Source organism: Sminthopsis crassicaudata, chromosome 4 (genome assembly GCF_048593235.1).
Source record: "Sminthopsis crassicaudata isolate SCR6 chromosome 4, ASM4859323v1, whole genome shotgun sequence".
NCBI classification, from domain to species: Eukaryota; Metazoa; Chordata; class Mammalia; order Dasyuromorphia; family Dasyuridae; genus Sminthopsis; species Sminthopsis crassicaudata.
The window spans coordinates 185,424,566-185,568,744 of NC_133620.1; the positions used below are offsets into that span (position 1 = coordinate 185,424,566).

General features: G+C 33.2%; 1 protein-coding gene across 1 annotated transcript; it reads right to left on the reverse strand.

Moving 5' to 3' along the window:
• Positions 1-48,076: 48,076 nt before the first annotated feature.
• Positions 48,077-115,061, reverse strand: RFX6 (regulatory factor X6). The gene is made up of 19 exons (XM_074264692.1): positions 114,848-115,061; positions 114,344-114,503; positions 108,945-109,068; positions 105,938-105,999; positions 91,295-91,372; positions 88,080-88,107; positions 80,493-80,600; positions 75,004-75,081; positions 74,796-74,909; positions 71,185-71,234; positions 68,088-68,247; positions 65,560-65,704; positions 62,464-62,573; positions 60,455-60,572; positions 58,277-58,399; positions 56,545-56,754; positions 53,595-54,107; positions 51,912-52,133; positions 48,077-49,021 (listed from the first exon to the last, which is right to left on the reverse strand). The coding sequence occupies exons 1-19, from the start codon at positions 115,059-115,061 to the stop codon at positions 48,846-48,848; spliced, it is 2,793 nt and encodes a 930-aa protein (XP_074120793.1). The 3' UTR covers positions 48,077-48,845.
• Positions 115,062-144,179: the final 29,118 nt, after the last annotated feature.

Below are 144,179 nucleotides of genomic sequence, written 5' to 3' on the forward strand. Positions count from 1 at the left end.
TATATATATTTATGTAGAACCATATAAGTGTAAGGTTTATAACATATGTACGGTCATATCTACATCTATAATCTATCTGTCTGTTACCTAATGTCTGCAGTGGTTTGCGTATTGTCTCCCCTATTAGAATATGAGTTCCTTGAGAACAGAGATTGGCCTCTTTTTTTCCTTTCTTTGTATTCTTGGGATTTAGCACAGTGCTTGGCACATAATAAGTGTCTAAAAAATACTTGTTGATGATTTAGAATGTCATGGACTTCATAATAGTAGGAAGACAGGCTTAAAGTATAGATGGGTCCCAAGTACCAAGAAAGCATCTAGAGAAGCTAGAGGACAAATTTTTTCTTCCTGAGTTTCCTGACTATATGTATCCCTCCTCCTTTCTCTCACAGTAGATAGAAAGTTTAACATGGTGTCAGAAAGACCTAAGTTCAAAATCCAGACTCAGATACTTACTAGCCATGTAATCCTAGCAAGTCATTTAGCTTCCTTCTGTCTCAGTTTCCACAATTGTGAAATGAGGATAACAAGAACATCTTTCTTCCAATGGGAGTGAAATAAGATCATATTTATAAAGTATTTTGAAACTTTAAAACATTAAACATTATTATAATTATCTCCTAATCTTGTCCTTCGCTCTTTTTTTACCATATTTTTATCTTTATAAAATAAAAAGGAAAATATGTCCACTAAAACAATTTATTTGGACAAAGACTCAAAATAAATAACCAGCATAAATGGAATGCAAAGGGTTGAAAAAATATGTTGAAAGATTGATGAGTACTTCTCAATAGCAGTAAGTCAATAAACACTTAAGTGCCTACTGTATGTCAGCACTATCAATGTTCAGATACCTATATTTCATCAACATGATTAAAATTATAATAAAAGCATTGTCACTTACATAGAAGAACTATAGCCTCTTCTGTAACATTATAATTTGAAGGTTTCTTAGCTTACAAAGTATGGAATTTCCTTTCACATGGCATTTATAGGGCATGTATATAATAAAGACCTCCTTTAACTAAATCTAGTTTAGATAACATTTCTAATAACCCAAGGCAAGATCCTGGACAATGAGATTGTCACTAAATGTCACCGGAATTAAAGGAAGAACTTCTAATACAAATATGTTAATATCAACCAAAATCTTCTCCCTTAATATCAACAAAATACAGGTAATGGGTTATCACAATATCTGCTGATTACTCCTGACATTGCAACCCCAACTCAAGACTCTAAAAGATTATAGCAATTCTGCTTATAGATATTCAAAGATATGCAAAGTATGGGTCTTTTTAAAAAAATTGTATAGTTTTTTATTTACAAAATATATGCATGGGTACTTTTTCATCACTGACCCTTGTGAAACCTTCTCTTCCAACTTTTCCTCTCCTTTCCCCCACCCTCTTCCCTAGATGGCAGGCAGTCCAATACATGTTAAATATGTTAAAGTATATATTAAATACAATATATATATACATATTTATACAGTTATCTTGCTGCACAGGAAAAAATCAGACTTAGAAAGAATGTAAAAATAACCTGAGAAGGAAAATAAAAATGCAAGCAGACAATAACAGATAGAGTAGAAATGCTATGTTGTGGTCCACACTCATTTCCCACAGTTCTTTTGCTGGGTATAGCTGGTTCTCTTCATTACTTAACAATTGGAAATGATTTGGATCATCTCATTGTTGAAGATAGCCACTTCCATCAGATTTGATCATCATATAGTATTCTTGTTGAAGTGGATAATGATCTCCTGGTTCTGCTCATTTCACTCATATATAGGTCTTTCCAGATCTTTCTGAAATCATCCTACTGGTCATTTCTTATACAACAATAATATTCCATAACATTCATATACCACAATTTATTCAGCTATGCTCCTATTGATGGACACCCACGTAGTTTCCAGTTTCTGGCCACCACAAAGAGGGTTGCCACAAACATTTTTGCACATATGGGTCCCTTTCCCTTTTTTGAGATCTTTTTGGGGTATAAGCCCAGTAGTAATACTGCTGGATCAAAGGGTATTCACAGTTTGATTACTTTTTGAGCATAGTTCCAAATTGCTTTCCAGAATGGTTGGATTGGTTCACAATTCCACCAATAATGTATTAGTGTCCCAGTTTTCCCACATGTCCTCCAACATTCGTCATTATCTTTTCCTGTCATCTTAGCCAATTTGAGAAGTGTGTAGTGGTGTCTTAGAATTGTCTTAATGTGCAATTCTATCATCAATAATGATTTGGAGCACCTTTTCATATGACTAGAATTAGTTTGAATTTCTTCATCTGAGAATTGTCTGTTCATATCCTTTGACTATTTATCAACTGGAGAATGGCTTGATTTCTTATATATTAGTGTCAGTCCTCTATATATTTTGGAAATGAGCTCTTTATCAGAACCTTTAACTATAAAACTGTTTTCCCAGTTTATTGCTTCCCTTCTAATCTTGTCTGCATTAGTTTTGTTTGTACAAAAACTTTTTAACTCGATATAATCAAAATTTTCTATTTTGTGATCAATAATGATCTCTAGTTCTTTGGTCACAAATTCCTTCCTCCTCCACAGGTCTGAAAGGTAAACTATCCTATGTTCTTCTAATTAATTTATAATATCATTCTTTATGCCTAGATCATGGACCCATTTTGACCTTATCTTGGTGTACAGTGTTGTGGGTCAATGTCTAGTTTGTGCCACAAAGTATGGGTCTTGAAAAGAAAAGGACCACCTCAAGAAAAGATGTCATTCAAAATCCATCTGAATGAAGCCTGAGAATTGCTTTTATAATTCACATCACCTGCCATCATACATTCTTAATTATGACATGATTATGCCCCCATAGTTGGGGCACAGATAATCAATGGTAACATGTCTCAGAAAAGAGCAGTTTTAAGAGCAGTATATAAATATGAGGATGTATCTTATGGATTTGGAAATTATTGTGGCCCAGGACTTTGAACAGTGCCTAGAATATAATAGGTGCTTTATAAATGATAGTGGTTCAGGAAAATTTCTCTTTATAATATTTTCTTACAAGACCTATTGCTCAAAATGTCTAGGTCACTAAGCAGACATTATGTTTTTAATTTTTTAGTGATTTATTATACAAACTATATCCAGCATCAATACCTGCTTAGTCATCTTTTGCATTTAAGTTTATTTCAGTGCTTATTATATAACCATTTTTATCATTCCTTTCTATTTTGTCTTTTCTTGTCCTTTACTTCTCATTCAGTTCTCTTAATATGTACTATAAATGCATGTACAACATTCTTTAAAGTTTAATGTAAATTGTTAATATTTTCTCCATCGATTTCTTAAATCTGGTAAATGAACAAAACAATAAATCAGGGTTTTTCTTTCATGTAGTGTTTGCCAATTTTTGCAATGTTAATGCTTATATTGAAAATTGAATAACTGGCTCTCTTGGGTCTGTATAAGCTAGTGTCAGCCTGTCCCTTGAACTCCTCTCTTTTATGATTTTTACAATTGAATAGAGCCAGCTATTGTTACCACAAGTCTTAGATTTAGAGCTAGAAAGAAATATAGAATACATCTCATCAAACTTTTCATTTAAAAAAATTAAGCATTGGGGTATACTGGGTTATTACCCAAAATTAAAGAGGTGGCAAGTGGTTAATCAGAATTTTAAATTAGAATTCCTGATTTCAAATTCAGGCTGCCATCAATTCATTGGATAAGAAGAAAGATTATCATTTTCCCCAAGGATAAAACAACACAGTTTTAAGATCTGATTAAATAGTTTCTGGATCATTCTAAATGGATCTCAGTTGTGATAATGTGTTAATGGCAAATTCAATAATCCAAGTCATATAATTCTTAAAGAAGAATACAAATACATTGTTAATACACTTAAGTAGCACCAATTTCCAGTGACTCCAATCAACCAACTCTGGTTATTTTTTCTTGTGGAGGACAAGGAATGTGGTAAAAAGTCATAACTTAACTTTCCCTGAATTCACTTAACAAGATCTACTTATTAATAGTACCATGTGCAATAATTATTCATTTAGGGACATTCTCTATTAAAATATTTTCAATGTGGAATTTCTATTACATCTCCAAAGCTTCATAAAGACTTTGTCTCGGAGCTCACATACGCTAACTTATTTAATGATGTCCTAATTGTAGGAATAAGAGGAAGACCTCAGTGAAATATTTCATGAAGTTGTATATCATTTCTCCATTTGTTTTCTGAGCAAAAAAAAAAAAAAGGAAAAGGGAAATCATAATTTCCCACATGCTGGGCATCCCTACAGAGTTCTCTCAGGTTATCCTGGTGACATTAACTAAGATCATAATGTTTAGAGATAAGACCTGTCAGAAATGTTTATTCTGTTTAACCATTCAGGCCCTCCTACACCTGCTCAATAGTGCTACCTCTTTTTTAATCACCAGATATGTTTAATGATTATGAAACAAAAATAAGGCTATTTGAAGGAAAATGTATATGGATTTCTCCCACCTTAATTTTCCTACATGATTTCTTTTTTTTTTCTTTTAAAAGCTGATATAAAAATAATCCCCCTAGAAGAATGTCACTGTTGTATCAGTGTAGCTAAAGATATGAAAAGAAATTTTACCATAGAATTCTACATCATTCTCTGTGTGTGTGTATATGTGTCCCTCTCTGTCTCTGTATCTCTTTGTCTCTCTGTTTCTCTTTCTGTGTCTGTCTCTATCTCTATCTCTGTATCTCTGTCTTTCTCCCTCCCTCCCATCTTTATTTCCTCTTCCTCTCTCCCTTCTTAGGTGTCTCCCTTTCTCATTCTCCCTCCCTTAGGTAATAAAAGCCAGCATTTCCATTGTGTCTTAAGGTTTGCAAAATTATTCACATATATTATCTCATTTGATTCACACATAACTTCACTGATATAAGGAACTCCCAGTGAGAAAACTCCCTCGACCAATAAGGAAATGCAACTATTCTGCAACCGTATGGTCTTTGAGAGTTGCCTGAGTACCATGAGCTTAAATAAGTGTCAGAGGCTACACTTGATTCCAGGACTTCCTGATTCTATCCATTAAGACCCACTTTCTCTTATGTAATAGTATAAATTTGGATCCATGTTTTAATCTGTGAATAATCTTCAACTGTCTCTGTTTCCCTGAGAAATGACTTTTTAAAAAATAATAGCACACTTTAACTAAGATAATCTAGATTCTATTTATATGCAACTTTGCAAAAAGTGAACATTATATTCATCTCTGCCACCATATTTTTCTGTCACTGATTTTTCTTTTTGCTTGAGCCAAAGCCCCTAGTTTTAACTTTAGTTGAATAAGCTTTATTTTTTCACAAATTCAAAATACTATGACATTATTCATGAATTTCACATGCACCCCTGCTTCAAAATTCTTCCTAGACCCTAAGACGGTAGGTGGAATAAAAATTCAATATGAGGAAGCATTGTGACATAGCCAAACAAAAACAAAAGTTAACATGATTTTAGGCTTCCCTGCCAGAATCATAGGGAAAGAAAGAAAAAGAAGGAAGGAAGGAAGGAAGGAAAGAAGGAAGGAAGGAAGGAAGGAAGGAAAGAAGGAAGGAAGGAAGGAAGAAAGGAAGGAAGGAAGGAAGGAAGGAAGGAAGGAAGGAAGGAAGGAAGGAAGGAAGGAAGGAAGGAAGGAAGGAAGGAAGGAAGGAAGGAAGGAAGGAAGGAAGGAAGGATAGTCTGGAACAACTCTGTTCTGATCAGACTATATTTGTAGCACTATCCTCAGTCATTGAAGTGACATGATAGAAGAAGCATTGAAGGGTTCCATGAAAATATATCCAAGATAGGGAACTTAGAATAAGTCTACAGAAGGGTAGAAACTTCAGAGAATCAAGTACTTACAGAATATAAGCCCAAACTTCCTAACAATGAATGTTTTCCATAAACTGAATAGAACTGGTGACTAAATAGACTGGTCACTAAAAAAAAAAAAGGGGGGGGGCTTGTCCTAATGAAGGTGAAATGTCAGAGAGAGGATTCCTGCTCAAGTGAGGGTCAGATAAGGCTGCTTCTGTGATGCCTTCAAATGTGAGATTCTGTGAAATGTTGCATTTTTGCCAGAGCTGCACTTTGCCCAAGAATATGGTGTTTTAATAAGCTTCCACCAACTTTGTGATACTCATCTTCTTCCTGTTGTTGTTTTTGTTTTGTTTTGTTTTGTTTTAATGTAAGTAATTTTTTCTCTACCATCTACCCATTCTAGAGGAGAGGTAGTCTGTAAATAAGGGCTGAGAATCAGTTGATCATTAGTTTGCTGAAGCCCTGATGGAGAGCTGTACTGCAGTAGCTAATGCAAAGTTCTAGTTAAACATTGGCCTAGCATTTGCCCTGCTCCGTCTGTTGTTTTTACACTAAAGACTCAGCCAGGCTTGGAGGCAGTATTGACTTTGTAATTAAACTATTTTACCTCCAGAATTTTGTAATCATCACATTTAAAACCATCTGTTGCAGTGCAAGAGTGAATTATTTTTTCCTCAAGGCATAGAAAAAAAAATCACCAGTGATTTTTAATGGTAGAGCCCCAGATTTCAGTGCTTCTATTGACTTGTATACATGTCAAAAGAAGAAAGGGTAGTGATTTTTCTCTCTGAGACAGAAAAACAAGCATGTTGGAGAACTCATAGTGACTAGGGATATGAATTACTTTTTGCTTTTTAAAAAGATGGTTTGTTTCTCTTTGTATCATGTAAAGTTTTTATTAACCAATTCAAGTGAGAATTTGACGGACTTAAAGACATATTAATTTTGTGTAATGTTGGAAATCATTCATTTCTGTCATTTTGCTAGTCCCATTATTCATTTAGAATTAGGGTTGAGAGTTACATTTTACATATTACAATATGTCTAATGTATTGCTCATTTCAATTAATAACAAATTGTTCATTGAAGATCAATGATATCAAGGATAGAAAAATATTAAAGTGGCAGTCCCATGATAGTGCCATGCAGATACTGAAAATTTAGGCATGGTCATTCTCAACCCAAGAAAGACAAGAAAGAAAAATTTCAATAAGAGAGCACTTTTTAATTTCTTTTAGCCCATGCCAAATGTGATGAACATATTAAAAAAAATCACCACTTCTTTTGGATGGTTCTAATATCAACCCATGGTGTTATATTTGTGATAGGATGAAAGCCAATTTTAGATATTCACTCATTAAATATTTCCATCAATTAAAGCACTGAACATAGATTTGTGGGGTTTTTTTCCTTGTTGGATTCAGAATTCTGATTAGTTGGTATGTATTATGTATTACTATTCAATTTAGGATGGGAGTCAGAACAAGTAAAAATCTCCTATAATCGAGATGTATGATTATCTTAGTTCTCCTATTCATGACTTTTGCCACTGGGGGATTCTCTTCCTTCCTCCGTACCTCAGTTTCTTTATCTGAGGGTGGCCTATATCTTGGAGTGATTGAACTGAACAATCTTTAAGGTTCCTCCCTATGTTTCACCCTGGAATTTCAATTCTTTAGTCTCTTTCTCTTACATGGACTTGGCCCCAGTTCAGTCAGTAACTGCATTAGTGTTTCAAAGAACCAGAAGTCCAAAATGGAAAGAAAGGGAAGAAAGCAATAGCAGCTCTAACCTTCCTTAGTTCCATTCATCCAAGTGACACATTTTGAGTAAGGAATGACCTAGGAGATTCCAGGGAAAACAAAAAACAAAAACAAAAAACAAAAAACAAAAAACAAAAACCCAACTAATTCTAAAATGGAGCATTTAAAATGTTTGGGGAAAAAAATCTAGAAAAGGAAGTAATGATTATAAAGAACCAGCATGGCTTAGTCAAAAATAGATCATGGCAGTTTAACTTCATTTCTTTATATTAACAGTTTTACTACACTCGTTCATTTCTTATGGTTGAAACCTTTCAATTGTGTTCAATTCTTCATGACTTTTTTGGGGGGTTTTCTTGGCAAAGATAGTGAAGTAGTTTGCCATTTTCTCCTCCAGTTCATCTTACAGATGAGGAACTAAGGCAGAGTTAAGTGACTTGTCCAGAGTCATGCAGCTAATAGGTGCAGGAGACCAAAGTTGAATTCAGGAAGACATCTTCCTGATTTCAAACCCAGTGCTCTACCCACTGTTGCAATTTTAGTTTACCTAAATTTTAACAGATCTTTTGATAAAAGTATTTAAAACTATTTTTGTGGACTGGTACAAAGATGACAGGTTAGAAAACAATAAACTTTGATGAATTAAATTGGTTGAATAACAAGGAATAAAAAAGGAGTGGTTAATGACAATATAACAGAAGGTAAGGGTGGAATGTCTCAGGGTTATGTGCCTCTCCCTGTGCTTACAAAAATAATTTAGAAAGCAAACAAAGAAGAATAAGGAGAATGAAAAACATATTCTTATAGTTCTGGCAAAACAGCATTTTAATCAATGATTTGGATAAAGGCTTAATTACTATGCTTGTCAGATTTGAGGATAAAACTAAGCTAGGAGGGAGAGCTCCCACATCTTATGACAGAGTTAGGATCCAAAAGAATCTTAAAGGTGAGAATATTAGGTTGATCTAATAAACTGAAACTCAGTAATAAGATATGTTAGATAACATTTAATATGTATTTAATATATATAAATTAATATATTTTAATATATATTTAGAGGAAGGGAGGGAATCATACTTATATGCCAAAAAAATACTTTTCCAAGTATAAAATGTTAAGAAACATGCTTTGGCAATAATTGTTCTGAAAAAGAGTTAGGGGTTTTAGTAATCTGCAAGTTCAATAAGAGTCAATAGTGTGATGTGGAAGCCCCCCCCCAAAAAAAATAATAATGTGACCTTGGTTTGGATTTAAGGATACAGAGCTTTCAGGATTAGGAAGATGATAAACTCTGCCCTCCCCTGGAGTGTTGTGTTCAGTTTGGGGAATCATAGCTTAAGGAAAGACACTCCTGAGTTGAACAGTGTTCAGAGGAAATTAATCAGAATGGTCAAGGCCTTCGATCCATATCATATAAGCATTAGATGAAGGAACTATGAATGTTTAGCTTGAAAAAGCCAAAACTTGGGGGAAGACATAATAGTTGACTTCTCCAGTATTTGAGGCTTTTATATGAATAAGGATTAGGTTTGTTCTGTTTGGTCTTATAGGGCAAAGTCAGATACAGTAGGTAGAAGATATAAGGAGATAATTTTAGGTTAGAAAAACTACATGTAAATTAGAATTATCCAGTGAAATGAGCTACCATAAGAGACTGTTGGTTACTCTTCCTTGAAGGTCTTCAAGCTGAAACTTGACAACTTGACATATATGTCATCAAAGGGATTTCTTTCACTTTTGTATTAGACTAGATGACCTTCTAACATACTCCTATGACATAACTGAGAGGTATACAGAGATTAACTTCTCATTTTCCTCTAATCTCCTATCCAAAGAAAATGGGTCCTTGTATCATAGCATTACTAGCAATTCCTATTCTATAGGAGACTAACTTTATCAGAACAATGTGAGGCTTACCTCATTTCACACTATCATCTTTTGGGTTTATTTTTATTAGGATTATTAAATAAGGTGAAATGAGTTCATTGATAAGAACTGGCACACCCTTAAGAATGAAGAGAATGATTTGTAAAGTTGGAATCCAAGCTCCAGATTTTTGTGGCTAAGTTAAGATAATAAGTCTGTGATTAAGACAATAATGAAACAGTGCCAAAAATTTGAGAATTTTTTTTTCTTTCTGGTAATTTAATAACTAATTAACTAATAGAAACATTGAGACTCTTGAGTAAAGCAGCTGAAACATTTCTGAGATAGAAATGTCCAAATATATGATGACACATTTCAACAACTCAATTCAATTCAACAGGCATTTATTAAATGCCTATTGTATGTCAGGCATTGTGCTAGGGCAAAACCTGGGGGTAAAAAGGCAGAATTCATATAGAATATTACATATGACATATTTTCCTCAGGAACTTAGATGCTAATAGTTGTAGGGAAGGAGGGACTAGAGGAAGGGAATAGTGACATGGATCATAATAAGGAAATATGCAGAGTATGTTTATACTTTATAAAATAAATATTATAAAAGACTTTGTATAATAAATGTATACAACAAATGAATAAAATAATATGGAAAGGAGAGTAAAATGAAGGGGATCAGGAAAGGCCATTTGGGGAATATAAGTGCAGTAGAGAGTTCTGGGCTGGAATCAGAATGATATGAATTCATATCTGGGTTGAAATCATAGTTATATGACCCTAGGTATATCTATTTGGCTTCAGTTTCCTGATATTAGCACCTACTATAATATTGTTATGAGAATCAAATGAGATCATATTTGTAAAGAGCTTTTCACAGTACAACTCAGGATAGGATTTCTATTAGTTGTCACAGGGGATCAAAGATAGATGATTATACCATAATGTCCCTTTTTCTTCTACAGAATCAAATGATGTGTTTTCTCATTTGTGGAATGACATAACTAATTAGTAATAGTATTTGTTTCCATTTTTATTATTCTTTATGTTAACTCAATAATACTAAAATATGAATTACCAAAGAGCTATAAAATGACAATATCACTTTACTCTGAATAGCATGAGGAGGAAGGGGAAGAATAAATATCAATAGCAAAATAAATGCTTACTCACTAGTTTTTTAATGGAATCAACCCCAAAACATACATTGTTCCTAGATTAACTAGGAGTGACTATTTCAATAGAATATGAAAAGTGGGAATTTACTCAATTAGCAGGTAAAAATAAAATACTATTTTGTATCTTTAAAAGTTAGAGGCATTACATGTTTGAATTATATATTATTTATTACAATAAATATTTAATGTTTCTACTAATATATAACCACTATCACCATTATCTTTTTGCACTAGATTTGTTAGGAATGAGAAAATAAAATTATATGCAAATCCAAGTCAGCATAACTAATATTTTGATATTTGAAAAAAAAAAACCACCAACTTATAATGATGATAAAGTTGCTCTACTTAGTTAAAAAAAATTACAAAAACCAAATGCAAAAAAAAAAAAGGATACACATAAAACCAATAGAGGAAACTAAAATAAATATAGAAGCTAAGAAACTTCAATGTCAAGCAAATTTTCTTAGCAAATGAGATAGTTTTATTTGCAATAGTTGAATATTTCATAGGGTGGATGATATAGTATTTGGTGACAATTCAGAAGTCAAGATTTGTAGACATCAATTATATAAAGAATAGATTTCTTTCCCCAGAGAAATAGGCATACTATACTCAAATAAGAGGCTGTTCTGACATGATGAAATTTTGTTGTTCAGTTTGTTGTTTCAGTTGTGTACAATTCTCCATGACTCCAATTTAGGATTTTCTTGGCAAAAATACTGGAGTGGTTTGCCATTCCCTTCTCGAGCTTATTTTACAGATGAGGAAACTGAGACAAACAAGGTTAAATGAGTTGCTTAGGTTTCAAAACCAATGTCTGAAGTCAGATTTTTAGAAAGATGAATCTTCTTGACACCAAAGCAGGTACTCTTTCCGCTCTACCACCTAGCTTCCCATAATAAAATTATGAAATTAACAATATAATCAATAATAGTATTTATAGAGTACTTAGTGCATGTCTGGAACCACACTCAGTATTTTAAAATTATTTTCTCTTTGAATCCCCACAACTATCCTGATAAGCTGGTGCTATTATTATTCCCATATTACAAATGAGGAAACTGAGGCAAAGGTTAAATTCCTTGCCCAATGTCACACAGCTAGTAAGTATCTAAAGCACTCTATGTACTGTGCTACCTAATTTATCTGAGCAAACAATGATGATCAATGATATTCAAATCTCTATGTCCAGAAAGCAGCGATCTTGAGCATGGTATTGAAAAATTAAGATATTGCATCATATTTCTGTTAATAAAATAAAATTTTCCATGAGAAGTCACATTCACATTTTCTTAATTCTCCTTATTGCTGACTGCCTAATAATAAATCAAATAGACAGATTCCTGGGCCTTTTTAAATTTCAAAGATCCACTTTGCTAATTACCTTGGGGTTGTGGCAAAGTCAATGATAGTCACTGCTTCTGGCTATTAAACAATTAAGACTACTGAAATTGGCTATCATGGAATATATTTAATAATACAGTTATGAGAAGGAAGGAAGAAAATAAGGGAGGGAGGAAAGAAGGGAAGGAAGGGAGGGAGAGAAGAAGGGAGGGAGGAAAGAAGGGAGGAAGGAAGGAAGGAAGGAAGGAAGGAAGGAAGGAAGGAAGGAAGGAAGGAAGGAAGGAAGGAAGGAAGGAAGGAAGGAAGGAAGGAAGGAAGGAAGGAAGGAAGGAAGGAAAGAAGGAAGGAAGGAAGGAAGGAAGGAAGGAAGGAAGGAAGGAAGGAAAAAAGGAAGGAAGGAAGGAAAAAAGGAAGGAAGGAAGGAAGGGTGGGAGGGTGGGAGGGAGGAAGAAGGGGAGGAAACATTTATTAAGCATCTGGACCAAGTTATATGCTAAATGCTTTACAAATAAAAGAAAACTAAACTCTGATAAAATACAATAATAAATCTTAGTTCAAGAGAAAAAATAAAAACCCTCCCTATGTTGTATACACAGTTAGATATAGTTAATATAGAGATCAATTGTTTTTGCTCAACTATTTTTTGTTACAAGGAAAGGTTCCATAATTCTTGCTAGAGTGGAGATAGGGTGGCTATGATGTCAAAACAAAAAAGCATCAATAATACTTGTTTCAGAAAAAAAAAAAAAGAGTGCATGGGTAGAGAAGGGATTAGATAAGGACAATGAGCTTCCCTTCAAACAGCCAAATTTCTATATTACAATTTATTACAAATGCTGTTTTTCATGTAAGGCAAAGGTTCTTGCCTGAACTAATATCTAACCTGTTGTGAGGGCTTTCAGATCCCAGTGCTTTCATTAATTACCATTCATTTTTTCCCAAATTACATATAATCAATGATTCTCTTGATACATTTAGAAGTATGATATCTCAGTTGGTGTATGAACTTGTTTCAAATACATTCATAGTGGATTATCATTTTGTATTATCCAGCTCAGAAGCTTTCCTTAGGTTTATCAGTATAGATAAAATGGGTGAAATCAGATGTTAAGAGAGGTACAGGTACCTGTTACGTCAGCTCTCCAATTGTTTATATCCCTTACTCTGCTCTTGTTAGTCACCCAGGACACGAAGGCCTCAGCTTTGATCTCAGTCTGACTCTGTTTGACAAATCTAGTCTTGAACAGTCTTTGGGGATGCAGCAGATTACAGATAATACCAACTCAAAGAAGTATATCTTCTATCTATTCATATGCTGCCGCCAGCTGGCTCCTCATTGTGAGATTTGCTTGTTTCATGGAATGGCAGAAGCAGAGTGACGATGGAATGAAGAGAATCTGTTCTGTTCATTTGTTGGGACACATCTTCCTCAGAGAATCAAACATACCCATCATAATGTCTGCAATCAAATGAAAAGTAGCTCCACAAACTTAGCTGTTGCAACAATATCAAGGTTTATTTATGAAGGTATAGTCCAAAAAAAAAAAAAATAATGATGTTCATTTCCTGCAAACTATTATAGAGAAGATTGCTGAAGGATCCTGGCAGATATCCATCTTTTCTTTCTCCTTTTCCCCTTCCCCTTCTGCCGTCCCCCAAAATCCTTTCCACTTTCATCCTGTTAATGAATACAGAAAATAGAATTTTATGGCTAAAATTCAAATTCCAGGGATGTGATGTGAATGCTGAACTCCCAGTCTGACATTTGGTATCCCTACGACTTACTTATAAGTTTCTGGTTTCACTAGCATAAATATTTTTATAAATATAATGGTTATTTTGCAAATTTTATATTATTATATTTGATAGTTATTCTTAAAGTATTAATAAACTTTAGAATCAGAAAGCCAGGGCAGCTAGGTGGCGCAGTGGATAGAGCATCAGCCCTGAATTCAGGAGATCCTGAGTTCAAATCTGGCCTCAGACACTTAATACTTCCTAGCTGTGTGACTCTGGGCAAGTCACTTAACCCCAGCCTCAGGAAAAAAAAAAAATCAGAAAGCCAATCAATATCTATTTACTTTTAAGTTTAGGATTTTGCTATCAAGATCTAGAAAATAATTCTGAGGAGGATATTGGATAAGTGAGACTACAATCTACTCTTTTTTATCAATTAACTATCATAATAGAGGATGTGCTAGATTTGGAGTTCCAGAAATTTATTATCTTGGTAAATTACAACCTCTTTTAGACTCAGTTTCCTCATCTGGGATAATAATAGTACTTATCTCACAAGGTTGTTGTAAAGATGAAATGAGATAATATTTGTAAAGTGCTTTGCAAATACAAAAATTCTACATAAATGTAAGTTGTTGTTTTAATTTTAGTGGGGAACAATAAAGATAATATTTAATATTTTATATTAAGCATATCATTTGGTCTTTGTGTTAGACTGAATTGGTAAAATGACATTTGCTTTGGCAAATTACTAGTCTATATCATTTGTATAGCTAGTTTCTCAGCCTTCTAATTAAAACATGTGAACTAGAGACATATAATTAAGAAAACATTAATTACCAGATTATATTTCTGTATAATATCAATAATGTTATTTAAACTACATTAATTACAATTAATTAATTTAAAGCTTAAATACGAAATATAAAAAGGAAAAATTGCCATGCACAGCAAAGCATGAGAGGATTCAAAATATCAAGTAATAAATTTCCATTTCAAGAAAACCTATATAATAAATACTACATTGTGTTCAGAGCAGTATGTCTTTGCTTTCTTATAGGTATTCTTTTGTTTTCTGCTGTACTTTTTACTAAACTATAGCTTTAAAATTTCAGTGTGGAAATGTGTGTGTGTGTGTGTGTGTGTGTGTGTGTGTGTGTGTATGTAAGCATACCTGTGTGTGTTTTTGAGGAAAGATAGTCTCAATTTCCTTTTAAATTAGAAAATATTTAGGAGATGATTTACCTTTAAAATCAAGTAATCCCATATTACAAATCAGTTTTCACTTTAGCATTATTGCTAATGATTTTTAGCCACAATCAATTGCTTCCCTTGTAGTTTATATCTAAGAGTTTTTCATATTGCATAATGACTGGTAACTTATAGGCATTTACCAAAATGCCTATTTAACAAAAATAAAAAAAGGCCTAACAAAATGCCTTTTTAAAAAAGCATTAACAAATGCTTATTAACTTGAAGTAACAAATCATCCCCAAAAGATATTTTTCTATAAAAAACAATTATTGCTTTAATATTGGCTCAAATCATGAAAATATAAGTAAAAATGATTATTCAATTCAATTTAATAAACATTTGTTAAGTACCTATTATATACAGAAGTAACTTTTCTAGGTACTTGACTAGCCCTTCTTGGCTGGGGAGAGGATGGGGAGGAAAGAAGAAAAAAAAATTTTACATGATAAATTTATTATATATTTACAAGGAATAGAAAGTTAAACATAATAAAATTTCAGTTTCTTGTGCAATCAACATTTTATTATTCTAAAATGTTATCAAGCATAAATTAAAAATAAATAAAAATCCCTACATTCAAGGAGGTTGTCTGAGAGAAGGGGGAAGATACCTCAAGTACACAATTAAACAAATGTAATGAATGTGCAAAATAATTCCAACAGGGAAAGAAGGTTCACAAGTAGGAAGCTCAGAAAAGGCCTCATGTAAAAGGTGTATTATCTGAGCTGTGCACTGAAGGAAGGTAGGGATTTTATGAGACCAAGTAGGAAAGGGATCACATTCTAGGCATATGGAAATATGTGCGCAAAGGCATTAAAGTGAGAGATGAAGTATTGAGTACAGGAAACAAACCATTAAACTTGATTAGAATGAGGAATATGTGAAAAGGAATAATATGAAATAAAACTAGGAAAGTAGGTGGAAACCATAATGTGGAGAGTTTCAACACTCTATGGAAGAGTTTGTATTTTATTCTGGTAGCAATCAGATTTGTTGTTGACCAAGGGTAGATAAATTGCAGGAATTGTTCGAAAACCTGCATTTTTTTTCCTTCTACCAGGAGTTCCTAGATTATCTGTCTTTTATCTGTCTTGGTCTAGAACCAATGATATAGAAACATCTCATGGATTCCTTGGAAGTAATGAGCTGTATACTGGATGCAAATTGTGTCCATGAATCCAATCAGAAAGTTCATTTGATATCTCCATAATGGGCAGATTTTAGTCATCAGGATTGACTGAAAAGTTTAAGTGACTCCTAGACCATCAAACAAAATATCAAATTGCTGTAGAGTTGGTTGACTGTGAACATACTGTAATGATTACCTTGATGTTCTGAATAATTCAGGGTATTTCATTTAAAAACCCATTCTATAATATATATCAGTGAATAAATAATAAAATAAATGAGTAAATTTCCAAGATGTTATAATGAGTCTTATACAAAATGAGGTATGGTGAAAAAAAATCATAAAAAGAAAAGCAATGACATAATTTTAGGAAAAAGTGTCTCATTTTATTTACTTTGTGGAAGTCGAGAGATTTAAAGACCTTAGTAAATTGTCTTGAAATAAGGCAGAGTGTGACTTTTTTTCACTATTAATGGAAAAGACTAGACTTCCTAGAGAGCAGTACAGATTCAGTATACATGTATTCACATGTATTAGACAATAATTAACATAAAAATCTAATTAATAAAGCATCTAATCATTCTCTGGTCCTCACCTGTAATATAAGCCCACTGTTAATTAAATCATCCTCCTAACTCTGACCATCCTAATCCTAGTGTTTTGATTATATTTCCACATTCAATCCAGAGCTATAACCCATTGTCCATGAAAAGAAATGCTAACACCCTTGCAATAGATTTGCTTCACAATTGTTGCATGATAGAAAATATTTTGAAATAGGTCTTTCTTTCAGGTTTGTTTACAGGCAAGAATGATCTTTTAAAATATGGAATATAAAAGCAAAAGACATATATGTACTGAGTATCTGCCGATCCATGAACATATTCCTTCAAGATAGAATTTTCAGAGTACATATTTTCTTTTTTACTTTGCCTTTTTTTTTTTTAACTGTGGTAACCAGGGCACAAGGGCAGCATGAACATGTGGCCCTTTATTTGATCAGGGGATAATAATCAACCAAGCAAGAGGAAGGTAAGTAGGTTTTCCTATTTCACCTGCTTGGCTAAATCTTTTATGTGCTTTTCAATTGTCTATCCATCTGTGCCACCATTGTGATGAGGAAAACCTCAAAGGAAACAAAGATGAATTGGGGAGAAACTGAAGGCTTCAAATAGGAAATATCACTTTACATTTATATGCATAAGTACTAGCTACTGAGTAGAATTTCGTTTCTTGTCCATTTCCAATGTCCTGGGTTGATTGGTTATTTTGTAGTACTCAACTCTACTGATCTCATCTTTTCTGTCTGTCCATTTTTTCCCTTTACCTTTCTAGAAAGCACCCCAAAGACAAAAATAAAAGTTGCATGTATAGCAAAATATTCCTAGTAATCCTTTTTGTGGTAGCAAAGAATTAGAAATAGTATGATTGGTCATTGATTGGAGAATAGCTAAACAAATTGTGGTACATAATGTTATAGAATACTGTTCTTCATAAGAAATTTAGAATATGAGGAATTAGGAAAAACAGGGGGGAAATTATATGACCAACACTGGGCAATAAGCAGAGCCAAGTACAACCAAGGCAACAATATCTACAAAAATATTATAAACATAAATTATAAGAAATAAAAATTGAATGCTATGTAATTGTAATGATAAAGTTTGGCCCTGCAAAAGAGAAGAGGAAATATACCTCCCTTCTTTCTTTCATTGGAAATGTGGGAGACTATCCATATGGAATGTTGTATATTCCATCAAATGTATTCAGTGTTGTCTTGGCTGGTTTTTTCTTTGATTAAGGAAAGAAGAAGAATATATTCATCCAGAAATGGCCATGATACACAACCAAAAAAATCAATAAAATGTTTCTAGAATATTTAAACTTCTATTGGTTTGAGAGTACATATTTTGAAAACATGCATGTACATGGGGCATTATGTGTGTTAGTTAAAAATAGAATTTCTCCTTTCTATGTGGGGAAGAATTGCAAAGGAGGAAGGAAGTTCAATGGGAGGCAGCACAATGTGTCTGCCACTTGTTACTTCTTGAAGCACTTTGAGCAAATCCCTTGACTTCTCTGAGACTTGGTTTTCTAATCTATAAAGTGAGAGGATAGGGAGATTCATCATTCAAGGTCCCTTCTAAGTCTAAATTAGTAATTTTATGATTCTACAGAATTCCATGAAATTTCTTGGGTGTAGGATATATTGTCTTCTGGGATCATAGATTTATTGTTGCAAATGGCCTTAGGGGTCACCTAACCTGTCAGCCAGTCAACTGTTAAATAGTCTACAAGGTCATTCAAATGTACTCAGGACAGCATTCCTGACTCACTGGTTTTGTTTGTAGATTCCTATGGATACCTGTACAAAACTGAGATAAAAATACTATTTTATGGAGATGCCTCAGAAAATTCCACCCTAGGTTCTAGTGACTCAGTAGGAACCTGATGCTCCCAACAATCTTCGTCAAAGCATTTGGAATTATTAAATTCTAGTTTAAGGATTGTATACTTAAATAATGTAATTTCTGCTGATGGAGGCTGATAAGTGGCACAGTGGATAGAATGCCAGGTCTAGAGTCACAAAGACTCATCTTTGTGAGTTCAAATGTCAAATCAGACATTCACTAGTGTGTGATCCTGGGCAAGTTACTTAATCCTATTTGCCTCAGTTCCTCATTTGTAAAATGAGCTGGAGAAGGAAATTGCAAACCACTCTGGTATCTTTGCCAAAAAAAAAAAAAAAAATCCCAAATGGGGCCATGAAGAATTGGACACTACTGAAAAATAACAATAACAATAATTTCTTGCTGGAATGTTTATCCACAAATTGTACAAAAATGCCCAGAAAATTTTCATTCATGTCTGACTACTTATGGCCTCATCTGAGATTTTCTTAAGCAAAAATACCAGAGTAGTTTGCCACTTCCTTCTCCAACTCATTTTATAGATGAGGAAACTGAGACAAACAGAGTGAAGTGACTTTCCATGGATCACACAGATAGTAAATGTCTGAAGTCTTATTTGAACTCAGGTCCTCCTGACATCAAGGCCAGCCTGTACCCATTACGTTATCAGGCAGCTGCACTTTCAGTCTCAAGACTATGGGTAAGCCAATTTGGTTTGGCTTCAGAAGACATCTGAAGAATGGGTCCTCTAATCAATAAGTAAGTTTGATAAGATATCTTGCTTCTTTTCCTCCCAACCTCTGCCTTTTGCTACAATGCTGTATCTTTCAACTCCACCCTCTTCGATAGAAGTCTTATAACTTTCCATTTTGATTTTTTCACCCTTCATGCCTAATAAAGAAGAGATGACTAATAAACAGGCACAGAGAGACTAAAGGAAAGAATCATAAGTAATAGCTACTAGAAGAAGAGTGGAAGGAAGGAAGGAAGGAAGGAAGGAAGGAAGGAAGGAAGGAAGGAAGGAAGGAAGGAAGGAAGGAAGGAAGGAAGGAAGGAAGGAAGGAAGGAAGGAAGGAAGGAAGGAAGGAAGGAAGGAAGGGAGGGAGGGAGGGAGGAGTGGAGGAGGGAAGGAAGGAAGGAAGGGAGGGAGGGAGGAGTGGAGGAGGGAAGGGGGAAGGAAGGAAGGAAGGAATGAATGAAGGGAGGGAGGAAGGGAGGAGGGAAGGAGGGAAGGGAGGAAGGAAGGAATGAAGGGAAGGAGGGAGGAGTGGAGGAGGGAAGGGGGAAGGAAGAAAGGAAGGAGGGAAGGGAGGAACAGGGGAGGGAAGGAGGGAAGGGAGAAAGGGAGGAGGGAAGGAGGGAAGGAAGGAAGGAAGGAAGGAAGGGAAGGAGGGAGGATGGAGAAGAGGGAAGGGAGGGAGGGAGGAGGGGAGGAGGGAAAAGAAAAAAGAGAGGAAGGGAGGGAATGAGAGAAGGGAAAGAGGGAAGGAAGGAAGGAATGGAGAAAACAAAGAAGGGAGAAAGAAAGAAAGCAAAGAAGGAAGGGAAACAGGGAGGAAGAGAGGGAAGGACAGAAGAGTAAAGGGGGGAAGAAGGGAGGGAGGGATGACCCTTAATTGCTATAATCATCATAAAATGTGTTGGAAATTTTATATTTGGAGGAGATATTCAGTGGCTAGCTCTGTGGTCCATGATTGTGTAAGGGCAGGTATTGATTAACTAGGAATGTGCCATCTTTTAAGCCTTCTAAAACAAGGAACATAAAAGTGTGCCTTTCTGACGCCTTGGTGCCTCCTTCTATCTTTTTCTGATTCCAGAGTTTATCCATAATCAAAGACGACCAGCACTTTCTTCCCTGTAGCTATCTCCTTCTCCTTCTTTCCTGTCTCCTCTTTAAGATTGCTTGTGAGATTTACAACTAGGGTCATAATTCTTTCCTTCTACAGGTTAAAGATCAGCAGCTGCTAAATACAAATAGATATGTAGAAAACCTGTATCCATACAATCAAGCCTCCAAACAATCAGCCAACCAATAATATTGAACAATAACATGAAAGGCAGCACAGTGTAATTAAAAGAATGCAGGATCCAAAAGAACCTGATTTTAGAACCTGGATTCAAATCCCTGATTAGTACTTATTTACTAACTGATCTTAAGAAAGTCATCCAATCTTTCTATGTTTCAATCTCCTAGTCTATGAAATTAGAATTAGACTAGATTTCTAAAAAACTCTAACTCTAAATATATAATCCATTAGTCTAGCAATATAAGGGGTATCCTAAAAGTCTCAGTCAACTTTTAAAACTTTAAAATCTTTAAAAATGAACTAAGACTTTTTTTGATGTATAAAGTGCTAGAGGGGAAGAGGGACAGAAGTGCAAGTTCTGTCCTCAGAGTTCACCTTCTACATGATAAGGGAAAATTAACTTTCATAAAGCAATGAGAATGGACTATTAGAAAATAAAACAATGATGAAGTGCAACAGAAATTAAAAAGGAAAATTTTACCATACCCCATGGCTGTCACAGATGGGCTGTGTTAACATACAATTACACTGGATGAACAGTAAGGCCGGACTAATTTTTCTTGAAATTGACATTATACAAAGTATTTCTTTTGAGGAAACTAGCTGGTTCCTTCTCTGTCTAGCCCACAGGGGCTGTATCTCCCTAGGCAGCATATAAAAATATAAATGTCAATTTTTTTTTATACTTTACTCTCTTAAGCACTGAAGAGCAGAATAATAGTAGGGAAGACAGTGGGAATTTGATTATCTTCAGATGTGAAGGGATTTCATAAGGATATCATAATGGATATCTTAAGAGCAAAGAATTAAACTTGTTCTATCTTCCTCAGATGGCAGAAAATAGAATATGTGGAAGTTTCAATGCAATGAGGCAGTTTCCTCTCTGTAAGGACTAACAATGTGAGTTATTCAAAAAGGAAATTGGCTACCCAGGGGAATATCTGGAGGTCAAGCAAATACAATAGAAAACAGGGGTGAGTTGTATTCAATTGCTGTTTAATAGCTTTTGTTCAGTTGTTTTCCAGTCATACTCAACTCTTTGTAACCCTATTTGGGATTTTATTGGCAAATATAATGGCATGGTTTGCCATTTCCTTCTCCAATTCATTTTACTGATGAGGAAACTGAGGCAAACAGGATGAAATGACTTGTTCAGGATCACATAGCTAATAAGTGTCTAAAGACTAGGTTTTAACTCTGGAAGATGAATCTTCCTGACTCCAGGATGAGCACTCTATCCAATGTGCTACCTGGCTCCCCCTTTTTAATAACTTAAAATTCATTAAATCTTTTGGGATACCCTAAAGAGTTATGACTCAATGATCTCTGAGATCCCTTTCAACTATTAGATTTTGCAAAAGGACTACAAGCAGAGCAAATATTGATTAGTTTATTGAAGAGAGGTTTCATCTTTCCTCTGTTCCAAAAGAAGTCCAAAGCTGGTGAGAGATGTATCCTTAGAGAAGAGCAGGAGTGACTGAAAATTGAACTTTACTTAATGGTACTTAATGAGAAGAGGATCTCTTTTAATTTTCACCATTAGTTCAAACTAAGATCATCTCATTAGTGATAGGCATGTTTCACCACAGCTTAAATGGATGCTACTGAATTATTAAGCCCTAAGGGGCTCAGCACTAGCCTATTAAATTCCCATTAGGAATCCTCTGATCTAGCTCTGAGCTTATTATAAGCAAACAAATTATTTAAAGGTGGTAGTAATGATAATAATAATATCTAGCATTTGGATAACACTTCAAGGTTTGCAAAGTGATTTACAAATTTTTTTTCATTTAGTCCTCAAAATCACCCTGAGAAGCAGGTGCTATTATTATTTCCTTTTTCAGATGAGGAAACTGAGGCATAGAGAAGTAAAGTAAATAGGTCAGAATCACACTGCTCATATGTGTCCAAGAATGGATTTAAGCTTAGGTCTTCTTGACTCTGATTATCACACCATATTCACTATACCACTATCGACTATTTTTAAGATGTAAAGTTAAATTTTTTTCTCATTGTGCTTCAGAAGTTTCAGGGTTACTCTTTTAGTAGATTCAATAGCCCCATGGGGAGATCAGAATATCATAGCAAATAATGGAACAGAAGAGTTCAAAGCAATAGTTGATGTCCTCCATGTATCTCATAAAAGTCTCTTGGATCTCCCCTATTGTTGGACAGTGCTCTATACTGACCACTGGGAGAATTTTGAGTTATAATTAATGGGCAATATGGAAACTTGGAAAGGAAAGAGACATGTTGAAAATATATCTGAATCATTCCATTTACTTAAAGGAATGCTTATTATATCTAGTTATGAGAGCTGGTGTATTTGAAAAGTTGCTAGGTATGCTTGTATGAAGAAAGATCCCAAGACAGGAAGCCCAGTATTTACATCCTCATAGATATTAGCTTGAGTTTAGACAATAAATTTTGGAGCTAGTTGATCAAATTCTTCTCTTAATAATACATTATTTGTGTTGAGAATTCCTTCCAGTTCTATCTTTGGATTTTTCCTATGTACTAATTTTACTTTCTCTTATATCATAATTATTTGTATTTATCTTTTTTCTCTATTAGATTCTAATTTCCTTGAGGGCAGTCTCTAAATTGAATATATATATATATATATATATATATATATATATATATATATATATATATATATATATATATATATATATATATACATATATATATATATATATACATATACATATGTATGTATACATATATATATATATATAAAACACTTTGAATATTGCCTAGAATAGGTTCTTAACTAATGTTTTTAGAATGAGTTGAAGAATAAATAGCTGTGCTAGAGTAGAATTTGCACCTCTATTCAAAAAAAGCCGAAATAAACTGCAAATTTTATTTCTCCTCATTAAAATTTCCTTTAGTTATGAGTTACAGTGGAAAGGTGAACTAGGGAACTGGAGTCAGGGAGGACTGAGTTCAAATCTGTCCTCAGATACTTACTCGTTGGGACTACATTAATTCTGTTTCCCTCAGTTTCCTCAACTACAAAGTGACATGGAGAAGGAAATGGCAAACTACTCCAGAATTTTTGCCCAAAAATGGTGTCACAAAGAGTAGGGCACAACTGAACAATAACAACTGAACTAAAGAGTCATAAAAACTTAGTTATGACACTCTTCAGCTGTGTGATAATAGGTAATTCATTTGAGTTTTTGTCAAAGTTTCATCTTAATTGAAAATCAGACTGGATTTTTAATAAGAATTCAACACTTAGATAACTATTTCCAAACCACTGTGTCTCCATTCTAGCCATCATCCCTCCTAGAAATGTATACTCTGCCTTTGAGCTCTAACAGGTAAGTTTTTGTTTATTCTGTTCCACTGGAGTTCTCTACCTCCCTTCCTAGCCATCTCCTAACAATGTGACAGCATGTTTCCCCACCTCTCCCCTTTCCAAATCCCCTTGATATATTGTTTTCTCTAGAGTATAAATTCCTTGAAGTCAGGGACTGTCTTGCTTACTTGCATTTGCCCCCAGGAATTAACACAGTACCTGGTGCACAGTAAGTGCTTAATAAATGCTCTATCTACCTGCTTGCCTATTTACTTATCATCTATTTATGAACTCATTTCTCAAATTCATAAATGCAAATCACATTCTTCTTGTAATTCAGGCAAACTAAGTAGTTGTGATTAGTCAACCATAATGTGATCACAGTGCTAAAGTGCCCAAAGCACAGCAAGTATGTTGTGCTCCTCAAAACAACTTTGTGAGGTGGATAGTACAGGCAGAATTATCCCCATTTTACAGATGAGGTAACTAAGGGTCCAATAGATTAAGTGACTTCCCCAGGTTAATGTTTAGTCATTTTCATTTGTGATCCCATTTGGGGATTTTTTGACAAAGATACTGGAGAGCTTTGTCATTTCCTTTTCCAGCTCATTTTTTACAGATATGGAAACTGAGACAAAAAGAGTTACTAAGTTGCCCAGTGTCTGAGGCTAAATTTGAACTCAGGATTTCTTGACTCCGCACCCAGAAGTCTGTTCCCTGTGCCACTAACTCCCCAGGAAGCTTCCCAGGAAGTTGTACCAGAGATGTAGACATTCTGGGTCACTGTCAGTCAACTTGACCTTTGTCTTGCTACTGGACTATGGTGACTCTAGAAGAAAGAATGAAGTCAATGATTGCATAACTCTGTCTCACACTCCTGATGTCACTGATCCTCTTCAAGGATGAGGGTTGAACAACAACAATATCAGAGATGTGATTCACAAACCCAGTCTTTTCTAATTCAAGATCTAACACTTTCCAATTCCACCTTTCCCTCACAAGGATGTAAGCTCACAAGGTTAGAGTGATAGAAAACCCAAGGATAACCTTGCCCAACAATCTAAATTTTTACTTTATTTTATTTCTTACTTTAAATTTCCTTTATATTACAAATTTGATAATCCTCAGCAATCACAAACATCTTAAGATCCTCTCATTTTATAGATGAGGGAACTAATGTCCAGAGAAGTTCACACAGCTAGCAAAATCACAAAACCAAGATTTGCACCAAGTAACTCCAAATCTAATGTTCTTTCCACTTTACTATGCTGCTTGATAGTGGAAATGACCTTTGATTTGACCATAAATGGATGAAGATAAAAAGGGAAGCATTACAGGGTATGGGAACTAAGAAGAAAGTAGGGTGCTTTTTGGTCACTTTAGCTGGAGTCTTGGGCATGTTGTAGTAGTGATGATATGAGATAATGCTAGATAGATAGGATGATAACAGAATCTTGACTGCCAAATAGAAGAATTCAAACTTGTCCTAGAAAGCAATAAGGTTCCATTGAAGATATTGCAAGGCAATAATGACCTTTGGAGAGAGTATATTCAACCTGAGAACCTCTTCCCTTATCCTTGTCCTTCATCCATTACCCCAGATTCTATCTCAAAAATACAAGTTAGAATTGTTAAATGACTGGGATTGGAGGGGGTAGGAAAAGGAATTGATTTAATCATCATCTCTCCCACCTGCCCCTTTTCTCTACACCTGTCCTGGCCAAGGTTCTTATGCGTCTTACATCAACTCAGGTTAGAGCTGAGGGTTGCAAAAAAAGAATTAGTGCCAAGGGTGCAAGTGACAAACCAAGATTGTTAATTGTACAAGCGACCTTAGAACATAGAAGGTAGAAAGTTATAAGGACTCTAGCATTAGAATTTCAGAACTGGGATGAATTTTAAGATATAGAATATAGAATATTAATGTCAAAATCAGGCAGCAATGCTGCAGCATGTGACTCAGTTGCCAACATAAGGAAGCACGTTCTTCCTCTTCCCAGGACCCAAACATCTTACTACCCATCTTATTGCATGCTTCCTCCTTCTCTTCCCTGTTCCAGGGTCTTTTTGTCATTACTTCTCTAGGGAGAATTAACTCTCCCAAGGTGAGAAGGATCTTGCTTACCACTACTTTAGCTTCCTCCCAAATGAGCTACCTAGTTTGGAGAAATCTGCCATCATCAATGTCCAGGATCATTGCTTCAGCAATTAGGGAATAAACCCTACCATGCCTCCTTCCCCATTGTAATCTCAACTCTATTCCTCTCCTAGTCCTCCTTTGCCCTTACTTGTTCTTGTGTTTTCTCTACAATTTGTGTGTGTTCATATAATATATGTATGTACAAAATCAAAGCTTCTTAAACTGAGTCACAACTCCACGTGAGATCATAATTGAATGTAATGATCACAAAATTATGATTTATAAACAGTAAATGATTTACATACCTATTTTATATACTTTAATATACATATGTGTGTTTTTACACATTTCTATACTTATATACTAGAGTTGTGTAAAAATTTCTTGGGTGAAAAGGGTTACAAGTAGGGAAAGTTTGAGAAGTCCTGGTTTAAGATAACATAGATAGGTGTCTCTAGAATCTGGTCCATCCTTCTCCAAGGGAGATTGTGATTTATACCTGAGGAAAGCTGGAGAAGTGAAATAACTTTGTGCTCACTAATTTCCTTCTCTTTTTTTAACTGTTTAGGAGTTTAAGTTCAGAACAAAGCTTAGAAGTTTAACTCTTTCCCACCAAATGCTGGTCACACAAAATATCTCAGGTGAAAATAAGAGAGAGAAAGATCCTATTTTGACCCAAGGGAAATTTTTAAATTTATTTCTAAAAACATAGTGCTTTCCCTATATGTTAAAAATATCAAAATCATTAAATAGTACAATGTTTTAGGCATGGTACTGAGTACTGGGGAGCTAGGGGGAAACATATAATACCTGCTCTCAAGGAACTTACAATCTAATAGGGAGAATAGGTAAATAACTAGGGATATAGAAGCTATATAGAGTAGATGGAAGCCAGTCTGAAAGGGAAAGACATGAGCAGCTGTCTGGGATGAGGTAAAAAGAGACCATGGGCTTTTGATTTAAGTTTAAAGGTAGCTATTAGAAAAAAACAAACAAAAAACTAAGAGACTGAGACAAGAGGACAGAGCATTTCAAGCAAGGGGGACATTCAGCGCAAAAATATGGAGATAGTGAATTTTCTTGTGCAGCATAGAACTATTAGAAGAATTGCAAATATTTAACCTATATTGGATTACTTGCTGTCTAGGAAAGGGGGAAAGGAGGGAAAGAGAAAATTTTGAAACATAAGTTTTTCACAGGTGGATGTTGAAAACTATCTTTGCATGTATGTTTAAAAATAAAAAAGCTATTATTATTAAAAAGTTATGAAGATTTGAAATAATGTCCTGCACAAGAAACTACAAGTAAGCAAGTAAGCTAATGTCCCTTGGACATAGAAATGTAAGAAGACTGGAATAGGAAGGAATCAGTATATGAAAAAAATTTTTACTTCCAGATAAAGAAGTTTATATTTCATCCCAGAAGTTAAAGCTTATCAACCTGAGGTATATTCAGTGTTCAGATCTACATTTCAGGAAAATCTCTTTAGCAACTGAATAAAAAATGGATTGGAACTGGAAGAGATTTGAGGCAATAGTCCACTTGAGAAATAATAAAAGTTATGAACAAAGTTTATGGCTCTGTGAGTGGAAAAAAGGGAACTGTTGTGAAAATACAAATGACAAGATTTGCAAATAGTATGGCTATGTGGTGTAAAGCCCTGAAAATAAATGACCAAAGAGTCACAGAAATTATGCAACCACTATTAACGCTGAAAATACCAGAGTTCCCAGAGGTCTTTGTGTCAACTATCAACTGTGAAAAGTAAAATAAAATAAAACCAAGGAGCTCACAGAAATCATAGATGAAAAGCCTTATTTATTCTGTTGGAGAAGGTATCCTCTAGAAGGAGGCTCCCTGAAGGGAGATTAAGTCTTCATACATATAGTAGTGACTAGACAAAGAAACAGGCAGTGAGTTGTAGATATAGTAATAGGGCAAGTCTAATTTATAGCAGAGCTTCATGACTGGAATGTTGTTCCTGAAAGTGCTTGTCCAAGCAGAAGCTGGTATGGAATAATTTTGTGATTTTGCTGCAGTATGATCATCCAGAGAGTGAGTGCAAAGGATTGTTGTTTTATCAAGCTCAGAACACAGCCTGCTTCCAGTGCCTTAATTCTGGAAAATAGGGTATCTCCTAATAGTAAGAAGAGGACAAAGAGAGAGGTGGTCTTCACATGGGGATCCCAAAAGTAGTGAGTGGTAAGGAGTCAAAGTCTCAGGTCTGAGAGACTAGGAAATTGGTGATTTCCTCAAATTAAAAAAAAAGGTTTAGAAAGAAAAATTAGTTCTGTTTTAGAAATATTGAATTTTAGATATATACAGTACATACATTATCCTATTTAATTACAGTTTAAAAAAAAATCAGAAGATTAAGATATTAGGTGATTTTTAAAGCACCCTCCCAGCTACTCCTTCCTGCTTCCTTTACATAAGTCCAAGAGTGAACATGTAGAAGCACGGATAAAATTTGAGGGGAAAAGGAGGATAATTCAAGCACTACCATCAGAACAGTAGCTGGCCTGGACTAAGAAAGGGCATGGGAGTTGGACAGCTGAACTTAATCATTACACCTAAAAATGAGAATTGTTGCAGATGGAGAGCTAAGCTGAGAACTCCATGTGCTACAGACTCTAGAGTAGGAGTTCTTATCATAGTGATAATAAGAGGAGCAATGGGAGCTAGAGGGAAATAAACAGGCCAAATATGGAAGAGTAGGATTCCTATGGAGATGCTACTCCCTTAATTGATATGCTCAAGGCTGTCCATTAAGTATTGGACTATAAGTTTTCCAGAACGTTCTGAACTTGATTGATGGGAGAAAGGAAGTTCACCAGAAAGGAATTATCTGTAAACTTTTTCTTATGTTTCAATTATCTCTAATACGATTATTATTTTACTAGATGTTTTGCCTACAGGGGAACATGGACCTTGGGTAAAGAGAGTTGATGTCCCAAGCTGTTAGCTATACTCAGAAAGAAATAAAATGAGCAGTATCAAGAGAACATTGTATATAGTGTATTGTTTTAAGAATGACATTGAGTGAATGCCATTTTGACTGTTATAAATATCCAAATTATCTATAAAGGACATATGAAGAAAGATGCTATCTGCATCCAGAGAAATAACTGATAAATTGAAGTATAATACATATATTTACATGTTTTATAGGTATATATATATATATACATATATATGTATATTACATATATTTACCTCTTTAAGTCTAATAGTAGCATCTTGGGAGGGAAGGGAGAGAAGGAAAAAAGAAATCTATATAGTAGCTTTATCATATTTTTTAAAGAAATGGCAAGTTTTTTGAAGCTTCATGTGTAATTTTTTATTATATTGTTATGGAAATTTTAGTTTATTCCATAAATTAAAAATAAAAGAATTTTTAAAAGTGGAACTAAGAACATTTTATACCCAAGAATCTTTGAGAGTTTTAATATCCCATTCATTCATTCATTCAACAATTACTTATCTACTATGTCTCAAAGGTAGGACATTGAAAATCTTCATGAGTATATCATAATATAATATGAATCTAATCATTTATTGACCCAGGAAAGCTAAATCTAAAGTTATTTAGGTAAGTTGATTGCTGCATTAATTGTCTGCCTAGCATCATGATGATAATGTAGATGGCACAAGGAAATGAGCATTCACTGGGAATCAGGAGATCTGGATTCAAATCCTGACTTTCCCACTTATTAGAAGAATCTTGAGCAATAATAATTCAAGTTTTATAGTCATTACATTCCATGTTATTTGGATGTATCTAAATATAAAAATGTGTGTTATCTAGACCAGACAGTGACATGATTCATTAATGGTTTTCAGTTTTTTAGATAGAATTTTTTGTGTGGTCAATATGTTCTAAGAGAATAGAGTTGGAGTTAGGGAAGTGGGAAAGAGTCTAGAATTTTAATCATGACCATAAGAAAGCACCTAACATTAGATATTGGATAGTTTTAACCCAAAAAAAAACATAAGATGTATTCAACGAATTTGCTATTCTTTTGAAAACAAGCACTAAATTCTGGAACAGCATGTCCTTTGCAGCCTATGTCCATGGCCTTTGCATCATAACTCAATTCTGGAGCCCCCAATGGAATGGTCTAGGGCTAAGCATAGTAGTGGGTCAGAGAAAAGTGGTGTGAGTTGCTGTCTCTATTCCACCATAATTCAGATTTCAAGTATGCTGTTATAGTTTATTGTTGCTGTTCAGTTATTTCAGTCATGTTCAATTCTTCGTGACTCCATTTGGGCATTTCTTAACAAAGAAACTGGAATTATTTGCTATTTCCTTCTCCAGCTCATTTTACAGATCAAGAACTGAAGCAAACAGAGTTAAGTGACTTAACCTGGTCACAAAACTAGTAAGCGTCTGAGGCTAGATTGAACTCCTGAAGATGAATTTTCTTTACTCCAGGTCCAGGATCTCTACTCTGCCACTTACTGAACTGTACAATCTTGGTCAAGACACTTAAGTTTTATTGGGTTCAATTTCTTCATCTATGAAAAAGAGAGATTAGACATAATTAGATCTTAGGTCAATTACAGCTAAATCTATCATCCCCAATCTCACCAAAAAAAACCCACATAGTTTATTCCTTAACTTGTCATAGTCCAAGAATATCCTGTTACATTAACATTCATTGAGTTCCAATGTCATGTAATCAAATGTAAACTCTAAACCTTAGTCTTAGACTATTCTACCTTCGCCTATGTTTCATACCGTGATAGTTTTTAATATCTATCTCATAAGCTTTCTGGCCAGTAATCATAAAGATCTACTTACTTCCCCCTTGCAATATCACATTGGAGCACAAAGCAAATGTGGAGACTTGGGCCAAGAATTTCCACTGATTCAGCACTTTTTCAACCAGAACCTTTCTTCTAAGTAGAAAGCTAATGCTCTGAGTGATTTCAATGCCATTAAAACTAATGATTTTTCTATAAACATTTTCATTAATCTTGCTCATTTATCAAACATGTCCCTAGAACTCCTATCTTGACCAAAAAATACAGAGGAAGTTACAGTCCCTGTAAAGTGATTTGTTACCATTTCAATATCCTGTAAATCTTCCTTGGTGACCATTGTCTCATATTACATGGAAATAATTGACTGAACATTGTAGTGATAGCATCAGTAAGAAAAAATAAAGAGAAAATATTAAAAATTATTATTACATATATTTGTGTATATGTACGTGTATATATGTATATAACATGTAACATTTGTTTGTTTTCTACATACTCAGAAAAAATATTTATTAAATTTTTTTCTTACAAAATATTCATTTCTATCTAGATAGACATATCTCTGACACATATACTCCAATTCTAAACATTCTTTTTTATTTTAAAATATTTTAAAAATACAAATATCAAATAAAGAGCAAGTGGAAAAATTCCCATTGAAAAGTTGTCCTCTCTTGGAGAGACAAGCATGAACTGAAGCTAAGTGAAATGAGCAGAACCAGGAGATCATTATACACGTCAACAATACTACATGATGATCAATTCTGATGGACATGACTCTATTCAACAATGAAAGAATCCAAATCAGTTCCAATTGACCTGTAATGAACAGAACCAGCTGCACCCAGAGAAAGAACATTGGGAAATGAGTGTGAACCACAACATAATATTTCCACTCTTTCTGTTAATGTTTGCTTTCATTTTTGTTTTTTTTTCTCAGGTTATTTTTACCTTCTTTCTAAATCTGATCTTTTCTGTGCAACAAGATAATTGTATAAATATGTATACATATGTTGTATTTAACATATACTTTAACATTTAACATGTATGGGACTACCTGCAGTCTAGAGAAGAGGGTAGGGAGAAGGAGGGGGAAAATTGGAACAGAAGGTTTTGCAAGGGTCAATGTTGAAAAATTAACCACGCATGTGTTTTGTATATTAAAAAAACTATAATAAAAAATAAAATTTAAAAGAAAAAAGAAAAAGCCCTCTGACAGTAGTTTGGGGTTCATAGATTTGTGTACATGCACATGTTTTCATTTTTGTGTGTGCATGTATTTTCTTTCCATGTACTTTATGTCCTGCTTATCTTAGAGTAAGGCTCTTCTTCCACCATTTTGAAATGAGGCAGATTTCCTACAAACTACTGGGACCAGCTTCCTCCCTCTACTACTCACTTTATTTTTCTAGTTCTTTCTTGTACCAATGTATAATAATAATTCACATTTCCATAGCACTTGAAGGTTTTTAAAGCATTTTTGTCTCAATAATCCTAGCATTCTAGGAGAGCAACATGTGTAACATTCTACAAGAGATTTCAGCCAGAATAATGAAGAAACAGAGGGAAGTGCTTGTAACAGAACTCAACCCTACAATCCATTCTTCCCCATGCCTCATCCTTGCAAGTACCATGAGCATCCAAACTCCATATATGACACCCCTCTGTTGCTGCTGAGCCATGTTTCTGAGGAAAAGAGAGAACAGGGACAGCACACAAGAACCAATGTTTGAAATGTGAAGAAACTGGAGCTCAGATAAGGAAAGTGGTGTGCTCATGATCATATAACTACCAAATTTCTGAGTCAAAGTTGAACACAGGTCTTCTTACTCTAATTCCAGCACTCTTTCAACTACGCCATGTTTCTGAGACATAAGGAGGTGATGGGGTGGAAGAAGTTTTTCTCTTGATTTTGTCTCAATACCTCCTATCATTGTTTGCACTCTAATTAAGCATCTTGACTTGATTATTTGACAGAGTCTTGGATCTTTTAAAAACTTCTTGTAACTGGCTTTTGGATTTAGTAGTTTGTTTACCTGTAACTAGATTTGAAAAGGATTGATTTTTAATTGGGGGGCTACATTTGTTTCTAAAAAACAAGAAAGACTTGGGTCAGAGGATCTGGCTTCAAACTCTAATTCTGATATTTGTTGTGTGGACAAGTTATTTTCAATTTGGTTATATGTTTCCTGATCCTTAATAAGAATTTGAATTAGTGTACCTCTAAGTCCCATTCCATCTTTTAATTTCCAATACTATGGCGCTATAATTTAATAGCTACTTTATATGTAATAAACTGAGGATCAAAGGAAAACATCATGCCTTTCATGTGATTATGAAAGATTGAAATACCATTCAATTAATTTTTTCAATGATAAGTTTTCCATTAAAGCAAATAAAATGTTTCATAAAATTGATTTTTACTGAGAAAAACAACAAGTTAGTTTAGTTCAATGAAAAAAAAAGAGAAAATTGAGTAACATTAATTTTTCTCAGGTATCTTCCAGGAGCAAAGAGGTTTCATTTTACTATCTCATTTCACAAGTCTGTGATGTCATGAACCTACACGTTTCACTTTTGTCTAATCACTGGCATTCATTAGAAAATAGAAGCAGGATATTATTTTATCAGTGTAATTAATTACTGAACTTCCATGTTAGGTTTCTGGGTCATGAGCCCAATCAGATGGAGAATTGGAGATTTTTCTCAGATCTCTGATACACCTAAAACTTCTCCCAAATAGGAACTATGGATCAGATCTCAAACAAGGTAAAAATTCAATGAACTAACAACAGAAAAAAACAATAATTCCTAAAACTTAAAGCTTTCATTTAACATCCCATCCCCTATCACTCACTACACTCCAGGAAGCAAAGCAAGTCACAGAAATTAACTCCATATCCTAACCCTCAATGCCTCATAGATTCAAAAGACAGAAATTTGCTCAGGTTTCAATAGCAAAATAGCACCATAGCAAGTGATGTCAGCCAGAAAAATGGAAAAGCAGAGGGAACTGTGCAGGACACATGTCTTTGCTTGTAACATAACTCATTTCTACAGCCCAAACTTCCCTTTACCCCAGCCAAGTACCATGGGGATCCAAACTCCAACCATGATAGCCCTCTGTTGCTGCTGAGCCATAGATTTGAGAAAGAGAGAACATGGACAGGATACTCCATAATGTTAGCTATAATACAAGCAAACAGACCAGAACTTTTGGACACAGAAATCAAAGAGCCAATAAAGAGGTCAGAGAGGAAGGAAAAACACTCTTATAATACAAACTCTGAGGCACATGGTAGAAATATTGAATAATTACAATTACAAAAACATTCTGCAAAGGATCAGGAAAAAGATCTTCAAATGTAAAAGAAAGTATATTTTGTTATCACAAAACCATTATGCACCCATAATAAAATTGCATAATGAAATGGAATAATGTGTCCCAAAGAACAGAAGAGCTCAAAATGCAGGCCAAATTGACCTACCCTGAAAATAAAAGGAGTCAGAGTTGGAAAAAGAAAGAAAATAAGTTAGGAAAAGAAGTCAAATAGAAATGATGGTGGGAAAAAAGCCTTGAAATATCATAGACTAAACCTTCTAATATCCCACCTATAAATAAATCAATATTTTTGTGGGACTATATTAATAATGAGAAGGTGAATAAAAAGGAGAAAGGAGAAAGATAGTGGGAAATATGTGATGTTCGCTAATCAAGTTAAAGGCTAACAATGAAGATAGAAGAACACAGTTTTCTAGAGGAAGAAAATAGGAGAATAGGGAAGAAAGCAAAAGAAGGATTGAAACTGCAAAGAAAGAAATCGTGTTTTAATAATGAGACTGTACCAACCACTCCAATGAGAGAGAGAGAGATTCTATAAAAGGAGCTGGAGGCCACACAATGAATACAATCTGCAGGGATTTGATGCTTAGAGAGACACCATCTTATTCCTTAGAAATAGAATCAGAACACCTGAGAGAAGCTAACATTTAGAGGAGTGAAAATCATTTATCAGTGTTGGAGGTTCTATCTATGGCAAATGAGATAGAAATGATAGTGAGAAGGGCAATAGTTAATAGTGAACTGCATAATTTTGGGTATAGGAAAATTCCTACTATGGGAAAATATTTATTTTTGATATTTTTAAGAGTGAGGCACAACAGAAATGGTGGGTGGGTGTTGAATCTAAAAGATATAAAAATAATAGTATTTTTGAAAATAGGGAAAATACAGGAACTAAAGAATGTCTAAATAAGTATAATAGCCATGAATCAAAGAACAAAATTTTAGAATGGACAGAAAAGAGAAGAAAGTTAGGGAAAGAAAAATGTTTAGATAAAGTGCACAAAATAAAGTTGCTAAAACTAATAATTAAGACAAGATTAATCAGAGGTATTAACTTTTTTTTACTTTACCGCTTTACTAAGAAAGATAACTGTAGAAAGGAATTAAATAATTAGATAAAAGGAAAAAGATAAAATGGAACTAACAAGCTAAACAAAAATCCAAAATCAAGGAAAGGGGATAAATGAGGAGCTAAGGATGAGATGAATAGAGCTGATAATAGGACTGCTTTAATAGAAATTAAACTAAAATAATTGAAGTTACAAATTCATTGTTTACAAAAATTGGCCTTGTATTAGGGTACATAGATATTGCAAACAAATATTAAAAGGTAGAAATATAGACATATACTTTGCAGATTATAATGCAACAAAAATAGTAATCAGTTCCAGGAACATAAACAGAAGACATATCCAAATGGAAACAACAATAAAATCCTAAATAATGACTCAGTGGTCAAAGAACAAATTATAAAAACAAATCATATTGAATATGATAAAGAATATTGACAATAAGATGATAAAGAAAAATACACCAAATTTCTATGATGTATTAAAGTAGATTTCAGGGGAGAAATCATATTCTTACGCATATATACTAAGAAAATCAAAAAAGAGGCATAAAGAACTGAATATTCACTTTTTAAAAATTAGAAAGCTAGCAAATAAATATAAAATAAGCACAAAGGAAGAAATAATAAAAATTGGGAGGAACAAATCGGAAACTAAAAAAAAATAGAAATGATCAATAAAATGAAAAGAATCCCCTAAGCAACATAAAACACAGTTTACTGTCAAAATATTCATACAGAAAACAACCCTTAAATTTGGTTTTTAGATAAACTTTAATTTCTAGTATTACAGATGATAGATACCATGAATAATAAGTAGAACAAGAAAAGTGACAATGGACATTTAATACATTTAAAATTCATAATACAAAAATGTGCTACTATGAACATTAAATATAAAAATATGGTTAAGTTTTTCCCTTAGAAGTCATATACCTAAGGCATTAATAAGCTAGAGTACACAGTGCCAAATGACAAATCCTGATTAACAATCTATTGGTGAAACTTGTATTTGCCTCTGTGTGTTTAAAGATGCTTGAAGGCTATAAATCTCTGACCCTTATTCTAACTATTGATTGGTAAAAACACCACCCTTGTTTTCAACTAATCAAAACAATGGTCTCTCTTTACTTAAGAACAGGTATCATTTTGAGTAGTTAATTTTTCACTTTTTAAAATGTTCTCTATACCCAAGTCTTTCTTGGAGTTTCTAAAGCATCTTTTTTTTTTTTTTTTTTTTAAAGCAGGTCTTCCCATTACACTGAAAAACTTAAATTGACCTTTTCTTCACCTTCAGCTCTTTTCAACTTTAGGAATAAATCAATCAAATTTACATATAAGAAAATCTTATTTAAAGACTTAAACATTTCACTTAATTCACTTAAACATTTCACATTAATACTATATTAATATTTTAGCTGGAAAATATGTATATAGAGACATATAAATATGGATGCATATATATATATATATATATCTACAATTCCTCCAAAAGAAGGGGAAAACTTTATTGCACACATATATATAAACATAGATATAGATATAGATATAGATGAATAAGTATGTGAAATAATAAAGAGTGTTTTATTTTTCTTATTGGAGGAAGCAAAGAATTATATTTTCAAAGTTTTTGTGACCTACCAAGAATAATGTTGAAAGATAAATAAAACTTAATGATGCTTATAACACCAAGTAAGAGATAGTGTGGTATAGTAGATCAAGCTTGTTGTTGAAATCAGTAAACAGTTTGCTATTCTACCTCTAATACTAACTAGTAGAGCATAGACAAGTCACCTAATTTCTCTGTGATTAAGTCAGTTCCCTAACCATTATCTCCTGAGACTATGATTAGCAAGTTTTGATCCCATGGAAGAGGCTAGTGAAATCACATATCTTTCAGGTATTTGTGTATGCAGCATTAAAAGAAAAATATATGAAATGAATTCTTTTAGTTTGTGTGATATGTCACAGAAAGAGCAAATACCAGATGTTTTTAACTATAATATCAGGGAAATGACCCAACCAAAAAATTACCTGGCAATAAGTATTTTAGTTGCTTTTTTAGCAAATTTCTCTAGTCCTTCCTAATCTTATGTGCTGATAATTTATTATCACTATATCTCATTACTATTACATATGTATAGCTGCTATTTATATAAGAATTTAAGGTTTGCAAAACATAGTAACTTGCCCAGAATCACTTAAGTTTTGAAGGCAGGATTCGATTCCAGGTCTAATTATCCTGATTCCAAGTCCAGCACTCTCCTCTGATATATATATACTCTATGTCTATATATTTGTATGTATATAAACACATATATACATATCTATAGTGTTCAGCCATAATGCTATTTGTAATAAGAAAAAGTAGATATATTAGCTGATCTCCAAGATCTGAAGTTCAAGAGTAATAGTAAGAAGTCCAATAATGACAATAAAATAACCATTTGAGAATAATAGCATTCTTTATCATCAGTAATGTAAAGACATTTTATAAAATTTTAGTGGAGTGAATGTTCCAGAGAATATTCTAGAATCTTCTCTGAACTCCAGAACATAAATAGAGAATACTTCATAAGCATCTTAGGGGTCCTGATTGGCTTCTATGCTTCAAATGTCACCCCTTTACAGAATCACATCATTGTCAAAGTGATGTTTCTAGGTCTGCCTCAGCTATGTAAGCACCTTTACAAAAATTGACTATGTGACAGTGTAAAATAATTTCATAAACATATAGAAAAGTAGAAATATTAACATACCTTTTTACTAATTACACTATTAAAATTTTGATCAAAAAAGGGCTCTTGAAAAAAAGATTCAAACTTAAAGACTAAATATATAATTGCAAAGAATTGATGACAAAGAACAATTGGTAGAAACAACAAAGAATCGCATCAAATAAAATGACAACAATGAGATTACATACTAAAATTTTGGGTATTTAGGCAAAGCAGTTTTTTTAGGTATTTTTTTAAACCTGTAAATATTTATTTACGAAAGAAAGGGAAAAATAGACTAACAAAATAAGTATACAAAATTTTTTACTACCTAAAAAAAAGCAATACATGCAAAAACTAGTAAAATAGAAATTTCAAAAATCAAAATAAAATTAACAAAATTAAAAGCAAAGGTTAAAAAATGTTCAATTAATGAATTGAATGAGCTGGGTTTTTTTTAAAGTAATAAAATAGAAAAATCATTTTGCTTTTCTTCTCAATAACCTAGCAGCTCTAATACTATTATGTCATCTTTACCTCATCCTATCTAAAATATCTATTGTGTATGCTTTACAAAACATGACTATTAACACAGTAGCAAATATATATATATATATATATATATACATATGTTATTGATAAATAAAATAAAAAATACACATATCAGGGGTATATACTCTTTTTTTACTTCTACAATTGCATGGTCTCAAAACTGGGGACTACCAGCCTAGAGGTCAGCCCTTTATTCACATTTTAGAAACAACAGAATATGTGGAACAGAAATTTCTAAAAACATAGGGAAGACTTCTCCAATCAAAGAGAATTAATTTTTATACTAAGAGAATAAAAAAAGATACTATCAATAAACACTATGATTTATTTTTATCAGGGATGTTATTGACAAATAAAGAGAAACTTTTATATAAACAAAATATAAACAAGCCATCATTTTATTTTTAAAAATTGCTCTCAAGATGAGTGACTAGATTTAAAACAAATTCAGATATTAATTTCTCCCCTGTAAGTCTCAATCTTTCTAGGTAATTGGATATTTTTGTAATCAAGGGGTAAATATGGCCTTTGAAAGAGAATCTATTTTTACTTGTTTGGTACATTTTATGGAGCAGTATGATGGTGTCCCCTACCATTTACAAACTAGAGAATTTCATTTAGAATTCAATAATTGAATAAGATAGGATAGAAACAGTGTGTGTAAATGCATTGTCTTTTATCTTCCCCATAAGAACAAAATCTACCCAATGTCAGTCATAATGACTATAAATGTTTGCTTTTCTTTCTGCTCCATTTTTGCAACTGAAATAAATGTATTAACCCCTTCCCTCAAGATCCCAAATAGGTTTTAGATCCAGACACTTGTAAATGCTCATGGCAGCTCTGGTGACATTTATAGGAAAACTGAAATTTATCACTTTTCTATAAAAATGATAGAATTATCAATCCTAGAGTTCAGAGGAGCTTGTATAAACCAAGCTTCTTCTAACCAAGAAAATAGAATCAACCATTGCTACTGGCTAACTGCTTCCTAGGAAAATTGACACTTTGCTCTATAACTCACCTATTCTAATCTCTTTCCACAGATGTTCTCCATTAGCAAGTTACCAATTTGCACTACCTTTAATGAACTTGTGGGTTACTGCTTTTAGTCTTTTCTATATAGCCAATATCTACTAAATATGGAGGTGCTCATTCACTCTATTTGTGTTTACAAATGAGAAGGCCCAAATCATAATTAGTGAGAACACAAGACCTCTCAAGAGACAGTGTTATGTAGCAGAATTAATCCAAAATGAGGAAAAAAGAAAAACATACATCAAATCCTGCCTGTGATGATGCTTAATATTTGTGAGCCTTCAAACAAGTCTCAACTTATCTAATCTTATGCTTCCTTACCTATAAAATTGAACAAACAATAATCATGGTATTTTTCCATTGAATTGTTATAAAATTAAATTAGATAATGTTATGTGCTTTAAGAACTTTATCAAAATCATCTACTTTTATTTATCATTTGTAAATCCCCAGATCACCAGTTTGTCCTTTATCTCTCCAATCCTTGTTCTCCCAATCAATAAAAAAAAAAAGGCATCATGAATTAGTACAAAGCTTCTTAAACTGTGAACTACAACCCCACATGGGGTTGTGTACTTGCATGTGGGGTACATGAGAAATTTAGCAACAGTAAAAGGTATTAAATATTTCAGCAAGATTTAATTCTTTAAATGAGATCATAAATAGATTAGAGGAACATAGGATAGTTTACCTTTCAGACTTGTGGAGGAGGAAGGAATTTGTGACCAAAGGAGAACTACAGATAATTATTAATCACAAAATAGAAAATTTTGATTACATAAAATTAAAAAGCTTTTGTACAAATAAAACTAATGCAAACAAGATTAGAAGGGAAGTAATAAATTGGGAAAATATTTTTACAGTTAAAGGTTCTGATAAAGGCCTCATTTCCAAAATATATAGAGGACTGACTCTAATTTATAAGAAATCAAACCATTCTCCATTTGATAAATGGTCAATTTTAGATGATGAAATTGAAATTATTTCCACTCATATGAAAGTGTTACTATTGATCAGAGAAATGCAAATTAAGACAACTCTGAGATACCACTACACAGCTGTCAGATTGGCTAAGATGACAGAAAAAAATAATGATGAATGTTGGAGGGGCTGTGGGAAAACTGGGACACTGATGCATTGTTGGTGGAGTTGTGAAAGAATCCAACCATTCTGGAGAGCAATTTGGAACTATGCCCAAAAAGTTATCAAACTGTGCATACCCTTTGATCCAGCAGTGCTACTACTGGGCTTATATCCCAAAGAAATACTAAAGAAGGGAAAGGGACCTGTATGTGCCAAAATGTTTGTGGCAGCCCTTTTTGTAGTGGCTAGAAATTGGAAAATAAATGGATGCCCATCAAATGGAGAATGGTTGGGTAAATTACGGTATATGATTGTTATGGAATATTATTGTTCTGTAAGAAATGACCAGCAGTATGAATACAGAGAGGCTTGGAAAGACTTACATGAACTGATGCTGAGTGAAATGAGCAGAACCAGGAGATCATTATACACTTCAACAACAATACTGTATGAAGATGTATTCTGATTGAAGTGGATATCTTCAACATAGAGAAGATCTAATTCAGTTCCAGTTGATTAATGATGGACAAAATCAGCTACACCCAGAGAAGGAACACTGGGAATTGAGTGTAAACTGTTTCCACTATTGTCTTTCTACCCAGGTTACTTTTACCTTCTGAATCCAATTCTTACTATGCAACAAGAAATTCAGTTTTGCACACATATATTGTATCTAGGATATACTGTAACACATTTAACATGTATGGGATTGCCTGTCATCTAGGGGAGGGGATAGAGGGAAGGAGGGGAAAATTTGGAAAAGAAGTGAGTACAAGGAATAATGTTATTAAAAAATTACCCATGTATATGTACTGTCAAAAAATTAGAATTATAAAATTAATTTTTAAAAAATATTTAATTATTTATATAAAAATAAGCAAATAAAAATAAATATCCACTTCATTACTATCCAAAATTTGCTTTCATCTTTAATAAATGGCAAAAGTATATATATATATATATATATATATATATATATATATATATATATATATATATATATATATGTGTGTGTGTGTGTGTGTGTGTGTGTGTGTGTGTGTGTGTTTATATACATATTCCAAAGAATTACTTTAAATTATTTTTTTTATGATTTAGTATAAGTAAATGTTTGATTTGTATACCTACTTTGAGTACCTATGTAACTAGGGCATATAAAAAATTCTGAAGTAAAAAAGGAGTTGCAAGTAGAAAAAGTTTAAGAAGCCCCAGTTTACTATATAAGGCAAAAGATTTCAATTTAGGAAGACTAGATGCAAAAACCATCTCAAACACTTATTATATGCGTGATTCTTAATAGCATATTCTTGTAACATTTGCTAAGGTCTTGTTTTTTTTCCCTTCATGGTTTTAACCCTATTGTTGACAAATTCAACTGTACACCATCCCTTACTCTTGATTTCCATATTCCATTGTTTCCTGTGTTTTGATATACTCCAATCCTAGGTTACCATCTATTTACTTCTACTCCCCTGTCTGCTGAATCCTGCTAGAAATAATACTTAATTATGTAGACTGCAACCTCTCCATATTTCTTTTATCTTCTCAACTATATCCTCATTGCTACATGACAATCTAATTATTGTTAGATGAATCTATCACACTTTCCTCAAAAAGCTGTTCAAACTTTAAGAAAGATTACGTGTCTCTTTTGGGCAAAGTGCTTTGTCCAGTTCAAGAAATGAAGACAAACTAAATATCAACATTTGGCCCTATAGAAATTTATGTTCTACTTGGGTAAATAAATAAGTAAGCAAAAGCCAATTTGAGGGGGATGAAAACACTAACAACCAGGGAATTAACACAACCCTTCTTTAGGATGTGGTATCTAAGCTTAGCCTTGAAAGAAATGAGTGATTTTAAGAAGTGGAAGAGAGAAGGAGTTATTTTGTAGGCATGTGGGACAGATGGTGTAAAGACACTGAAGCAGATTCTGGAAATGGAAAATAGATCAGGTTGACTAGAATGGAAAATTCATGGAAAATAAGAGATAAGTTGGAGCTAGACTGAGAAAGCTATAAATGCTAAACAAAAGACTTTGTATTTTATCCCTAGGTTCTAAGGAAATTATTTTGGCAGTCTAGAGAGGATGGATTGAAAAGGGGAGAAACTAGATGCAGGGAGACCTATTAGGGATCTATTATTATAGTCTGGGGAGAATCAGAAGATTTGAACTAGGCTGATGGCCATATGAAGTCAAAAAGGTTTTCAAACTAGAATTTTAGAGAGATTTGTCTTTGGCCTGGGTTTATTTGAGATTTTTAGTAATGATTTGGTAAATAGAATAGGAAATATTCTCAATAAATTTGCTAGTAAGAACAAATAAGATGAGAAGGCTGGTGCATTGCTAAACCCAAAGATATTTAGATTCTAGTCCCTGCTAGGAATTATGTTTATATAATTTTGTAAAAGGAATGTTTAGGAGTAACAATAAGTAATTTTATAGAACACATTCCCAAAAGTCTCAGTGCAATTTTAAGGTTTGATAGGGTATATAGGCTATATGAAAGACTTCTTGTTGGAGAGTGAATGGATTAGAGGTCTGAAAAAGAGGTAATTAAGTAGCTACTATCATGTCCATTTACATTAAAGACAATCAAAGAGGGAATCCTTGGTAAATACTTGCAGTGAAATGTTTGGAAAAACTTTCATTTTAAGGATTATGAGTCACATATTAAGAATAGTTCTCCCTTTTCTTCCTTTTTTCCTACCTCTCAGCTTCCAATGACTTAAGTGCAGTTTTAGGGAGATGAATGAGATAACCACATGATTATCCACCCTTACCGTTCTATCATATTGATTCAAGTGGCTTTTTTTTCCCTCCAGCTTTTTCAATCTCTTACCTTTCCTAAGGATCCACCTAATTGATGCACTTATCTATCCCTTTGTTTTATTGAGCTAACCACAAAAATGTATAATTCAAAGAATGGTGCACTCTAGGGATTTATTGAGAAGATAAAGATTTAGCTATATTAATTTCTAACATTGATTGCATTAGAAAAGTTAATAACTTTTTGTTCCTGTTTTCTTCATTTAAAAATTGGACATAATTTTGGAGGGGACAGAAAGAGGATTGGATTTGTAATTTAATTGATATCAAGTCTCCATGATGGAAATTCCGCCAAAGCAAAATTGCTTCTGCTATTGCAGATTGGCACCTATTTTGTTATTTACATTTGTTAAGTATTGTCTGGGGCACTTCAGGTTAAATGACTAAGTCTAGACTGGGATTAGAGTCAGGACAATTTATCTTCCTGAGTTTAAATCTGGCCTCAGATACTTTTTAGCTATGTGACCTTGGGCAAGTCAATTAACTCTGTTTCCTCATCTGCAAAATTAGCTGAAGAAGAAAACAACAAAACACTCTAGTATCTTTGCCAAGAAAACCCCAAATGGAGTCACAAAGAATTGGATATGACTGAAAATGATTCAACAGCAATACTTATTAATCAAGTATGTATCAGAGTCAGTGAACACAATTTTTTTTTTATTCAAAGAACAGTTTTCTATATGTCACTGAAATTGGCTCCATAGTAAATATGTACACGCAAAATGTGCTACCAATATAAAAGCTTATTTGTGACTACACTGATAAATCTATTATCTATCACAATATAACATATCATGGTAAGTGTAAGCTCCAATAGAATGACAACTTCTTGAAGGCAGGGCCAGATGCCTAATAGAGACATCTCTGTTGCCTTCCTCTCTAAGATTTTTATAACAGTGCTCCATTCTGGTTGTTTTCCTTCCTGTCTGACCATTTTTTCTCAGCCTCTTTTGCTAAATCATCCTCTTAGTCTGAGCCTGGATGCAACCCTAAACTCTATCCTGAATTCTTTTTTCTTTCTATCTTTTTCTCTTCTCTTCTTAATTGCTGTCTATCATAATTTGGACAAAGTTTATATTCCTCTGTTTACCATTAAAAGCTTACCATTGTAAGCTAATTCCAATCTATTTTGATAAATTCACTTAAATTACTCCCCTTCATGTACTTTACATTCCTAATACTCCATCTCTCACCTCTATGCCTTATGAATAGGTTGTCCTTCAAGTCTATGTTTCTCTCCCTACTCACTTATATCTTTTGGAACTACTAGTTCAAATGAAGGTTCAATTCAACTGCTCCCTCCTACAGAAGATCTTTCCCTGTCCCCATTGTCTCCCATCAGTTTCCTAGTATTAGTGATTAGTATGCAATTACTTTGTATCTACTTATTTACCTGTTGTTTCCCCTCAATAGAATATAGGCCTCTGAAAGGCAGGAATTGTTTTATTTTTGTCTTTGTATTCCCAGTGCCAAGCACAGCAGTATTGCTAGGCAAAATAGGTGCTTATAAAATGCTTTAAAAATCAAATGTTTGTTGTATTGCTGGATCAACTTAGTTCTCCTACTTTGATAACTATAATATATTTGATTTCTTCACTAGATCTTTCTATTCTCCATCAAAACTATGTTCTTCATTCTTAGCTTCTCTCTCTAGACCTCTCCCTTATTGATTTCATACACTCCCACAATCTCATCTATGTAGACTACATGGCTGACTCCAAAAATTATATTTTAGTCCCAAATTGTCTTCCAAGCTATAATCATTTTATGCTGCATGCTTGAAATACAGTATTTTGAATGTGCTACCATCACTTCTTTTTTTGCCCCTGAGGCAGTTGGGGTTAAGTGACTTGCCCAAAGTAACACAGCTAGGAAGTATTAAGTGTCTGAGACCAGATTTGAACGTGGGTCCTCCTGACTTCAGGGCTGGTGCTCTATCCACTATGCCACCAAGCTGCCCCCATCACTTCTAAGTGTCTAAAATAAATAATTATTCTTCCTGTCCCCACGAATATCTCGAAGCCAACTTACTCTCCTAATTTCTTTAAATCTTATTCATCAAATAAATACTTGTTAAACATCTATTACTTGCTGTCTCTCATATAGGTTCAATGGTATCTTGCCTCAATTCCTGTGCCTAGAATGTTCCCTCATTCATTTGTGTCATCTGAAATCCACTCATTGTGCAAGATCCAAAACACATTCTCTGACCTCTTTATGTCCTCTACCCCTACCCCCAGTCCAAACTGGTATTGGCTCTTCCATAGCACTTTGCATTTCTTTTAGAAGGTAAGTAATACAGTGGATAGAGTCTAAGTAAGCTCTAGATTCTGGAAGATCTGAATATAAATTTGACTTCAGAAATTGTTTAACTATGTGATCCTGGGCAACTCACTTAATTTCTACCTGCCTCAGTTTCCTATAACTGCAAAATGCAAATAACTCCAACTTCCCATTGTTGTTGTGAAAATCTAATAATAAAATATTTGTAACATTAATGCCTAGCATACAGCAAGCATAATACATGCTTGATTCCCTACTGCCCCCTTTCCCAATCTTCCACTCTGTGTTACTTATGTGTAAACTGTATCACCTCTTAAATGGTAATTCCAACAAGGCAGAGCCCATCATATTTATCTTTGTTTAATCTCCAGCACACAGAAACTAGCTTTTTACATAGTAAGTGTGCAATAAATATTTGTTCAATTGAACTGTCTAGCCCCTCTTCATTAGCTCTCAAACCAAGTCTAATTTCCTTTGAAATGTCTCACAATTGTCTTTTCTATTTCATTCCTCATGTCTCCTTCAAAGTACAGATTCTCACTCAATTTAAGAGATATTTATCAAGCCTTTACTATCTGCCAGCCACTCTGCTGGGTATTGGGGCTATAAAGACAAAAAAAAAAGGAAAAGAAAAGAAACAATCTCTGCCTTCAACGAGATTACAATCTCCTTGGATAAAACAAAAGCTCATCTTTAATAAGAGATTATTTTCAAAAGGGAGAAAGTGTTAACAATTGATTAGGGTTGGTGTGAGAATCAGGATTTGCCTCAGTTACTGGACCAGCAACTTGTCTTGTCTCACTCATTTCAATCTCTACATATTATGATAAACCTTGGGTGGCACTGCCAAATTAATATTTCTTAAATATCATTTACATAATGACCCTCATGTTCTGCAAGCTTTTAATTGTCCTCTATTTCCCAACACATAAATTCTATATCTCCCTAAATTTGCTAGATTATAAACTCCTTGAAGATAGGTATCATGTCTTATTGATCTATGTATCAACCACGGTTATATTACCATGGATGATATTTAATAAAACATTAGCGCTTAATGTGTTGAATGATTGGCTTTTAAACCAGTTCAAGGACCATGTATTCCAAAAAGCTTTCCATAATTACTTCTAGTTTCACTGAACTCCTCCTCCTCTGAATTCTTCAGCATTTACTGGGGGCTGCTTCAAATAAACTGAGAACTGGAAAAGACCAAAGCTTAAAAAGGCCAACATTTCCTCCACTATATTTGAAGCCATCGCCAATCATCCTTACCTATACAGCTTGCCACTGAACTTCAGTGACTCTGGAGGAGAGAATGGGGCTGATGATTTTGCATATCTGTACCTCACTTAAATCCAAACCACTGGCAAAGTAAAACATCACCCTTCTGATGTCATTGATCCTCTTCAAGAACAAAGGACAATGACAACAGCCCGTAAGACACCATATTGCAGAATTTGATCATTGTAATTGTTTCATCTATATTAGTCTCATAAATGTATAAAATGTTGAAGCTTTAGACATAAACTAGTTCAAGGATATGGAATTTTTTTCTGTCATGGACCATATGGATATTTATAACATCACTAGGGGCCATACAAAAATATCAACTCATAGAACTCAAGCAATGGAAAGTGCTGTGCCTAGATTTCAGCTCAACATCACCTGCAGTTGCTTTAGCAAATGATTTCATATATGGGCCATGAGCCAGACATACCTTGCTTCTGATCTAGCTCAATTACCTTATTTTATAGATGAGGAGACTGAGATCCAGGAAAGTTAAATGATCAAGGTCACACAGCTAAGGAACAGAATATAGAGTTGGAATAAGGGTCCTAATCCAGGGTCCTTTTCATTATTAAGCTGCCTTCTCATCTTCTCTCTTCATCTAGATTGTGAATTCCTTGCATGGAGGTGAGTAGAAGGGAAAAGAGAAGGAATCATTCCTCATACTTCTATATTTCCCAACTTATTTTACTGATTACATAGCTGCCTTTTCTATCAGGATATATAAAAAGGGAAAGTAAATGAAATTATGTAAATGATGTGTCAAATTCTTTAAAATTTATAAATCATGTGATAAAATTATTTTTAATAAACTTTAACTTGTGGGTATATGCCCCCACATCTCTTTCCAATAGAAATTATTTCCAAATCTTAGTCAATTTCATAAGTTTCTTTACCATGTTCTTGGTACCAATTTACAGATGATGATGTAAGGCAGAAAGGATTGGTTGGCTTCATTTTTCTTTCTTTATGTTTTTTGTAGAACCTTGGAAATACCTCTCTTGTTTTACTTTGCATATTGCAGAATGTATCTAACTATTGAGCAAGTCTGTTTGCTAAGATAGTCCAAAGCTACATTATCTAAAAATAGCACCATTCATGAGAACAAATAGAAAAAGCATGTCAAAAACATTTTAATTTTTGAGATATTTCCTTGCATTCCCTCTTTTATTTCTCCTCATCTTTTTCACTTCTTTAAACAGGTAGAAAGCATTGGTCTCCATTCAGTTACGTAATTAAAACTATCCTTATGTAACAGAAACCAATCTACTAAAGCACAAAAGATTTGAAAATCAAGCAACTTTGGCATAGGCTGAATTGAATCAAAACTTGACTTTGTAAACATTTCCATAGGAGGTAGAGCACATACATTTGACAAGTAGTCAAATAAGGGATCGGTAAACAGTGATTCTGTGATACTAATAAATAAAGGACAGTATACAGGCATTAAATAAACTTTTTCTCTTAAAAAAAAATAAACAAGAAAAAAAGAGAAGGAAAAGAAAGAAAAGACATTTTCAATAAATTAGAAAGGGAAATGTGAATTCTCCATAATAGAAATATTTGCTTTTCCAAATCCCTACTAATTCTATTAGCTTGCTGATGCTTGAAGCTACAACTATAATAAGAACTCATATCAAATGATTCATGTGCAATGTACTCTTTGCAAGTGTTTGTTTTCTGATGACTTGATAGATCATCTGGTCTTTTTAAAATTTTTGTTTATCAATGAAGTGACTTCAAGAATAATATCCAGCTACAGCAGAGTCTATTTTCTCTTCTCTCTTAGAAAACTGAGAGAATTGTGGTCTTTGGATCAGTGATTTTGGGAATGCTTTCAAAATGGACGCATCATATTTTCTGGTCTAGGTCCCCCCAGCTGCTGTTCCCATAAAGACAGTGTTGATTGGTGGCAAAGATGACACTACATCTCTATTATTTGTTCCATGGGAGTCCAGAGATTCCTGAGTTGGATATTGACTAGAAGTTCCAAACATACACTGAGATGAGGATGCAGGAATTGCTGTTGACATACTGGAGGCTGCAAGACAAAGGGAAAAAAAGCAATCACCACCTATAGATTGTGTTGCCAATTTTTTTTTCATCTTTAACTGTCATGTTCTGCAATAATTTATTTTAAATGATAATTTATTTTAAGTTATACAAAGATTCAACTCACAACCCTGTGAAGTAAATAGTAAAATTATCATTATTCCTATTTTACAGATTTTAAAATTAAGGCTCAGAGAGATGAGGTGGCTTATTCATTTTCACCCAACTAATAACATTAAGTCAGTGGCTCTCTGCACAATTCTCCTAATTGTGTGTCCTTCCCTAATATCATAGCATAATATTTAATATTACTTTTCTCATCTAATTTATTCTTTAATTCCCCCAGAAAATTCAGTCTTTTTCTTCTTGAACCATTTTTCATAATCATCAAAAATCCAAGTTGTTTCTCTTCCAATATCTAACATAGTACTTTGCACATACTAGGCACTTTTTAAAGTATCTGTTAGGTTGGGGAAAGAAGGGAAGAAGCATATACATATGTGTGTGTGTGTGTGTGTGTGTGTGTGTGTGTGTGTGTGTGTGTGTGTGTTTGAGGAAACTGAGATAAAGAGGCTAAACATCTTGCCTAAAGACACATAGCTTGTAAGTGTCTCAGGTCAGATCTAGAGGCTTCCTGCCTCCAGGTATGAGTCTCAATCCACTGCAACACCAGCTGTCTCATGAATTAAATCTTTTTTCTTTTCTTTTTTTTTCTTTTTTTTTTTTTTGATAACCTAGTCTTTTTTTAATTTGTTTGTTTTTTTAAATAAAGCTTTTTATTTTAAAAATATATGCACGTATGACTTGACAACATTGACCCCTGCATAGCCTTGTGTTTCAGATTTTCTCCTCCCTTCCCCCACCTTCTCCCCCAGAGGGCAAGAAATTCAATACTTGTTAAATCCAATATGTATAAACATATTTATACAATTCTCTTTCTGCACAAGAAAAATCAGATCAAAAAAAGAAAGTAAATGAGTAAGAAAACAAAATGCAAGCTAACAACAACAAAAAGAGTGAGAATGTTATGTTGTGATCCACATTCAGTTCCTACAGTCCTCTCTCTGGGTGTAGATGGCTCTCTTCATCGCAAAGATGATTGGAACTGGCATCAATCATCTCATTATTGGAAAGAGTCATCATGAACTGAATTTTTTTCATCACATTTGTCATATAGTGATAAGTGTAAGATATGCAGTTAGAGAACCTGAATCAAAATTCAACTCTGCTATCATTATCTGTGTGGTTTGGAGCAGCTTAGGGAGAAAGAGGGGGCTAAACTAAATGGTCTCTAAAGAACCTTCAAGTTCTAGCTTCCTGCCCAGCATCTCCCAAAGCTGGGATTTTAACCATAGGAATTTGGGGACAGAAGCTAAAAGGATTCTCATTTCATTTTATACCACTTAACTTCCTCCTCGTTTTTTTTTTTTTTTTTTTGTTTTGTTTGTTTGTGTTTTTTTTTTTTGCTTTATCTAGTTGAAACTCTTTTTGCCTGCAAACTGGCCCTATGTTACAAATGCATACAACTGCATCATTCCATCAAAAGTATCACTATCTCTATGTAAATAAAATAAAGAGTTACAATGGGAACATTTTAGTCTCCCTTGATGAGGAAACTTCCTAGACTGATATTTTCTGCTTCATTAAAGTAATCTAAAAGCAATGACCATTTGCAAAGGACAGAAGATGTGTTGTTAGACACTACTCAGCCACAGGAAAGCAAAAAAAAGCTTCCTGTCAAATTATTGAAAGACTACATTGAATAAGATAAGGATATTAATGACATTTTTTCTTCTTCAGTGATTGTGAGTCAACACCCTTCTTCCCTGTGAGGCTCTGAAGGAGGGCTGAATATTAGAATATTGTGCTAATGGACCTCAGAAATAGTTGTGGAACACATAAAAATGTAAAGCTGATGGGAGGAGATTGTTCCGTCTTCCTCTTTCTACCCATTTCACTGACTAGTTGAGCTCTTAATGTACATGACACCAGTCAGTGACAACTTTAATTGATTATTACATCAATTCTGGTTGTCCTGCCAAGCAAACTGACAGGTTAGCCAGACAATGACATGGAAAATAGTCACAAAGAGACAAACTATACACATATCCCAACACACACTCCCCACACCTCCTGCTTCTGACAAAGCACAAGATAATCTCAGATAGTATTCTAAGGACATTGTTTTGTTACTCTGGAAATGCTAGAGCAATAAAGAATATTGCTAGTAGTTAGTCCATTACTCAGTGTTTCCCTTAATAACAGATAGAGGAAAAGTAGGCTTCCAGCAAATATCCACAAATATGTAGTTCCTCTGCCCTAGGATCTTTATGACATCAATCTAATATCAGTTCTAAATGAAAGGTAATGGCACAGTGGAAAGAGCTTCAGAATTAGAGTCAGGAAGACCTGAGTTCAAATTTTGCTTCAGATACTTCCTGACTGTGAGCAAGTCACTTAACCCTGTTTGCCTAAATTTTATCATCTATAAAATAATCTCGAGAGGGAAATGGCAAACCATTTCAATAGTTGCCAAGAAAACCCCAAATGGGGTCAAGAAGACTCAGACACACCAAAACAACTAAACAACAATGAAAATCCTTCCAAGACCATATATTGGCAAAAGCAGTATGAATAGAAAGCAGAATTAGAAACACTTTATCTAAATCATGTATGTGAATGAATGCATATATGTGTGTACATATATATACATATTTTTGTATTATATATGTATACATGTATGTGGGTACATGTATGTGTTCATATACATATGATACAGTACCCTTCAATGCCCACAGATAACTCCCAAAGATTTTAAATTAAAAAGAGGTGTTGAATGTCTGCATGTGTGTGTGCATAAAATATGCTCAAATACTTACCTATTGTTGAAGTCCGACAGCCAACTGAAGAGGATGAGTCTGTGTAATAGGAGCTTGCTGATTTCTGACTATTATCATCCAAGATATTCAAGGGATCATGGATGTCATTGTATTGGGCCAGTGAACGAATGCTGCTCACGCTGCTGATAACAGACACATGTTGATCAACCATTGATCCAAGCCTATGAGATTCTGTGTAGTTTACATTGTTTCCATAATAACCTATCAACAAAAAAAGATGACAGTTTTACAATGGATTAATTTGCTCCAAAGTTCATTTAGTCCTGAATGAAGGTGGAGTGGGTGGGGAAATCTTAAAATATTAAGAAAGCTCATTCATTATACAAATAAAGATTCCTAATTTTTCAATATTGCTCTTACTATTTAGCTTTGCTATAATTTGGTCTTTGGTATATGCATTCTCAGGAGGGATAATAATAAGGAAGCAGAAGTAGTGCTGGTTCTAAAAGCAAAGGACCTATGTTCAAATCCTCTTCTGATGTTTCTTATTTGTATGACTTTGACCACATTTTTTATTCTTGTGCTACTTGTCCAATCATAACCTTTCTGTTCTTCAATTCCTCAATGGTAAGAGGAAAGTGAGAAGACTAGACTGGCCTCTGATATCCTTCTTAATGATCACTAAAGTTAAAAGGACTTTTGGGTGCATGAAGAAAGACGGATCAGGATCATTATTTTAGTTCCTAGATAAAGAATTTGTTTAATTCACAGGTGTACCCTTGGATAACATTAAGAGAAGCCACATATATGTATTAAGAAATTAAGGATTTCATAAAACAATACCAAATTAAATTTACCAGATTATAAGACCCATAAGAGCTAAAATCCCCTCTCATTTATCTACATATGTCCTAAAATATCCTTCCTAGTGATTGTACATAATAGGTATTCAGTGTTAAATGAGTAGATTTTTTAAACATTTTTATTATGTATCAAAGGTAGAAACAATTGACACAAACTGTTACAAAGTTGGTGTTACTGGAGGAGATGAATTAGTATCATTCCAAGAAGTGGCACTAAAAACTACCCCAAAGAATATCATTGTCTTTTCAGAGGTTCCATATTATTTATCATAGATTATATATTTGGGGGCAGATTATAGGAGGGTACAATAATCTTGGGAGATAGAATGGTTTATGGATGGGACATAATGCATTTTCAATTTTTTGAAAACTAGGGAACTGAACAGTTTCTCTAATTGTTTATTTCATGTCCCTCATTAAGTTATTATATTCAAATAATTTTCTAAGCTGAACCATTAGGAAATATCTATCCCTAATTATTTCCAAAGAATAGCATTACAGCAATTCAATATTAAGGAATTACTTTAAGGGGCAAATCATTTTTCAGTAGAGGATAAATTCCTATTTCTGGTTAGGTTACTCTATCACAGTTTTAATACAACTTTTTTCTTTGGTTAAATAAATAAGAGATACTTATAAAGTTAACAAAATTAGTCAAAGAACTTAGAATGGATTTTTATGGGGGACAAAAAACAAACTAACCAAATTAACTGCCACCAGAAATTTGCATGGGTCAGCAATAGATAGATCTATACTCATTCGTTCTGGTTACACAAATACCACTGTGTACTTCACCTTACTTGGAGCATAAAACTAGCTTAAGAAAATAAAAGAAGTTTTTTTTTAAATTCTCCAATACCGTTAGGTGTATTTGGAAGATATGAGGATCCTTGGCAGCCATTAGCCCCTGTATTACTCAGGAAATTGAAACTGCCATTATTTAGAAACTGCATACTGTGTGCATCTTGCATGGTTGAGGATGATCCATAGTTTGAAGATGATCTTTCATTGTATGGAGACACAGCACAGCTGTTACTGAAATAGTCTCTAGAAAGTTGTTGTTCACTTAAAGCCATAAACCGACTATGTTCAGATCTGTGGTGATATATTCCTGTAGTTGGATGGGTCTGGGCTCGAAACATGGTTTGGTAGTTGTGGCTAGTCCCATAATAGTTCTGGTTTGTTTGTGAGAGAGTCTGATATAAGGGCTCTGAGTATGATGAGCAGTGAGACTGAGCAGATAGCACTTGACCAACACTGGGAGGTCTCCCAGCCATTGGTCCCTGGTTGATGACACTTCCTCTGCTGACCATGGCTGGAGAAATAGGTGGTGTCACCAGGTGACCAGTACTCTGAGACAGCTCCACTGGACCTAGAAAAAGCCAAAATAATAGAAACATCAATATGAAATTATATTTGGAAGAATTACTAAAGTAGACAAGTCTGTGATCTCAGAACTAAAGAAATTCAATGCATCAAAGTTAAAAAAATAAATAGCAAATGATAATATTTTATAAATCCTACATTTATCAAGGAAATCAGTGTGTTCAAGCATGAAGAATGACAAGGAAGTGTTGCCTTAAGAACAAAAAAAAAAGTGGAGCTTGAAGTATACATTGTTAATTAACCAGGTGAGAGAAACATAATTTCTTTCAATCTTCCATCCTGATCTCTGGTTACAACTGCCTTAAATATTGTAGCTAAAAGCTTTTATTAAAAGTTACATTATTTCATAAGTTCTGTTCATATGTGAAAGTAATATATACTATATATCAAGTATAATTGAAATAGGCTTGGGAAGATGAAAAGATTTTGTAGAGCAGTTTAATCAGAAAAGAAGCTAGCCGACTTCATATATGCTAAATTCCAACTAAATTGAACTGCTACCACTTCTCCAAAAGTCTTTACTTTTATCTTTTGATTCAGTGCCTTCACAAAGGCTGCCTCCCATACTTGAGATGCATTTCCTTCTCATCTCCAATTCTCTTGTGTTCCCTCCCTTCTTTCCTCTTCTTATTTCACTTCCTCCATGAGGTCTTCTTTTCCAACTCATTCTATAGTCACCATAGGTGCTCATGCTATCTTAGACTGTATTGAAAAGCAAAATTCAGGACTAGGAAGGTAATAACCCTACAATGATTTGCCCTGGTCAAGTATAAGTAATGGATTCTGTTCTGAGAACTGCATTTTAGCATTAATAAACTGAAAACTGTCCAGAGAAGGGCAAACACGATAGTGAATTCTCTCAATAGCATGTCATATAAGGATCAGCTGAAGGACCTAAAAACATTTGGTTTAGTGAGAAAATTAGGGGGCAGTGATATTATAACTATCTTCAATTGTTTGAGAGCAGTCCATGATGAAGGATTGGACTTGTTCTTCCTGGTCCTAGGAAAACATTAAAAAATATGATTTTAGCTTGGTTATTTGGGAAGTCATTTCTAATAAGTAATTGATGCTGTCAAGGGTGAAATGGGTTGCCTTGAGAAGCAATAAATTCCTCCTTAAATGAAGTTATTTGAACACAGATTAGATAAGCATTTCTTGGGTATAAAAAAAGAGATTAGATAGAGCTTTGATTGGATAGCCTTGGAGATGTTTCCAATTCTGTGATTCTATGATACTGACTACCAAGCAGGACAATGGTCATAGCCATTCAGTTGGCCACAACCATGTAACCTTGGAGTCTACACTATACTGGAAGTTCCTTACAATAAAGGATTCATAAAAATGGAATCATTGATCTCTTCTCCAAAAATTGAGAGGAAGAAAAGATAAATTCACCTGCTTTTTTTAAGTAGAAGATTTATTCAAAACCTTGAATTTAATTATCTAGCTTTTAAATACTTTCCTATTCTTTGATGTCATATGAATGCCATTGAAATTTAGTAAAAATCATTGAGCCTGGAGTGCTTAGGTTTTCATGATTTTACTACTAGTACTACTTAGTACTAATGATATACATAAGGCCATTACTTACAAAGACTCTTAGAAGAATAATGTTTGCCTAGAATCTGCAATATAGTAGCATAGTGTAAAAGGAAAGAGCACTGTCTTAAAAACTTAATTCTACCTGTTATTAATTAGTATATTAACTTGAACAAATCATTGATTTTTCTCATTCTCATTTTCCTCATCTAAAAAATGGAAAGAATAAACCAATTCCTTTCTTCCTCAAAGGGTTATAATACTGATCAAAGGAGATGACGTATATGAAATAAATGAAAGAAAAATACTTTTTAAAAAGAGTACTAATGTAAGACACTATTATTATTGCTATTATCTATTAATCACTAGCCATTTTAGCAACAAAGGAAGCCTAGGCCAACATAAAACAAAAACTAGTTTGAAGAAAAAATTTTATTGAGAAGAGTTGATATAGCTTTGCTACAGTCAGTTAAAGCAAAAAAGTAATATTTGTAAGCATTATAATAAAACTAGGTTACTAAATCTGCCCCTCTCCATCCCCACCCTTGAACTATGTTTGAATTTCATTACATAGATGAAAGTTTGGTTTCCTTATCCATATAATAAAGATAAAATTCTACTTGTAGTATGATATAATTATGTTATTAATAACAATTTTGTCATTATAGAAATTATAGTAGTACCCATTATAATGAGCATTAATGGCAATTGCTGTTATCATTCAGTAGAAAGGTTTACTAGGTTCCAAATGGATTAGGTTAAATCTTTCCTATTCTCAGAATCATTAGAGTAGAACAGTTCTAGGAAAGAGAATGGGAAGGGAGACGAAATCATTTGTTGAAGTATAGTGAAATATTGTTCTTAGTTATTTTACACCATACCTGTAAGTTGCATATTCTCTGTATCTCCCGGAGAGAAAGGGTGTAAAGCAGAAGGCAAGATACTAGACTGGTTGGGGGGCAGAGAAACATAATTTGCCTCAGCAAGACATTCATTTTTGACTGAAGCATCACTAAGAACAGTGCTCCCTTTATTCCGGTTAGCCAAAAAACAGGAACTTGGTGAAGCAGTGAAGGCAGCTTTGCTTGCATCTGAAAAGATTAAGACAAGAAAGTCCCATTTGCTTACTTACACAGCTTATGAGGTCAGGTCAAAGAGAAGGAAAGTACCTGAAAGTTAGATCATTTAGTTTAAGGTTTTGAAGAAATATCCCATTAAAAAAATAAGATTAATTGATCTTTCCTTCCTCTACTTTTTTGGGGGAAAGTGTAGGAGTTCCAGATTTACAAATTCATCATTGTAGAGAACTTCCAGTGTAAGGACTCCCCACAACAATGAAGATTAGCCACAAAACTGTAAGTTGTCATCTTAAAGAATTGCTTATGGACATTAAAAATTTAAGTGACTTACTGATGGTTACACATCTAAGTAATTGTCAGAGGCAAGCCTTGAAAAAGTCTTTTTGCCTCCAAGGCTGGCTCCTCAGTTGCTGACGTCTGTATTTCTTCCTTTCCATGGCTACCTCTTAAGTCATTGATTCTGGAGTTACAGGTAACATAAAATAGCTGTCACTCTCAAAAGAAGTGATTTCTTACTCTTCGAAACATTGATTTAATCAGACTACCAAATATTCATAAAGTCTTCACAACAATCCCTCACCCCTATCTATTGGTGAATTTATATTATTGAAATATATAAACATTAAATTTAGGAGTGTTTCTATATATGATACATTCTATTCACATAATGGTTAATGTGTATTTCTGTTATTTAAACTATATGTATCTTATCTCCCCTCCTAGAAGAGTACAAGGAAATTGAGGGCTCAATTTGTTGTTCAGTCATTGCAATGATGTCTGACTCTTTGTCATCCCTTGGGTTTTTTGGGGGCAATGACACGAATGGTTCGCCATTTTTTTTCATCTTGTTTTATAGATGAGAAACTCAGTTAAGAGACTTGAACAGGCCCACCCAGCTAGTGTCTGAGGATGGATTTGAAATCATGAACAAGAGCACTCAGTGATCTATCCACTACATCACTTATCTGCCTCTGATAGCGCAAATCATGCCTCATATTACTTTGTTCTCTCCTCTCCCCATTCCTGCTTCAATCATGCTTCTCTAAACACACCACCTTGCACATAGGTACATCATTATTTTTGAATGAATTAACCAATAAACTAGCATCTGGTCAAAGAATCATAGATTTTTGAATTGAAAGAGAGTTATAGATGTCATCTAATGTTTAGACTTTTTTTTTTTTTTTACAGTTTTTACAGATCAGGAAACAGATTTTTCTCCCCCAGTTTTTACAGATGAGAAAACAAATCCAGAGAGGTTAAACAATTAATCCAAGGTCATATAAGAAATTAGCAAGCAACAAAATTCAGGATTGGAACACAGATACTTTAACTATAGAAACCTACCTTTTCCCCACCATACCACAATGTTTTCTGAATGCAAATATTTTATCTTTCAGCAAAAAAAGCATTATGAGGTACTTTGAGAAAATTTTGCTTCTTAAGCCCACTTGGTTTATTCACTTTAAAAATATGAAATGTAAGGTTAAATAAAGTCTATGTATTTCTCAATTGTATCCATTTCTCAAATTACCTGAATTCTTCATATACTTTTCCAACAAATTCTGCAACTCTTGCTCTTTGTCATTGTTAAATTGAGTTTCCATGGCTAGTAGAATATATTCATCCAAAAGCATTCGGATCAAATGAAAAGAACCTTGTTTGAAGAAAAAAGTAGAAATGGGAGGAGGAAGGGAACAAAAAAATGAATGTAACCCAGTTATCTCCATGACCATCTTTCAACACTTTGCCAGGAGCAAGTGAAATAAACAAATAATCGTTGGACTTTATATGACCTGCCAAGACCAACATGCTTAACCTGAAACTCTAATCTTTCTTTGTCCTGGCTCAGCTAGTTCAGTGTGTTTACTATCCCTCAAACTCTTTGGGCCCTAATTACATCAAAGTGAAATACCGATGAAAGTGAGACATACTTTATACTTAAAGAGGCACACACTGGAATGAGATAAGCTTTAACTGCAGGAGAGTGGGGCCAGTTCTGTACTATGACTATTTACTTTATATCAAATAATTAGACAGTTGTCAGCATAATTGTAAAAGATATCAAAAGAAGATTTCTTTATAATTTAAAAAACTTTATCTTTTATTTTTTAAAAGATATTGATATATTTCATAGGGGGGAAAATCCAATATACTGGCAAGTCCTTGACTCATTTTTAAACTATCCATAAGCTGCCTAACAAAAAAGAAAGGGGAATATTTTTCATTAACATCAGTGAAGAAATCACTAAAAATGAAACCGATACATAATGTTCTATATCAGGGCTTCTTAAACTTTTTCCACTTGTGACCCCTTTTCACCTAAGAAATGTTTATGGGGTCCCAAATATATAGGTATATAAAATAAGTCTACAAATCAATAATAATTCATTATTATGATAATAAATAATAATTTTATGATCTCCATATTCAATTATATAGTCACAACCTGCAGTTTAAGAAGCTCTATTTTAAACAATAAATGTTATATGTATAATCATTCTCTGCATATACTATTTCTCTAGTCTTTTTAGAAATGCATTTGAGATAAAGTTGGCCTTTTCTTTGCTTACAATGAGCCATCAAAAAATTTTGAAAAATATTTTTAGTTCAATTAGTTTAAATATTACATTTCAATTCAATTATATTCATAAGCATTTATTACATGCTTCCTATAAGAAAGGCACCATACATGAAGGATATAAAGAAAGAAAAACCTCAAGTGTTATCTGACTTCAAGGAACTTAAAAGGATTTCAAAAACAAATGAACAATAACAAAAAAAGAAAGATCTTATGAATAAGAGTAAGTGTCAAGAAACTAAATGGGATAGTGGCCAGGGAGTCCGCCTTAGAGTCAGGAAGGCTTGAATTCAAGTCTCACCCCTGCCACATACTGTCCGTGTATTGCTAAATAAGCCACAACCTCTGAGTGCTCTAACAACTCTTTAATTCTGTAAGTTATAGGCTAATCTTCATTTCACTAAAATCATTTCAGGAAGAAAATAAACAGAAGCATTCAATTTTGGAAAGACATAACTCAAGACATAGCTTTCAGGGGGCAGCTAGGTGGCAGCCTTGAATTCAGGAGGACCCGAGTTCAAATCTGGTCTCAGACACTTAACACTCCCTAGCTGTGTGACCCTGGGCAAGTCACTTAACCCCAGCCTCAGGGAAAAAAAAAAAAAAAGACATAGCTTTCAGGTTTCCCCCACTCAAGTAATATAAGTAACAAAAGATGGTTTAATATCTAATCAGATACACCTAGAAATGGGTCTATGTGGCTCTTCTCCCTGACTCCTGTGCCAGAGAGCTCTCCCTAGACGGAGTCTTGAAGTCTTGCCTCAGATATCATTGAGGGCATTCTTTTCCCCTATGGGTTGGACTACATGGCTATTGATGTCCACACCAACTTTGACATTCTAGGATTCTCTGATTCTTATAGAGTAGCATTTTGGATGCATAGCCAAAAGCCAGTGGCTCCCACATACAACTCACGTTGGCATGGAAAACCTGTAGTCTCTCCTCTTTTTCTTTCAAAGTCAAAAAAAAAAAATCCAAGCATTGAACGGATGCAACATTACATTTCCATAAAGTACAAATGATGTGTAAAAAAAATAGGAAGAAAAATCAGTTTTACAAGTGATCAATCCAGCTATTGCACTAAGCAGAAAATACATTTCAGAGGAGTTTCCCAAAGCAGAGAAGTGATACCAAAACTGGAGGCGTTGTTCAAAGTCAGGTTGTGCATGACTCTAGCACCAAAGAAGCTCCATTTCAATAGGAAATCTTGAGCCCTCTTCTTTAAGGATCTGCCATTTTGCTTGCTGGTCTAAAATTAAAGGGACAATCCAAAACTTTTAGTCTTGCTCTTTCTCATTAGATTTATGCCCAGAAAAACACAAAATAGAAATACTGACATATTAGTTTAGACTGATCTGTAATTTAATTGGTATAGGCAACTCAGTGAGGAAATTCCTTTTAACAATGTAAAGCAGCACCAGCTCTGAAACTTAAGAGTCTTAGAGTATTATCTGGAGTACTGAGACATTAAGTGAATTGATTAGGGTGACACAGTCAGAGGGTTACATGGTTCAGAATACCTACCTCCCAGAGCAGTGGGATAAAATGGAATATTGTTAAAGCACATTCCAAACACTAAAGTGATATATAAATTTTAGCTATTTTTATAAATGTTTCTAAAAAGCTCTTCTGAAGAAATTTTATGCATTTTATTTTTCTAAATTTTCTTAACACTGTTCAGAGCACAAAGCTTAGACTCGAGAAAACCTCAATTTAAATCCAGCCTCAAAGACTTGCTAGCTGTGTGACCCTGGACAAGTCATTAAATCTGTTTGCCCCAGTTTCATCATCTGTAAAGTGAGAGCATCCACCTCCTGAGACAGCTGTGAGGATTAAATGAGATAGTAATTGTAAATGCTTACTTAGTACTGCTTCTGGCACATAATAAGTGTTATATAAATTTTAACTATTACATTATTATTATTATAATTATACAGAAGTGGAAATTGACCTCCAGTCTTCCTAACTCCAAGCCTATCTATTATGCCACAATAGTTCTTGACGTACTAATTACTGCATCATGTTAAAAGATACTGGGCTTTAATCTTAACTCCCCTTTATTATCATTTTCAGGTAAGAGGCATTTTATCTCATATAATAATATTATAGAATAGAATTAGAATTTGTTACTTGCTCAATTGAAATAGTCTACAAAATTATGTTATCTCTTGAGTTTTCCTGTGACAGCACTTTAAAAATGAACAGACGGCAAAGTGCAGGGGAAGGGTTACATGTCCCATAAATGATTAACTTGCACTCATCTGATCCTGAATGATACAAGCAAGTCCTCACACCATAACTTGGACTAGTAAGCAATTTCTACACTCTGATTGTCTGGTTTCATTGATGAATGACTTGAAAGTTAACAGAAAGAACCAAAGAAATCACAAATCATCACAAAATGTTGAATGCTTTTAGAATTAAGAATTTCAAATTACATTTTCAAAATGACATTTTGTGGTGCAATAATTTATTATTTATTTTAATCTGAGCTAGATTTAAGTTTCTACATTTCATACCTATATTCTCTGATCCATGCTTTTCTAAGTATGTTATTTCATCATAGAACCAACCTTTGGTAAATGGGAAAATAAGATTTTTATTCTTTCCCATAATTCTTGCTTATTTTCTTGGAATATATGTCTAGTATTGGCATCTCTGGTAAAAAGATATGAACACTTTAGTTACTTTTTTGTTTCTTAAATTTAATTCTAAATTGCTTTCCAATGATTGCATCAATTTTTTGAGTAAGAGTATACTAATGTGGCTATCTTTCCACAAACTCTCCAGTATCTACTATTACACTGATTGTCATCTTTGCCAATTTGTTGGCTATTAGAAAAAGAAAAAAAAAAAAGCCTCATTTTGATTTGCGTTATTCTTTTTATAGCAATTTGAAGTAAAATTTTATATAATTATTAATAGACTAAAACTCATGATTTCTGTATCCATATGCACAGTTCTACTTGGGTTTGATAGAGAATGTTACATATTATGTTGCGGAAGTTTTCGAAAATACTTTCAACCATCCCTTTTTCCCCGTCTATCCATCCCTAAATTATCCTTCATTGTGAAACTTCAGCCAACTATTAAAACAAAGTTTTTATTATCACGAATCTGATAAAACCATAGAACAGTACCTTAATAACCCTTTGCTCTACCACAGTATCCAGCCACTCAATAAATGATTCCACAGTGGCATTCTTCTTTAGCAAATCCTTTAGTTCTTGAAACACTGTAATAGAGTCATCTACCATGTAAAAAGGAAAACAAAATGTTGCACTATATGCAGAACCCAAATCCACTCACCAAGAACCATTGACAATTTTATAGCATGCAAAAGAAAAGACAACATTAAAACAGAAAAAAATGCACCCTGAGTTCAGAGCAATGCCAATGTCTCATCTTTGTTTCCCTCCCTGCTTCCTACATGCTAGTGTGGTCATTTTTACTGTGTATTCTCAATCAATTTATATAGTTTCTGAAATCTTGAACAACTTTCATAGATTTCTTTTCTTCATCAAAGTCTCCTGCCTCAGTTTCCTCATCTGTAAAATGAAAATAAGAGTACCTACCTCCCAGAGCAGTGGGATAAAATGGAATAATATTGGCAAAGCCCATTCCAAACCCTAAAGTGATATATGTAATTTTGATATATGTAATTTATCTGTTTTTTATGTTTCTAAAAATCTCTTCTGAAGAAATGTTGTGTTTTATTTTTCTAAATTTCCTTAATTTTTAAACTGAATTCTATATCTAATTGCAGAGAAACTAATTTAAATAAGCAACTAATATTTATGTAGTCTGTCATGGCTGACAATGAACTTTCCCCCCAAGAACCCCATGAAGTAAGAAGTGCTAGAGTTCTTATCCTCATTTTATAAATGAAGAAAAAAGCTCAGGTCAAGGTCCCACACATTTGAAACTTATATTGAGCCATAGCTTTTAATTATAAAGCCACAACTCTTTCCACTTCACAATGAAAATTTTTCAAAAATTATGTAAAAGCAAATTTAAAGTACATCAATGGCCTAATTGTTTAGAACTTTTTTTTTCCTTGTGGTCATTTCTAAATTTAAAAAAAGGATTCGAGTTCAGGAGTACTGGTGGTATTTTTTCAGATTTATTGAGGTTCCAGCCAAAACATATATTTAGAATTAATGCCCCAACTGAGCATTTAGTACATGTGGAAAATTAACTTTTAGGATAATATACTATAATGAAAAAAATTAGAATTCACTCAGTTGGCATTTTCTAGCTACTGTGTTATAATCAAACTAGATGAGTACTAGAAGAGTAAAAAACCTTGAGTAAAAAAATTTGACTTGCCATTTCATCCTTCTGGACCTCAGTTTCCTTGTCCATTAAAATGGGGATTATAACACATCCAAGAAGCTTTCCACATTGGATAATAATGAGAAGACTTGTATATGTGCTATGTAAATGCAAATTAAATTCATATAAAGCACAGCTGATGTCCTAATTATGCCCTAATGAAAAATGTAAACTTTTCATTAATGGTTTATGTCATAAACTCACAAACATGCCCAGAAGACCCTGAGAAGCATGTTGGATGGCTTGATAGAAAACCAACCACAATATGTTGCTTGTTTTATTGTTCATTGAAGCTATTAGTTTCTGATAGTGACAAATGGCTATGATTATAGAAGCCCTAAGAAACCATATGTGACCGAACAGTTTGTTTGTTCTAATTCTCATCGCCTGGCACAATATATAGTCTCTTTTAGGTGATAGGGATGTAGGAGTGGCAGCATCCTAGTTTATAGATATGTCTTCCAGAAGTTACTGTTAATTAATTTAATCAATGCACTTCTGCAGTTAATTTTCTTATTATATTATGAAGTTAAATATTCTTACTGTGATTTGATATATTAAATTTAAAGATTCTCATAATATATTATTAATGAGAAAACAATCCTTACTATTTCTCCTTAACTCATTGATAATTTCTTAAGTGTTTTATTTTGCTAAATTGAAGTTTTAATTGAGGTCTGAGTCAGCAGAAATTAGCATCTAGCTAATTTCTGATAGAATAATCTCCTAAAAGCATATCTTGCTTGCAGAATGATTTCCCACCCTCAATCACACATCCAGATAATATATAAGAAGTACTATAATTAACTTTTGAAATCAGAATATAAGATTATAGCACTGAGGAGGCAGATATCTCAAATCAACTTTAAGTATGACTACCTGGTAAGGTCTCTATTTCATTAGATAATAGTAGATAAAACAGTAGATGAATTTTACTATATTGTATAAATTAGATTGACTCATAAAATATGTTCTTATATCATAACATGCATTCTAGACTTAGAAACCAAACTATAAATGTTAGAAGTAAGACCTTGTTAAAATATTGAAATATCCAAAGATCAATTAAACTAACCTGTCCTTAAGTACTGGAGTGCTGTTGCTTAAAATATTGTGAGATAGAGCAATAACTAAATATAGAAAAGTAGGAAAACTCAGAAATTAGTGGAGGAATAAGAAATATTTACTGTTTTTTTAAATTATCATTACAGCAGAAACTTTTATAAAACTATATGTTTTAAAACTTGAAATTAGAATTCAAGTAACTAAGATTTACAAGTATAAAAGCAAAACTATCTCTTACGACAGCATATTAGACCTCACAAAATAAATTCAAAAGATCTTTTGAATCAAAAGTACCTTTGTCAAATAAAAGAATTATTATTGAGAGTTAATGAATTCAATGTAACTTCATTATTTTGCTAATTTTTAGATAAAAATGAAGTTATTTATATTTTTTCTTTCCTTTAAATACTAGCTCCTTCATGCTTATCAAAGTACCAAATTCAATACTATGGGGGGAGGGGAGGAGTAAGAGACAGACCTCAAAGCAATTTCATACATACAGAAATGCATGTATGTGTGTGTACACACACAAAGAACAGAATCAAAATGGGATTGGGCTACCATTAGACCTCATTCTGGATTGGGCTATCCTCATATTTTACTCTGCATTGGGCTACACTCAGGTTTCAAACTGCTATCAGATGGTCTACAAAAGAATGTGAACTTTTTTTGCACTTTTAAAGGTAGAAGGTGATAACAGCAATAATTTAGAAAATGTCTAGTTACTTCATCATGTGGAATTTGCCCAGCCTATGATTTGCTATCAGACCAAAATTGGTCAAAAGTTTCTTGGTTTATTTTAACTTAAATAATATTGAAAAAAAAATCAGACTTACATTCAGTATAGACTTCAGATTCAGGATCAGTGCTTCCAGAAACAGTGAGAAATGCCTGAGATCCAATGCTATTCAAATCAACCTTTTCAATGTCAGACACCATAGAATTCACAACATGTTGGTCAAATAGGGCTGGTCTGGCAATCTGCATCAATCAAAAGAAAAGATATGAAGAAGATTTCAATTCTCCCAGAAAGAAAACCTTCATAATGATTAGAGGAGTGAACAACCTAGATGCTTCCTCTACTTTTAAGACTAAAATAACAAGCTCATAGAATTAAAGCTAAAAGTGAGCCTAAAAGTATTTAATAAATGTTAATTGACTGATTGATTAAACTTTAGGGTTTTTTTTAACCTAGGTATTTTGTTGTATGTATTTTTAAATGTTTTTAAACATTTGAATGGTTTTAAATATTATTCCAAGGAGTCTATAGACTCCACCAGTCTGACAGAAATCCAGAACACAGATCTCAATCAAGGCTACCCTTCATTTTACAGATTATTATTAATAATAAATCATATGTTTAAATAATTAATTTCATTGTTAATAATTAACTATAATAATTCATTATTAATTCTCATAACAGCAATTATGCTTGTATTCAAAAGCATCAGTACTTTTGAGAAACCCTATATAAACCCTAAAGGGGTATAAAGTACTTTAACTTTTATCTCATTTAATCTCGACAATAATTCAATGAGACTAGTGTTATTATAATCTCTATTTTCCAGTTGGAGAAACTGAGGATAAGAAGTTAAATGACTTGCTCAAAATCAAAAAACTATCTTTTAAATACCTGAAGCAGTATTTGAACACATCATTTTTAACTCCAAGCCTAGAACTCTACTGTGCTCTGCTATGCCACTAAGTTCAACACTATCTACTCTTGTCACCAAGCTAATGAGGAAACTGAAACCTCTATAGATTGCTACTTTTCCAAAGTCACACACAGAATAAGTATGAAAGATTTATGTCAGAGTCAATGGAGATGGCACTGATTCTATAGCAGAAAGCCAATCCTCCATCTGATACTACCTGAATGATCGTAAGTACTTAAATCTCTATTGGTGTGAGTTTCCTCATCTATATTATTTTTGTGTGTCATTGACCCCTTTCATGATATAAGAAAAGTTATGGCTCCCTCCTCAGAGTAGTGCTTCAAATACCTAAAATAAAATATATTTTTATAAAGAAAATAAAACTTTATTCAGTCAATAAGCATTTATTAATTTATTACTGTGCCAGGCACTAGGATGATCACTGGGCTTGCAAAGAAAGGCAAAATTCCTGCACTTGAGGAATTCACAGTATAATGGGAAAGATAGCATGAAAAAACTATGTACAAGAATTTAATCCAACGAAAATTGAAGGAAATTAGCAGAGGGAAAGGATTAACATTCAAAGAAATCAGGAAAGGCTTTTCATAGGTGGAAATTTAGCTATAATTTAGGCAGAGAAGAAAAAGAGACTCCCAAGTCTGGACGATAGATGATCATTGAAAATGCATGAAATAGAGAGGTAGAGTGTCTTGTGTGAGGAACAGCAAAGAGGCCAATATCAATGGATTGCAGACTACAAGAGAGGCAGGGAATGGGGAAGAGAGGTATGAGGTATGAGAAAACTGGAAAGGCAAAAGGACACCGGTTTGTAAAGATCCCTTAAAACTACCTACAACCCCTTTATAAGATCTTTTCATCTCTTTCCAGTCCTATATCTAAAATCCAATGAACAGTCTTGTAAGGCAAATGAATGATGGTTCATTGTTTTCCCCACAGAAATTAGCTATTTCTACATCTATTATTTATGTTTTTACTGATCTAAATATATTAGGAAGGAAAAAAGGAAACATTTATTAAGTTCCTATTGTGTTCCAGGAACTCTTCTGACCACTTTGCTTATATTATCTCATGTGACCTTCAAAAATAACCTTAAGAGGTAAGTGTTATTATCCCATTTTACAGAAAAGGAAACTGAGGCAAAAAGATTAAGTGATTTTCTGGTGATCACACAGCTAATAAGTATCTGAGGTTACATTTGAACTCAGTTCTTCCTGACTTCAGGTCCAAAGTTATATCCACTCCACCATCTCACTTGTCCAGCCTTGTAAATGATTTTTGATACTCTACAGGATCAAAATGAGGACTAGAAAACTCACCTCTCTTTTACGATAATCCATAAATTCTTCCAGAGATTAAGACACTAAGCACTTCCCAGAAGGGAATAATCATATAAAAAATACTTTTAAGAGATATAAATGTGGCAGTTTTCTTATTTAGAATGATGCTATTGATGTATTTCCTTCTTAGTACATTTAAAAGAGAATTGGAAGATTTCTACAGTTTGCCACTTGATAAGCAGTGAATAAGGGAGCTTTCTCCACAGCTCTCACCAACTCACCATCAAGACCACACCAACCTCACTTTGACCATTTGAATGTGTATATTCAAAAAAGATTACACTATGACAAATATGGTTTATTTTAATATAGCAATAGCCAAGAGATTTTAGAATTCACACTCCAGCTTACCTGAGCAAGATGTAAGAAAGATGTTTGTCGTTTTAGGGAAGATACAAATCTCCGTACGATGGGTAGTTTCTTATCTGTTAGGGCTTCTGGAAGGTTTTCCAAGGATGAAACAACCCACTGTTCCCAATTTTTAGCAAAATTTCTTATGTCTGCTAACAAACTACAAAGAAACCCATATGTTAAAGTAATTTTACTTTAGGGGAGGGAGAAGTAATTACAAACCTAGAAATCAAAGAAATTTGGTGGGTTTAGACTTGGTTGTTTTGAAGTGCTCTTTCACATATAAATTTCTATGACTCTATGAAATGTGACTAAAAAGCTAATAAGTTCTGAAAAATAATTATCTGACAACAGGCATTTGAACTTTTCACTACATTCTTCAAAGGAAGTAAAACTGACCAAGTAATATTATCAAAACTAATTATTATTCACAGGCAATTAAACATAATGCAAAAAAGCAAGTTTGGAATCAGAAGATACATAACTGAATGGTCTCATTGTTTACTAATTATAAACTTCAAAATTTATCCATAAATTTAAGTTTTCTCATCTTCAAAACAGAAAAAAAAAAATAGTACCTTCACCAGGCATTATCTCCCATGATTGTTGTGAAAATCAAACTAGATCATTCAACTCCTCACTTCATCTACTATATGCAAATCATGGTGCTAGGTGCTGGTCATATAAAGACAATTTTTTAAAAATACTTTGGGGGAGAGAAATAGAAAATAATTTGAAAGTAGCTGAGATTAATTCAGTATTACTAGAAGGATGAAAGGTAGTGCAACTCTCAAATGGGAAAAGACTTGTTCCAAGAGGCAGTTTGGAAGGGAACAGAAGATAATCAATTCTGTCTTAAACAGTAAATTTGAGATTTTAATGGATTATCCAGCAGGTAACAAGTGACATCAAATTTAAGGCCAAGAGAGAGATTAAAGCAACAGATTAGGGTTTTTAAAAAGATAGCTGGATGAGAGAGAGAGAGAGAGAGAGAGAGAGGGAGAGAGAGAGAGAGAGAGAGAGAGAGAGAGAGAGAGAGAGAGAGAGAGAGAGAGAGAGAGAGAGAGAGAAATGTATAAATGGATATGGCTGTATGTATGTGAAATTGAACTCACTGAAGTTGATGAACTCTACTGTGAAAGTACTTTGTGAATCTTTAGTTGCTAAACAGTAGTGATAGTTAACATTTATAGAGATAGAGACAGAGAGAACACTTTGTAAAGTGCTTTACAAATATCATCTCATTTTTATCCTCACATTCATCCTGAGAGATAAGTGAAAAAAATTATCAGTAATCTGTGTCTTAGCTGCAATTTACCAAATACCTCTGTATACGCAATCTATTCATATATTTATAAAAATTCACTTGACTGGATGATTGGCCATATGTAAACACAGCCACTGTATTGCAGAAACTTTGATCTACTGCAGAGCTGAGAGACTATGTATAATTTATTCTTATTGATGTAAATTAATGTCAGTTTTACTATGCAGAAGTAATAATGAAGCCAAAGGAACATTTGGTAAAAGAATGGTAAAAGGAAAAACTATAAGAAAAATGTAACCCAGTTAAGTGTGATTCATAGAATCATAGATTTGAAGCTATAAAAATTCTTAAAGACTAACCACTTCAATCACCCTCTTTTCACAGATGAGGAATCTGTGGCCCAGAAAACTCATTTATTCTGCTTTTGGTTATGCTACAGAAAGTACATTAATCAGGATGTGTACTCAGGACCTATGACTACAAATCTAATTACAATACTTTTTTTTTTCAGGATACCAGGCTGCCTCTCAATTTCTCTATCACATATTTATTACACACTTTCCATTTACTTAGCACTGTGTGAATTTGCTCCTTAATATACTAAAGTTTTAAACTGATTATTATTCAAAATGAAATACCTTTTTTTAAAAAATTCTATTTTTCTCCTATTAGAAAAAAAAAGTTTTATAGAAGGCCTCCATCAATCAGTTCACATCAGATCATCAAGATTACATTACTGTAATATTACTTTCTCACTTAAGTAAATTGTTAAGTTTAGGGTCATTGTTTCCAAATAAATATATGGTACTGCATTTCTTGATGCACTTAAATCTTTTCTTAGGATTCTTATTGTCAGAATTTTACATTTAACAAACCAGTTTCTATTGAAACTATGTCGGGGAATTAAAACTTAGATTTTGTGTAAGGTTACCCACAGGTTTTAAAGACAACATCCTTCACCTCTCTTTCTATGATACTCAAAAAGAAGACTTTTGGTAGAAAACATACATTACTAATAAAATTAGGAAAAGAAACAAAATACATGCAATCAGATTGCCACCTATTACTTCATTCTCCATCCAAACTTGCCAATCCCCAAATATTTCTTTTTTTATTTTACTTCCTTCCATCTCTACCTTGGATTATACCTGGAATTCCTTCTCTTCTACTTTACTCCAGACCAATTTTTGGTTACTGAAATTCTACCCACTCTTCAAGACCCAGTTTGAATCCATTGACACTTTTCTCTGATTTTCCAAAATGGAAATGATCTCTGTCTCATCTGATCTCATGGTACTTATATACACTTACCTCATTTAATCTACAGTTTACTAACCTGTGGACATTTTACATCCTCTACTAGGTTGTAAGTTTTCTGAGGACACAGGTCATTATTTATAAATAAGGCAGATGTCTTCATTTAACTTTTTAATATCACCTATGCAAAGTCTAGACATTTAATAATTTTATTTTACTGAATAGATATCTTTTCTTCTGGTTCGATTCTTTTAAGACTTGAGTAATTGGTAGAGAAAGAAGAGGAATGGAAACTTGAATTTTCATTGGCATAAGGATTTATAGGTAGGAAATTTCCTCAACCAAAGTAGATTAACACTTTCTTTGCAACTTCCAGTGTTTGAAAGTCCCTTGTGTGCATCTTAACCTTGCCCAGGGTCACACAGTCAGTATGTGTGAAAGACAGGATAAGATCTTCCTGAAATCAAAACCAATTCACTCTTCACTGTACCATAGCACCTCTTTTTGGTGTAATATGTAGAATGAAACTCCTTTATACTGACAGGTTAAACATATTTACCCCAACTTACCTACCTTTCAGGCATTTCTTGCATCGTTGCAGGAATGAGGACATCTGTTAGGACCTTAAACATAGGAAAAGATAGTTATCTTAAATCTTTAGAGCCAATACTTTCCATAAAATCACTTAATAATTAATAATTATTTGATTATTTTCATGTATTTATAGTTTTAATATCTCTAAAATGTGTGTCTACATGGGAACCTAGGACAGGTGGAATATATATATATATATATATATATATATATACATATATATATATATATATATATATATATATATATATATATATATATAGGATTGGAAGCAAAGTAGGCAAAAGAGAAAGGAAAATCTTTCACACACATACACATCAGGACATCAGGTTGGTGGTCTTGGAAGGCAGGGAAGAGAAAAATGGAGAAAAATATTACCATGAATGCTGAGAATAAGCCAAAATTACAAAAGTTCTAAAATGATGGTAGCACTGAAAAAACTGAGTTGACTAAGAAAAAACATTTAGAAACATTGTCCTTCAATGTGGCCTGCTTGAGAAAGTTAGGTTATAGGCTCAGTTTGAAAGGAAATCTATATTGGATATATTTAAGAAAAGTAAAATCTGAAAGAAGGCAATTTCAAAATAAGAATGAAAAAAATGACCAATATATTGATTTGCCTTTTTTAACTATACTTACTTATTAAAAGAAAGAGCTTTTATTAGTTGGAAGAGTTGGTAGATAATGTACCAGATACAACAAAAAGCATAAAAGTAAAATTGACAAAACATTTTAAAAGACACAAGATGAAAACAAAAAGGCAATACAAATATGGAGATTTTGTTATTACTGTGTCAAATCTAGTATACACTTAAAAAACTAAATAATTGTTCACAGTTTCATATTCAATATGCTTTTTGTTTTTTATCCTGAAACATTCATGTATGTTGGAAATTATAATAAAAGAAGGAAGTTTGTATTTTAAAAAGAAAAACAAACAAAATTAAAAAACAAAAATAAAGAGTGGACCAGTAAAGTGGCTATAGGTCCTATTTATAAAGCTCTATTTTTGTGTACATGTATGCCTACACTTAGGGTTAAAATAATTAACAATTTTAACATGCACTGTATATTAGCATGTTTTGATATAATTCTCATATAATATTGGCTTATAGGTAAAGGAATATATCATCAAATGTTATGGGTGGGAAAAGTAGGAGAATCTACAAGATCACAATTTCAAGTTTTTCAACTATTTTCATCATTTTGTTATGATGTGCCATCTTTTCAAGTTTTGTTAATGTACTGATCAGGATAAATCTCCAGTATTCCATTCCTGAAAATCAACTACCTATTAAACTTTTTTGTATATTGGACATATAGGCATCTCAAATTCAACATGTCCAAAACAGAATTTTTCATCTTTCCTCACCCAAACTCCTCTATTCTGAGCTTCTCTAATATTTTCAAGAATACAACTATCTTCCTATTCACCTAGGTTTCCAAATTAGTTCTCTTTGACTTTTCATTTTCCTTTAATAAACATCTAATCAGTCACCAAATCTTATCATTTCAGCCTCCATAATAACTTCTCTCCTCTCACACAGCTGCCACTCTAGTTAAGGTCCTTATTGTCCTCACCTGGGCAATTATAATAAGTCTAATTGATCTCCCTGCATAAAATCATTTTCCACTCCATCCTACTCTGCTGCCAAAGTGATTTTCTAAAGTATCAATCTGACACAATGTTACTGTCCTACTCAATACTTCAGATCAAATATAAAGACCTTATTTGGGGCATTTAATTCTTCATAATCTGGCCCTTTCATATCTTTATAATCACTACCATTATCATCACCTCATCTTCCTCCTTCTCTTCTTCCTCCTCCAGATTGTCATTTAATTTCATATCTTCGAATTTCAAGTCACGGGATTTATTCCACAAACTCATGCTTTCCTGTTAACTACTATTAATAAGAAGCCATGAGACACAACAGAAAGAGCATTGAACTTGAAATCAGAAGACAAGTTTAAAACCCAGCTTTACTAGTAATATTACTGTAGGCAAATCACTTTGCTTCTGGAATTCCATATCCATAATATGGGATAATATCTATACTCCCTACCCCCCACAAGGTTGTGGTGAAGAAAGTATTTGATAAATTTTTAAAGCAGAATAGAAATGTAACATTATGAAGGAGCCAATTCTACAATCCTTATGGCATTTTTAGCATCAGATGCTAGAACTTGAGGCTTCCTTGAATTGCTGCCCAGTCCCTGGATTCTCTATTTGGGGACCAAGGATTAGGAGAAGAGAGATGCAGATGCATTGGCCTATACCTCTACTTTCTATTCAGATCTCAGTAGCCAAACTAAAGTTCACAACCCAGTTAGTCTTTCAACTTGTCCCCAGTGCTGTGACTTGAGTTTGCAGAGTGAGTGCTCCAGGAAGTTCTTTATTTAATGGCTTATTTTTTACATTAGAAATGATAGTACAAGACTATTCCTTTTTTTTTTTTTTCCTGAGGCTGGGGTTAAGTGACTTGTCCAGAGTCACACAGCTAGGAAGTGTTAAGTGTTTGAAATCAAATTTGAACTCAGGTCCTCCTGAATTCAAGGCTGGTGCTCTATCCACTGCGCCACCTAGCTGCCCCCAAGACTATTCTTACACGTGTTGTTACAACTTGAACTTGGGAGAATAGTGCATCTGCCCAATCCTTTTAGGTGATAATTGTTCCATTCCTTGATTGGGAGGGAAAGAGGCTAATCAGGATACTATGGTTCTGCTCCTAAGTTTCTCTCCTTCCTGCATCTGCAGCTAAGTCACTATTAAGATCAAGTACATTTTCTAACAGTTTTAACCATCCTTTTAGCTTGAAGTTCTCTCGATTCCAATTCATTTTGTAAAGAGCAGATTTTTTTTCTTTTTGCAATGGTTTTGCAACATTTACATAGTGGGCTGGTTCTCCTCACACTTTTATGTCCACTGAGAATGAAATTAATTATGGATCTATCTTGACCATATCCTTTCCACCAGAAAAGCTTCCATATATACTACCTCATTTAGTGTTTGGCTAGGAGACTGAGGCTTTTGTATTTCCACAAGAATCCATGATTAATGAATCTTTTGTAGATGCCCCAAATTTTTTATTTCAGTTGGACAACATGTTAGGAGCCTTTTTATTAAAATCAGGGGCCTTTTCTATTCTACCTAATCTTTTCTTGTTTTGAAGGCTGCATTTAGAGCCAATAGAAAATAAGATGCTCAAAAGAATTTCCATAATTGCACCTAATTCTTTTTTTGCAAATATCATAAACTTATCCAGTAAAATATCTAGAGGGTTTTCTTTAGACTATAATCTAATAATAATAATGATAATTTATAAAACAGAAGTTGCATCTCTTCAATTGTTAATGCTAAGTAATAGATTAGACTAGTTTTTTAAAAATAAAAATAAACCCTTTGTTTGAAAAACAAATAAAAATTAATTTTCCAGCATCTCTTCAGCTTGAGGGATTTTTATTATTATTTTTATACTCAAATGTAAAATTTATGGAAAACATTTTGCCATAAGGTAATCCAATAAGAAGTTGTTGTTTTTTTAAGTGTACATTGCATGTAGAAAATATTAACATGTGATGAGGCTCACCTTATAAAGAATTGAGTCACAAACACAAAAAATGTCAATGATAACAGGGTTTTCAAGCAATGGGAGAAGATGATCAGGCATTCCTTGCCAAAAATGTAGTAAAAAATGTTGAATCTGGTGGTGGGAGAAAGGGTAAATGTAATTAATTTCTTCACTCTACATGAGCACACATATAGTATAAAAAGAAAATTTTGGGGATCACTCTTACCTCTTCAAAGTTTCCATTAATTGCATTATCCAAAATACACTGGCAGTGAGTTTTGTACATCATAATGAGAGTATCTACCTATTCAAAGAAGTGAAAGATTAAGCAAAAAAAAATTTAATTTCTTTTTAATGTTAAAGGAACTCAAATAATTCTGTCTTATCAGATGGGACAGTTGGCAAAAAAAGAAATAGCATTTATATAATGATGAAATTACTTTTTAACCTGAAGTAAAACAAAGTGAAATTCCAAAAATATACACATAAAGTCTCCCTCTCCACTTCTAAATCAATAATCTAGTAGTTTGACCCTATAAATGTCAGCTTCTTATTTTAACTACCTGATTTCATTGGTGTGTATATTCCCTGCACCAACACAATTCACCATCCCTGTATAATTAATAGATGGTCTTCAAGGATTGTTGTGGCTAAAATATTAATCACCTTGCAATCAGCCCTTAAATAAAGATCTCCAAACTGAGTGAGACTAGTTGTATATATGAGATATTTAATCTATTCTTAACCCCTGGAAACATCAATTTTCTCATCAGTTAAATAAAGCTAATAAATTTCACTAGTCATGTTAATATTTGTTGATAATTTTCTCAAAACAAAATTTTAGGATTTAGAAAGATGCTTAAAAATTGATGAAAGTTATAGATTTTGAAAGGATCTTAGAAATAGTCTAGTTCATCCCTTCATTTCACACATGAGGAAATAGGATCAAGTAATTAAAGTGACTTGATCAAACACATATAGGTAATGAGGGAAAGAGTTAGGATTTGATGACAGGCTGATTCCAAATCCAGCATTCAGCCTAATTCCTTCAAATAGAAATTATCAGAATTGTTATTTTTTGCCATGGATTCAATATCAATAACTCATTTATTCACTTTCAAATTTTATAAAAACTTTGGACCATGACTGCATTTCACAATTACCATTATTTGCTTGATGTGACTGAAAATAGACAGTATCATTTTCAAACCAAAAGCTAAAGCAAAACTTTTTTTTTATTAAAGTTAGTGAAAGCAGAGATGGATTAGGTTAAGAGGGGTAACTTCCTTGAATTAATGTACTAAGTTATTTAGAGGTAAAAGGGTGTTAGAAGTTTCTCTGTTCAATGCTATTCACTGGAGCCACTTTCTAGTTTTTTTAGAAGCTAAAATTTAAATTTGTTTTTATTTTTTGATAAATCAAAAATAGATAGGATTTTTTAATTCTATCTAACCCTGACTCTAAAAAAGGTATAGAGTAATGGGAGGGAGAATGATGAAGTCCTCAAATTCAGTCCTATCTCATCCAATTTTCATCAAAACAAGCAGGCAGCTGGAATAGGGGCACCGAGACAGTGAACTGGCTATTTTCAAGAGTGAGTCAGGGTCCCCAGCTGCCTACTAAATAGAGGCAGAAGGTTGTTCATGATAATGCTAACTTAGTTCTGCTCTGTCCTGGATGTTTCAGTGTTTACAGGAATTTATAACAGCAGCAAATTCTCCCAATCTATTTTTGAGTTTATAAGTAAAGGAACTCCTCAGAAATTAAGTAATGAGATGGAGATGCTAAAATAAATTGCTAGTATATGTTTCTTTTCAATAATACCTGTCTCAATGAATTGCTATAAAGACCAAATAAAATATATGTATGTTTCTTTTCTTCCTTCTATCACTCTTTATATGTATGCATATGGCCTGATTTCAGGGAATTTCTCCCATCCTTGCAGTTTAGCAATTTATTCCATTAATGCAACATTAAAAGAGTGTATAGCCTTGGTCACTGGAATGTTAAGTAATTTACCCATATAGCTTGTATCTGTCAAAGGCAACCTTAAGGCCAATCATCTACTATACTACCAGACCTCTGCCAAGAATATACATATCATATGAACAGGGATGCATAATGCATATTTATACATATACATGTGTGTATGAGTATATCTGTGTGACACCACCATTTCCACATATGAAGGAAAGTCAACTAAAAAGGGAAATCCCAATATGACATTTAAATATATTTGTCCAAGATGCTAATCTCAAAGAACAGGCTTTCCTGGCTAGGTCTTCTAGCTTTGTTTGCTGCAGTTTGTCCAGAGACTGCCACATTGTTAATGTCAGTATCTCACAAAATCCAAAGTTGCAATGTCACTTTCAAACCAGAAATATAACAACCTTTAGGTAACAAAATTATTTTCAAACAGTTTACAGAATTATGAAGAAATCCATTAAATAACAAATTGAGAGATATGAGGGGAACCATGTTAAAAGAATGATATCATAGGGAATAAACTAAGAACAATCTAAATGAAAAATAAAATCTAACAATGAAACCCAGAATCAGTCTGAAATAGTTCTTTTCAATCTAAAATAAAATGACACTGTAAAGAGAAGAAGAAATTACTCAAATCTCATTTTGCTTTTGTTTATTCTGCTGTGAAAATAATCATTGAACTAGAAAGGACAGAACAAAAGATAACTAATAAAAAATTGATACCTAACATATGTAGTGAGATACTAGAAAAAGCAGCAAAGAACACTGGGACTAGGACTGAGAATACAGAACAAATCCCAACTCCATATTGCCTTAGTATAGTAACTTCATCTCTCTTGACCTCAGTTTCCTTATCTATTAAGTGAAGGAGTTGTTCTAGATCCCAGCTTCTTAAACTATGGTTTGTGTCCCCATATATAGTCTTGTAACTGAATGTGGAGATTATGAAATTATGATTTATTATCAGTAAATGGTTGACTTGTATACCTATTTTATATATCAGGAATCATGTAAAAATTTCTCTGGCAAAAAGAGGTCATGAGTGGAAAAAGTTTTATGTGTTAATACTAAACAACTTCCAATTCTAAATCTATGATCCACTGATCCTTGATGAGTTCATCACTAGGCCTGAATGAATTGCTAGGACCCTTTCACTTAACTGAAAGGCTAAGGATGCTGGAAGAGTTAGTATAACATTGGAGAAGGACAAGTATTATCCCTATTTTTAAAAAAATAAGGGAAAATAATGGAGTCTGCAAACTAAGGCTTGTGGTTTTAATTTCTTTCAAGGTAGTCTATGAGGTTATATCTAACTGAGATTGATTTTGTGAGAATTGTTTTTAATTCTTAATAAGTAAAAGAATAGAATACAACCAAAATTTTAAATGATTTTTACAAGGGGTATCCATCTACTATTCATCTTTATTGCCATTTCTACTTCTATGATATCTTTTCTATTTGTCTTTTTCCTATTCAGATAGTCACCCCTTAGTTCAAGTCTCATGATCTCTCACCTAAACTACTGCAATTCCTTCCTAATTGAAATCCCTAGCTCAAGTCTCTCCTTTCTCTAGTTCAAATGCCAGAATGATTTTTCCTTAACTATAATCCTGTGTCACTCTCCTAATTAATAAACTCCAGTGCCCTCTTTTGCTTAGAGAATAAAATATAAGCTCCTCTATATGACTTTTAAAGTCCTTTACAATCTAGTTCTAATCTCTCTCTCTCTCCATACTTGGTATATATTACTTTCCTAATTTGTATTGTTCAGTTGTGTCCAAACTGTTCATGATCCCTTTTGGTATTTTCTTGGCAAAGATACTGAAGTGCTTTTCCATTTCTTTCTCCAGTTCATTTTACATATGAGGAAATGAGCAAATAGGATTAAGTGACTTATCCAGGATCACATAACTAGTAAGTATTTGAGGCAAGATTTGAACTCAGGAAGAAGAGATTTCCCGACTTCAGGTCTGATGTTCTATTCACTGTACCACCTACTTACACAACAGCCAAATCAAATTGACCTCTCTTTTCTTCACACATAACATTTCATTTCCTGACTCTGTTCCTTTTTATTGCAGTATCGTATGCCTAGAATTCCCCCTTCCTCATATTTATGTCACAGAACCCTTCAATTCCTTCAAGACTCATGCATTCTGCATATTTTCCCAATTCCCCCAACTGCTGATACCCACCCTCTCAACTAACCTGTACATCTCTATTTGTACCTTTTTTGGTATACATTCATATGTATCATGGATATATTGTGGATAGAAAGTTAGCCCCAGAGCCATGAAGATCTCAATTTAAGCCTTACCTTTGTCACATACTGGCTGTGCGACCCTGCATAAATCATTTAATCTCTCATTACTTTAGATGGCTCTCTAATACTATAAGTTACAAAAAAAGATGTTAACCTTCATTGATAAAAAATATTTCTTCATCAAAGAGTTCTTTATATAAACGAAATCACAAGTCTTATACTTATCCCTTATCTAAAACTAATACATGCATATGTCTATTCTAATGAAATGCCAAGTGCTTGAGAACAGTAACTCTGTGTTTTTTGTTGTTGTTGTTGTTGTTTGTTTTTCCTTTAGGTTCCTGGTGACTATCTTTCAACACTGCTAATCTCTACATAACTCTCTATGAGTTTTCTAAATTATTTGGAATTATGTTACCTACATTAACACTTTGGCAATAGTTATTCAAGTATTTTCCAAAATTATAATAATAATAACTAGCCTTTATATTCACTATAAGGTTTGCAAAGTATTTTACTAATATTATCTCACCACTTGTCTCAACAAACCTGAGAGGTAGTGCTATTATTATCCTATTCATTCACTTTAGTTGAAGAGAAAAATAAAATAAAACCAAAACAACCAGTCCAATGACACATGGCAGGGATTTTATAGATTTTGCAAGCAATGGAGGAGTGTCTCTGACTACTAGCTAAATAAAAAGCCTGGCTAGACAAATGATTTCAGTGGCCCAAAAATGAGCAGTTGAGTTTTGAACTTACCATATAAGTATAGGAAAATCAAGTATTAGTACCTACTACATGTAAGTCTCTTCATTAAAAAGTGGGGGGAAGGATGTGTATGTGTGTGAATACATACATACATATACATGTATATTGTGTATATAGGCACACATATCTCAAATATAAGACTATCTAAAAATTTTAAAGGTGAAAATTACTATTGAAAACATCTAATCTAACCTCTCACTTCACCATTTTTTAAACTTGACAAGTTGATCTAGATGGAAAGCCATTTTTAAACATTTAATATATATTTTGTCACCCCATGGTTAGGTAATGAGAGTAAGAAAGTAAATAATTAAACTAAAAGCCGTTAATCAACATTAGTAATAGCTTGCCCTTCCATAAATGCGTCAATTATATTCAAGTATATAAATTTCTGACAGCTTTCAGCAAATGCTAAGATATACCTTGAGGACTGAGCCAGGGAACATGTATATCAGTGACTGGATGAGGAAATATTTCTAGAGGAAAAATTGGGAAGCAGTGAATGGCAGACAAAAATTGAACTTTACTTTCATTGAAATTAACTCAAAGAGGGAATAATGTACAAGCTCAGTTGGATGTAGCTTACTCTATAGGGAAGCAGGAGGGGAAGAGATAAGAGAATGAGAGGGGCTGATAGAAGGAAGAACCAATTGAGAGTGATCAGAAGATGAAGAAGTATGTCAGATCAATACCTTGTCTTTCGAAATGCATCCTTGGTACACAAGGTGTTGTGCACTAGGGAACTCTGGAAGAAGTGTCCCAGTTTTTGAGCTGAGTGAATATTTTCGAGTGAAACCACCCTACAATTCAGAAATTAAAAATATATTGTTAACCTACTTTTACATTCCTTACAGAGAATGAGTACTCAGTAAATGTCCTTTGAATGAATGAAATCAAAAGAGAATATCAGTTATCAAGTAATTGGTTCAAAGGTTACATTAAATTAAATAGAAATACATATGTAGATATAGATATATATATTACACATATATATATACACACATACATACATGTTGCTGTCATCTCCAAACATTGTAAAGGCAGAAGACTATCTACATTTTGTCCAGAGCATAAAATTTATAGGCCAACAAACCTGTTGTTTCTGTTTATTTATAAATATATCTATATATGTTCAAAATAACAAAATTCAATGAAAATATATAAAGAAGAGAAAGATAAATATGCGGTCGTATTTTTCATCTAGCTTTAAGATATAGCAAATAAATTTTAATGGGTTCTCAGAACTTTACAGTTAGCTTAATATTAAAATTATGGAAGCTTCACCATGATTTCATTTACAGGAAGGTAGGGAATTGAGATTATTATTTTATTGGTATATTTATTGATAAGACCAAGTTAGAAAAATCCTTCTACTAATCCAGGTGGTAACTTCTCTCTAATTTTTCATTTAAGGAATTATCTAGCGCCCAGCTTCTTAAACTGTGATTCACAACTCCATATAGGCACTTGTAACTGAATGTGGGGGGATTGTGAAATTATGATTTGTTATAAGTAAAGGTTTGATTTGTGTACATATTTTAAATACCCATATAAGCAGGGTCATGTAAAAATTTCTCAAGTCAAAAGGGGTCACAAGAGGAAAAGTTTAAGCCCTGATATAAAACCCAAGCTCACATGGCCAACATGGATCAGAGGTAAGACCTGAAACCAAATCTTCCTGATTTCAAGCTTTTCTATCTATTATATCAAATTGCCCCTCTCTAAAGAATATTACTTCTGGAAAGGACTTTCAATATCATAACTTCCCCTTCCTATTTCCCATGCAGCCCACAGATGTTAAGAAACTTGACAATGATTACATGGTTAGTTAGTGACAGTACAAGATTCCAATTTCCTTGCTCCTAGTTTAGTGTTCTATAGAATTTTTTATTTTTTACTTCTGTAATTTAATTTTCATCTAATTTAGGAGAGTCAGAAACAGAGACACAGAGATCTAACTATACAATAGATATGTAGATATATAAATGTTACATTATTTTGGGTATAATCAGTGAAATTGACATCTGGTTTATAATTAGTAAAAATTATATGGGACTATATGTGTGTATACATATTTACATATATATACATATACATATATATATACATATATATATATATATATACACACACATATGTGTGTTCACACATATACACTGAATCATAAGGAAATAGCATTTAGGAAAACATATCCTCTATTCCAGTCACTATCGATGTAATCTTTGACAAACCACTTTATTTCTTTATTTCTCATTTATAAAGTGAGAAGGCCAAGCAATATGAGCTTCAAGTAGAAATTTATTAATACTGAAAAATCACATGCATCCAAAATACACACTAAGATTCACATAAAGCACAAATCCCAAAAATCATCTGTCTGTACTCCATTCATGTTTGATCAAGAAAAAGCCCATCAAAATGTATTCTCCAGGTATACTATCAACCACAGTCCTAGTCACAATCATCAGGAAACTATTTTTGGCAAGAACACTTATAGGATTCCAGATTTTTAGATGAAAGTATCCTTAGAAGTCATGTAGTTCAACACCTCTCATTTTACAGATTAAGAAACTAAGATTTATAGACAATAAAAAGTAAAAGATTTGTTCAATATCATTCAGATAATAGAAGGTAGAGTGAGAACAAATCCCATGTCCCCTGACTTAAGTTAAATCCAGATCTCATTACATTGTACTACACAGCCTATAGCTATTAGTAGTTTCCTATTAAAACAATTTCATTCTTTATTTCATCTCAACTTTGCATATTTGTTTCAAGATTTTTTGTGTCATATTTATGACCTTTGCTGTTCCCAGACAAAAAGATTTATTATTACCTATCAATAGGTAACATTCTACTTTGCCTTATAAATACCCTCTGCTCCATGAAGGCAAATAAGATGAAGCCTAAAGACTGGGTAGAGAAAATGTGGGCTCTAAAATGTCTTGTGGCTTGAAAATACTTACCTTATAAAGACCAGGACAATGTTTTAATATGTGTACATGTTCAATCATTTAAAAAATAATTCATAAAAAGAAAATAAAAATTGATATATTTTTCAGGAGAAAAATACTTTTTCACCTATTTACACATTCTATTATCTGAAATAGTTGAAAAAAATTCTCATTATTGAGTTGTCATAGTCATCTTAATAGTTGGTAAATTTGCAAAGAATTAGAATACAATGAAATGCACTCAATACCAAGCCAACTATTAATGCAATTTAATCCTTTCATTCTGAATCAGAATGCACTTTTGGAACTTGCTATAACTTATGGTTGATAATGTGATCAGTTATAAATACACTGAGAAGAAATGGAAATATCAGTTAAATAGCAAAAAACTCTGGATAAGGAAATTCCGTTAAGGTGGGGATGGGGTGCCTTCTCTGCAATTTACAGTCTTAGTTGCCTATGTTAATGGGAAATGAATTAACTTGCCCATTATGTGTCAGAAGCAGGATTAGAACCCAGTTTTTCATAGCTTCAAAAGTGATTTTTCATCCATTGTGCCATGGAACAAGAAAAAGTAAGATAAAATATGAAATGTTGTCAATTAATAGGATTTAAACCTGGAAAGGACTTTAGGGATTGCCTAGTTCAATCTCCTTTTTTTACAGAAGAGAAAACTTAAGCCAATAGAAGTCCATCCAGTGACATTCCCAAAGTCATACAGCAAATAAGGAGTAGACCTGAAATTCAGAGCCAGGCCTTTTACATTCCACATCTAATTTTCTTTCCACTGCTAAATTATCCATGGCTAAATTAAATTTTCAGAAAACCATCTTTTCTCCTTAATAACCCTTTTTTTCCTAATAACAAAATTAAGCAAAATAGAATGATTGAGTGCATTATTTCTAAGAAATGCTTCACCTCATTTTAATGAATACATGATTCTATAAATTCAAAAATCATGTGAATAAATTATAGCTTTGTTCCAAAGTGATGCACTTTTATTCTAAATAGGTAGATGTGGAAATCAATGAAAAAGAAACCTAAAAAAATATAGTTTGAGTGAGGGGAGAGGAGAGATTACTTGGGAGCATTTCTACAAGTGGGTAAGACAAAAAAAGTTTTACCAATAAAATAATAAGAAGAACCTAGAATAAAATGCTAAAAGAAAACCAGAACTGGGAAGCAAGAAATGTGGGTTTCTAAAAGAACCAAAAGGTTGTTCTTTTGTTTTCTGTATAAGGAGGTACCAAGTCATTGATTAGAGAGATGCCTCCTTGCTTACCTAGTGAAGTGACATTTGGACTGTTGTGTTGAGCTTTAAGCATCTCATTACCAAAAGTTGTAAGGAAAGAAAAACAGAATGAGCCTAGAGAAGAGAAACAAATATGATTAGAGGGAGGGAGGGGCTGATTTATGAGGGAAGATTAAAGGAGCTAAATCTATATAGCTCAACTAAGTGATGACTAAGAGAGAATGTGATAACAGTCTACAAATATTTGACAAGCACACTGAGGTGGGGGGATGCACTATTTGGCTTGATGTAGAGTTGTTAAGCTGGTCATGAAAGGATGAAGTCAAAGAGGGAAATTCGGAAGGAAAATATGACTGAAAAGGATGAAATCATGGGATTTTGCCAGAACAAAATGACAGCTGCATTATTTGGAATATTTAATATAAATCTGAGCCAAGAACTAGAAAACACATTGTTTATGTCAAATCTTGCTCTGGCTATGAATTTTTTAAAAGTTCGTTTTATACATTGATACTACAGAAATTTTTCTGACAATTTTATTTTTATCCTCTATATTGTGTTGACTTCAACTATCTTTTGTCCATTTGTAATTATATTTATTCTAGTTTTATTCTTGTATTTTATTATGAAGAGATAATTTTTAAGGAGGCACTTTCTTATTTTTCTGATGACCCTGTTTCAATGAACTTGAATATTTTTGCTTTGATCAAACTTTTACAAAACTTCAAATATCTCACATCAGACAAAAAACAGTTAAAGTGAATTACTATGCTTTACTCTTACTAACTTCTAAATTCATAAGAAATAAGACAATACTTTTACTCTGTACTTTCTGAATAGCCTCTTTAAAAAATTTGATTATCATGGTAACTAGCTCAAATGTCCTATAAAATAATGAAACTCTCCTTCCACATAGAAGCATTGCACATAAGGTGCTATATTAATCAATTTAACAACATTAAAGCATTAGGAGTAGGAGTAGTAATATAGCAGTGGTAATATGCTAGTAGTAGTAGCAGTAGTAGTAACAGCTGCTGTTACTGTTTTATCCATAGAATCCTTCACAAAACTCAACTTGGAGCAGTAGATAAAAGGTCAAATTAAGGAGTCAAGGAGATTTAGGTTTCACTTCTGCTTGTGACACATACTGGTTATAGTTATAGTATTATTATAGTTATAGTATTATAAACCATCAGACTTAACTTCTCAGTACTTCCAGCTATTCTCTAAAATCACACAATTGTAAACCAATAGCAGAGGGATTTTTCTCACCAGGAATTCCCTAACCTAATAAAATCTCAAAACCAGGGGCAAAAAAAGTCCTTTATAGTAATTTTATAAGATATTTTTATAGATCTAAATCCAATTATATCTCAAATTTGCCTTTGTCAAAATTCAAAGGACTAAATCTCAAAAATGAAAATTTAACAGTAACACCACTAAAAATTTTTTTTTTAATTTTCCATTAACAGGCACTATATTGCTAATAAAATTGATCATCTTTAAAAGACTTTTGGTATAATAGTTTCAGGTAATACTTTGTGTATAATTTGCCCATTTCTAACCATAATCATATATCCCATAATCTGGAACAGAGGGCTAATAATAAGAATTGACTTTTTTTTCCCTAAAATCAAGAAGCTAGGAGAAAAAGTTTCTACCTAACAGGTAGGTTAGCATGCTTAGAAGGTAATATTTCTCTTCTAGTTCATTAAGGGAAGAAATAAAACAAACATTTCAACCCTTGCTTTTTCAATGTAAAAGGGTTAATTATGCTCCTGACATCGAGGACTAACTTCACCATGAATTCCAGGAATGTTGAACTTAACACCACAAGCTCCTTTCAAAATTGCCTCAATGATCCTAGGACTGTTAAGTCCCCAATCAAAATATCAAAAAAGATTATTTGGGGAATTCCTTTGTTTATTCATTTTAAAGCAAAGTCTCTAGTTTTAAGAATTCCCCAAATTTGTGGTTAATTCAGGTTGATGGTAACTTCTCACTATTCAAGAAAGGAGCATCAAAGAGGTAAACAATCTCCCAAGTTTTAATTAAATGAAACAATGCATATGGAAGCATTCTGTAAACAATCAAAATCCGCATAAACCTAATTTATTAATCCCTTCTTCCCACCCCTACATTGAATACTGTGTAACATTAAATACACACACACACACACTCACTCACACACACACACATATGGCATCATTTTCCCCTTTGAAAACTAAATCTGATCTTAAATTTTGTTTAACAAATTTAGATTATCTATTATGTGTAGAACAATGGACTTGGCACAGGAAAGAGATGGGAAGATTAAGTAAGACAAGGACTCTGGACTCGTAGAGCTGAAAACAATATTTGGAGAGTCCAAAACTCTGATTTCATTAGTGTAGAATGCTTCCACTTTTCCACAAACACATCCCAATAATCAGCTATATCATTGGTCCATTAATGGCATAGTGGCTTAGAGTCAGGAAGACTTGAAGTCAAATCTGGCCTCTGATACTTGTTTTATGACTGGATGTACATCATTCAACTTCTGTTTGTCTCAGTTTCCTCAACTGTCAAATGGGGCTAATAATGATAGCATTTAGCTTGATAGGTTGTTATGGGTTCAAATGTAAAAAGTGCTTAGCACATACAAAATGTTAATTCTCCCTCTTTTCCACTTATTACGGTAGAGAATTGCCTGGGATATTAAGAAATTACATGAGTTGCCAACACAAAGCTAGTACATCAGAGGTAGAACTTGAATCCAGGACTTCTTGACTCCAAAGCTGTTCATCCCATCTACTATGACATGCTGAATATCACATCTACATAAGGTCAGAGCAGTCTTGAACGATTTTATTTTCTTAGACACAAAAGGAAGGGCTACTGAATGGATAATATTTAAATGTCCTCTACTATTATTATCACTCTCAGTAAACATAGATAAAGCACTAAATTTAAAAAATTATTTAAACTTAAAATCTGAATAAATGCAAACATTATACTATGTGAAATCCCATATTGAGTAATTTTCCCATTTTAACAATTGTTTATCAACACACAAAGTTTATTTCATTGATTAAAAAAGGGCAATCTAAGGAGTTTTATTATATAATGACCCATTAAATATAGTTTTTAAAAGCTTTGGTGAAAAGAAATTGGTTCCCTTCAGAGAGTTGGGGGTTCACTTCATTTGATTTTATTTTTTGAGATAACAGACTTGCATCATTTCACTGTCCTAATGGGGTTTCATGATTCTCAGGTCTAGATTGGCTCAGGGACCACATTGCCACCCACTCTTAGTTCTACAGCACCTGTTTCTAATGGCTCTTTAACCTCAGGATAATGAGAGCATTATTATCTGCCTAATTAGCCATGCAGTCTCTAATGGTAGATTAACTGGTTTAGATAAAGGTAGTTTGCTGATATGTTGTTCCACAGGAAAAATACTTACCAAAGAAAAGTGGTACAACATACCAGAGATAAGCAGCATTGGTGATTTTCAGTAATTACTCGTCCAGATTTCAGATTTTATTTAAATGGGCATTTTATGAGCACAATTTATATTCAACCTTGTTGTTTTAAGGCTTTTCCTTTTGTTTTAGTAAGAATACACAAAGGCTTTGTTTTAAAAATCTTTAAATATTTTATCTAAGATAGGGCTCTTAACCTTTTGTGTGTATTGAACTCTTTGGCAACTTAGTGAAGTCTATGAACCTCTCACCTTCTTTACAGAATTATATTTTTTTAATAATTGTTGGAAAGGTTAAATTTCATTTTGAGGTAGTGAAAATGAAGTTTCCCATCCAATTTCATGAATCCCTGAAAATTTATCCAGAAGTCCCTTGGTGTATTATAAGTTAAAGAAGCCCTGATATATAGATAATTAGAAGATTATCTCTGCAAAGATTGCATAATTGAATCATGAAACAAAACAAAATTTGCCCACATAAAAGAAACAGGTTTTCTGTTGTCCAAAACAATAAGAATTTTTGAAATTCTGAATTTTCTTACTATATATTGTTCAGAAACTAAGCTTTGTAGGAAAAATGTGAAATTCATTTAAAAGAAACAATGCTTACCTCATTCTTCAACTTGCTTCCAGAAAACCTTGAAAAATCAATACATTTTCCATTAGTCCCAAAAGAATATTATAGTTCTAGCATTAGGGAAAATACTTAGGGAACCTATTAAAAAAGTGACTTCATGTTAAACCTGAGAAAATATACAAGGTCATACAGAAGTAATTCTTTGAATATCTCCTCAAAAGGAGTCAAGCTCTTTTCTTTAATTTATTCAGAGACATATTATCAAGGAGACATTTGGGGAAAGATATGATGAGATGAGATTAATAGAAATTGCATGTGAATTCAGGTATAGGAATCTCAAAAAACTTTTCACATGGATCTAAGTAGTTTCTGTAAACAACAACAACACCAAAAACAAAAATTTCATAGATTATTTGTTATATCAAATGATAATACATAAATATTAACATATTACATGTTGGGGTTCAGGTCAAACTCCACCTCTTACCTGAGTTCTCCTCTGATCCTTCTTCCTAGCTGCTAATGCCTCCCTCAAAATTAGGAATGGAGAGTGGGAACAAGCAATTAATAAGCAACTACTATGTGCCATACACCATCCTAAGTCTTTACAAATATGATTATTTCACTTGGTTCTCACAACAACCTTTTAAGAGGAAACTGAACCAGGTTAAATGGCTTGCCTAAAATTACATAACTATTAATTGGCTGAGATTTGAACTCAGGTCTTCCTGGTTTCCACTCTCTTAGATTATCTTGTATTTGCTTAATTATATTTTTATGTGTCTATGTACAAGCTCCCAATGAAACCTCCCAAAGAGCAGTGAATGACTAATTAATTGCAAAATATTGAAGCTAATACATAATTAATCCTCAATAAATGCTTATCAATGTATCATTATAATGCATGAAAATACTAAAAATGAAACACTGAGCATTTGAAGCAATAACCAAATCAAAAGTGCATTTTAATGAGCTATTCTTTACTTCCATTTTCATCATTTTTGGCATTAGAACTTTAATAATAATAATAATAAGTAACATACTGGATTTCAGTTGCACCTTTTCTCTGTAGAGCTCAAAGATCTTTCACATATATATTATAGATGTTTTTATTGTTCCATTAATCAGCAAGCATTTATTAAGAACCTACTATGTGGGGGCAGCTAGGTGGCGCAGTGGATAGAGCACCAGCCCTGAATTCAGGAGGACCCAAGTTCAAATCTGATCTTAGACGCTTAACACTTCCTAGCTGTGTGACCCTGGGCAAGTCACTTAATCCCAGCCTCAGGGAAAAAAAAAAAACCTACTATGTGCCAAGAGTTGTGCTAGCAGGAGAGATACAAAAATAAAGAATTAAAATAATATCTACTCTCTAGGAGTTTTTGATGATCCTCACAATGACCTTGAGAAGTATATATTTTCACTGCTTTGAGACAAAAATGACAGAATGTGACAACCAACAAGTCACTAGCAGAGTTTGAAAAAGCCCAGTTCTAATAATTCCAGTCTAAGATCCTTTCCATAAGATGTACTACCTCTACTGTATTCATCCCTGTCTCTTTGGCAAGTAGATACTATATTTTAAGCATATTTAAACTTAATTTAATTTAATAACTTTTTATTTATTTTATTAATTAATTTATATACATAAACAGAAACCAGAAAGTTAAATAAATAAATTGGAATTAAATTTAATTAAGCATATAAAATAAATATATTATTTATAAACTTCTACTTGGCCACTTCTTTGATAAAGTCTTGTTCTTATCAATATGAATCAATTAGTTAACTAAAAAAAACTGCAAAAGAATTGATATTTATAGGTTTTTCTCCTAATAAGAGGTAAGTTTGCTCCTCAAAAGTTGTATTATAATACAGTTTCAGATGCAAATCCCACCTTAGACATTCATGAATCCTGTGACCCTGGACAAATTGAAGTCATTTCTAAGAGCCTTGGTTTCCTCATTCACAAAATAAGGATAGCTGTTTTCCTCAGAGTTGTTATAAAGTAGGAATAGGGACTAGACCTATGATTTCATTAATATAAGGAACTACATCATTAATTTAAGGGACTATTGATGAGGAAGTCCATTTACCATTTCCAATGGGTACCAATTTCTGAAATTTATAATTTTATCAATTGCCTAGGTAAGCAATTCTGAGAGGTTACTAAGAGGTTACGTGTTTAGGGTCATATAGCTATCCCAGGCAGAACTTAAACCCAGGTTTTCCTGCCTCTGAATATAGTTCTCTATTTACTCTGACATGCTGCCCTTTACCTCATGCTGTTACAAAGTAAGTGCTTTAAAAACCTTAAGGAACTATGAACAAATTCAAGTTTAATCATTCAAAAGCTGGGTATTATTCATTAGTGCTACTAGCTGCCATGTCTATTTAATTATTCCTCTCCCTTAGGATCATCAAAACACAATTATTTAGCCCTAGAATTATGATAAGCTAGCAATATGTTCTGTTAGCTACATTAGTCCAACACTCTTTTCACTCCAGGCATACATAGTGATGAGAGGCAACATAGCATAGCAGACTGGGGGTCATGGAATCAAGAAGTCTTCCATGTTAATCTTGCCTTGTTTACATACATATTTTCTGGAAAGTCATTTTACCTCTCAGTAACTCAAGCATTTTTCTAAAAGTCAAAATTGAGAAATCTTTCCTCATCTACATGTGTCAAAGGGAGATCACAAGTCTGTGAAAAAAAATGTATCAATTATTAGTGTTCGTCATGTTCAAAGCACTGTGCTTGTTGCTAGGGTACAAAGAGGAAGAATAAAACAATCTTTACTCTCAATAACTTTGGCTGAATCATAGCATGCAGAAGGGAGAATAACAGCTAATGAAACTGGAAAAAGAAGTCAGCTTGTGGAAAGCTTTAGCTATCCTTTAAGCAAATATAATTTCTCCTCTTTTTATCACTGATATCTTTCAAATAAAAGATCTCAGACTAGCCAGCAAACATTGATTTAAATTGAATCCTGCTCCCTTCCTCTTTTTTTCATCTAAGAACCAGTTAGTTTCTAAATATTTTCTCAGCAATTCATCTTTTTAAATGCCAAGGAGAGAGAATTTGACAAACACAAAGGTCTATATGAAGTTAAAAATCTCTCCTGAGCTTTACTACAAAACAAATTCAGTGAGCATAAATGGATAAAGAAGCATATTCAGGAGGCATCATTGCTAATTTGGAGAAAGACAAAAGCAAGCCAAAAGTGTCACTGAATCATACATACCTTGTCAGACCCTTCCCAGAGTAGACAGAGTGATAATATGCACTGCTCTCTTTGATGCCAATTCCATAATAGTGATACCTAGGATGGAAGAGAAAAGAAGCAACAGGGAGTTCAGCAACAACTTGGTAAATACTTTTCCTGGAGGTTGATATTTAAATACCCAAACATAGAATATTTTGTAGGACTACTGAATCAGCATTTTTGCCTTCACCTTGGCTCTGTACCGTCTCCCTCAATATTTGTGTTTTGAACAATCTAAATTAAGGCTGGGGCTCTTCCACTGTAGAACTATCATATGTGAATTCCCTGAAGCTGCCAAGTCACAGGCTTAGCACCCCATACTGTGTGACTTATGGGACAGGGTGAGACATTTTGCTTATACGTATTGCAATGAGAAAAAAAGATGGAAGGAAAGAAAGAAGGAAGAGAGGGAGGGAGGGAGGAAGGAAGGAAGGAAGAGAGGGAGGGAGGGAGGAAGGAAGGAAGGAAGGAAGGAAGGAAGGAAGGAAGGAAGGAAGGAAGGAAGGAAGGAAGGAAGGAAGGAAGGAAGGAAGGAAGGAAGGAAGGAAGGAAGGAAGGAAGGAAGGAAGGAAGGAAGGAAGGAAGGAAGGAAGGAAGGAAGGAAGGAAGGAAGGAAGGAAGGAAGGAAGGAAGGAAGGAAGGAAGGAAGGAAGGAAGGAAGGGAGGGAGGGAGGGAGGGAGGGAGGGAGGGAGGGAGGGAGGGAGGGAGGGAAAGAGGGAGGAAGGAAGGAAGGAAGGAAGGAAGGAAGGAAGGAAGGAAGGAAGGAAGGAAGGAAGGAAGGAAGGAAGGAAGGAAGGAAGGAAGGAAGGAAGGAAGGAAGGAAGGAGGGTGGGAGGGAAGGAGGGTGGGAGGGAAGGAGGGTGGGAGGGAGGGAGGGAGAGAGGGAGGGAGGAAGGGAGGGAGGGAGGGAGAAAAGGAAGCAAAATTAATTGAAAACTGCTTCATTTTAGAAAATGTGAAATTTAACAAAAATATAGAAGGGAAGAAAACATCATGACATGGGAAAATCACTGACATTTCAGGAGAATATATATGGAACAGTAAAAGCTCTTCACTTTAAATGAGGAAATAAGGACAAGCTTATTTTTCTATAAAGCTCAACTCACATTTTTATAGAATGGAATAGAAGAGATTTCTTTCTAAGCTGAAAATCAACAACAGCAGACAATGAGAGAAGTGGCTATCAGAAAAGTGTCAGATAGATAATGAGTTATTAGATGAATCATTATGTCCATGCTCATTAGTCTCTTTCCAACTCTGGCCACATCTGTTAACATCCTGTACATACAACAAATAATAAATCGTAGGTATTCGTAATAATATATAAATGTATAAAAGTAACACTGTTTAGTTGTGATCTTTTAGTATCAGCAATATCCTTCTCCAGAAATGATAACCATAATGATTTTCATTTACACAGTATGTTTCATCTTACAAGTTCCAAAAGTTCTTTACAAGTTGGATAAATGCGCTAAAATCACAGCAATCATTCCCTCCACCAAAAAGGTAAAATGGGTTTTATCTGTAGCTTTGATAAAAGGTCTGAATAGACATCTGAATAGACAATGGTATTATGTCCATGCTCAATGCTCTCCAAGGAAGCATAGATTTAATTAATGAAATTAGAACTTGAAAATAGAAAACTGTGATGATGATAAACATAATAAAGTCACAATAACATCATAAATTAATTCATTCCAAATCACATGTTTAGGAAATTTTCAGAGAATATAGATAAGCATGTCCTTGAATTAAGAAATACTTCTAAATGCTTCTAAAGTTCATGAAATACCAAATGATCTCCTATATCCTCTTAAGCTTTCTGCCAAAAAAATTACATCTAATTTTGGAAAAAGAATTTTAGGTCACCTAATTATATACATAAAGAAAAAGTGTGTTCAAACATGAGGATAAAGTGTAAGCATTGTATTATTCATCAAGAGTTATTTTCAAAAAAGAACTTTAGATGGGGGGGACTTTAAAATTCAACTAGTCTAAGTTCATTTTAAAGTAAGGAAACTGTAGGGATAAAATGACAATCAAGATAATACACAAACTATTAAGTGACAGAGTTATTACAAGTCCAGGTCATTTGATGATTTCCTACTCAAATTCATTTTAATAAAAATGGTTTCAGAACCCCTGTAAGTATGATTCTTGTCTGAAAGAAAAAGTGATTTTAAGAGATAATTATGGAAAACTGAGAGGAATGAATAAACATTAACTAAATGACTAAATTTTAAGAATAAATGTGAAAGGGGCAGCTAGGTGGCACAATGGATAGAGCACCAGTCTTGAATTCAGGAGGACAGGAGTTCAAATATGGTCTCAGACACTTAACACTTCCTAGTTGTGTGACCCTGGGCAAGTCACTTAACTCCAGCCTCAAGGGGGAAAAAAAAAAAAAGAATAAATGTGAAATTTGAGAGGCCAGAGTATTTGATATAAATAGCCTCAGTTCCTCTGAAAAAATATAACTCTTCAATTAGAAAAATAAAAGAGGCTAAGATTTGTTCCATGTTTATAACAGAACAGATTTTTATTTTTAAAAATTAAGATTTGTTTTTAAAACTGCAAGGATATAGAGAAGGAAAAATGAGAAATGCAAGTAAAAAACAAAAGCTTAAAACTTTAAACTACTGAACACATTGTTTATCAATAATAGAAAATGGTATGGAAAGAAATTGGCACAATTATGAAAATTGTGCAGAAAGTAGTTGTGTGAGCAGCTATGAACAAGAGAAAGACTAGAGAATATAAACAAATTGGCAGGTTTTATAGCAATAATAATCTATTCAGAAGGTATTTTGCAGGGATTTTTTTCAGGTAGCCATCAATATCAGAAAAACTAAATTAAAAAATATTAATTTTCCTTTTTGTGACTTAACAATCAAATATGAGGAATATAATGCTATTCATAAGTAGGAAAGAATAAATAGAATAAATCGCAAATAAAAATAGAATTTACATTCTAACTTCAAATACTTTGCAGATTCCTCAATGTGCTATATTGGTACATGTATATAAGAGACCTTTGTAGATATGTAATAGCTATTTCTTGAAGAAAATGAATATTAAGTTATGCCCAGCAAGCAAATATTGTCCTTTGTTTGTGATTGTTTTTTCCTCTTTTTTCACCCCTTATCCCTAATCTTTGGTGACATCTTGAGTCATTTTGAGACATCTCAAACCATGTCTGGAACACATTACCTTATGAATTCTATCTTTGTTTTGTTCTACTTCTATTTCATCCTGCTATAGGAGACAGGGAGAAAATTTCATTAAAAGTGGACATTTTCAGTGTTTCTCACAGTGAACTCAAATAACTACAATTAAAGCTTTATTGCTGAGAAAATATGATATTAAATCACATTCTCCAAATTGTTAACTTTTTGTTCATTTCTCCAGGTGAATTTGAAGGTAAGAAAAAAATGCTCTCTCAAACCAGAAGCTCCAAGTGACCCTGAAGAAGACTGCTGGCACCTAATTTGATCTTGATGGGAAACACCTTTCTTTTTGTTTTGATCTGAGATTATGATTTCTTTGGTGTGGGAAATTTCCCTATATGTAGATTGACGACTTGTCCATAACATCATATCAGAATATGACTAGGACATTTGGAGCTTAAGTAACTTGTTCAGTACTACATAAGCAATATGTATCAGAGATATGGCTTGAACATAGAATTTAATGGTTCAAAGGAGGGTTCCCAGTCCACTGAAATACAGTTGCATCTCTTCTCTAAAGTGCAAGTAAATATACCAAGGACTGTAAATTAGTCTTCATTGTAACTCTTTTGGTTCCATACTGAAGACCTGGAGCATAAGATATTTTTATTGAATTTAATTGAATTCATCTGGCATGACTGTGTCCAGCTAAAGATAATCTTACAGACTTCCATCACCTACATCTTCATCATTTTGAGCACAATGTACTATGATTCTTTTTCTTTAAAAACAAACAAACATCAAGATCACTTGTGAAGTAGAAGGACTCTCCAGTTATGAAGATGTCAGTTCTCAAGTATGTATCATTCACACAGAATTTGGATCACTTCAACTGTATCCATCAACCACTAAAATCTAAAATTGATCTGTGGGGATTGAATTTGAATTCTGGACTTTTGCATAGAAACATATCCAAAATCAGGCACCTAAAATAGCATATAATTGATACATGAACATTTAAATCTAGGGACTATTAATAGAAATGCAAATTTGTACATAAATCCACATATAAACTTAGATTATTTCATGCAGATCCTTTTTAGGAATAGTAAAAATGTAACTTGACCTCCAAGATCTTGTGTTGATTTTCAGTGGAAGATATGTGAAAACACATGAACCGGAATTGACACTGAGGAGAAGGCTTGGATGGTTTGGGATCTGCACAATTAGAGGGAATCTTTAAAGCACGGGAGTAGTCTAAAAAAAAACAGTCTCTTCTTAGAAGAGCCGCAAGTAATTTGGAAAGAGGATTCTATAGTAATTATTATTTATTGCATGCTAATAAAGGTGCCAAATTGATTTTCAGTTAATGAGCTGGTGCTTATCAAAACCGGAAGTAGGACTTGCCTCTTTACTGGAAAACCAATAAATTTTCTTGTCTAGCTCATTACTCTAGGCCCATGTTATATCCTGCATGTACAATTTAAAATACAACTCTTCTGAGTAAAGATTCCTATGTCTAAGAATGCTTCCATCCTGTGTTACCAGCTTTTATTTTGAAAAAGAAGATAATAAAATCTTTTAAAGTCCTGGAATTGACCAGAGGCAGTTCCATTCTGCAAAGATTGTCTGTCAGAGATATGACAAATTAGGACGGTCGATTTAAACTATTTAAATCATTGGTCATATATTCACAATGTTAGAATAGGAAAGGAAAGAGAAAAATAGCTAGTTTAACCCCTTCATGTTTTAGAGAAAGAAAACTAAGAAACAGAAAATTCAAGGAATAGGCTCCAATCCCATGCTTTTTCTCACTATACCAATACCTTCTTAAACAAAGAGGGTCTGTATTTTCTCACAAAAAGTAAAGAAAGGTTACTTTATACATGTACTTTAGGTAAGGAAAAATAATAATAAGACATAAATGGCTAGATTTTTTTGAAGCTTTAAAATGCAATGATTTTTTAGAAAAATAAATGAAATTATTGAATCTAAATTTTGCTCTTTTGATTAAAAACTATTTGTATCTGACAACTTTTAAAATTTTCTTAAGAACTTGGAAGTGCCATAATATTTCTTCTTTCCTTTCTAATCAGTACGTAGGTTTCCTGTAACATATGCTCACATAGAGTTAGTGGCCCTGATTTCTGTTTACATTATACAAATGATAACTGATAAGGAAATGATGGGATTAAGCTGTTTGAGGGACTTGCAATAACTTGTTATGATAAGGCCAGCTGCCATATCAGTTTTATTAACCTACTAAATCACTGCTAATAAATAAGATAATAGCATTTGTTCATTGTGTCAGAAAGTTAGGTCTTGCCTGACAAAGGTCAAAAGAAATTAAAATGTAATCTTCAATTAGTCAATTGTCTGCCTTTAATCTGTAGAATGGGCCCAAAATTTTGCTGACAAGAGTATTTTCAAGGCAAGGACTAAAGAATAGAGTTATACCTACATTTTTGTTGTATATTTGTCAATTCAATTTAACTCAATTCAGCAGATACTTATGAAGTATCTAATATGTGTCGAGCACTTTGCTAAGTGATGAGACAACAACAAAAATACTACAATCTTGGGCTTCAAGAAGTTTATGGTTTGTTTTCGAGAAGAGATGAAGTAATGCAGTGGAGATACAATAGAAAGTTAGGTGTGTGTAGTCAGGGAGATAGGGGTGATAAAGAACAGATCCAAACAAAGCAATCTAGAAAAATCTGAACAGAGATAGAGCACTTTCAGTTTATAGACTCAAGCAAAATCCATCATCTTCTGTGTTCTCATTATGTCATTATCATCATATGATAGAGCAGAATATAAGTTCTTTAAGCCTCATCAATAAAATGACTAAAATGGAATAACTAACTGTAAAGGTCCTTTCCAGCTCTAAATATATTTTAAAAATTAATCAGTAAATATTTATTAAGCACCCACTATGTACCAATCAGATACTGCGCTAGGCATTGAGGATACAAAAAGAGGATAATGACAATTCCTGTCCTCAAGGAGCTCCTCTATTGAGGGAGAAAATAAATACATATATACAAGCAAATTTATTTAGGATAAACAGGAAATAATTAACAGAGAGAAGGCATTAGAATGAAGAGAACTTTGAAAACATTTCCCTTATAGCATATTTTAGTGGCGCCTCCAAGGCAGCCAGGAAAGCCAATAGTTAGAGTTGAGGAGGGAAGGTATTCCAGGAATGGTAAAGCTGAGAAACAGTGTAGAATAGCAGAAGGCCAATGTTCTTGGAATGAAGAATTTATGATGGGGAATAACACCTAAGAAGACTGGAAAGGTAGGAGGAGTTCACGCTATAAAGAGTTTTGAATGACAAGAAAAGAATTTTGTACTTGATTCTGGAGGACAGGGGAACGCTGATCATCAACATTATTTTTAAAAGCATTAATAAATCATAAAGTTATGCATGCTGAATGGCTTATAAAAAAACATCTAGCATTCATAGGCCTAGTTACTGCCTTTCAGAGCTTAAGTTAAGCCATGCAGATATAACCATGTATAAACATATAAAATAAAAACTTTCTTCCCCAAAATAATTTGTGATATATAAAATGCTAAAAAAGGAGGGTCAAAATCACTCTGGGAAAACTGGAAGTATTTGGAGATAGCTATATACAACTAGGAAATTTATACTCCATCTCCAGCTAGGTATATTTCCCTTTACAATATGGGTTGCTATTATTAGTACAAGACCCCTAATTATAGTCTTGATATAAAAAAAATGACAAAAACATTATGAATTGACTTTTGATCAAAGCATCTATAATATATTTACATCTGGTGTGATTGTCTATGGAGATCCCTTCAGAGGGAAGAATTTGACTACATGTCCCATAGTAAATATAGTTAACAATGTACCAGAGATAGAACCTAGAACTGTAATTTCATTGGTTTATGAAGGCCCAAATGGATAGATTTTTCTGCTGATTCTGGTTAGCACATTCTCTTCATCTTATAACCCTAGAGGATTGCTTAAAGCATTGAGAGGCTGTCATTTGGCCAGGGTCACATAATCAATATGTGTTAAAGGCGGAACTAAAACTCAATTATTCTTGATTCTGAAACCAGCTCACTAGAAAACTGTAAGCTTGTCTCTCTAGAAAACTAAATTATTATCAATCAATCAAAAGTAACTAGCTCTTTCCTGCTATGCTATGTACTACATTCTACTAATTTAACTGGGTTTTTACTAAGATGTTGGAATGAAATTAAGACTTTTTAAAAATGGGAAGATTGCAAGCCCTTTTGTGTCACAGAATGCGCGTTACATTTCCTTAACATTCTAACTAGTACATACTTGATGGCTCAATAAATATTTGAATAGTTTTGAATGATTGCCATTATGAATTTCACAATTCTAATCATTACAAATGCTATGCAGAACAAAATAAGTAAGTATGTGATTTTTTCATGGAAGCTAATATGGCAACCAAAACGGATGATCAAAATAAAATTATTTGTATTAGCTACTAAATTCAATTAATAAGCATTTATTAAGTACCTACTACATGCTAAGCACTCTTACTTCACACTGAAGATCCAAAAAGAAGCAAAAGGCAGTCCCTATCCTAAAGGAGTTTGCAATGTAATTGGGGAAACAATAGTAAACTAAAGCTGATTGTCATCATTGTCTTTAAAATTGAATTTTAATCTGATGCTTCACTGTGGCATAGAGTGACCAAAATGGAAATAGCACCTCAACCAGTTAAAAACATTTATTTACATATATACATACATATATGTATGAATATAATATCTATATAACTATAAATTATCTTAAAACAAAGCAGTGTCTTTTTAAAAGTCCCATTCCATCCCATCCCATCCCCCCATCACTAGCATAGTACTTTGCATATGGCAGGTATTCAATATCTTTTATATAGTAATTACTCAATAAGCATTTTGAATTGACTCATTCTATTATTATAATATCTGATGTTTCTATTAGCGTTATAAAATATGTTGGAATAGTGCATATAGTAATAGACCTGGAATCAAGAAATCTCATCACATTTCTAAGTTTAAATCTGATGATGGAAACTTCCTGGCAGTTATTCAATTCTGCCTCAGTTCCTCATCTGTAAAATGAGCTGGACAAGGAAATGGCATACCACTCTAGTATCTTTGTCAAGAAAACCCCAAATAGGATCACAAAGAATCAGACATGACTGAAACAACGGAACAACCAAGACATAAAATATATAAAATCCTTTGCATTTGTTCTATCACTGTAGCTTACATTTAGTTGCATACAAATTTATACTTGAATCTTATTTATTCCATATTTATTACATTAATCATATTGTCTCCATTAGGTTAATGATTTAGGAGATTTTAAACTATAAATTATCTTAAAACAAAGCAGTGTCTTTTTAAAAGTCCCATTCCATCCCATCCCATCCCCCCATCACTAGCATAGTACTTTGCATATGGCAGGTATTCAATATCTTTTATATAGTAATTACTCAATAAGCATTTTTGATTTTAAACAAGGTAAAAATGAACTTTTTGCAACAAAATTAGGGCTAAGTGATTTGCTTAGGGTCACACAGACAGTATTAAGTGTCTGAGGCCAGATTTAAACTCTGGTCTTCCTAACTTCAGTGCCTGTGTTCTGTTTGCTGTAACCATTGAACTGCCCCCTAACTTTTCTGTCAACTAGACAAAAACATAAATTTCCTGGCCCTCTACAATATGGTTACATTTCCAGTCTTATTTTGTATTTTCCCATTTCCATGCTATACATTTCAGACACTCAATATCCTATCCTCTACTTCCATGCATAAGCATCCTTTGTACCTGGAATGCTTTCCCTTTTTCAACCGTTCTCAAAATTTTTACTTCTTTCTAAAGACTCCATTCAAGTACTACCATGTTTGTGCTACCTTTCCTGATCCCTTTCATTCCTGCTGTTATTATGTTCTCTTTTTTTTTAATTACCTAATATATAGGTACTATATCTCCCCAGTAAAATGTAAGCTTCCTGAAGACGAGTTGTATTTTATGTCTTTACATTTCTAGAACCTAGTATTTGCACATAGAAATCACTTAAGAATGATTTGTTGAATAAAATTGATCTTTATATTTATATAATATATTGTAAAGCACAATGCCTGGCTAATCGTAGATAATAAATCCTTGTTGATTAATTATAAACTTTAAGGTAATATATATGATTTGTTATGTTGTTTCCACATGAATGTCAATGTATTTTCCTGATTATTTTTTTGAATTTCTTTTTTTACTAAATGCCCTAAAACAGCATGGAGCAGGGGATAGACTGCCAGGCCTAAAGTCAGGACAACTCATCTACCTGAGTTGAAATTTGGCCTCAGATACTTATTAAGTAGATGTGTGACCCTATACAAGTCACTTAATTTTACTTCAGTTACTGATGTGTAAAATGAGTTGGAGAAAAAAAAAATAGCAAACCACTCCAGTATCACTACCAAGAAAACTCCCCCAAAAAGAGTTACAGAGTTAAACATATCAGAAAAATGATTAAACAATAACAACATGCACAGATGCAGGATTATTGTTTGCCCTTCATTATCAAGGAGGATCATAACATCAGAGAGGTAATGGGATGACAATACAAGTGAGTTGGATTTAAGTGAGAGACATTCAGGAAGGCAGGCCACAGAAACAGCTATCAAAGCTCTGAAATAATTTGCAATAATGAATTCTACTTGCATACTAATATTATTTTATTTATTCAGATCCAATTTAAGTTGGTGCTTTTCTTGCTGGCTTTTATCTCCTTTAAAAGAATACATTCAATCGTATCTTCTGATAAATTGAAAAGAAGAATTCCATGAATGTTTTTGCAATGATTTTTTAACTCTTTAGTTTGCAATAATTTAACTTAATTATTAAGATTTACCATCTTAATAACTGCAATTATCATTTTAGTATGCACATACAATATTCATTTGTAGTTAAGCTACCCTGTGAATGAATTTTTTTTCTCTCAGGCTACAGCAACAGTCTTTACAATTTATGTCAAAGTATTAAATGGAAGACCACTTGTTGAATTAGGCTGTGTCTACACACAAACTGACTTGGGTAAATTTAATGAAACAACTAAATCCCAAAAATTCACTGGATTCAATAAAAATAACAAAGCATCCATTTGTTTATTTCTCCTTTTTAATATGTTATGCCAGGCAAATGTTTTCATTGATTTTTTTTTCCTTTTCACTTGATTGTGCAGCTGTCACACAGACTTGATTTTAATATGCCATTAGCTTAAACTTAGAGCCTTACCCACTTGTTTGATCTAAATGACTCAGTAGAAAAAAAACACAGAAGTTCCATTAGCTCTCAGGATTTTTTCTTTTCTTACAGGTTTCATCATAAGAAAACATGAACACTTGACCTACAAGATTTCCTTCCACTTGTCTCCATTTTCTTAATGATTACTTGACCTACTTCAGCTGTCATAAGTGGAAAATAATCAACTTTGGTTTTGTAAATTGACAAAATATTAATGGAAAAACTACATGTGTCCTGAATTCATAGGTACTATCATTCAAAAAAGTATGGAGACTCCAGTGACAAATTTAGTTTTCTCCCTTAGCATTATTTTACTTGTTGTTTTAACTCAGCTCGAGACTTGAATCCATTGCTTATCTATTTTGCATTTTATATAAATAACATTTTCTACATGACACAGGAGATAAAGCATTGAGCCTGGTGTTAGGAAGACCTGAATTAAAATCAGAACTCAGTTACTAGCTATGTGATCCTGGACAAGTCACTTAACAACTGGTTTCCTCAACTATGAAATGGAGGTAATAAATGCACCTTTGCCAAGGTTGTTGAGAGGAATAAATGAAATAATATTTATAAAAAACTTGGCATATGGTAGTCACTGTATAAATGCTTCAGTGGTCCTCAAATTTTTTAAATAGGGGGCCAGTTCACTATCCCTCAGACTGTTGGAGGACTAAACTATAGTAAAAACAAAAACTCACATTCTGTCTCCATCCCTCAGTCCATTTGCCATAACCTGGCGGGCCGCATAAACTTCTTCAGCCGGCAGCACCTGGCCTGCGGGCTGTAGTTTGAGAACCCCTGGTTAGACCCTTCTCCTTCTGTTCCTCTTCCCTAACAATATTCTCCTACCTGGCCTCCCTTTGTCTTGCTCTAAAAATTGAAAAACAAAGAACCATGCAATTTTAAGACAAAAGGGACTTGAGGGAATATTTAGTGCAACCTCTCCTTTTTTAGGGTTTAGCTAGATGGCCCAATGGTTAGAACATAAGCCCTGGAGTTAGAAGAACCTGAGTTTAAATATAGTCTTTGATACTTATTAGTTGTGAATCAAGTCACTTAACTCTGCCTCAAAAAAATGAGGAACTGAATGCCATAGAGTGAAAGGAATTACCTGATATCACTCAGGCTATAAACAATCGATCTGGAATTTGAATCCAAATCTTTTGATTCCAGCTCTTTTCTCCACACTACATTACCAAAATATGTTTATATGTATGTATGTATGTATGTATATGTGTGTACACATGTATGTATTTAAATATACATAGAAGGAGGAGGGAAGTTGAGGAAAATGTATCTAAAAAACATGGAGAAATATACAGTGGGAATATAATATTTTAGAAATCAGCAAAACAGGATGAAGAATGTTTTTAATCAGTTTGTCAACAAGGTTTTCTCAAGTGCCTATTATAGATACTAGGTGTGCTAAGCCCTGAGGAATATCAAGGCAAAGGGGGAAATATAGACCATAATAGTAGGAGATTCAACATGTGACAAGCTCTCACAATGGTGAGAGATTTAGAAAAAGACCCCTAGTATTTGGTGCATCTTCTGTATAGGAGGGAATGACATAGGGAAAAAATCACCCTGGATGGGACTATATGAATAAGTTGTGAGCTGCAAGCATTTTAATTTTTTTAGAATTAAATCTGATTTTTTAAGAAAAAAAGAGATAAAAGCTAGAGATGAAGAACAGAGTGAAGACTTTTTGTAAGCTCATCCCCAATTAATTCTGAATTAAGAATTAAGACAGCATTGTGGCAGGAAGTGCCCATATTAGTGAGGTGAAAAATCTATTTCAGTATTAAAGCATGTATGATATATAGCAGTTGTAAATACACACATGTGTGTGCATAAATAAGATATATATGCATATAACATAAAATAGATAATCTTTTCAATCTTTTTTTTTTTTTTTTCCCTGAGGCTGGGGTTAAGTTACTTGCCCAGAGTCACACAGCTAGGAAGTGTTGTGTCTGAGACCAAATTTGAACTCGGGTCCTCCTAAATTCAGGGCTGGTGCTCTATCCACTGCGCCACCTAGCTGCCTCTTCTTTTCAATCTTTTAACTCTAGAAGGATCAAGTGTGTCAATTGATACAAAATAATTCATTATAATTTTTTTAAATAAAGATTTTTATTCTAACTCTATTTCTTTGACTCATATATGAAAAAAAATACTCCTACCATATATAGTTGCACAAAGTTCAGGCTTTCATTTTCATCTTACAATATCTTTATATTTCTTCATCTTAACTAATCCTATGATGCCATTTCTTTATAGATTTACTTTACCTCTCTAATGGTGATTTCTTTATTGACTTCCCTCACCTATTTGGTTTCATTTCTTCCCTTTTAAAATGTTGCTGTGTTGATATGTTGAAATACATCAGTCAATAATATGAATAACAGAAAAAGTTTCTCTTTCTCTAATATAGCTGATAAGAAAATTAGAAAATCAAGATAGTATCTTTAATTTTTCAATTTAATTATATTCAAGATAGTTCTAATATTAAAAATATTCAGTGAGGAAATTATCTTACTGAGAACAGTTTCAGTAAAAGTATAACTAAGTTCATGTTTTAAAAAACTATTTAGAAATAGCTATAATTTATAAATCAAAGTAATTCATATCTTGGCAAATTTGTTTTTCCTTACATTATCAAAATGTCAAATTTATCTGATTCACACCATCACAATAAATACCAAAATTGCTATCAAGGCAGAAAGAGTCCAACAAGGATGCTTTATTCTTAGGCAAAACTATAGTATTTAAACATCTAGGTTCCCTGAAATCAAGACATGTTGCCTACTTCAATCTAAACAGTGAACTGTTCACTATGCCACAATAGACCAAGTTAATGATTTATCTTTAATCCTAAATGCTCCACTGAGGACTAATTGACTTGCATATGTGTTTGCCCATAAGAGTTCAATGAAACTATGTATCTCCCAGATCACAATCCTCTTGTCCATAGTGAAAGTCAAGGAACAATATCTCTCTGAGTTTGTCTTTCTTTCCAATGCCTAACCAACTCCAGACCTTCTCTTTTTAATCCCAACATAATCCAGTAGCATGAGTAAATGTGTAATGAGATTCAGATAGTTAAGGGGGAAAAAAAAAACAGATTTTCTTCTGGTCTGGGTATTTTCTTCCTCTCCCCAAATGACATAACCAAGAAAATTCTATTACCATTTTTAGAGACCAGGAGGAAGGATAAGATTTCCCTCCAAGGAGGAAAGAAGGAAACATGTAAAACTTCATTCTATTAAAAAGAAAATTCCAATTTCAGAAAAGCAAAAAGAGACAAAAGCTAGAAATGAAAAACAGAGTGACAACTTTTTGTAAGCCCATACTCATCTTGAAGAGTTCTGCAAAGCTTTCTAAAAGTTCTTTTAACCCTTTACTCCATAAGTGAGCTCCTATCCTTTGAAAAACAACTATAGTCTCAACCACTAAAAGCAACTGTTACCAGTTTCATTGTGTGCTTTAAGATTGTCTAAAAAAGCAAATAATCATTCTGTCCTATTTAAAAAGTAAGCTCAACACAGCTTTAGTTTTTTTCAGGGGAAATTTTGTCAACTATTGATATACCAACAATGTTTCAATTGAACCATCATTTTTAATCACCAACAAGAAGATACTGTGAGGGGGCAACTAGGTGGTGCAGTGGATAGAGCACCAGCCTTGAATTCAGGAGGACCTGAGTTCAAATTTGGTCTCAGACACTTAACACTTCCTAGCTGTGTGACCCTGGGCAAGTCACTTAACCAGCCTCAAAAAAAAAAAAAAAAAAAGGAAGAAGAAGAAGAAGAAGAAGAAGAAGAAGAAGAAGAAGAAGAAGAAGAAGAAGAAGATACTGTGCTAGAATACTAAAACAAAAATAAAAACTAGTTCTTATCTTTAAGAACCTTATATTCAACAGAAACATTTAAAGAACATAAATGGGTGAGATATAAAGGACATAAATATTTTTTTTCAAAATCCATTTTTGCCCTTCCTTCATTTCTTGAAATAACTAAAACCTAGCCTTGTCAACAAGAAATCACCTAGTTCTACCTGGTTATTTTGCCCCTTACAAAAACAAAAAAGTATTTAGTATATTTTTCCATATATATGGACACATAAAATGTATACATCAGTGTAGCTTACTTTGAATGGCCTCTGGTCCCAAGTCGCCTTGTGGTAAGGAGGGGAAATTTCTGACGAATAGTCTAAAGAGAAAATTGATAGTTTTCATTGTAATAATAGCTATCATTTACATAGTACTTTCAAGTTTGCAAACTATAGTGATATAGAGACAGAAATAGAGAGAATAGATATTTTCATTGATCTTTACAACACTATAAAGTAAATATTGTTATTACTATTATTTACTATTCCAAGCTCTCTAAATCATCTTTTATATTCAAATCATTTATCCATTTTGCCCTTATTTTGATATATAGTGTGAGATTTTGGTCTACACCTAGTTTTTGCCTACTATTTTCCAATTTTCCCAGCAGCTTTTGTCAAATTATGATTTAGTTCCAAAGAGCTTGGATCTTTGGATTTATCACGTACTAGATCACTATAGCCATTTACTATAATATCATTTGCACTAATCTATTCCACTGATCTACCCCTGTATTCCTTAGCCAGTATCAGATTATTCTGATAATTACTGCTTTATATATAGTTTGCTAGACAACCTTCTTTCACATTTTTTAATGATTCTCTTGATATCCTTGAGCTTTTATTCTTCCAGATAAATTCTGTTACTATTTTTTCTATCTCTATAAAATAATTTTTGAGAGTTTGATTGATATTGATAATGAATACATAAATCAATTTAGGTAGAATTGTCATTTTAATTATTTAGGCTTAACCTACCCATGAGCAATTAATATTTTTCTAATTGTTCAGATATTAATTTATTTGTGTGAAAAGTATAGTTGTGTTCATATAGTTTTATCATTATTATTTATTACCCTTTCTATTTTAAAGCTGAAAAGCCTAGAAGTACATAGTTAGTATCTAAGATAGGATTTTAATTCAAGTTTTCTTGACTCTAACTACATTTCCTAACTGCCTGTTTTGAGAGAGAATGTGTTTTCTTTGATGGTCACTCTGTATCATTTACCTCAATAAAAGAAATATCAAACAATTCAACTAACAACATTTCAATAGTTACTTTGGGGGAAAAAAAAGTGATACCATGTACATAATGATAATAAAGATGACCATGGTAGGGGGTTATGCCTTTTCAGATTTATGTATTCCTATGCCATTACCACTATTTAAAAGACAGACCAAATTGTTTAGATTCTCAGTAGTTTCAGAGCCTTCATTTCATGCCAAAAAAAACCAATTCTTGCTTTGTTTATCCTCTTGGCAAGAAGATTTGTATTTTATTTAGCATCATTCTGTGTATGAAGTTATATACAGCTGCAATGGATTCTTCCCAAACCCCAGACTTTAATGAACCACTCCTACTCCCAACCTTGCTGTTCCCTTTCTGATTTCCTGTAATAGCTTCTTGTAAAAACATTAGAAAAGGCATGGCAATGATCTGTGTTCACATCACTCCTATTGACTATTTGTATTACTTTAAGCAAATCACAACTTCTTTGGAATTTGTTTTCTCATCTGTAAAATGAGAAGTAGGAAACTAGATCAATTCTAAAATCTTTTTTCAATCAAAAGTCTTGTGATCAGACAAATCTTTCCCTTTTTTAGTAATTTTCCCATTGTTGCTAAATATTTAGAGAATTACTTTCCATAGAAAAGAGAATTCTATATCCTTAGAACATCCTTAGAAATCATTTAATTCAGACCATTTATTTAATAAATAAAGAAACTAAAGATTCTGAAGAAACTTTTTTAAGATTTGAGTCACAAATTTTGTATCTCATATAATCTAAAATCCAAATTCAAATAGGTAAAGGGCATATTTTTCACAATATATAAACTTTAGATCTCAGGCTTCTTCAGAATGTCAAAACTTTTCAATAATACAAAATATCATTGGAAACCCAATGAAAATGATTTTTTCCCTAAGAGATTTACATTGTTTTATGATTTTAGAGATGGCAATGAAATAGCAGGGCTCAAATATTTCAATGTTTCTACGTGTCATTGCAACCAATTTTGTCAATATGGTAAAAAGCATCTTATTTTTTAAAGTGAGGAACATTGAGCAAAATCCAATAGAAAGCTTATAAAATTTTAGGAGTTTTCCAAGTCTATATACAGGAAATCAAATGAAAATATGAGGAGACCATTCAGATAATGTACTATTTTAAATTATTTAAATTTCTAGATAATATCAATAATCTAACTGAAAAACTAGGTGATGCAATGAGTAAAGTGTAGGGTAAGGTAGTCAGAAAGACCTAAAATCAAATCCAGTCTCAGATACTTTCTAGCTATATAACTTTATGAAAGTCAGACTCCCATTTGCCTCAATTTCTTCCTCTATAAAATAGAGAATGAATGGAAAACTCCTCCATTATCTTTACTAAGAAAACATCAAATGGGGTCACAAAAAGTCAGATGCAAATGAAATTAATGAACAGCAAATACATGGTTCCTATTTCATGTTTGAGTAATTTAGGTACTTATCTCCACTCTCCACTTTGATTGGTAGTTGCAGACTATGCAGACATAGTAACCCTAAAGAGATTTTCTTTTTGAAACAATACATCATACTTAAAAAATCTTATCTAGGGGACAAGGGAAAAGACTTGGGAAAGTCCATATTGACTTCTTTAGTTGCCTTAAACAGTTCACCAACATTTCAGTGTGTCATAAATTTAAAATTGGAAGAAACCCCAGATTCCATCTTAAACCAATTTCCTCATATTATAAAAAAGAAACTGAAGCTCACTCTAAGTGACTTCCCTTAGATCATACTAGTCATAGCTATCAGAGATGATATTTGAAACCAGATCTTTTAACTTTACAGCCTGATTTGTTATACTGCCCCATATTGACTCAATTTGGTTAAGCATCTCCAAAAAGGAAAGCTTCAAAATGCAAAACTATTCCAGAGGATCTACTCGAAAGGACTCATTTATGCTCAAAAAATGGTAAGATTTTCATAGGTAGAGTGCTACAAAATTCATTAAATGATATGACATTTGATATACAGATGTATGAACAGAAGTATGTATGTTACCTTTCCAAAAGTGGCTGCACAGGCAGGTTCCAACTTCTCTTTCCTGCAGAAATCCAAATAATGTGCATAGAGGATGCACCGTGGTAAACACACACCTTCACATACAATGTAATTTTCTTCAAGCCTATAAAGAATAGTAATGTTGGAAAAAATATCTATTACTTTTAACCATTTTTCCTATTTCCTCCTTTTTTTCCTTATGTACTAGATCACAGGATCATGTGACTATTATCTACTTTCAATTTTGCTTAGAAGAGAGAAACTATTCAAAGATACCCTTAGAAGAACTGCATTTTCAACATTCTCACCCCCTAATTTGACAGATGAAAAAATAAACATCCTGAAAGGTTAAGGAACCTACCCAACAACATGCAACAAGTAAATGACCCCACCAGGATTTGAACCTTGGTCACTATGACTAAAGAAAGCCTTTTTTTAAAAATAGTTATCTTCAACTTCATAACGCGTTCTTCAAACTTGATCAGAGATATAGATGATATTATATCTAAAAAATTAAGATACCTTTACTTCCTTGAGAGATATATAAACTAGGGAGTTTTCCTGTGTACTCATTTGTTTTTATGGCATCTAAATGGCACAATGGCTAAGTTGCAATCAAGAAGATCTGAGTTCAAATTCTGTTGCAAGACACTACTCTCTTTTTGCTTCAGTTTTCTTGTCTAGGATACAGGTAAAGGATATGAATAGGTAGTTTTCAATGGAAGAAATCCAAGCTATCAACAGTTACATGAAAAAAAAGTTACAAATCAAAAATAGAGAAATAAGCTCAAATTAAAGTGATTTTGATGTTCTGCTCCATATCTATAATATTGGTAAAAACAACAAATGTTGAAAGTATTGTAGGAAGACAGGCACACTATTTTTCTTGTGGTAGAGCTATGAATTAATCCAACCATTCTGGAAAGTAAATTGGAACTATGCCCAGAAAGTTACCAAGCTGTACATACCCTTTTTGTGCATACTCTTTAACTTAACTATATCTCTACTGAGTTTATTGCTCCAAACTTTTTAAGTGAAAAATTTTCTATATATACAAAAATATTTTGAACAGCTCTTTTCATAGTAACATCCTCCTAGGGAATGGTTTCACAAATTGTGGGATATGATTATAATGAAATGTGATTGCAATATAAGAATGATGAAATGAATAATATTTGAGGAAACTTAGAAGCCTTTTATGAACTAATGTAGAGGAATGGGAACAGAATTAGAAGAAGAATTTATACAATGATAACATAATAAAGAAAAATAGCTTTAAAAGATTTTAGGACATTGATTAGCACAATGATAAATCAAGTCTCCAAAAGAGTGAAGATGAAATATGCCTCTGTCTTCCCAACAGAGGGGTAATGGACTTAAAATGCAGAAAGAGATAGACAGTTTTAAGACATGATTAACATGGGATTTGTTTTGCTAGATTATGTAACTATGTATTGAGGAATCTGGTTTTTAGGTGTTTTGGGTTTGTTTGTTTGTTTTTTTTTTTGCTCAGTTCCAGAAAAGTTTCAGGAGGAACAGACTTGAAAAATAAAAATAAACTATTTTAAAAGATCTGCTTTCATTTTATGCTTTATATGCCACAAAATAATAATAAAAATAACATTTATGCATAAAATACATTAAGTACATATGTCATCTCTTTTGGTCCTCAAGATGATTCTATGAAGTAGATGCTATTTTTATCTTCTAGATAAGGAAAATAAAGCAGAAAGAGGACAAGTGACTTGCAGTAGAACTGAACTCAGATCTTCGTGACTTCACTCTATCTATTGTGCTACCTAGCAACCATAAAAATAAATGAGGACAGCATATTAAGCATTCCAGTTTACATTTCCCAAGGAAGTAAAAGTATCACTACATTTAAACCATACTATCATCTATATTTCTGATCAGCTTTGAAGAATATTCTGGGGAAAAAAACTATTAAGAACAGGTATATTCCAGTCATAGTAGCTAGAGGTCAAATTCTGCCTCTGCTACTTACTAGCTGTGTGATTTTGTGTAGTCACTTAAACTTTGGGGACCTTTATTTCCTCATCAGTAAAATGATGGCATTGGACTAGACACCTCTAAGGTCCTTTTCCAGTTCTTGCCATATGAGCCCATGATCCAACAACTTTAAAGATTTCCTGGATTTACAGATGGCCAATACTTGCATCTCTTGCTTTTCTTTTCAAATCCTTGAAGAGATTATTTCACATTTTAAAGATAATAGAACAAAAAATGAATTAATTTAGGAACTAAATAAAAATAAACTCATGACTTTCTACCCTGGAAAGAGATTGATGAATTCCACAATTTTTTGTAAGAAGTGCTGTGAATTTCTGTTCTAACTAGCTTGTTTTCTAGGTCAATAAAATGCCTTATAAAGCCCAATTTCTTAAACTATAATTCATGATTCCATATGAGGTCTCATAACTAAATATGTGAGTCATAAAATTATGATTTATTATCAATAAATGTTTTAATTCGAACATCTATTTCATATACCTTATATACCTAGGGTCACATAAAAATTTTTTAGGTGAAAAGGAGTTGTAAGTGGAAAAAGTTTAAGAAGCCCTGCTATAAAGGACTCCAAATGTAAAAAATTGTAACTTCAGTCCTACACATTAAAAACTATTAATAAGCATTGGTAACTGAAAATGAGTCAGCTATATTTGAAGATTAACAGTTAAATGAAGAACATATAGATTCAAGGGGCAACATAGTGGTCAATGCTTTGGTTCTAAAATTAGAAGACTGAGTTTATTTAAATGTGTAGATAGCAAAGTATTTTTTCAAATTCTTTGGTGTACCATTTCTTCTTTAATTCAAGCACAGATCATTATGAAACAACACCAAGTGAAGTAAAGAATTCATAAGGAAGCAAAATACTTTTCCCCATCCATATGGGGATTTGAATTTGCTAATATAAACCTAACCAAAATCTTACCTTTCTAATTTACTGGCTGTATAACTTAACTTCCCTGGGTCTGTCTCTTCATTTATGAAATGAAGAATAACAGTAGATAGAGTACTGGATGTGAGATCTTTCTGTTAAAATCTAGTTTCAGACACTTTTTAGCTATTTTGACTCTGGAAAAGTCATTTAACCCTGTTTGCCTCAGTTTCCTCATCTATAAAATGAGCTAGAAAAGAAAATGATAAATCACTCCAGTATCTTTGCCAAGAAAACCCCAAATAAAGTGAAGATTGACTCTGTCTAAATACTTAACAACTAGTAAAACAACAAGAATGAAGGAACTGAATCAGATTGTCTCTGAAAAAAAAATTAAGTATAAATCACAGAACCTTGATTCTGTTTCCAATTATGCTAAAAACTCAATATAAGGGGGCAGGAAAAATCACTTAAATCAGTAACTTAGGATGGGCATACAATTGTAGTTTAGAACTGGAAAGGACCTTGAAGATCCTTTAGTCTAATCACTTCAGGATAGGAGATATTAAATGGCTCGCCTAAGCTCACAAAGACTAAAGGCTTAATAAGGGTTTAAACCCAGGTTTTCCACTCCAAAACCAACACTCATTCCCATATACTATAATGCCTCCCTAAACTAGTAGATTAATGATATCTACATTATTGTAAAAGTAAGAAGATTATTGTGGAATAATTTGACCTGAGATTGAGTGTAATGTCCCAAAAATTAATATTTAAAATTTTTATTAACTTAAATGAGAAATCAGTTATGATATTCATTACTCTTTCTTCTTTAAAAAAAAAATCACTTAGGCCTATGTTAAAAGTTAATATACTGTTTGTTTTCAGCATACTTCAGTGAAAGTAATGAAGGCAACCAGATTTCTTTTGCCAAGATGACAATTCAGTGCTTCTCACCCTCATTCTGTAATAATCCAAAGTATAATTAATTAATTAATTCAAGTTATGAAAAAATTTCAAAAATAAAAATTCTTTTTTGATGTAAAAATTTGTCTTTTATCAGGAATCTTATTATAAGAAATTAGAGGGAGATGTTATTAAAATACCTTTTGCCTTGCTAAAAAGAATCATTATGCCAAGCAGATATATGTTTAAAATATCTGGCATTGTAGAGGCAGAACATTTAGCTCCCTGAGTGAACTCTTCTCTTGTCACTAGTTTGTTTCTTGTCCTTTAATAATTTCTTTATTCATTAATAATTTAAATGTGTGGGTAGCAAGGTCTTTTTGAAGTAAAGCAAAAAATTCATAAAGAAGCAAAATGCTTTTCTCCATACATATTAACTTAATATTTGAAGTAAAAATAATTTTGGTCTTAGTTTTTCACACAGTTATGTTAGCAATAGTTCTTTTTTCCCTTCTAAATAACCCATTCAGACATGTTTACTGTAAAAGTTTATTGAGCATATGCTTTAAATATTGGTTCTTTATGGCATTGTAAACTTAAAAAAAAAAAACTTGTTCAAGAAGTTAGAGTATAATAAAAGAAGAACATAGGTATCTTTGCTATGGTCTTTTTATATTATTCTCTTATTACTTTTGAATTCCTATGTTCCTCTAACACATGGTAATGACCGATTTTTAAAGTTGCCACATTCATTTTTTAATATGTGATTATTACAGCTAAATGAATTTATATTTAGCAGTTGCCACAGATAACAAAAATACATTTCATTAGTTTAATTAATAGGAAGAACTTCAAAATAGGATCCTGATTTAAAGGTAGAAAGGATCTTAGAAATAATCTAATTCAGCCTTCTAATTTTTAAAGTGAGAAATCTAAGGTTCAGAGATCCTGACTGGCTTCTCCAGTGTTACATAAATAATAATGGCAAAGCCTGAATTTTAACCCAGGTTTAACTCAACCTCAATGAATATCCTCTCTCTCTACCTCCTTCAATCTTGAATACTTTCATTTTCAATCCCATATGCCATCCATAATTTTTCATTCCAGGGATGCAGCTAAGGTTCAATAGGATTGGTCTTTATTAATATAACCCTATTACCTAAATGAGTTATATTTTTAAACAAACTATTTAAAAAATAAATGCAGACTGCATATTCTGGAAATTTTGGATGAAAATAAATGTTACAGTTTAAGCAAGATAAAAGCAAAAAAAAAAGTGTGCTGTGTTAATGATAATACCTAAAATATACAGAACCTGAAATTTTATATGCTTTTTACATAATTAAATAGAAAAATTCTTGCATTCAAAAATGAAAGTGAAGTTTCTTATGTTTTATTGCAAATTATATTGTACTATTGTCTACTTTTACTTTGTACAAAAAAAAAAATCAGATGGTTTTTTAAAGATAGAGATAGCCTGTTTAGCTCTCAAACTGTTCTTCAGAACAGATAAAAGAAAAGAAATGAAAACATTAGACTTTTGAGTAGTACAGATGTATAAAGGTATACCTGTACTCTATAATCTCCTTACCACTGCAGAGTGAGCTGTGTCTGTTTCTTTTTATCTTTCATGATCTGGGTGATGGTTTTCTTCTGGGACAAATGCGGCTCAGGTGCTTTCACTTTATTATCTTGAATATCAGCATCCTCTTCGGATGAGGAAGAAAGTTGATCATTGCTGAGGTGCATTTCTGATTAGGAAAAATACATTTTGAGAAATTAAGAAAAGCACTTCATGACATCAATTATTTGGTTTATAATTGACTATACTCCTCAACTGGTGTGAGTAGTAATTGCAGAGGATGATAACTCTATAGTTCCGTCTCTAGTTTAAAAGCATCCTTCTGCAGTATATAGATGTATGCATAAACCGATACTAAGAAACATATGCTAGATGCATTTGATCCTCTATTTGTAATATTATGTAAATAGGTCCTATATTCAAGCAGAAATAACTCCAGGTTCTTCTGCACGCTCAGGACTACAATCCACTATCAAGATCCCAGTGTCAGCCCCTGAAAGTCTGAAAGCTCACCTGCTTTGATTCCAACCGACAGCCCCGACTCTTCTGCTTCCTCCCCGATACCCCGAGAGTTTACAGATTGCCCTTCCTCTGGATAGGCGAGCAAGCCCTTGGTCAGCAGCTCTACATAGCATCCCTCCTGTTGGAGCCCGGGAGTAACTTTTGGAGAAGGTTGTCCCTGCAGGAAGACGCCCTCCCGCTCCGGAACCTTGGGAGTTCTCTTCATGGACATAGTTCAGAGGCGCAACGGGCGCCCATATAGACAAAATCACGGAGTTGGGACCCTACGAGATGGGTCTGTGGGCGGAGACAGGGAAAGGGGCGGAGATCAGGGTGATGGGTGGGGTGAAATAGGCTTCGGGATGGGGTAGTGGCTTCGGAATCCGAGTCTGGTGACCTCGCCTGAAGAAGTATTTTAGGAAAACTGGAAAATGAAGCTTGTATAAAGAGTGGAGGCAGCTACTTTGAGGACGTCCCAGATGGATGAATCAAGTTAGTTCTCCAGGGAAAGGGGTATCGACTACTTAGAAATTAATCCTGCTACTACTTTGGAAGTCTGCGTGCTCCCTGCAGACTAGCAACTGGAAAGAGACAGCTACAGTTACGCATCACTTTAAGAAGTCCTTTATCTGGCTGGGGAAGGATGCCTGACCTAACATGTACACGCTTATTGTTGGTGCTGAAGTCCCAATCCAGGCCGGAAAAATTAATTCATATCCCCTAATGCTCTTTTCCCTTCTCTTAATCCCCTTCCTTTTCCTCAGATGACAGAATTTTTGAGCTGAAAGGAACCTCAGAGACTCTCTAGTCCAAGCTCTTCCTTGACTTGTTTTTCCGTGCTCCCCATTATCCTTTTTTTCCTGACTCCTCTGCTTTTTCTTCCTTTTTTCCTCCTTCTTTTAGTCCCCTTCCCAAAACACACACACACACACACACACACACACACACACACACACACACAGAGTTAATCACACTGGGGCCAGCCAGACCGAGCAGGGGGAAACTCTGAGTGAAGTCTCACATCCCAGGGATCCACCCTGCTCCTGCTCCTAGAGACATTAATGATTAACTTGGAAAGACAATTATTTCAGATTGTGTGGGTTGCTGAGGTGGGTGTCTCTGGTCTCCTAGTTCTCAGTCTAATTCTACCCTGAGGCGATCATTGTCTAATCTCTGGTTTAATAGGGGGCTTGTGAGTATATGATATCATCTGATATGATATCATGTCATATAAAATGTTATCATATGATACATTTCCTTTTCTATTATTTTCTACTTCTTGTATTGAAATAAATCATTTAAGAAGATTCTGGATGACTTTTCACTTTAATTAGAATCAGTTTAACTCAACTGGATTTGATACAACAAGCTTTAAGTAATGGAAATGCTAGATAGGTATCCTGGGTGACACTCCATCTCATCTCATCTCATCTCATTTTTCTCTTGAACAGAGGACAATCTACTCTTTCTGACCACAGTCATATATGCCCAGGACCAAAATGTGTGTAGGGATGAGGACAAAGAGTGAGAAAAGATGTTGGCATCATAAACAATATTCTTCCAAATTGTATGAATAATATTTGCTTAAGAGTGAACATCAAGGTCCATCTTGGAAGAGAAAAGTTATACCAAAACCTGAAAGACATGTGTGCATGGTGAATTTGTATGTGCTTTTATGGTTGGCTATATACCACATATATACATATATACACACACATCCATACATACACACAAGAAGAGAGAAGATGAGGAAGGAGAATTGAAAGAAATAAGAATTAGTCCAATCTACTTGATTAAAGGGTTATTGGAAAAACACGTTAACCTGACTATGTGAAAAGATGTTCCAAATTTTCTTATTAGCTGCTGGCAGACCCAGAAGCCATGGAGTCAAACATGCAAAGAGGTACTTTACTGCCTCCAATGACTTCAAGCTTTTTACTTCCTTTACTTCATCGTAGAATGGCCCCTATGAACACATCTCCCTTTAGTGGCCTTGATACTCTTCTCCTAAGGACCACTTCCCACGCCAATCCTTACAGTGGTAAAGACCAGGAACTCTGGGGCACAGGGAATGTTTTCAGGACTATAACCACAAGTGAGCTTTCTTGTGATCTACCCTGTCCATCTCAACAGTTGCCTTTGTCAAAAAGAAAGAATTTCCATATATGACTCAGAAGAGAGATACCACTTTTTTCCTTCAAGCTGCCTCCTAAATCTTTGCCTAGTAACTGGTATTTCCCCAAAAAATGCCCTGATTGCTATAACAAATCAGGTATGTTTCTTATATATTCATGTAACAGCCTCAGAATTTTTATATTTAGTGAATCCTAATACTAATATATGTTAACATATATTAACATATTCTTTTTCAAAGAAACAAAACCTTGGAGATAGAAGAAGTCATAGAGATGATCTACTTCAACACATCCTCCCTTTACAAATGAGGAAACCACAACCTGGAAAAAGAGATTTATTTTGTTCAAATCACAGTTTTTAGAAGTAGCTAGGTCACTCAGTGGAGAGTGTTATGACTTGGATATTTGCTATTTGTGTGACTCTGAGCATGTCATTTAACCTCTGTTACTTTAGTTTCCTATACCATAAAATGAAGCTAATATTAGTGTCTGCCTCCCAGGATTTTTGAGAGAATCAAAGGAGATAATATTTGTAAAGCACTTAGTAGAGTGCCTGGTACATAGTAAATGCTGTGTGGATGTTATTATTTTTATGGTCCAAAGTCACATAAGATCATAAGATTTGGATAGACATTCTCCTGGTTCTTCACCCAACTACCCTTTGACTAGGACATGTTAAGCACAATAAGGGAATCCCTCTTGTGACTGGATCTATACAACATATAATCTATGTCTATCATATCAGCATCAGATACAAAGTGGAAATGTGAGGCAAGAAGGGTTTGCTTGTTTTCATAGGCTCTCTGGAGTGAAATATTCAGGTTGATTAGAATTCCTTTTTTCTTTTTGAGGTGGAAGTTTTTCAGATGTCTTACAAATGATTTTTTTGGTATCTTATAATTTGAGGTAGATAGGTGGAATTAGCAAACTGATTTAAATAAAATCACTAAGATCATTCCAACCTTTAAGATTATTTTGTCCTAAACTCTGAATTCAGCCATTTCAACCAGATTATATATTCTAAGTATTTCATGGAAGTAAGCTGGAGAGATGAAAGATGTGATCATTGGAATAAATTTTATTCTCTGAGTTTCATCAATTAAAGAACTTTGAAAATTAACTAACTAATGAGCCTGAAGTCTCTAAGAAAAAAAAAAAAAAAAAAAGATTCTGTAAAAAATGTGCCAAAGTCGGATTTTGTCTGCATAACAATAACTCAGGGAATTGTATTTTAGAAGTTAACTATGAAATAAAAAAAAAAGTACATTCAGTATTACAGATGCAATATTGATATCTGTTCTATTTGCCATATGACTTCCTTCAGATATTTCTTTGAAGAATGTGTATATTAAAAATTTGTCATCAAGATTAAAAAAAAAAAAAGAAGAAGCAATCTCATTAGGAAATTTACACAAATTAATCAGATTTTTTTTGTATTTAAAATTCCAAGTAGCTACTTTGACTTTTTTCACACACACACACACACACACACACACACACACACACATATCCAGACTAATTTTCATTTAATGAAAGTATGTTCTAATATATTTTAAAATAGGAGAAATGGGCAATAGAAATACTTCTTGTAAAGGGCTAGAACTGAGCAATGCACTTCGATAATGAAGCACGTGAGACTAATTGCCAATTGGACAGTTCCTTATTTACTTGTTTGAAGGTTGACCCTCCCCAGCTGTTCTGTGCTGACTTGATTGGTGGGACAAAGAGGGGGAAGTGATATGTATGGGAGGAGTAGGAGGAGGAAGAGGAATTGAGACGAAGAAGCTGACTCAGTCTCTCCTGGCGTTTGAGGGAGGGGTGTGTGTGAGGTTGCTAGGCCTAACCCCCTGACCTTGACCGTAAAAGATCAAGAATAAAGATGTTTAATGATCCTGATTCCAGCTGATTTCTGGGAAGACAGAATTCCAGCAACTTCTGGTTCTGGAATCAGAGAACTTTACGTTGAATTCCCAGTTTTGTCTGTTGGCATCCATGTGATGGATCTTCTTGGAAATCTATAAAATGAGAGGATTGGATCAGATTATTTCTAGGTTCCCTTCCAGATTTAAACATATTATATGTGTGTAAATTTGTATATTAGATTCAATCTAAAAGGACAATCTCAACATTTAAAATAAAACATACACAACTTTAAGTCACTTTTGAGGGAAGAATTTGGTCTAGTACAAAAGAGAAGCACCAGTGAATCAGTCAATAAGCATTTATTACCAAGCAAAGATTTCTTAGAGCTTAACCCTCAGCAAAGAAGCAAGTCCCTTCTCAGTATTAGGCTACAGGGAATAACAATCTTCAGGTAACTATATAAGAAAAGTGTTTTATTAAGATTCATTTCAGGGTTCCAGTCTCTTAACTAGCTTGTAAACTACTGGTCTGTAATGAATGTTTTCCTTTGTAGCTTATTCTACCACCTAGTGCAAATAATGTTGAATAAATTGATTTCATTTCTTTATTTCTGGGGCTTCCCTTATGAGAATGAATAATGTAGAAGATAGAGTAATGGAATTGAAGTCAGAAAACTGGATTTGAGATCTGGTTTTACCAAAGTGACTCTCTTAATTTTAATTTCATCTGTAAAATAAATAGGCTGCACAGTATGATATCTAAGGATTATTTAAACTTTGAAATGGTCCACTATTTTAATTTAAAAAGCATTATCAGTATTCAAAAGTGCAATTTATTTTTCTTTTTCCATACTTTGATAAAAAAGTGTGTGATTTCATTGATCTTTGTGCTCTCATGTGTGGGACAGATAGTGAGACAGCTATATCTACTCAACCCATGAGGCAAAGTTGTCTATGTTGTTTTTATTCCAATTGGATATCTGCAGTTTAAACATTTGGGAGTGGGGTGAGGAGTAAAGGTACTTTTATTATGTTGTTACCAATGAAAAAAGAGGGAAATGAAGAGTACATTTATAATTTCTCTTTTAATTAACTTAATATAACTTTATTCATTACTAGAGTATTGTTTTTTTCTTTGCATGTAAATAACAACCTACTTTCCCATTCAAATCCAGTAAGACACAGTCAATTGGTATCTCTTATTTAATATGAAATTAAATCTATTTGTAATTGCAAAAAAGAAAAATGGATTTGGGCAGCACACAAAAGTAACCAATAGGCAATCATATTAAGTACACAAGAATTATCCTTTCGTACATTGTCATAATAATCTGAATGAATATGTCTAGTCATAATAAATATATGTTATATTTTAAAATCATTTCAGTTATATTAAAAAGATAAATTACATCTGGGTTATTTATATGTTCATTAGAAACATGAAATGTTTCAGTCAAAAGTAAGTTTGAAATTAATTTCATTTCTGCAAACAATTAAGATCAGAAGTAAATTGCAGGTACTAATTCATTTTCCATATATAAATAAGACCTTTATGTGAGTGGAACTTTTCTCAGAAAACCCAAAACCCATGTGAATTAAAAGGGAATAGTGGGCAGGGAGAAACATGCTATCTCCATATGGTATTCAGAACAAATGGAAGCCCAAAGTCTGACTCATTAGATCAATCTACCCTGTCTTTTTTGAGTTGTTGAAGCCTGTTGGAATTTTGTTTACATTTAAATGGTATAAACAAAAATTTTCAATTAAGTAAGAAGTGTTATGTTGCGATGTTTGAGAACTAATTGGTGGGGGGAGAGGGGAGGGGGAAATCTAATATATACCCAAATAATCCTGAACAGAAAAATCTGGCTTGTCTGATTGAATTAAAACTTACTTTTGATTCAATGCAACTGTCTTGTGTAAACCCAATCAGAGAATGCCATTTTCTCTTGGAAATTCAGTATTTATATTTATATATCTATATAGGGTATTATTTTTAATTGATAGTGAAGGCTTTTAAAAATCAATTAATAAAGGAATTACTAAATTGTAAATGATATATTTTAATAACTGATTTGAAAAAAAGTTACTTCACAGCTGATTAATGACATTATAACATATTAGTTAGAAATCTGGCTTCTAAAATTGTGGTTCAAGTCCCATCTCTGATGCATAATGCCTATGAGAACTTGGTAAATATTTTTAATATTTCTAGTTACTCTTTAAGACTATTATGTTGCAAAACAAGAATTGGACTACATAGATGGAGGGAAGCTCTTGCTTTGAAGTTCTCTGTGCTGATGAAATCATATACTAGGTTTTATAGAAAAAAAAATTCTCCCTTCACTTGGACAGATCACATTTGCCAAATGAAAAGCTGGTAGTTATATTGATATATGTTCTTAGAACAAAAACAATAGCTTACTTTAAGATGTTCAATGTGATTTGCATATATTATCTCATTTGAGCTTGATGATTATTATTTAATTTTATTTTATGATGAAAGAAAAATAAGATGATTTGTGCAGCTGAGTTAGTCTCAGAAGCAGAATTTGAAACCATTTCTCTTCTGTCTATAAGTTCATTGCACTTTTCACTATCCCATAGTAACACTCAAATATCTATTAGACCAGTATTTCAAAATTCCTGAAAGGTATTGCTGTGAACATTGACAATTAATTCATTTTACTAGAATGTGGTGTGAAGGAGGCCACTGGCTTAAGTCTGATGCCTACACAGATAAGATATTTTATTATTTAATAGCCATAGACTGTTCCCTTTTGCTCTAGGTCAGTACCTTGCAATTAGTTCTATTTGCTTAATTTAGGGTACAGCCAAGAATATGGATGTACTTCAGCATAAATCTGTCCTCAGTACTAGGAAAATTCAAAGGATATACTTTGTGATAACAGGGCACTGCAATTAACTAGACCAAAATTAATTGCACATTTCAAAAAAGAGTAAAGATTTTTATGTGACTTTCTGATTATTCTATTTTAATTGCCATTCTAAAGACATTTGAGGGAGAAAAAAAATAGATACAAAGAAAAGAAGTAGACTTTTGAAGCAGGAGAGCAATATACAAGTATATGTTGGCAATATAGGATGTGATCTAATTACTGTTAAATGAATATCTTTATTATCTTGTATGATTTTCTTCTAAAATAGACATGAGTTTGATGTTTTTGGTTTCCTATTCAACAGCCCATATCCTCTACTTTTAAGGAAAGAAAATCTTCACTGAGATATATTTATAATTAAAATGACAAAACAAAATACATTAGGGAAAAAAACCACACAATTAGTCTCTAAAAATCTCCTGAACTGACATAATATTGTTGTATTCAGTAATAATTCATATTATAGTCACAACTCTCTAGTTTTAAAACAAATAAGATCATATAGAATGACACGCATATATCTTATCACTGATAATCAGATATTGTATTATCTTAATCTCTATCATATATTAATAAATACGCCTTTGTGTCTTCAAGTACTTGAAAGGATGTTATACAAAACAGAAAATGGATCTTTTTTTGAGATGAGAGTCCAGAACAAGTAGCAATAATGGGAATAATTGCAAAGAGGCATATTTGATCTTTTTTAATTCATATAAATCTGTCCATCCTACTTTCCTCCTCCCCTGAATTGAACAAAAAAAAAAAAAAAAAAAAAAAAAGGAAGATGGAGGGGAAAAAAAGAAAATCCTTATACATGGTCCAATTAAATAAATTCTCGCATTTGACATATCTGAAAATATATGTCTAACTCTTCATTTTAAGTTCATTACCTCTCTGCAGGAGGTGATATTCTGCAGGAGCATGTTTTATCTTCAGAAATCACAAAGCTGTATATGATTCCATTATGAAAAAAATCATAATAGTTGTTTTTAACATAGTCTATGTTTTCTTATTACTATGTGCAAATGTAGAGTTGTTGTTGTTGTTGTTGTTTTTAACAAATCTAGTGTTATTTTCCTCTATTTATAAGATCATTAGTTTTGTTAAAATCACACCGTTTTTGTAAAATATGGACACATAGGATGGATCAATATTTATATCTATTTCTAGATTGTGGTCCCATGACTAAATATGTAAGCAAGGCATTTATTTGTCATCTTTCCTTCTTTGCTCAAAGGTTCCTAAATCCAATCACTCATCTTTACAATGCACTTTATCACAAAGAGGAGATTATTCAATGATTCTCAGTCTTTATGAATCAGGTGACCTTCTGGCAATCATGAATGTTAAATAGAGAGGTAGTCAGGAGTGGGAGATAGAAGCCTGACCTTGAAGTCAACAAGACCTACGTCAAGCTCCCTTTGACATATACTGGCTATGAAACCACAAGCAAATCATTTTAATATCTCAGGAAACTTTTTAAGTCCATAACTTATTTCCTATGCACTTAAAATCATGGGCCAATATTCTTGCCAAAAATATTAAATATTAATAATAATTCATAAACTAAAAATGTTACCAGAGGAAATGGTGGCACATTGTTTTTGTAAACCTTTGTGTATATGTACTTTTGTGTATATGAGTGTTCTCCCAGAATATTAATTCTTTCCTGCCACACTGCAACTGAATCATCCATACAGAGAGTATGCCTAAGGGGTTCAAAGCTTTCAATTCTAAAACACCTTACCCTTAGATAATATTGCCCTAAGTAGTGAGGGTCTCCCATGGTATGCTATAGCTAACCAGTCCCAGGATGTTTCATTTTATATCCTGATCATTTTTTGATCTTCTGCCACCATGTTCCTCCTCATCTCCATCCCTACAGCTTTTGAATTAAAATGAATATTTTCTTTGTTTCATAATGTGTCTATCAATTCCCCTGTGACTCTATCCAGCATTCCTGTGACTTTTCAAGAAAAAGAAAAAATACTGTGCTTGGTTACCATTCCCAAATAAATATATGTTTGTGTGTGTGCATGTGTGTGTATGTGTGTGCTGTGTGCATGAGTGTGTGCACACACATTTGTTCTTCTCTTATTAGAATAAAACTGCTGATAACTCTTGAAAGACAAAAATTTTATAGTATTACAAGCACAATACTTGGCATATGATAAGTGTTTAATAAATACTTCAAATATTGCTATGAAAATTCCCCCTATGTCAGGGACAACAAAAATGTGCTTTCTGATGGGGGCAAAAGAAAATTACTCCGGGACTTATGTATTGGTATCACAATGCAGCATGATGTAAAGATAAAGATAAAATATACTGCAAACAAAGAGCATCTGAATTCAAATGTTTGGGCTACCATTTCCTATCTGTGATTTTGAACAACTCACCTCCCTTTTTGAAGACTCAGTTTCCTGATGAATAAAATATGGGAATTGTATTCTCTGAGCCCTAACAACTTGATAAGATCTTATAAAAAAATCCAACAAACATTTATTGTGCCATATACACACAGAACATAAAAATACAAAAACCAAAGTTTCTGTCCTCAGATAATTATTTTTTCATTTTGTTAGAAAATACTAGCTTAGAATTAGTGAGAGGAAATTCCCCAAGAGAAAAGAGAAGTTTTCTATTTTTGACTATCTTTAGGAAACCTGGAAATAAGTTCATTAGCAAAGTCTAAGTACAGGCAGTACTAGATAAACAGCCTGGTCCCTTTGAATTATTAGATTCGTGTATGTGTGATTCTCTCCCTTGAGTAAATCACTCGAATAAGCTTTCAACAAATATTTATTAAGTACTTAACTATATGCTGGACACTATGCCATCTGAACACTGGGAATATAAAAAATGTCAAAAGATGCAGTTTCATCCCTCAAGAAATGTACATTTATAAGAGATGGGAAATGCCATAAAAACACAAATACTACATAAATAATATACATACATAACTAGTACATAACTAGATACATTCAAGCTATAATAAATGGAAGGTGCTATTATAGAAATTCAAAGCTATTGGAGTCTGATATAAAAACTGTAATAAGTTAATCTTACAAATGAGTATTACAATTCTTTTTGATGTATACATTGAATAAGTATACTTATTCCCATTTTGAATTTTTCATAAAATTGGTGTGAACTGTGTTTGTGTCATTTAAATTTTTTGAAAGGGTTCAATACTTGCAATCTGGTTTACGTCAAATTTACTAGTTTTATTAACAAATAGATGATGTGTGTTTTTTTTTAAAATAAAATAAATGAAAGATGCTCTGAAATGGAAAAGTATTAATAGCTAAGGATATCAACAAAGATCTCTTGAGGAAGATAGGAATTGAGCTAAGTCTTGAAGAAAACCAGGGAAACTAAAAGGTACAAGTGAGAAGTTATGAAAAAAGTGCTCTAAATCATTATTCTCACTTTGCCTCCGTTTTCTCATTTGTAAATTGGAGCTAATAATAGCACCTACTCAATAGGGATTCTGTGAAGATCTCATAAAATGACATTCAAACTGCTATATAAACACAAGCTATTATTATTATAACTAAGTTCAATGGACTATATTACGTGTCCCTCTTATGAGGAATAGGTGGTGCAGTGGATAAAGTACTAGGCTTGAAATCAAAAAGACTTATCTTCATGATAAATTTTCTTTGCCTCAGTTTTCTCATCTGTAAAAATGAGAGATGGAAATAGCAAACACTCCAATAGTTTTGCCAAGAAAATACTAAAATGGGAACACAAAAAGTCAGACATGACTCATATGACTGAACAACTTAAGAGAACTAGTTTATCTTAGCTGATGGAATAGTTATCAGGTGGGCTCCAAAGCGATGATTTTTTAAATTCATTAACAATCATTAATAACTCTTGAAGACCATCTACTAAATCACCGGAAGGTTCTGAATACCCAGTAAGATACTAGAACATTGAAATATTGAATAGAAAATTATACACCCTATTAAAATATTCTTCCTATGAATTTAGAGAAGTATTTGTATTTTTAATAAAGCTAATGAATATGGGTTTTTAGTTGTTCATTTTTGTTTCTTCATTGAAAAAGAGCAATATAATATAAAAGGTATCTAATGAAAGGGGGAAAGGGAGAAAGAAAGAAAAATTAGGGAGTCATTCCCATTACTTTCTTAAAAAATTAAGAAATCAGTGAAAATATGTCAAGAAGAAATCATTCATGAAAATAAATTAGATTGTAAGTACCTAAAACTATCAGGCACCACACTAAGCATTTCACAAATATCAGTTCATTTGATATTCACAACAATCTCTTGGAATTGGGTGCTTTTATGGTTCCCATTTTACCATTTACCATTGAGTAAAATGAGGCAGACAATGGTTAAGTGACTTTCTCAAGGTCACACAGTTAGTAATTTCCTGAGACTGTATTTGAACTCATCTTTTTGACTACAGACCTACTGCTGTATCCATTCCACCTCCTCGATTCCTTATTGAGGATTTTTCTTAAATTATAATGGTATTAGAAATTTGGGTTATTTTCTTATTTTCATTATTATCACTATGGTTTTTTTTTTAAACTGTTGATTTAAACAATGAGATGTTTCATTGTAAATTGGGTGTTTTAATGAATAATAAAAAATTTTCTGACAATATTATTTTAATGGTAATTTGAAAAATATTTATTAAACAATTATTTTATGTAATGCAATGAGCTATGTATCAACTTTTAAAAACATGTTATTTCAAATTAATGTTGAGTATAGGTACTAATAATATTTATATCGACAGAGAGCAAAACATTATACATGCTTATACAATTTGCATAAACTTTTAAAATCTGCTGCATACTTTCAGAGGGCTACTTAATTTATAAATTAGACAATTTGTCCACATGTGAAAATCAACACAAAATTCACCTTCATTTCAGGTATCTACATAAAATAAGGAAAGCTTCAATTTTATGAAATGAATACTCCTCCCATTTCATTGTTACCAGTTAAAGCATTATAGCTAGCAATATATTTAATTACATTTTTAAAAAGCTATTGAATAACTTTCTAACTATGCACTAATTTTTTAAATAACAGCTTTTTATTTTCAAGATATATGCAAAGATAATTCTTAAAATTTACCCTTGAAAAATCTTGTGCTCCAAATTTGTCTCCTTCCCTTCCCTCATCCCCCTTTCCTAGATAGCAAGCAATCCAATACATATTAAACATGTACAATTCTTTTAAACATTATCATGAACAAAAAAAATTGGGTCAAAAAGGGAAAAAAATGAGGGGAAAAAAAGCAAGCAAACACCAATAAAAAAGATGAAAATACTATGTTGCACTCCACATTCAATCCCCACAATCCTCTTTCTGGGTACATATGGCTCTCTCCATCACAAGTTTATTGGAACTAACCTGAATCACCTTTTTGTTGAAAAGAGCCATGTCCCTAATACATTGTTGGTGGAATTGTGAATACATCCAGCCATTCTGGAGAGCAATTTGAAACTATGCTCAAAAAGTTATCAAACTGTGCAAACCCTTTGATCCAACAGTGATATTACTGGGCTTATATCCCAAAGAGATCTTAAAGAAAGGAAAGGGACCTGTATGTGCAAGAATGTTTGTGGCAGCCCTCTTTAGAAACTGGAAAATGAGTGAATACCCATCAATTGGAGAATATCTGAATAAATTGTGGTATATGAATATTATGGAATATTAAGAAATGACCAGTAGGATGATTTCAGAAAGGCCTGGAGAGACTTACATGAACTGATGCTGAGTGAAATGAGCAGGACAAGGAGATCATTATATACTTCAACAACAATACTATATGATGATCAATTCTGATGGACGTAGCTCTCTTCAACAATGACATGAACCAAATCAGCTCTGTTTGTTAAATAATTAATAGAACCAGCTACACCCAGCGAAAGAACTCTGGGGAATAAGTGTGAACCACTATATAGCATTCCCAATCCCTCTATTTTTGTCCACCTGCATTTTTGATATTCTTCACAGGTTAGTTGTACATTATTTCAAAGTCTGATTCTTCTTGTGCAGCAAAGTAACTATGGATATGTATACATATATTATATTTAACATGTATTGGTCTACCTGACATCTGGGGGAAGGAGTAGGGGGAAGGAGGGAAAAAATTGGAACAAAAGGTTTTACAATTGTCTGTGCTGAAAAAAAATTACCCATGCATATATCTTGTAAATAAAAAGCTATAATAATAAAAAAAGGAAAAAAGAAAAGAGCCATATCCATCAGAATTGATCATTGTATAATCTTGTTGTTGCTGTGTACAATGTTCTCTTCATTCTATTCACTTCACTTAACATCAGTTCATGTAAGTCTCTCCAGGCCTTTCTGAAATCATCCTGCTGATTGTCTCATATAGAACAATAATATTCCATAAAATATTCATATACCATAATTTATTCTGCCATTCCCCAAATGATAGGCATCCACTCTGTGGGTTAATTTTGAAGGGACATAAAGGATTCATAAAATGACAAGTGCAAACTTTGACATTGCAAAAATTATCAAGGTCACCATATTTTTCTAGTTAGTCATATAAGGAAACTATTCTAATGGAAAATCCTCCTCTATGAAGATTCCATTAAATAATCCCTAGATTTACTATTGGCCTTCAGTATTCACTTAAATTTAGAAATAGAAGGAATTAAGAGACCATTAAAATGGAAATGGTCATAGTGAAGACAGGAAATGATTACATTAAAAATATGTATTTTTAAGAAATATAAGATCATGGTCAGAATGAAATGAATCCTGACCCTCTTCCGGTGATCTTGATAGTTTAAGGTCTCTGTACAGATAAAGTCATTTCATAATGTCAACAATAGGCATACTTTAGAATTACAATTAGCTAACCCTTTTTTTAATATGAGTTCATTTAATTTGTCTAAGCTAGTGCAATAAGCTCATAAAAAAGGTTAGCTTCTGAAAACAGTGGTTAAATAGAATATCCTGAAGAAAATGAACATCTACCCTCATGAACAGCAGAAAGATCAACAGCCTCTACCCCTTTCATTGTTCTTTTATCTGAGCAGAAAAACAAATTGTCTACATATATTTTTTTTACTTTTGAAAAGATTTCATTTTTAATAACTCTTGATATTGGTGGGGTTTTTTCTGTCTATACAAGGGAGCTCTTCATCAGCAGTCTAATTAAAAGATTAATTACACAGATTGGGGGCTCCTTGAAAAGCAAAGGTTGTTTTTAAGATTATTGAGTTTTGTTTTGTTTTGTTTTGTTTTTTGTATCCCAGGGCATAATATAGTGCCTGGAGCATAGTAGGCACTTAGTAAATATTGTTTGATTGATTTGTCTATTATATACATGACACTGTACTAGGCTCTGAGTGTTTTGTATCTATAAATGATAAAATATCTACAAGCAAGGAGCTCTCAGCATCAATTAAATATAAAGCTACTTTGTTGAACTTTTAGAACAGATCTTAACACAAATTTTAAGCTAAAGAAAATAAAATGTTTCCATCATAGCCTGACCTTTTCAGAAGCCTCTTTATATATCAGCACCATGGTCAGTGGAACAGTGGGAGCCAAGAATTGAATCAGCACTATATAAAGGGAAAGGACCAAGAGGTTTTCAATTAAAGTTTTGCCTTCATATTGTAGTCAGATCAAAGCAGAAGAGTGCAGCCTATTGGCCATTGTTGAAGAGTATTGTGGTAGATCGGAAACATCTAGATTTAAAGGAATGATTTTCCAAATATTACAACATAAGAAAATTTAGAAATATATTAATAACATATACAATATCATGTTTTTAAAGTATGAAACAAAACATTACCAGTCAAATCACATTAATTCAACCAAATGCCCTGAGAATGAGGGCCAGAATTTAATCCAGAATGTCCAAGAGAAGTCATCCAGGGACCGAAAAGATGCCTGAAACTCAAGACAATATATAATCATTATAAGGACCTTGAAAGTGGATACAAGGAAACTGTGTGTGTGTGTGTGTGTGTGTGTGTGTGTGTGTGTGTGTGTGTGTGTGTGTGTAACTAGAAATGGAGATAGCTCAGTAGATAGATTCCTGGACTCTGAGTCAGCAAGAATTAAATGTGGCCTCACAAACTCGATAATCATGTAACCCTGGACATAGGGTTTTCTGTTTGTTCGCTTTTTTTTAATAATAGCTTTTTATTTTTAAATGTTAATATTGGTAGTCTTTATTTGATTGCTTCATGGTATTTATGTTTAAGTTTTCATGGCTATTTTAGTAACATGTAAATTTCCTTTCACAAAATGAATCCATTGTGAGTAGCTTAATCTGTAACCTAATTTATATAATTCTGATTTTGAATAGATGAAAAAACCTTATAGATTTAGTTTGTAGATAGATTATGGGGGGAAGTGGTTTCTCCATAGAACAAAAGGGAGAAGTTGAGAGAACTGAGGGGACTGGAGCAGCAAGTGGTGGTGAGAATTGAGTGAACTACACTGATTTCAACTTATGATTCAGTTCTGGAGCTAGCTGAGTCTCCTTTTTATTAAATTATAGGTTTAGTCCAATTTCTGTCTTGTGATAAAACTTTATTTGATTATGAAAATTGATAGGAAAACTTTAGTGCATTGTTTGAACATAGTCCTGTGTGGCTGGCATCTCTATCTATTATTTAGAGACTCTAAACTAAGGACCTGTGTTCTGCTGACCAGAAATTCAATTACATTCAAAGATTGATGCAAGGTGTTTTCTCACAACTGTGCATCTCAAGGAATCCATATATCTTATCTGAAAACTGGCCCTATCAATCAGATATTGTTTCCATGTTCCATTGAATGTATACAAACTCTTAGGAAAAGTGAATACCTCTTTTTTCTAATTTCATATAATTGTGCCTCTTTATTTTATCCCTCCCAGTTTAAAAATCCCTAATCTTTTCTTGAATTAGAAATTTAGTTACTTAATTTTGGATCCTGGTTTGTATCATCATTAATTGTTTCATTTTAATTAATTGTTCTTATTTTATTAATTGTTTTTAATGTAGAAAAATCTCTTTCCTTGTGTACTCAGGATCTAGCATCAAAGTTGAAGAAATGATTGTTCTCAATATGCTGGGTAGTAGCATGCATTACTTAATAAATTTATATCCTCAGAAGCTCAAAACTTTTTTCCTATATCATTTCATCCCTCACTTGCCACATAACTTGGACTGAGACCTTGGAAGGCTGTGGATATATTGCACAGGATTTCTGAAATTTTTCCTGATATGGACATTCCCTTGTGTGTGTTTCCCAGCACATTTACATACCAATTCCTAAAAAGCAACTAGTGATAGTTGTAAATATATATTTTGTGTTGTATTTCCCCAACCTCATGTTCCTTGGATTCTATTATTATGATGCTATCTAGTTCTGTAAATCAATAAATTAATTGGCAAACATTTATTAAGAAACTTTTCAGGGACCTGCCAGTGGCAGCTAGAGGTCTAAATCAGACCTAGAATTCATCTCTTCATGTGAGAGGATGATGATGATACAAGGAGACTGAGAGGCAGTTGCTGTTCTTTGATCTCTCTCCTCTTCCCTCTTGCCTCCAATTTATTTCATTCCCAATCCACAAGAAACATCTGTGAAGGCTGCTTTGCAACTCCTCCAACTGTTATGATTCACAGCTGTGGAGACTCTCAGAGAACTGACCTGCCCCTTCACCTAGGCATGGTCCTTAACAATTCCTTGTTTTTTATTTTATGGGAGTGTGATTATCCCCCCCAAGCATGGTCAGTAAGTTTATGCATTGGCTGTTATCTAAGTCCACATGCTTAGATATCTGAGTCTGCATGCTAGAGAGTGCAAATAGCACTATAATATGTATTGAATCTTGTGAGATGTCATGGAGGCAAACTTTCAAATGGGAAAAAGGACTATAGTCAGAATAGGCATTTTTCATTAGTCTCTCATCAGTCTCCTGGCTCAGCCCTTTGATGTGTTAGCCCATTTAATTGCCCCAAACTAAAAAAATCTTACTGGGTCTCTTCTCCCTTTCCTTCCCTGCAGGTTACCAAAGGAACTTTGGGAGTATCCTACTCATGAACAGCTCTCAAGCACTGCTGCTTATTTGTTTCTTGTGTTTCTTATGCCCCACTTTGGGCACCATATGTTGTGATACTGGAGCCATCTGCCAGTGGCTGCTGTAGGTCTAACTCAGAATGGATCTCTTCATGTATGAGGATGATGATGATGATACAAGGAGACTGAGAGGCAGTTGCTGTTCTCTGACCTCCTTCCTCTTCCTTCTTGCCTCCAATTTCTTTCATTACCAATCCACAAGGAACATCTGTATTAGTAAAGGCTGCTTTGCAACTCCTTCACATGTTACCATCCATAGCTGTGGAGGCTTTCGGAGAATTGACCCAACCTTTCACTTAGTCACTAAGTCCATCAGAGTTGATCATTACATAATCTTGTTGTCATTGTGTATAATGTTCTCTTTGTTCTACTCACTTCATTTAGCATCAGTTCATGCCAGTCTCTCCAAGCCTTTCTGAAATTATCCTTCTGATTGTTTCTTATAGAACAATAATATTCCATAACATTCATATGCCATAACTTATTCAGCCATTCCCCAACTGATGAGCTTCATGGGGGATTCTTTAATGCACTGGAGAAGGAAATAACAAACTACTCCAGTATCTTTGCCCAAATAGCACCACAAAGAGTTGGACATGAATGACTGAACCACAATAAGAATAGAAAAAAAAATACATGAAAAATATACACAATGTAATATTGGTTGGAAACACTAGAAGCTGGGATCAAGAAAGGATTCAAGGTATCTTGAATTGAACAAGGTAGAAATGAATGATGAGTGTATTCCCAGCATGAGGTACAAGCTGTCTCATGAGGGACAATACATGGGAGTCAAGAAATGAATTGTGCATGATGAACAGTCAAAAGATCATTTAATTATAACTGTAAAGTATATGAAGGTGAGTAATATGCATAAGACTGGAAATGTAGGTTGGAACAGGGCTGTAAAGGGCTTTAAAATGTAAAATGAATTTATTTTTTATATTAGAAGTGATAGAAAAAGGCAGTGTAATTTTAAATGTAGAAGAATGATGGAGTTATACAAGATCAATGTCCATTTTGTATTTTCTTTATTTCATGGATTGTTATGACTAAAGACTTAATCGCCAAGTGGTCAGACAACTGGTGATGAAATTCTTCAAACTTAGCTTAACCTAGTATTAGGAAAGTTACCTCATCCAATTGACAGAACCATTCTCAAAGCCCACCATAGCATGTGGTCCCATGATATAGCCTTAAAGAATCCAGGGTCACTTCTCCCATTATGATGCATTGGATCCAGAATTTGTAGGAAATATTTTCACAACTTCTATAATAATAATAATAATAATAATAATAATAACATCTCAAATATCCTAATCATAATGGAAGTGATAATTGCAAAGTAAAGATATATCAACTCAAATAATATACAAGTGGGTCTCTGTATGCCCAGACAATAATATGGTAGCTATGCAGGTTTATTACATATCCTAAAATCTTGTCCAATTGAGCTTTGCCTTGGTTGGCCCCCAAGCCAGCAGGATGTAGCAGTTGCTTAGAGTTTAAAAAATAGATAGAATAGCATAGGCATTATATTAAAAAACACTGGAAACAGATAACAATTTAAAAGGATGTCCTACTGTTTATTCTCAATAATATCTTCTGGTTCACATTACATCACATTACAGATCAATCCAAGGTAATTATAAGAAATTATTCATTTCTAAACCCAGATTATATTTTTAAAGAACAGAAATTGAGAATTACCTGAATCTAAAAGGGGGAAAACTAAATAGTCTTACAGCATTGAAACTCAACAATGAATAGAGAGCCTAGAAGAACTATCCAATAATGAAACAAATGTCAAAGACAATGCAAAATAATCAAATAATTTTGGAAAAGAAATGGGCATACTTCAACTAAAATGTCAAAACATTCTTTTTGATGGTGATAACAAAATCCAAACACAATAATAGATCAACTAAACAAAAAAAAAGCAATTCCAAAGAGCTGGTACTACTAAAATTATCATAAACTGATACTTGTAGCTCATTGGAACTTTTTCATTATTATGGAAGTTAGAAGGAGTGTATATAAACAGAAGGCACAGGTCTGAGTTGAATATGAAGCAATAATATAAAAAACAAATTAAGGGATGAAAGAGGAATGTACTGGGAGAAAGGAAAAAGATGAAGTGGAATAGTGTAAATTATCTGCAATTAAAAGGAGTAAAGAAAAAGCTTTTACAGTGGAGGGGAAGAGAGCAAGAGAGAAAGGGTGAATGAACTTTACTCTCATTAGAATTGGCTCAAAGAGGAAACAACATACACCCTCAATATGAGTATAGAAATCTATCTTATCCTGCAGGAAAATAGGAGGGGAATGAGAAATGGGAAGGAAGGAGAGTAATAAAAAAAAAGAGAACATATTGAGGAAGGAAATAGTCAGGAGCAAAACACTTTTGAAAGAGGCAAGGTAAAAGAAGAGATGGAAGGAAATACAGTTAGCAATAATAATTGTAAAAATAATTTTGAAACAAATTTCTTTGATAAGGACTCATTTCTCAAATGTAGAGGGAATTGAATGAAATTTATAAAAAGTAAGAGCTATGCCCCAATTGGTAAATGATCAAAAGATATGACCTGTGTTCAAAGGACTAAAATTCATGCATATCCTTTGACCTAACAATACCACTACTAGATATGAATAACAGGAAATTGGAAAAGAGGATGTCCATCAACTGGAGAATGGCTAAATAAATTGTGGTATGTGATTATGATGGAATATTATTGCTCTATGGGAAATAATCAGGATGCTCTCAGGAAAAATCTAGAAAGTCCTCCATGAACTCAAGAAAAGTGAAATGTGTTGTGTATAAAGTAATAGCAATGTTTCTGGGATGATTAGCTGTAAATGACTTCATTATTCTCAGCAATACAATGACTACTCTGAAGAATTTAGGATGAAAAATCCTGTCCATACCCAGAGAAGGAACTAATTCTGTCTGAATACAAATTGAAGGATTCTCTCTCTCTCTCTCTCTCTCTCTCTCTCTCTCTCTCTCTCTCTCTCTCTCTCTCTCTCTCTCTCTCTCTCTCTCTCTCTCTTTCTCTGTCTCTTTCTCATTTCCCCTCTCCTTCTCTCTTTCTCTGTCTGTCTGTCTTTGTTTTTATTGAGGGTTTGTTGTTCTTGTTATTTTGGGAGTAGTAGATTCTTTCATAATATGACTTTTATGGAAATGTTTTGTATAACTTCACACATGATTTCTTAATGGGGCCTGAGAGTGGAAATAAAGGAGAGAATCTGGAACTCAAAAATTTTAAAAACTAATGTAAAAAATTGTTTTAAATGTAATGGGAAGATATTAAATTAATATATGTTTAAAATAAAAAATCATAAACAAATGAATCCTCTCGTAATTTTTGACAGAAAGTGAAAAATATATCAGAACATTACAGTATATACTTCAGACATTTCTATATTAAGGACAATAGGAAAGAAAGGTGAATCTAATTAGGAATTCCAGTGACAATCTTTAGTATCACCATGGCAAAAGGGCAGAAGCATCTTTAGAAAGGTTAATACTTCTTTCTGAAAAAGGAGGAAGAATATTGATGAATATTGATAAATATTCTTAGAGCATGTGATAAAGTGGTTAAAAATTATAGAAATATATTTGGGACATACAAACCAGATTTCATAAAGTAATAGTAAAAGATAACAACATACATATGCCCCTGCGTTTCTGGACAAATCCACAAAATGGTTAAGAGCCAAAATTGGAATCAAATAGTGCTTTATGGATTGTTTCCATGAGAACTTTACCAATGATACCTCAACAAGGATTCAGCAAATGACTGAATTATGTAGGGTTTTTTTTAACGGAAACTGAGGTATGTATGATAGAAATTCAGTATCAGATCAATACCAATGGAAAGCACAAAAAAAAAAAGTTATTCTTAAAGAGGCTGGATTTATGAATGTGGATTATGCAGAGGAGTGATAGAAATTGCATATCATATCACTGCATAACTGAATGTGGGGGGCGCAAAAAAATTAAGAACAAAAATTTTCTAAATGCTCTACATCTTGCAGTATTAAACATTCCACCCAAGATTTAATTATTTATGTAAAAATAAATATATTCATCTCAGTATACAAATTTGCTTTCATATTTAATCATATATAGCAAAAAAATTATTTTTAAATAAATTTCTTCATGATTTATTATCAGCAAATATTTTATTTGCATACCTATTTTATATAGCTATGTACCCAAAGCCATATAAAAATTTCTCCAGAAAAATTGGATCACAAGTGGAAAAAGTTTAAACCCTATTTTAGAATTGTATAAACTCACTAGTGTCTTCCCTTTGAGATTATCTTTTATTTTTTGCAAGTTATTTTCCCTATTCAAGTACAAGCTTCCTGAGGGAAAAGACTGTCTTTTTTCCTTTCTTTGTATCCCAAATACTTAGTAAGTGCTTAATGAATGTTCATGACTAAATTTCTAATTGACTGACTTAGTAGAGCAAAGCAAAAGAGTAATACTAGTTAAAAAGGGAGCATGAATACCAACATAAGTAGTCTCAGATTGATTGGGTAGGGAAGATGAAGGCAAATATAGGTTTCCAAGTAGAAGGGCAGATAGATGGTGCAATGTGTAGAGAGTTATAGACCTGAAGTCAAAAAAGATAAGAATTCAAATTTGACCTTAGATACTAAGAAATTGTGTGACCTTAGACAAGTCATTCAACCCTATTTGCCTCATTTTCTTCACCTGTAAAATGAGCTGCAGAAGGAAATGATAAACCATTCCAGTATCTTTACAAATAACAATCCAAATGAGGACACAGAGAGTTGGACACAGCTGAACAACAACAAACAGAAATCAGTATGATAAAAATCAAAGTTTGTAGTATTTCATGAAGCAAAGAAAACAATTAAAGGTCCACTACCGTAATAAAGACATGAAAGAACAAAGATCTAAAATAATGTCTCACATAATGGGCAATATCTTCTTAATTAATTTTTGGTTCATTGATGCTGCTGGAAATAGTGTTGCCTTGGAAGCTGAATTAACTCAACCAATTAATCATTTTAAGATATCATAAATGCATCTTGCAAACAAGGAACTTGGGTCCTTTCAAGACCTTGATATTAAGCATACTGAATCACCAGTAGATGGTGATGTTGAATAAAAATTTTCCTGACTTGCGTGATCTACTTTCTTAGGAAGACCAATTCTGTTCTGATAGAAGAATAAACACTTGATCTGTTGCTTAAAATACGTCATGGTGCAGAGACTTCTAACCCCTTTATTTCTCAACTTCCCATCTGACAAGAATTTATCTCCTACTTTGCACAGAAAATGGATTTCTCCACCATGAGAAATGACTGTGGGATGATAGAGTCTGGGCTAAAAAGTACATAGAACTTTTTTTAGGAGTTAGACTTTAACATGAAAAAGAAATCTAGAATGATAATTGACAGAAATTTTAGGATCAAATGAGGTTTTTGTATTTTTTAAAATGGGACAAATGCAAGCCTATATCAAGGCAACTTGCAAATTAAATTACCTTGTTTTTATTTTGTATCTTTTCTGTATACATTTAGTTACAGATGTGTTGTTTCCCAGATTGTATTTAAGTTCCTTGAGGGCAAGGAAAATTTCATTTTTCTTGCAGTGGCATGTAGCATTGTGCCCAGCAAACAGCAAGCAATTAATTAGTGTTTGTAGCATGGTTGAGAGCACATATACTAGCGCACAAATGATGCTTAATGGAACAAAACTGGTCAAAAAGTCTCATATTTCTGATTTAGTATATATATTCAACTTTGAAGCTAAAATTAATAAAGAAGCAAAGCATATTTCAATACTCAGAGACTGGCATTGTCTTTTCCTGAAAATTATTTTTAAATGTTTCTTTCTCCTTCTAATTCAGCAGCAAGCTGGGGTAAATCAGTCATTAGTTGAAAGTCAGTAGTGTGACAATGACTCCTGAATGATGTTTTATTGAGATTAAAAAAGACTATTGCATTTAACAGAGGATGATATAATTAGCCAGTATGAACTGAAAATTAATTCACTTAGTTTATCTCTACTTCCAAGTTAAATTAATATATTATAAAATTGTAACCTAATTTATTTCAGGGTCTTTTTTTCTTTTCATTGGCTTTATTAGAGTATATGCAAATATGAAAAGGTAGGACAGTAGAGAAACCAGGCCTGGAGTGAGGAAAACTCATCTTCATGAGTTCAAAACTGGCCTCAGATACTTACTAGCTAAAGGATCCTAGAGGATACTGGACAAGGCGTTCAATACTGTTTGACTCAGTTTAGTCATCTATAACTGGAGAAGAAAATAGTAGACCACTCTAGTATCTGCCAAGAAACCCCCATATGGGATTACAAAGAGTCAGAGATAACTGAAAAACATATTAAAAGCCAAAATATGAAAAAGTTCCAGATGTTTCATGATCCTGACAGTCACCTCACTAACCTCAATTTCCTTGCTTCTAAGTCAAGTCAACAATCATTTATTAAGAACTTACTATGAGTCATGCATTATCTGCAAGAAAAGGGAACTTAATTTGCTCTCATTGAGGCCTGGCTCTCACAAATTGATACCAATCTTCTCCAGCATTGGCTATACCTTCATTCACACTGAACAAGTAGGCATGCACACACACACACACACACACACACATATCCTAGAGAGTTGGAATATTCATTGCTCCCCATTGCCTGCCTCCCCAACACTCCTTCATGTGTTATTCTTTTTATTTTTACTCAAATTATCACAGACTTAGGTGGGCAACTAAAAATCCCAAGATTCCTTAAATAGCCAAATTCCTCCTTCATTAGTATGTCTTTCCCACTTCACCTAAATCTCCCAAATGCTAAGTAAGGTCTTCTCCTTTGAGATTACTTCCCACCTTCTCTATATAGTCATCTAGATCTTGATTAGTGTGAATAATAAATTCTGTAAAGTAGTCACATGTACTCAAATTTACATTATTTGAAATTATAGTTATGTAAAATATGGTGATCTCTTTCAGCCTAAAGGTTGAAAATGCAGTGTAAATTCAAACAATATGACCAATTCATAGGATTCATTATTGGGTTATAGCTAGCTGTATCTTCTATGTGCCCACTTACTTACATGTTACCTCCCTTGATAGAATGTGAGCTCCTTGGAGGAAGGGACTGGGGATTTTTTGCTTTTCTTTGCACAATGCCTGCCACATAGTAAGGACTAACTGATTAAAAATAATTGTTGCTTTGTCTACTACTTCTTCTTCTTTGTTTTGTTTTGTTTTAGAAATAAGGCACTACAGTGTGTTGTGGAATAAGCTGAAAAATTCAACTATTTCAACAACTTGTTTCTTATCATAAATAAAAGGTGCAAACTTTGTGACACATTTTTGTAAATAGTCTTCAAAGCATCAATCACCATTGGAGCATGGCCATCTGCTGAAACTAGAATACTTTAGGAAACTATCAAGCCTTTGGATTATAAAACATCTGTTCTTTAAGACTTAGGCTTTTTTGTGGGAACTAGTTGTTAAAATATGTAATGAACAAATATATACATCAGGTGGGAAACACTGTGAACCATTCATGTGTCATGATTATCTAATATCCATCATCCAGTTAGTTTCTCAAAGGTCACTATGTTAGTTCCTGAGTACATTCCTTTCACTTCTCAACAAAATTGTTTTATTTAATTCATGCTTTTTACCCTGCATATGTAAATGTTCAATATATGTTCCCTCAGCTGGAGAAGAACTTCTGTACACTAAAACGAGGTTTTTTAAAAACCAGCTTTAGGGAGAGGAAGAGCAAATCAAACATTTTTCTCACTTTGTTGGCTTCAAGTACTAATGGCTCCTATTGAACATAGCAATTATCAGTTAATTAAATGCATTATAAGAGTGACAAGGTCCCAAACATGATTAGGATGATTATCATGATTATGGATTTCATTTAAGAAATTATAATGTGATGCAACCAATAAAGTGTAAAGTTTTAATAGTTCCCTTTTATATCTTATGTTCCCCCATGAGAATATAAGCTCCTTGAGGACAGGAACTTGTTCTTTTTGCTTACATATATATTTCTGGCATTTATCATAATGAATAGCACATACTGAGATTTTAATAAATGCTTTGTTCATCTATGTTCATTTATTAAGGCAGGTGAAAGCGGTATGAGAAGCTCAGGGAGGATTAGCACCTCTGGAATAAGAGCTTGATAAATTCTTTTTGGGGCTGCTCATCAACCTTCAGTGTCTACCTGTCACCCAACTCCTACTGTAGCTCCAAGAAGTTGTAGTAAACACTGTGATCACACTCTGGGCAAATAGACTAAGCCAGGTTGAGGATAACCCATCAGTGAATGTGGAGAATATCTATCCCAAACATAAAGAGACTTCCCCAGCAGAATGGGGAGAGAAAAACAATTTATGAAAATGGTTAAAGCAGATGCTGTGGAGCATTTAGCTTTGGTCAAACACTGAAGATGTCAAGATCATCTGGACCATCCCCAGTCATCCTGACTTTTGTCCCCTCACTAGACTTTGATGACTAGAAAAAAGAATAAGGCTGATGACTTTACAGAACTCTGCCTCACTTAAATTCAATTCATATGTAAGTCAATACATCCTCCATCACATCATAATGTAATTGGTCCTCTTCAATAACAAGTCAGTTGGTCAATGATATGAATAAAATGCTGGAACTGAAATCAGGACTATCAATTCAAACCCTTCCTCAGACATTACCTATATGATCTGAGCAATTCATTAAACTTGCTTGATTTCAGTTTTCCTATCTATAAAATGGGGATTAAAATAGCAGCTCACATTTTTGTATCAAATAAGATAATATAGGTGTAGTGTATGAGCAAACCTTAAAGTACTAGAAAGAAACTAAATATTTATTTTATTCCATTCTTGCCCTCTTCTAGTTGATCTTATATCAGCTGATATTATAAGATTATGATCTATCTAGTTAATATTTTAAAAAATTGTGACAAACCACTGTATGCTGTTCTATTTAACCTCTTCTACAGTATTATATTCAGTTCTAAATACTACAGTATGAGGCAGCTAGATGACAAATAATTTAGAGTACTGGCCCTGGAATCAGGAGGTCCTGAGTTCATATTCAATCTCAGATATTTACCAACTGTGTGACTCTAAGCAAATCACTTAACCACCATCCCTCAAAAAAATACCATGGTTTAAGATGGATACTGATAATCTGGGAAAATTCAAACGAAAACCACCCAGGACCAAATAGAGCCTTGAATTCATGATATATGAGTACTAGTTGAAACAACTATGCCTTGAGAAGATGGGTATGTTAAGTGTTTTCATGTACTTGAAGGACATTAATATGATTTAGTTAATTTGACTCCAGTTAATTTAGTTAAATTGCCTCCAGAATTGACAGAAATTGAAGCCATAAGAGAAATCTGCAAAGAGGTCAGTTTAGGGTTTAACATCAGGAAAAACATAGTAATAGAGCTATCTAAAAGTAGAGGATGCTGCCTTAAAAGGTTGTGGGATCCTCCTGCTTAACAGATCCTCAAGCAAAGACAAGAATATCACTTATAAGATATATTCTAATGGGGATTCCTTCACTTAGCCATAAAGGCATCTTCTCACTCTCAAATTTTGCAATTCTGAGGTTTTTTTCTTTGCCAAAATTAGTGTGTAACTGTTAGTCCTACTCTGCTCTGTAGGTTACTCTGTTACTGTTTACTAAAGCATTAACTTGCTAATGATTTGCTCTCCTTCTAAATATCCTTACCTCCTGAAAGATAAAGAAGAAACAGGGAACCTTATCTCTCTTTCTTACATCATACTCACAAGAAAACATCTTCATTCTCTGAGTGTATTTTCTTACTTCCTCTAGTCAATTAATGATGACAATTTTTGCTAACCATGGTAATAAGATTGAGAAATATAGTAAGTAGAAACTAATAAGCTGCATTCAGTAGCTCTTGAATAGAAACACACATACATATACACCCTTTTTTCTTTTTTTTTCTTTATTCTTCATTCACTCTTTAAAGGGTAATGGAAAAAAATTTCTTTCATCCTTTATGGCTCCCTAGATTTATTTATTTTTACTGATAAGTAAACAAAGAATAAACCTTGAACCCCATAAAGTTCAAATCAAATGTTACAGCCACACATCATTAAAATATTATTTACAAAGTTAATAGAAGAGAACATAAAGAAAATAGAATTGACATTTCGTATATTTCCCCTACATCCTGGAAAGAAAAGAGGATTCTGGGAAAGAAATAATAGAAATACCCAAAGAAGTAAAGGAAAATGTGTTACTGGCTTTTATTTTTAGAAAAATACACAAAATTCTGATATCTAAAAACTAGTCATTAAAATTTCTTTCTTTCTCAGACTTTCCTAGGAAAACCAGAATGGAGATAAGGACAAAGCAAAAGAGGACAGACAAAAAGAGTACAAAATATGAATGCAGGCTCCTATCATCTATGTAAATTTAGAGTTGAAATTACCCCCTCAATTGTATAGGTAAAGAAATGTTAAGTTCAGAGGCTGGCAAGGTTCTAGATAATACAGCTAGAAAGAACCTCAGAAGTCACCTAGTCCAAGATTTATAGATAAGGATAGATGCCCAAAGTGATAAAATTCCTTGTCCAAAGTCACACATATGTTAAACAAAAGATCAATAATTTAAATTCAGATCTTTAGAGAGCAAATCCAATATATATTGGATTTCCACAATATATTGATGATGTGTTTGTCAGTATATGAATTTGAAACAAACATATTCTCTACACAGTGGCCTTATAAATTTAACAAGATTCAATTGCTCATGTACTCTCTCTCTCTCTCTCTCTCTCTCTCTCTCTCTCTCTCTCTCTCTCTCTCTCTCTCTCTCTCTTTCTCTCTCTCTTTTTCTCTCATCTCTCTATCTTTCCTCTTTCTCTCTCTCTTCCTCTCTCTCCCTTTCCCTCTCTGTATATGTCAGTCTCTGTCTCTGTCTCTTTTATTTCTGTGTCTGTCTTTGTCTATCTTTGTGCAAAAAAATATAAAACAATTTTAAAGGTTTTGAGTTTCCTACTTATTAATGCCAAAGTTCTCCTATTGGATCATTTGTTTAATAGAAATATCTAAAGTGTCTCTAATCCTAGAAGTCCTAATATACATCTCCATTAAAGGAAAAAGGAAATATAAAATACTCTAATTTCCACAGATCTGTCTCCAGAAAGTTATAACACAACCGAAAAAAGGGAGGGAAGAAAGCAAGCAGACATTAAAGTTATTGATTTTTTTAATGTGTTCCTAGATTATGTGATGAACAATCTCTTACACTCATACATTCCTATCTATGTAATGAGTGTCTCCAAGGTATGGCCAAAATGTCATCAGTTACATTTTTAAAACCTTGGTAAATTCTGACTGGCAACAAAAAGCTAGACTGCAAACACTTCTTAGCTATGTGCTCTGGGCAATTTATTTCATCTCTCTCACTTCAGTTTCTGAGTCTAATGGTATTTATAGCACCTAACTCAAAGGGTTATCAGGAGGATCAAATAAGGCAACATATATAAATAAATTATTAATATTATTTAGCACTATTGTATAATTGAAATAAGAGCAAAAGAATGTCTATTTAAATTTTCTGACTATCATAAAGACAATCAAATGTATTTTGATTAGTCATAAACAAATGATGGCTTTATGACCCTGTCTTTTCTTCTGAAATTGGCTATTTAGTGCTAACCACAAACTGGCTAATTCAGTTGTTTAAGAGAAACTTCTAATATGTCTCCTAGAAATCCATTTCCAAGGAAAAAAGAAATATAAATAGTGAACTGGTAATGTAAGTTGCCAATTCAGATGAATGCAAGACTCAGAATAGAGATGAGAACCTAAATTATCCAAATCTCATTCTATCCCACATCAATCAATCCATCAAAAAATATCTCTTAATCAAGTGGTATGTTTCCAAAATGCCTGATACTGTACTAAGCACAGGAAGGTCAAAAGTAAAAATTAAATAATATCTTCCTTCAAAGATTGGGAAAAAGAAATTATGTTGGGTTTACAATGAAAAAACTATAAGCCAGAAAAGGCCATGTAGGAAGTAGCATTTGAGCTGAGCAATGAAAAAAGCTAGAGATTTTCAGAGTTAGAAATAAGCATAGACAAAACTAATACATCTAAGAAGGTAAGTAATCAAATGATAAAAATAAATAAATAGAATGCTTGTATTAAATTTTCTGATAAGGGTTTGGAATCCAAGTTAAATGAAATATGTGTATATGTGTATGTATATGTATATATAATATGTATACTTACATATATATGTATACCTATATATACACATTTATC

What these genes read in the sequence shown, in the direction of transcription:
- RFX6 (XM_074264692.1), bottom strand. Translation starts at nt 115,061, where the DNA reads ATGAAGAGAACTCCCAAGGTTCCGGAGCGGGAGGGCGTCTTCCTGCAG. An exon ending in GTCGGTTGGAATCAAAGCAG is followed by an intron (nt 114,504 to 114,847) that starts GTGAGCTTTCAG and finishes TTTCCTAATCAG; the next exon opens with AAATGCACCTCAGCAATGAT. An exon ending in TCTTCCAAATACACCTAACG is followed by an intron (nt 52,134 to 53,594) that starts GTATTGGAGAAT and finishes TTTTGTTGATAG; the next exon opens with GTTATTATGGAAACAATGTA.